General features: G+C 37.6%; 1 protein-coding gene across 1 annotated transcript; it reads right to left on the bottom strand.

Annotated features, from left to right (window-relative positions):
* Positions 1-26,962: 26,962 nt before the first annotated feature.
* On the bottom strand, positions 26,963-91,208 carry RORB (RAR related orphan receptor B; the record flags this gene model as incomplete). The annotated part of the gene is made up of 10 exons (XM_084238765.1): positions 26,963-27,522; positions 39,012-39,124; positions 41,463-41,573; positions 43,274-43,381; positions 47,122-47,254; positions 48,740-48,861; positions 65,337-65,738; positions 74,745-74,886; positions 78,836-78,921; positions 91,169-91,208. The coding sequence occupies 10 exons, from the start codon at positions 91,206-91,208 to the stop codon at positions 27,367-27,369; spliced, it is 1,413 nt and encodes a 470-aa protein (XP_084094891.1). The 3' UTR covers positions 26,963-27,366.
* Between the last annotated feature and the right edge of the window lie 46,272 nt (positions 91,209-137,480).

Genomic DNA, 137,480 nt, shown 5'->3' with positions numbered 1-137,480 from the left:
CTGCTTGACCCTCCCTACTCTACCCCGTCTCCCTCTCCCTCCATCCCTCTAAGCAACGTAATATGAAATCAAACATTTCTTGCCCTCATTTCTAAATTACATACAAGCAGATAGCAAGCATATAAACAGTGATGTAAAAGTAGAAATTTACATAAGAAGCCTATTAATATACTATACAAATGAGGATCCTGTGGAGAATGTTAATTCATTTCCTACACTCAGTGACTGATCACAGTAGATTTTTACCATGGGCAAGAGCTTGGATGGAGATAGAAAACTTGTATATATATGAGATGGGAATTGACTAAATTTTATGAAGGAAGTTAATTATCTTGTACCTTTTTCACAAAGTCGAAGACCTTGAAAGTGCTCTGACTTTAAAGCTGGGATGCATCAGCTTGAAAATAATTTATACACTATCTTGGATCATTTCTTGAAGGGCAGTAGGTGGGAATTGAAATATTTTAATTGAATATTTTAATTTACCCAATTTTAAAATTGATGACATTTCTGGAGTACTATTGTGAAAATTTGTGATCTTTTCTTTTTTTTAAAGTCCCCTAAGTACTGTGGCTGACAAACGTAAGTAGACTAGATAGAGCCATGCACTCTTTTTGTAAATTCCCAGTGGCTGTTTGATTACTTTATGGTTCAATAAATTGTTGATTTATTGATTTAACTAAGATTCATGACACGCCTAGTTTTTGTCAGGCACCATACCAAGATTAGCAAGGTGGGTACTCTGGCTTGTGGGATGACAGAATATATAACAACCTCATTGTACCAAAGTTATAATTTAGGAATTTACAAACTGCTTCTGTAGTCAAGTGAAGAAGGAACTTCTTAAGAGGGAAAGGAAGATTTCACAGAGAGTGATAAGAAAGAACTTGGCTGGTGGAGAGAACAATGACTGGGAGAGATGTTTAGGACTGGTGCAGTTGTGTGGCTAGTTCTGAGGGCACATATTTAGTTAAGAGATGAAGCTGGGATGAATGTTTGGGTAAATTTGTTAATAGCCTTTCAAGTAATTCGAAGGAATTAAGTTTTATTTTCATGCAGATTAAGAAAGTTAGGACATGTCTCCAAACAATGAATTCTGGGTTAATTAATTCATTGATTTAGCAGATATTTATAAATCATCCACTGAGTATAAAATTTTTTTTAAAGATTTATTTATTTATACATGCAAGAGCTGGGGTACAGGCCAGAGGTGTGGGGGGTTGGTGAGAGGATCCACCAGAGACAGTGGGGAACAGAACAGGCAGATTGACGGAAGTACACTGTTGAGGGGAGCAGCGGGCAAATCAGGAGAGGTCTGCTGCACCATGTGGGTTGCTCCCTGTCTGGCTGGGGGATTGAACTCGTGCTGCAGAGGCTGCGGATAGCTTCCGAGGTTGTGTCTTGACCCCTTGCGTCACCAGGGAGGCCCCACTGAGTATAAACTTGATGTATATCTTGGCCTTAAGGAAAGTACAGTTTGGTGAATGATTACAAACAATAAAGCTGGCGCTAAGTGCTTTCAGGGATGGATTTTAATTGTCATCCCAAAATGTCCTAACCTGACACTGTCTTATGTAGCTTATCATTTCCTACCAGTATTAATGGATTGGCTGCATCAAATATTTGTGGGTCTTGCACCTGGCCCGTGTTTGTCTGACTCCTACCCCTGCCAGAAGCAATTTCTGTTTCATAGTAAAATTTTAAGTTGTGTATCTCTGACTGATGCGGCTGGATTCTTAACTGTCGGATCTCTGGGTGAGGGAGGATACCCAGGGCTCCCCTCATGGCCACTGACCGACCTGGGAAAGCTCTTTTCTGGGAGGAAGCAGACCAGATAAGAGCAGGCAAAAATAACAGCATTGTCCCTCAATTCTGACACAGAATGCTAATGTGCTTTCTCTTCTTATTTTTGACCTCACTCAGGTACAGTAACCCCCACTGGCCCAGCCAGATCAAGACACTCATCTCAGCCTCCATCCTGAGCCTCCCGGTCCCAGCTAGGATTTGAACTCATGGTCCCGAGAGCAGGACGGATTAATGCTCAGGGCTTCCACGCTGACTCTATCAAAGCTTTCCTCCACACATCTCCATTATATGAACAGCTCTGTTAACCAAACCTATTATCTTTCCCCCTTGGTTTTCAAGTTGAGAAAGGGAAAGCAACTTCTTTAATGGCCCACAGATTGATGATTAACATTTTACATGTCCCTGCTGCTAAGTAAAAGAACTGCTTTGTGGACAGTGAAAATGCCTAGGAGAAGGAAGCGGGAGTCAACTTGGTTTATTAAGTTGTGCTGCTTCATTAATCACAATCTTTTTTATGGCAGTGCTTAAAGGCCCATCCATTGTACTTCTCGGGAATGGGGTAGATCAAAAACAAGTGCTTTTAGTGCACCTTTGACATCTGGCATAGCAGCCGGCTATCTGCGATATTGCTCTCAAGCAGTGTGGGGAGCTGCATTTACTGTGACCATGCTGGCCCTTCTGATTTAAGCTACTGCAGAGGGCAATGAATTACCTTAAAGGAGCTCCACTGCAGAACTCCAAGTTTTATGCCAGACCCCTGCCAGCTTCCGCACTTTATGAGTATGAACAATCAGACAATTGAACTGATTTGACTTTGCCACTCCTGGAGTTTCATTGCCTCGAACCTGGGGATGTAATGATGGCAATGCCATGCTAAGTGCCGCTCTGACTAGCAGCAGTGCCCGCTGCCCGTTCAAGTAGGGCACCCATTCTTGTTAGCTGAAAACTGCTCTGATTTGCAGCAAGGGGGAAAATAGATCCCATGCAATCAGATTAACTCAACTCTGAATGTTATTTTCATTTAACACTGTGGAACCAGGCAGTGTCCCAATTTTTTTTTTTAATGGTAAACTCATTAAAAAGCAGGGTTCTTTCACAAAGAATCTTACAGCACTGGTGCAAGAAAGCACCTGCCAAGTCCCAGCATAGATTGCAGAACACACACTCATATAAACTTGCATACATGACACAGACACACACTTAGTCCACAGAGAGGTTCGGGCTCAGCCAGAGTTGTCAATGTACAAAGGGCATTTGGACCAGTCATAACCTTAAAGCAGGCAATTTGTGATGTTTATTTATCAATATTGTTAATGATGTGCCATTATTTTACATTCCTGTTTATTTTTTCACAGTATAGGATTTCTCCTCTCAGGTGTAGTCAGCATAGTTTCCCCACCTAATTGGTAATGTTTAAAATGTACATCAGTACCTATGTATTCCAGTTCTTTGTTTGAAACTGAAGGCAGATGCTAAGGTTTAGTTATTGTACACTTCCTGTGTCCAGGAACGTATACATTTGGAGGATTTCTTCTATGTAAAACATTTCCTTTACAACCAAATAACAATCCAATATTTACTGTAAAAATTTCAAAAAATGCAATCAAGAATCCACAAGAAGGTACAGGTCACCCACTAGTTTACTAGTTAGAGTCCCACTATTTTTTTTTTAATTTATTTATCTATCCATACATACAAGAACTGGGGCACAGGCCCAAATTCGTGGGAGGGTGAAAGGATTCACCAGAGACAGCGGGGAACAGAACAGTGATGAAATACACTGCTGAGGGGAGCAGCGGGTGAGACAGGAGAGGTCTGCCACACCACGTGGGACCCTCGCTGGCTGGCCGGGATCGAACCGGCGCTGCAGGGGCTGCAGACAGCTTCATAGCACTGCGCTCAACTGCCTGCACCACCAGGGGATGCCCTAGAGTCCCACTATTAAAGTGTATCTAAACATTTCTCTTTGTGAATGGACACTGAATGCTCCATGAATTCATTTTGCATATATAAGCAAATCTAAATGTTGTTAGAACAATATAGAAACTGATCCATATTCATAAAGTGAACACACACACACACACACAACTCCTGGAAATATCAGCCCCTATGTCAACAAACTCGTTTGACATTAATGCTAAACTTGAAGTCTAGCAGACATCTCAAATGATTTAATATCTACGCTCCTGATATTCCCACCACCTCTACTTTTCCCACAATCTCTTCCCTCTCAGTTAATGCAAGCTACCCTTTTGATTGCTACAGCCCAAACAAATTTTATTTGTTTTATTGAGGTACCATTGCTTTACAAAACTGTATATGATTCAGAGATATAGAATCACACCTCTTTGGATGTATGTTACCACACCACACCCATTTTATTCACAAATCCTTTCAGCTTTCCCTACAAAATGTATTTAGAACATGGTCACTCCTCACCACTTTCTTTACCATCACTGCTCACCTGAATTATTGGAATAGACTTCATATTGATCACTATGCTCTTGCATGCAATTTAGATGAAATTGCAGTGAGGTATTTTGGAAAGAGCAGGTATTTAAAACTAGATAGACCTGGGTTTGTCTCCTAGTTGTGATGACCACCTTGGTAGCCTTAGAAAATGTACTCTTTTCTGCATTTTCTTCATCTACAACAGAGGGCTAATACTATCTACTCCCTGGGACTTATACAGAGATCATTCACACTAAGTAATTAGCAATAGTCTGCTTAAGAAGCACACAGTAGGTGCTCTTTATGGTTAGTTCTCGCCTTCCTTGCATTCATTCAACTGGGATAATAGCAAACTCCTTCACAAAGTGTACAAGGTCTTCACAATTGTAATCTAGCTTCTGCAAACTAGATACTTTGACCTTTTTCTGTATTCCATATTTCAGTTACAGTAAACAACCCATCTTTCCCCATACCCGCCCTTCCTTTCTCCTCCACAAAACACATATTTAAGACACTCAGATTGCCTCCCTGACATCTTATTTCCATATTGCACATTGATACTGATTGATTTAAAAGGTGTGCAAATCTGTCAGTATTGTTAATATCATTTTTCCAGCCCACTAGGGGATTTCCATAGCATCTGTAATAATGTCCAAACTTGCTAATGTGGCAAAGGAAGCCCTTTTACCTCTGCAGATGTAGTTCATGGTATTCTTTGCCTTACATTTTCTTCCCCTTATGATAGCTATATTGCCTCTTCTGTCTGGTATCTTTTCTTTCCTTCTCTGTGATGGCTAAAACTGACTTAGCCTTAAAAAAGTGCTAATAGTACTTTATTGATTTGTGATTTATTTATAATAATCAAGTACACAAATTGTAAGCATACAGATTGATGAATTTTGACATGAATATATTTGTATAAACTAGAGAACATTTTCATGCCTCTTTCAAGTCAATCACCAGCTCCTACCTGATATTGATTTCTGTCACTATTGATTAATTTTTGCCTGTTCCTGAACTTGTCATCAATAGAATCACTGTGTATACCACCTTTTGTGTCTGACTCCTTTTGCTCAACAATTGTGTTTTGGAGTTTGTTCTTTTTGCTGCGGGACATGAATAATGTAGCTAGTAGTATCTCATAGTTTTGATTTGTATTTCCCTAGTAAAATATCTTTTCCTATGCACATTGGCTTATTTTTACTTTAAATAAATGTTTCTTCAAATTGAAATCTTAGCCCAAAGGCAAGTCATGATATCAGCTTAGTTGGTTGTAACTGGCATTTAAAGGAAAATAATAAGGGGAAAATAAGATATAAAGTAATAGAGACTATCAGACAACTCATATTTGTTAAGGATACATATTATTTCTTCAAACTATTTTTTCAGTTATTGGAATGAATGTGTGAGTGTGTTTGTGCTTGTGTGCAAGTGTATTGATAGTGACGCCACCATGGAAAGAATATGTAAAGGATTTGAAAGTAATTGATTTAAATTTCGTTTAATAGAGGCTCTCACTGGGTACAGTGAAGTACTGAGAGTGGGTTGGGGCAGGGAGAGAGCAGACAGAAAACAAATTAACTTTGGTTAGGAACCTTCACCTGCTCTCTCAAATAAGATTGAATTAGATGCCTCCTTTTTTATTTTATTTTGGTTAACTTTTGTCATGAGTGATTTTTTTTCACTCATAAGGATTGCCCTTCTGTCTGTATTTCCCTTAAATATCAATTTCGTTTTCTTCTAGTTTTTGGTGAGGGAGTTAAAAAACATAGTCTGTGGTGGTTTTTAATGGGGAAATTTAACTTGCTATATTTATTGTTATAAACAATTGTTGCATTGATTGATTTCAGTTTCTAGTTCCTCCTGGGGATTGGACATTTAGTCTCCAGTCCCTCTGGAAGTTGGAACTGATACGGCATGGCTCCGAGCTCCCATGATAAATCAGATTGTTAGACTGTGCAGTGACCAAAGACTCAGACAAAGACACTCCTGTTAGGCAGGACATTCCAGGACCTGGTGGTCATCTCCCAGTAACCAGGGCAAATCCAGATGCTCTTTGGGTCAGGTTAATTCCTCACTACACACTAATATATATGCACCACTGTAGTGAAGAATAATAGATCAGGGTAAGGGGGATAGAGAAGTGGAGGGGGTTCCTCTTGTAAATGAGGCAGCAGGGGAGGCTTGAAGCCAGAAGAAAAAGTGGGAGTGAATCACGTGCACTTTTGGGGAAGAGCAGTGCAGGCAGAGGGAAGTATATGACCAAAGGCACTGAGGTGGTGCACAATTGGGGAGGAACAGCAGAGGTCACTTTAGCTGAAGAGGTGTGGGGCCAGTACTGGCTTTGGGGGAGGTGGTGAGTGGTAGGAGAGGTCCAAAGAGGATGGGGTGGAGAAAGTCAGATCCTGAAGGTTCTTGTATGTTTTGGATTTTATTCTTAGATAGATAGGAAAAGTTGGAGTGGAAGACAGACTACTATGACTCGAGTCATGAAATGTTTGCCGTGGGTCCTGGTAGAGAATAGTGTGGAACAAGAGCAGAAGTGGGTAGCTCAGCTACTGCAATGGTGAAGGACAGAGGTGAGTCTCTGGGAGGATATGGCAATAGATGGAGAAAGGTAGGCAAATACTGGATAGGTTGGATTCAGGAAAAGCAAAGCAATCAGGACTTGTTGATGGGTTGGATGCATGAATATTCTTTACTTTAAAATCTAAACATTCATTGTGTTTATTTAGGCATGGATTTTCTTTCAGTAAATTGCCTGGAGCAGTGACCCCTCTCAGTCTGAAACATCTTTTTTCCTTTATCCTTGGCTATTCCTTTTTATTCCACTTTTTCTATTTTCTTTCTTCATTGGTCAGATCTCTCTGATTTGTTCTTAGTATCCAGTTATTTTTCTCTCAAATGATTTAAAAACAAATATCTTTCCTATTTTCCTTGCATTTTCTAGGTGTTTCTCAGATTCGACTCTTGTTTTGTTCTACAGAGATTTCTATTTTTTGTTTATTAAGAGTGGCCCCCAGGGTTAGACAATCAAGTAGACAGTTACTTTACCCCATTCTTGTGGTTGGGGGGAGAAAGGGAGATGGGCAAGAGAAATGGAGGGCCCTGAGTTTCAGATAGACACTCAGGTCTAGAGATCCTGGCAGAAAGGAATAGAGGGTCAGGACTGGCCCACCTGCTAGGGGAGTTGATGTTCACCTGTCAAAGGTGGTGATGGCCCTATCAAAATGGGGTTCAAGTAACCCCAACTTTTGGAAGAAAAGTCTAGAATCATGAAGATTTAGGTAGTAACTAGTAGATTTCAAAATTTCCTCTCCTGGAAGATGAATCAGTAAAAATCATTAAAATCATTAAAAAATTATGCTGCTCAAAAACTTGAGGGAGAAATTGACAAAATTAACAGAACAGATGTATGTGCAGTTAAATTGTCCTATGAATTGCTGGTCTCTGTCTGTAACTCTCCCATCTCTCCCCAGAATCTGACCCGTCAGAAGTTTGACTGTTACAGTTTTCTTCAGTCAACTTTTTGTCATATTCATCATCTGTATTTAATTTTATTATTTTCTGCTTTTGTCTTCATTATTTCTTTCTTTCAATTCACTTATGTTTATTTTACTTTAATTTCTTGAGTTGAATGTTACTTTTTATTTTCTAAAACAAGGTTCTACTTGGTTGCAACCCATACGTATTGGTATTTAGAGCTCACATATTTTTACTTCTAAGCCACTTGTAATTTTTTTTTATTTCCCCTTTAGCCCAAGAATTGCTTAGAAGTTTATTTTTAAATTTCTGGGTGCTTTGATTTTTTATTTTTTTGGTAATGGAAATCTTTATTTTGTTGTTTATCTTCTAATTTTTCATTGTGGTGAGTAATTTCTTCTTTTTGGAGTTTATTAAGGGATTCTTAGTGACTCAATACATAGTCAATTTTTATTGATGTTCCATGTTTTTGGAATAATGTGCATTTTTTTTTATTGGGTACAGAGTTAAATATTTATCGTTTAGATCAAACTTGTTAAGTGTATTATTAAAATATTCCCTAAATTTTCTTTAAAAAACGATTTGGTCGTTTATGACATGAGATCCATGTGAATTTTTTGCTGTGTTACTTTTCTTTTTTTCCTTTTATATATATACATATATATATTTTATACATTTTTATATCATTTTTCATTTTTGCACAATGTATGCATTTTCATCTTGGTTATAGTCCCCATAAAATTCCCATCCCCACTTGTTTTGATCCTAATGCCTCCTCCACCCCCCAACCCTATAGTGTGTCTCTGGTTTATAGTTGATTGTTGATTTTGATTTTTACTTTATTAGATCTGTGTTATTTTTATGTTCTGTGCCTTTTCAATTTTCCCTCAGAAGTCTAACAGTTTTTGTTTTATATATTTCAAAACTACATCATTAACTACATTAAAAAAGTAGATCACTATTGAATCTTCAAGGTTGAATTTGTAACTTTAAAAGATACTAAATAGTCTCTACCATAATTTTCTTGAATTCTATTTTTATCTGATTACTGTTTCTACAACCTTTGAAAATATTTTGTTAACATTTATCTTGGGCATTTTTTTCATTTCTTTATTTTCAACTTCCCTGTGTCAATTTGTTTTAGGCCTCTCTTTTAAAATATTATGTATTTAAAATTTTATAAAAACCTGATTGTGGCTCACTGTACCTTTAAAAAGGAGAATTAACACATCTATTATAACGTATTAGTATGCATAAAGTTATGTTTGAGTCATTTTGTTGTGTCTTCTTTTTTCTACCTTTTTCCTCTAGGACTGCAGTATGTTTCTCCATACATGCAGTCCCTTTTCTGCCTTATAAAAAGAGCTTATAATTTTGTTCATATAAGTCCTATGCCTTCATTGTTAAATTTGTTCACTAGAACTGTATAGTTTTTATTAATGTAATCAGTAAGGTTTTCTCAATTTAATTTCTTGCTGATAATGTATTATAAAATATAGATATTTGCATATTTAATATACATGTAGTCATCTAGTGAAATTGTTTTTTTCATCTGAATAGATTTTTGAAAAATAGTCTTTTGGATTTTCACCTCCTATAATTATACAGTTATATGATTTAAAATATAAGATTATTTTATTTCTTCCTTTCTAATATTTTCATTGGGTAGCTAATTCCTTTTATCAGGTACATATTTCCTTGTATTCATATATATTAATTGGAGCTTTTATTAGAAAAGTTTTTTTGGCAGCTATTAGTAAAACTGTAAATTCTTCTCTTTTATCACATTTATTTAAATCCAAACTTGTTACGTGGGAAGCTTAGTTTATAGCTTTTAAGAAGGATTTTTCTCAGCACTGCAGATTCAGGTTAAAAAAAGAGGGCTGTGTAATATTACTACAGTAATAATGTAATGGAATGTATAATTTAATTTAGTGGTAGAATTCATTTTAATAAATATAAACATGTTAACCTTTAACCTTTAGTAACATTGGTATCAGAAGGACTTCCATATATTTCTCAGTGATACTTTCCTTCATTTTATGCTGGTAATTTATCCACAGCTGAATTTTGGAAGTACCACTGACAAATATCAGTTCTCTTCTATAATACCTATTTTTCCTATAGTCAGCTGTTAGGATGCTCAAATGAAGAATACTGCTAAGAGGTACAGGGCTCTGCTATTGTGGGGCCCCAGCATTATAGTGGGTGCTCTATCAGTATGTGCTTATTCTATTCAATACCTACCTTGGTCTCCTTCACCACATACTTCCTTTTCCAATTATCTATGCTCTTTTAAAAAGGATGTGGGACCCTGTGCCCAGGGACATGGTAGATATATGGGGATTATTTATTTAGAAGTAAATATAATACAGCTTCCTTTTAAACACAGATGTTATTTTTGTTTTTGTTTTTCTGCTGGTGCTGACAACACATCTGTGGAATACATGTGTCCCAGTGGTCATTTTGGTCAAACATGCAGCTGAGCAGATGCCTGCTTGAGCCCCAACCACCTGTCAGGCCTTTGTTGTCTTGGCAAGAGTCTCCAGACTGGGAAATATGAGGGATACATTTCATTCCAACTAAAGACAGGATTATGAGTTGTTGATTTACTGTGAGACCCAAGTTTTATTTACTAAGACACTATTTGGAATGGGAATCTTGGGGATTTGCATCCATCAGGCACAAGACCAGGAGCCAGGAGGTGAATTATAGACCAAAGCTGTTTTACCAGCTGCTGAAACTTTGCAATTCAATTCCAGTGCAGGTAGACCTGCACCCATTAACAAAGGGCAATCAGGCAAACTGGCATAGACCTTATCAGGGTTTCTGCCTACAAGGGTAGTACCCATCTCCTCCCAAAGCAACTGGAGAAAATACCCTCTGGTTTAGTTACAACCTCCCCTGTTCCTGAGGACCACCCTCTTACAGTTTGTTGTAAGTTGAGTTCGCCCAACTCATTTCCAAGTAGACAACTGGAGTGTCAGAAAATCTTCTGCTTCATGCTCATTGGAATGAGGTTACGTATCAGAGCTCCTGGGAGTAATGTTGCTCCTTATAGAAAAATAATGCATTATTAACAAGCATTAAGATTAGTCATAAAATAATTTAATATGTGATTTTTTAAAAAAATATTATTTCATTGGTGATTATTTTCTAGTATAAACAATACAGGACTTTCTTGTCCTATGAGATCTAGCATAAGCACACAATTCCACCTCCTAGTAAAGTCTAAACCTTTTCTAAGGATTTCTGTGAGTTTCTGGGTATTTACATCCTCAGGGTCACACAAAATATTTTGAAGTTCACTTCCTTGAAAATTAAGCGATGAAGGGGGACAGGAATGTGTTGTCTTGTTCAATGAGCAACAAACAACGTAAAAACATACATTTACCATCCCTATTCTTAAAATCCTTTGGGTCATCCCACCATTGGGAGTTTGTCCTTGATCTTTTGGCCCATCAGTATCTAGGTTTCATGGTCTCATATGCTCCTTTCTTGGTGTTTTCTCCCCCCTTTTCTTTGTGTACTTCTTTCTTCTTGGAGAAACTTGGAAACACTGAATTCTCAAATTCAGAACTTACAGAACCTCCAAAACTTACATAAGTGCAAAATGATTAAGTCACAATAGAACTGAAGGTTTTCTATTTAACAGAAACCATCTTCCTGAACAGGTTGTAGTGAGTGTAAATAGCAGATGTCTTCTCTTAGTACACCAATATAGATGAGAGGCAAGTGGTCCAATGTTTTAAAAAAAGATTTGTGAGGAAAGCCAGATCAACCATTGGGTCTGAGGGTATAATCATAGAAAAACTGAAGTCAACATAAGCTTCTTAGGTAGACATTCTAGAGTTGTCATAGTCAACCTACTTTTGAGTTTTCTTCACTCATATTCTGTCATTGCTCACCATGAACTCAACCATCTAAGCAATCAGCCAGGTAGGAAATGGGGAAGGAGAAAAACTCGAAAAAGACATGTCCTATCTAAAAGGAGCAGCCTTGACTGGGAACTGGTCAATTTTTCCATATGGGAATGTGGGAGCAATGTTGCCAGATTTTTTATAGAAGAATCTGGAAATTCTGATTTTATGTGGAATTTCCAAATTAAGTGGATGCCAAGCAAAGCATGTTTGTAGGTAATACTCGGAATACAGTGCCAGTTGTTCCATATTCTAGACTTTTCTTTCTGCTTATTTCCTTCCACCACTAGAGATATTCACTCTGATAGACATCTTGTCATTCTTTAGAGATTTAGTTCAAATGACCCTGTTTCAACATTTTGCCATTCCCTCCTAAAACTATTCCTAAATAGATTTAATCACCCCTTTTTTTACAGTCTTCTCTCTAAATACCTCTTTCAAAATGTGTCATTGTCTGCTGGCCTGCATACCTTGCAATACCATGAAAAGCACTAGGGCAAGGGGCCATGTTAACTGCCATTTCATCCTGGACTCCTGGTATAATCCTTAGCACATAGTAAGCACACAATTAATTTTTGTTAAATGAATGTGGAAAACAGACATGAATCTGAGACGTGGGGCCTGAGTTCAGCTCTCTTTCTGCTTCCTTTCTCTTCTTTCTTTCTTTTTTTTATATTATCACAATGCCTTGAATTTGGGAAATTTTTATCTCAGAACTTTGAGACAAGTAGCAAAATAACTGATACAATCTAGGTGGAAAACTATTGAAAAAATTTCCTCATTGTTTTGAACAAATGTCTGGGCTCTTTCATTAAAGAGTCTATTTTTAAATAATATTTTATGGCACAGCCCACAGAGGGCAATTGGGCAGGTGTTTGCTCTTGCCCAGGTGAAAGGGAATGTATGAGTGAAAAAAAGCTGGAAGTTGAATGAACTGTCTAACTAGCATCGGGATGCTTCTCTGGATGTGAATTAGGGTGGACAATCTGACTGCTACCTTGAGCCTGTCTAGATTAAAAATTTTAATTTGCTAAGAAATAGATAAGCATTTCCCTTCGAATGGTGCCATTTAGCCACTGACAGTAAGCGTCCACAAAGTTTGGAGAAAATTATTTTTAGGAATTTAATTTCTAATTTAAAGGAAGACCCATGTTTTAGAAAGGAGAAATGAGAGAGAGAAAACTTCAGCTCTTTTCCCCTTTACTAGCCTGAAATCATTAGTTAAAAAAAACAATAGAGATGATTTTCTTTCATTTGGATAATGAAGAATGAAGATGTGTGTCAAAGGATTATTTAAATGACTAATATTTTTTATGGCTTTGCTTTCCAAGACCAAAGACATCTAAGACTTTAAGCACACAACAAAGAGAAAAAAAACAACATTCCTTATGGATGCCCTGTTTTCATCTCATCTTGTTATATGCAGAGGGGATTTTGTGGTGTAATGAACTGAGAATTCCCTGGTCAATGATGTGGCTGTGGGCTTTGACAGGGGACGTTTATGCGGATTGCAGGTCCTGAGAATTGCCAAGACCTGCAGGGAAGGCGTTCCTGACTGTGCTTCTCCACTCACCCACCCCAGACCCTCAGCCAGGCCCCTCCCACCTTAAGCTGATGTTTTATCTTTCCAAAGGGAAAAGGGAAACATCCAAATGGCGTTTTAGCTGAGCATGTTAGAAAACTGCAGGGTTTCAGGTTGATAAAGTGTGGTGAGGATGGAAAGTACAGAGGAGGAGGTTGTTAACAAAACCTCGATGATACTAAGGTGTAGCTCAGCATGGATCGCAGCTCTGGTAAAACTTTCCTGCCATTTGGTAAATCTCTTCTGCTGCCACTTGAAGCTATAAAGGGACTGCTAATTCCCTTTTCCATCCTCCTGGTTAAATATTTTTAGCTGACTGTGAGAGAGAAAGTGCTGTAAATTCTCTCAGTTCATGTTTGAATACATAAGTGGGGCATTTGGTCCCAGGAAAAAGTGCATGGAATAAAGAGGGGAGCTAGGGATTGGTTAGATGTACTTGAATCAGAGAATTCCTACTTAACCCATTTGCCTCTTCACTTCCTCGCTACTTTCTTCAAATAACTTTACTTTTTCCCTTTGCCACATTATTTTTTGATCTGCTCTGATCCTTTTCCTTTGCATTTGGAATAAGATACGTGGTTTGTAGATTGTCAGTTCATAAAAACAGATACTCAAGGAATACTTGTATTTCCTTGAGATCAATGGAATATCGTCATCTCATTGAACAGGTGGGGAATTACAAAATTTCAGAGGAATGCATACTGTGTGACTGGAGGACATTTATTTGTTTATTTGTTACTTTTTTCTTAATGTTTATGGGTTGATTATGTCTCCCCTAAAAGATATGTTGGAGTCTTAATCCCTTGTACCTCAGAATGTGACCTTATGTAGAGATGGCATCTTTACAGTGGTCATCAAATTAAAGTGAGGTCATTAGGATGCACCCTAATCCAATGGCTGGTGTCCTTATAAAAAGGTGACATGCCCACAGGGAGAACACCAGGTAAAGACAAAGACTGAGAAGGGGCCATATTTCTACAAGCTAAGGAAAGATAGAGCTTGACAGAAAATCACCAGATGTTATTGAGAGGATGGAACACATTCTTTCACATCGCACAGAAGGAACCCACCCTGGCAACACCTGGATCTTAGAATCTGTACTTCAGAAGGTGGGGGTGATAAATTTTTGTTGTTAAGTCACCCAGTCTGGGGCACTTTATTATATAAGTCCTAGCAAATGAATGCACTAGTGATTAGCACGCCGTCTGGCCATAGTCAGTGCTTAATAACTAAGAATTGAATGAATGAACAAATGATGCACAACTCACCTGGGAGGCCTCTGTGCTGACGAGAAAGTGGTACTAAGTGCCTCTGTTCATCATCATACCTACCGCATATTTCTTCATGATCCAAACCTTGAAGATAGAAAATTATTTACCTTGGTGTCCTGTGTGAGGCCGGGTAATATTTGCTGGGGCAGAGGCCTCAGGGCCCTCAGAGCTTTCTATCTTATAAACGTCCTTGAAATAAGGAATTATGAAGAGCCTAAGGTGTAAGCTTGAGTCCAGAGGAATGAAAATAAACTGGGGAAAATGTAGAGGAATATTTCAAAAAATTTCCTTTCATAACAGACAAATCACTCTATTCTTCACATAAAGTTTGTCATCAGGTATTTCTTCTCTGTGGTTTATGTATATGAATCAGTTTGTATAAAGTGTGTCTTTTTATTCTGATGCTTTGATATCTGGAGGCTCGCGGACCCTGGGGAGACTGAAGACTGCCCTTATCAGAGTTTGTCAATTTCTAGTGACAGTACATGTGTTGCTTGTGAGAGAGCCCTCCTTTCCCCACCCTCCACCCCCCATAGAGTGTCTCTGGTTCATAGTTGTTTGTTGATTTTGATATTTTCTTTCTTATAGTTATTCTTTTTCCTGGTCCCTTATTTAAGTTTTCTAGATTCCTGCTATGAGTGAGACCATCCGGTATTTTTCTTTTTCTTTCTGGCTTATTTCGCTGAGCATGATCCCTTCCAGCTCCATCCATGTTGCTGCAAATTGCATGTGTTTATCTTTTTTGAATGCTGAGTAATATTCCATGGTGTATATGTACCACATCTTCTTGATCCAGTCATCTATTTTTGGGCATTTGGGTTGTTTCCAAAGCTTAGCTATTGTAAATAGTGCCGCTATAAACATAGGGGTGCAGGTGCTCTTTGGAATTGATGTTTCTGTGTCCTTTGGGTAAATACCTAGGAGTGGAATTGCTGGACCATATGGAAGCTCTATGTTTAGTACGTCAAGAAATCTCCACACTGCTCTCCATAGTGGTTGGACCAGTTTGCACTCTCACCAGCAGTGCAGGAGAGTTCCTTTTTCTCCACAACCTCACCAACATTTGTTGTTGCTAGTTTTTTTAATATGTGCTATTCTCACTGGTGTAATTTGGTATCTCATGGTAGTTTTGATTTGCATTTCCCTGATTACAAGTGATGTTGAACATTTTTTCATATGCCTGTTGGCCATTTGCATTTCCTCTTCAGAGAAGTTTCTTTTTAGCTCTTCTACCCATTTTTTGACTGGATTATTTTCTTTGCTTTTGTTGAGTCTCATCAGCTCTTTGTAGATTTTTGTGATCAGTCCTTTATCATTAGTGTTGTGTGCAAAAATGTTCTCCCAATAAGTGGGGTTTCTCTTTGTTTTTGTTATTGTCTCTTTTGTTATTGCTGTGCAGAAGCTCTTTAATTTGATGTAGTCCCAGCTGTTTATCTTTGCCTTCACTATCACTGCTTTGGGTGATGTGTCTGTAAAGATGTCTTTGATGTGCATATCATGGAATGTTTCTCCTATATTTCCTTCTATGTAGTTTATGGTTTCAGGTCTTATGTCTAGTTCTTTAATCCATTTTGAGTTGGTTTTTGTGCATGGTGTTAGGTAGTAGTCAAGCTTCATTCTTTTGCATGTAGTGACCCAGTTTTCCCAGCACCATTTATTGAACAAACATTTTTTGCTCCAATGCATTTTCTTTGCTCCTTTTAAAAGAAATAGAAGAAGACACAAAGAAAGGGAAAGACATCCCCTGCTCATGGATTGGAAGAATAAACATTATTAAAATGGCCATCCTACCAAAAGCAATATACAGATTCAATGCTATTCCAATAAAAATTTCAATGTCATTCTTCAAAGAAATAGAACAATTATTGATGAAATTCCTGTGGAATCACTAAAAACCCCGAATAGCCAAAGCTCTCTTGAAAAAAAAAAGAAGGGAATGGAGGCATCACACTCCTAGACTTCAAACTATACTACAAAGGCATAATCATCAAAACTGCACAGTATTGGAACAAGAACAGACACACAGGCCAGTGGAATCGAATAGAAAATCCAGAAATAAACCCACCGATTTATGCTCCCTCATATCCTGTGTCATTATACACAGGTATCAGATGACTGAAGACAGCTTTTATACCCCACAGACCACTGAAATTAACCTAACATTCTAACCTCATACCTGCACACTCTGCCTCACCTATTACTTCTTGTGAAATAGACTCTTGATTAAGTTTCTCCTTCAATCCTGCTACCTCCTCACTGATCCTGGTGCTTCCCATGTGGCCCTTGTGGTGTGATTTGCCCCCTCTCTTGGGAATTGTCAACCACAAGCAGTCTTTTCTTTGGCAATAGTCTCCTAATCTTTTGGCTTCACCATAACTGCATAATTATAAAACCTATATTTTAAAACATAAGTGCCTACAAAAACTTTGTTCTAAATGCACATATGGCAGAAATCATTGACATTGACACAATCCTTGATTGGTCCCCATGTCACTGACCTGTGTTACTGGTTATTCTGATGAGGTTCTTCAAATGAACAACACTTGTCTTTATGAGCAGATTACATTGTGAGAAACGTTTGAGATAACTGAGAATTTTTAGTGTGTGAAAAGACTGGGAGTGAGGTGTGAAAGATGTATCTATTTTATTTAAGGTGTTGATATGACAAAGATAGGTTTGGACATAGACTTGTTCTGCTTAGTCTCAATGAGAAGAACTAGTTATAACTGGAAGTAAAGAATATGAGAAGGAAGATTTTGTCTCACTTTTAAGAAATGAAATAAACAATTAACATTGCTTAAAAAAGACCAGAATGAGCTAAGATGGGTGATAATGAGTTCAAAAGCAGTGCTAAATGGAGAATAAAAGCTTATCTATAGGAATATTCTATAATTTTTTGTAGTTATGTAACAGTTGTGATTGTTTTTATTCTTATTTGTATTATTTCTTCTGTTTATTCATTTTTTGGGAACGAGAACATAGATTTTATAAGTACAGAGTCTACATCTATTATATTTTACTATTGTATTCCCAGTCAATAGTATCTGTCATGTAGTAGCAGAAATAATAATTTTCTGAATAAATAAGTGAATAAATATTTGTTGCAATATCTGATGGGAAGTCATGTTAGAGATTTTTTTTTAATTTTTTTCATGTTTGTCTCAGGACTGTGAAGTGTTTTCTAAACCCAGTTTCTTTTGTCTGGTAGGCACACAAGTAGACTACATTCTTCATAATTTTTGCTGTCGTGGGGATCATCCCGATTGGCGAATGTACACAGGCCCAGCCCATGAAACTTAATGTGTAACCCAGCATGTTCGCGCTTGCTTTCCTCATCTTATGGTCATATGCAAAGTGTCCTTGTGTCTAAGATGACATGTGACCCACTGCTTTGACAGCTGCAACAAGAGCACATCATCCTAGCTATAAGGATTTACAATTTTAAAAAAGTAGGATCTGCTCTAACATTTCCCACTAGGGCAGTGATAGAGCTCCAGAGGTAATCAGTTCTCCACGTACTCTTCTTTTTGACTGAGACCTTATGATTTGAGCAACCAGACTGGGAGATTTCAGAGGGAGAGGCCAAGACCAGGCTTTTATGTTGAATTTGTTTTACAAATTAGGCTCTCTGGTCTCTGCTTTTTGTTTCCTGCCCAGCTAAGTCTTGTGTGAAAATCTGGGGAGTTATGTTTAACCTCTGATAGCCACTCAGACTCCTCCTATTGCGTTTAGTTAAATCTTTGGAGAAAGGAGGGGGAGAATGTTCTTCCAGTGCCCTTTGCCAGTGGCTGCCAGCTATCCCTCTTGCTGCTTATGGTAAAAAGCATGTCTGTATCTGGTGCCTTCACTGGAGAGGAATTTTCTCAAGGATAAAACTTGTGAAATGATGGCAAGTAGCCAGGAGGACAAGTCAGGTTACAAAAGGCAAATGAACCCCAATCTTGTAGTTGAAGCATTTGTTGAATGCTCACAGTATGCCATGCCCTGCTCCATGAACTTGGGGGGTTTCAAGGTCTATGAGACAAAGTTCTCAAGAATGTTTTTAGTCTCTTAGAATAATATTTACCTAACTAGTTAAATTGAGCATGTCTGACTTCAAAATATTATGAGAGAAATCTGTTACACAGCTAATCTGAGACACCTGCCTGACAGGATGGCATTAAAGGGTTTGCTTCACTTCTGCCTCTTCTCTGGTTGGGTCAAGTAGTAGCTGCCGCTGAGGAGTGTGAAGCCCATCTGGCTACTTCTTATATCTGAAATGTCTCACAGACACTATTCCGGGATGATTATGGGAAAATGTTGCCAGTTCTTACTCAGGAGGAAGATCTATGACTGGAACAAAGCTTTGTGCACAAAAAGAGTTAATTTATAATTTCTGGTAACACTATCAAAGGTTAATAATTGGCACTTTATACGATCCAAACTGAATTTGAAAATGAAGTTTCATTTTGTGTTTTAAAGCTGCTGAAGTTTCTGAAAAAGAAACTTTAGATGATTTTACATGAAAGAGTTCTGTGATCAATTGTTGGTGACAATTTGACATGAACCCAGAATAGGTTATGATAATGTATTTGCTATCTCTGAATAGTCACTATCAAAGAGATCTCTAGGCCTATATTTCAGAATTCTATGAAGCATTTAAAAAGATTTCACATGACTTAGACATAATCCCTTCTAGAAAATAGTAAAGGAGAAACCCTGCCCAATTCATTTTATGAAGTTTGTATTACCCTGGTACTAAAACCAGTACTTTTGACTTCAAAGTCAGTACTTTTGAAGACCTGTTTAGAAGCCAAGGGGCATAAATGGGATTCTGACCGGAATTTCAGTACAGAGCTCTTTGTCTGCATCCTGAGAACAGGCCGCGTGGGGTCTGGATGTCTACAGCAGAGATGGCATTGAAACACACTGCAAGGGTTTCCACAGGTTCTGAAGACTGAAGTTGGAAGAAACTTTTACAGGTGGGCTATGGCTCATCCTGTCATACGGGTCAGTTAGTGCTTCTGACTTGCTTAAAACTACTGTCCTTGCAGCATTTTAGCTCTAGGAACCCCAAAGTGCAACAACTTCCAAGCATCGAAAAATCATTGGCTTCTCTTAGAACTGTCTTTTCCAACATCGCTGTGAATGTGATGATCCTCAATCCTCAATCCTCAATCAAGTTTCTACTACAACTTCAGGTAAAACACTGATCATTCAGAAGTTGGTGAGCACTGATTTTGGATGGTGGCGCTGCTCAGTGATGCTCTGTTAAGAAAAAAATCAGATCTAGAGACGCAATCCTTAATTATCTGAAAGTTTTCATCAAGTGTTGGGATTGTTACATCTATTTCCAACTTGCTGCAACTTATTTCAACCAAGTGTTTGCAGAGAACTTGCTTATGACTGCTGGCTAGAGTTTCCTTTAAAAGTTCTAGTAAAGGAGACGCTGTTCTCATTTTTAATTGCAACGTGGTAAGCTATTTGGCTAGACTGCTGCCCGGGTCTTTTTTCAATGAGAATTTTTAACTCAGGCCAGGCCCACAAGGACACAAGAATGTCTGGAAAAAAAATTTTACCCATTGTTTACTGGAAAAGGGTAACTCTGAAGGTAAGAACCCCTGGATAAGTGTTTTCAAAACTGCCTATCTTCTTCTCCCTCTCCTTGTTCCCTATGGGGGAAAGAAAAAGATTAGGCAAGGCATTTTTCTTTTTCTGCTTTTAATTTTGTTCAGCATTAAAGGAGGGGACTTCATAAACATTGATTGTCATTTACAGAAAACATTCAGAAATCATGTGTGCATTATCAGGGAATGCTAACAGTATTCAACTAATAATTTACAGGACGTAAAATAAGGACAAAACCTATTACATTCTAAAGTAATATAAAACTCTTTTTTTTAATTGTTAGGGAATGCTGTTTTATTCTAGTATATTTATAATAAAAAACTCAATGCTTACTTCCTAAATGACTCAGGCGGCAGTTTTACTCACATACACAGAAATTAGGGCTTATATATTAAACAAGGAGAGAGAGATCAGAAAGTTGTAAATTTTAAAACTATATATGTCACTGGGTTTATTTGTAGTTTGCTTTTGCCTCTATAGGCCAATAGTGATACATGGTAATAATGCAATTAAGCTCCAGAAAAATCAATGGTGACTATATGAGGCATTATTTTTTACAAAAGTATAATTATTATGCTTTTTTAGAGTGAATACTTTTATCTTACATACATTTGCCAATGCAACCTTTGTGCATCGCTAACAGTGGTGTGCATGCTTACAAGAGACGCCAGCTGCACCCTCACACCCTGCCCCCCAAGGAGCAATCCTGGTCGGTAGGTACAGGCAAGCCCCAGACACCTGTGGTTTCAACTGCTGGGGGACTTAGTGTTGCTCTTCTTTACTTTACACAGTAGGCTGGAGCTAAGGTAAAAACATTAAATCTCTGAATGCTGGAAGAATATGAAAATCGTTTCTCTCAATCCTAAAAGCAAGGAAGCATTGTCAGGGATTTCAAAAATATTGGAAAGTCTCATTTAAATCTAAATATCTTTTTTTATTATAAATTGATCATCATAAAATACTAGCCTTTTAAAGTCATATTTGGGATGCAGGAAAAGCATCAGGTTCATCGGACTTGCTCCTTCCTGCCTGTGTTGTTAACATCTCAAGACACCTTCGATTTTCCTCCCTCTTGGTCTCCCCCCAACCATCCCGCAGGTTCTTTACAACATTTATTTGGTGAAGGTCAGTTATGGCTTCAGCAAATGAGTGGTCTGACCTCAGGTTATTAATAAGAAATAAATGTGTACAAAAATATCTTGTTCATCAGAAAGCAGAGTTTGTTTTCCTTAAGCTATTCCATGCAGAAAGGATTTGGACATTTACAACAAGAAAGATGACTTACTCAGGCAACTTTTTTTTTTTTTTAACTTTCCTTTCTCATATTGTCTAGTTTAGATAGAGTTTGCAGGTCTTAGACCAATATTCCATACAAATTCTTTGGAGCAGATTGAATTGACAGTCCTGTCCCTTCTCAGCTGTATTACAAAAGGAAGCATACACTTAACACCAATGACCCGTCAAGATGCTTAAACTGTTACAACCAGTTTCTGAGAAGTACATAACACGCAGATAGGAAGCAAGTACATATTTGCTCTTTGTTGATTTATCCCCCTCTAAAAAATTGTTACAAAGTCTTATCCTTAAACAGAGACATAGAAAAATCAGTGTATTCACTGTCTCCAGTTATTTACAGCAAAAATTACAGAGACAGCATACATTGTATTAGACCTTCCACAAGCATATATTAAAAGTAATTACATTTGAAAAAATATTTTTATTTTTCCTCTACATTTCTACAATACATACTCAGTTTTCTGTGGGTGTGGTTTTTCATTCTTGTGTGTGTTAGTCAGATGAAGCAGACGGTACTGTGCTGGGATGTGGGATCTGTAGGTTTGCACAGGCACCTAATGTGTGTCTCTGTGTTAGGTGCTGCCAAAGGGAGTGAATTCTCTCCCTCAGACTCTGCCCTAAGAGTACAGTCTAATATAAAGGTTGTGCCACCCAGCTGGGGTGCAGCCCCCTGCGCTTTTTTTCAACTGGGTTTATTCAATTTCAGTAACCTTGTGCTTTATTTTTGGCCATGAGAACAACTACTGAGCTGTTTTTTCTGATCCACTGGAGGTCGTACAGGAGACCAAGATTACTATGGCCACTTCAGAGGAATTCACTTCGGAGGAACTTCAGCAGCTTAGGAAAAAAGTGCACAAACTGACAAGCCCCATCTGCTGCATAGGAATCTATGGTCCTGCACTTCAGAGCAATGGAGGACTACATCATCGTGACTGCATTATAAATTCTTTAGATACAACTAAGGGGAAACAAAACTTGGCTCAGCTATGGAAGCCAGACATTGAAAGAAACCTGTTGAAACTCAAAAGTATAAAGATCGAGCATTTGATTTTCAGAAAAAAAAGTGTCGAGAAATCTAGCCACCTGGCTTATGAAGCACGGAGATCTGGGAAGACAATTGAAATGTCTTTTGTTAAGTCATCACTAAATCGAATTGTTTTCATATTTAGACTTTTGCTTTTTTTTTTTTAACTGACATCTCATGATAGCCTATGATATAGACAAATAATGGAAACAGGACAAAAGCTCCACCTCCACCCTGACCCTCCACCCTAAAATCATTCATTTCTAGGTGGCCAGATTTGCTTCCTCTGAACAGGCCTTCAGATTTTCCTTTACACCAGAGTTGCAAACTGCAGGCCCCCATCTACCCAGAGATGTAATTTTTTTTAGTCTGCACTAAACTCTCAATCAATTCACATAATTTATAACTGGAGAGATTTTATACAATTCAGAAGCTTTAGCAACATTTCTACTTTAGCTAACTGGTCGACGTCCCTTTTCAGATGGAACTTTTTTGGCTAGCTCACCGCTGGACAGCTTCACTCATACGCACTGACTCCAGTCCTTTTAGGCTTTTAGATGGGTAACCCTTGCTACAAATAAACATGTACCACTGGTCCTGAGACTACCTTCCCCTTGGCTACCCCCCTCCACAGCACCCCGGTGGTTGTCAACTCTTGTTAAAAACCCATATGTTTTCCCACATCAGGCTGCTGCTTGTACAAAGAATTGGAAACAGAACATCAACTATCACTTCGTCTAAAGCAGATGGTGGGGCTTTTCCATCTTTATACAAGAGACTTTGTGCAAAGTTTCACTACAAAAGCACACTCTAAAATTATTGCTGTTCTATTGGATGGTGGTTCTGTCAGAGCACAGACATCCTTGACTGAATTTTCTGCCAATTGTAGTAACTTCATGGGAAACCAAAGTTTATAGGGAAAAAAAAGTGAGAAAAATAATTTCTTCTGTTTTCCAATAAAGTAAAATAATAAAAACAAAGAACATGGAACAAAATTGACATTTGGATCTGACTGATTTTTTTAAAAAGCTGGTGAAGTTTTAGCTTGTCCTTGGGACACAAGAATTGCTTTTACTTTCAAGCCTGGTTCACATGGGATTATAGAGCATGGGTATTAGTGAGTTGACTATCCATGTCCCTAGTTTTTACAAACAATTTAGCTTGACTGCTATGAAGTTGTGTGTTTGAACAAGCAGCTGCAACAGGAAATAAACTGAGGACTCTCTGGAACTTCTTGTTAATATCCAGAATTCACTATGATTGAGATTAAGCTCAAGAAACCGAATTCCCCAAGAAACAGTCTCTTTTTGCCCTCTCAGTGGTTCTTTAGTTCAGAGCCCTGAAGACAGTGTTAAAACAAGGGAAATCCTGAAAGGAGATGTTTGTAGAGTACATCTCCACCATCCACTTTCAGTTTTGGGGGATTAAAGGAAAAAAACAGAGAAAAGGATACAAAGACCACCCTGATTATGAGCAGTAGGCTGTTAAACCAGATTTGCAACCCCTTCTTCTCCCATATTTCCACCTAATTTTGTCTTTCCTTTTATAGATACACTGGATACACTGGAATTTGAATTCATACAGCTTAATCTCTCTTGCAAGCTTCATCTAATGCCACTTAGATTGCTGTATTTTCCTTCCTCAGAGCTTGTAAGGAAGGTTGGGTTTGCTGGGCGATACATACTCCTATAAATGAAGTGGCTGGATCATTTGATTCTTAGCAGATTTTAGAAAATGAGACTAAGTTGTCCTTAATCCTGTGCAGTTTAGCAAGTCCAAATAGTAAAAATAAATTCAGTTTACAGCATGAAGGTACTGCTTGCTGGTCTGAAAGCCTTGTCAGAGAGGTTGCCTCGTTGGCATATCTAATTTATGCCATTTACATTTTGTTGTCATTTTCCTGTTTTCTCCTCTTGCTTCTTGATGTACCTTTTTTTTTTTTTAAATGAAACATCCCTGAGTGGATACAGTGCAACATCTGCATCAAGCAGTGATTGTCATTTACAAAGCATGAAGTGAAAAGTACAGGTCATGGGTTCTTTCTGCCAGTGCACACTTACCATATGTGCGTTGTGAACATTTGCTAGATTTCATGGGGAAGGGACAAAGATTGCAGGTGATTATGAAAGCTGTCCTTACCAAAGTTTCAGAATACCTCAAGCTGCTCAAAGCATGGCTTTTAAAGATGTTTTGTTGCCTTTGAAAATAAGATTATGTTCTTTCTAAGGGACAGATGTGGCATCTGTGGCCAAAAGTGGAAATATTTTCTCTCCTGAGAAGGAGGTACAGGTTTCTATTTTGCTGTGGTTCAGTTGCTAGCTATTTCCTGTCCCTTAGCTTCAAAAGATTCATGCTATTCCAATGAAATGCTTGCACTAGTGGAAACGACACAAATTCAAATTCAGTACCTGCTGAGGCAAATGTGGGGAACAATCTTTTTCCTACATTGCCCATGGGACAAGGGAGGAAAAAATTCTAAGCCACTTCATCAATTGAGCCAATTTAAATCCTCTAAGGTAAATTGGAGGAAACAAATGATTCCCTTTGCAACTGAGCAGGAATTACAGGCTGACAATGGAAAACACTAAGCCAACAGAACAATGAAAACAAAGTTTGACATAAGTTCAAAGCTCAAAGGGAAACACCAAGTAGACACATTAAGCATCGCCTATCACAAGCCAATCATAAAACATACATTGCATTTGGAAACGGCTTGGTTTAATTGAGTGCCTTCCATTACCCTGTTTTCCTAGCAATCAGTAAAGTAATCTTTCCATTAGAAGGAAATATGACTCTTGGAATTAATTCTTTATACAAAGAGCTAGCAGGAGTGACATTTACACCAAAAAGAATTGAGTCCCTGTAGCAGCATAATAAGCAGTCTACAGCTGTCTTCTTAGACACTGAAGGTAATTTGGTTCAATGTTGTTAAATTAATTGAATATAACAGTAGTTGAGAAAGAGATTCATTATTTTAAAGCCTTTTTGTTTTTCCCCATTGATTTGGAACTCATCAATCATGAGGTGGGAAAAGACTGTTTTCTACAAGAAAAGACTATCACTATTGTTTGATATTAGTGAGAAGTTTTGTGGCATCGTGTTGACAGCTCTCAATGACGCGCGGTCACGAGACCGGTAGAGATTAAAAAAGTCTAAGTTTCCACTGATGGAAACTTTACAAAACAGGTGTATGTGTGTGTGCACAGGCTTGGGTGTTGTGTGAAAAGGAGAAAAGGACAGGTCTTCATGAGCTGGTGGCAGGGCCACACTTAGAAGAGGTCATCATTTTTATTGTCCTTAAAAAAAAAAAACCCTCACTTTGGATCAGATCAGACTAAAGACACAAGGCCTCCAGAGGACAGACAGAACAAACTCCTTGGAATGAATGCTCTTCTGATGATGCACTCGATTGCAGAGCAGGTGGAGAGGGAGAACTAGTGCTAGGAAGTCTGAATGTTTTAATCCTGATCTTTCCTCTTACATTCTGTACTTTGAAAAGTTGCTAAAATATAATTCCAGGCTAGATGGATGATACAATTATAAACTGCATAGGAAATAGTTTTGGCTTTGGGGTATATTAGTTTTATAGAATAACATCTTTTTTCCTAGTCTGCCAAGTTTTTGCTATATTTTTATAAGACAACATTTTGGAGTTGAAAAGCATAGAGGCCCAGACTAGAAGGACAAATAAAGTCCTGCATCCTCCTTTATTGCTTCTTTTTCTAACAAACTTATTAAAGAGAAGGAATATAAAGAAATGTTTTTTTTATTTTCTATATTTTCCTTCTACCTCTACTTTGCCAAAAAAAAAAAAAAAAAAGAATCGAGAGAAAATGTTTATATGAAATGGCATTTGGACCCTGGGTTCAGATTTGCTCTTTGACTCTAATTCTATTAGAAAAATATGCTGGTGGTCACAGTCTACAGACTGTATTTCTCTGTTGATGACAGAATAAGCACCAAAATTAAGTTTTTTCCACAAATTAAAATCTGAAGAAAAAAGTATCTTATGTATCCTGGTGAAAATTAGGAAAAGTCTGTTGTTGGGTCAAAAAAGTCCTGGACTCCACAATATTATCTGTGGTCTGACTCTTCAAACAGGAAAATGGCTCCCAATACTTATTTTTACCCCAATACGTACCATCTTGACAAGGCTTTGATGTCATTGATAGAAATAGAGTTTTTATACAGAGGCCATGCATTATATTTATTCTTTTGTAGAATTACTTCTGAATTGGTACCATCCTGCCATTGACTATAGATGAAAACTCTGGCTGGGAAAACAAAATCCTGATTGTCTAACACAACTGTAACATATAACACAGAAGGTAAATAATATAAGAGCCTGACTGAATCTCCATTGCTAGTAGGTATGGTATTTTAAGCCACAGAGCACGTGCATGTATAAGTAATAGTCTATATAATATTCTCAGATATTATATACTTATTACATACATGGCCAGTGCTTTCCAAGACAGCTATACATTTACACATGCATCAACTATCTAAAAACATAGAAATAGGTAAGCCTATTAAGTGGAATTTTCTTAAATTATATTTGAACAATCAACAGGAAAAGTAATCATGTAAAGTACCGCTCTGTTCTTGTATATATCTACAATAAAATTCTATAAACAATTGTCTCCCAAAACATACCCAAATAAAATAAAAAAAAGATAACACCCAGTGTCCTATATTGGTATATTTATGGTCATTTCAAAAACAAACAAACAATTAAAAGAGCCCCACTCAGGTGCATATTTACATTCTTTAAACTGTAGCGGTGAAAAATAATTCTATTAAGTGCAGGACATTCCTAATGTTGCAGTAGTGACATTTTTCTTAAGTCTTCATGTCTTCATGAACACATTGCTTTTGTCACAATGGTGATGCATCCATGATTAAGAGACAGTTCTCTTGTCGCCTTCACTTGCAGACGGTGGAACAGTCAGGATTAAAGAGCTCCTTGTATAATGGAGGAAAGAGTGTATTCACTATGTCTGGATGTGATTGCTTAAATACCTGCAGCTTCTCCCCGTGCAAGTTGCAAACTGCCGTGATGGTTGGTATCTTGGCTATTAACTGCAGAATGGAGAGACAGGGAAGGAGACAAAGGGGAATCTCATTAGTGCGCTGTCCTCTGAAGCAATGTTCTTCCTGGCCACAGATGAAGAGAAATGGCTTTGGAATAAGATGTTCAGAAAGAAAGAAGGCTCACTGTCAGTTTCTCCTTAAGAGAGAAGAATAGCCGTTCAGAGCAAAACAAAATAAAACACCTCCCCGCCCTCCATCCTCTAAAGGGAAAAAAGAGGAAGAAAGAGAGCAGGTCCAAGAGGCCAGGTTCATTGTTTTTAAATGAAATACCAACAGGAGGAGGTTTGGCTCAGTCTTTAGGAGTAGGGTGCTCTGAGGCTGGCTGGCTGAGTGTGAATCCTGGTTCCACAAGAGCTCAGAGGCTGTGCCATACTGTATGTCTCAGTTTTCTCATTTGTAAAATGGGCTTACTAATAGTACCTATTCATAGGATTGTTACATGGAGAAGAGGTAATTCTTTTAAAAGTGTTAATGAGCAGAGGAAAGAGTGTATTCACTATGCCTGGATGTGATTACCTAAATAGCTGCAGCTTCTCCCGGTGCAAGTTGCAAGTACTCTTAATGAGCACTGTAGGAGTGAACACAATTGTGAGCTAATGTTATTATTATCCATTATTCCCCACAGATTTTTTGATGTGACTATTAGACGTTTAGTTTTGGCAGGTGACAGTAATAGGAAGGCACAACCTACTGTATGAGATGTAATCTGTAATTATCTGCATTGCTTTGCTGTGAGCGCCCTGGCCCACTGTAAATCATACAATGAAACAATGAATCAAGAGAGAGTTGGGAGGTCACTGGCCCTCAGCTTCCTTAAGGAGGGCTTTTGAACACTCTTGGGAAAATATCTACTTGTGATTGTCGATTTTGATATGTTTTATAATAACTTAAAATATCCACAAATAACTAATGCTATATAGGTGTTCAGAAATGAACAACTGTGGTTTTTAACATAATTTAGAAACACTTAGAATATGTCATCTAACTATCAAAATTAGCTTAAAAACAAAAGTCATTGTGATCAAATTACTACGGAAATAAATTATATTCTCATACAGAGAACACTTAACGAAAATAGGCTTGATGGTTCATATAGCTAAGCAAAGATACACTTAAAGTGGTAATATTAAATAAAACCTGACTAATCACCAATGAAGTTCATTCACTGTACTTCCTATTCTATTAAAGAGTAAGAATTCATTTCAGCCTTTGAAGTAAGAGGAAATAGATAATTAGTTACTTTGTGGCTTTTCAAAATCAGAAATTTCCACTCTTTCATTAACTTCCCTTTTAGCAACTAATGACTATATAACCACACTACGAGAGATTTAAAAATAGCATCAGAATTAGAGCTGTTGACATATTCATTAAAGGGATGGAGAACACATAAAGAAGTCTGAGGTTCAGACTTTTCAACCTACCCATTTTCATTGCCATTAAATGATAGTACTAGAAATGAAAAATGTGGAATTTTTATTCATAGAATCCGTGTGAAATTTTAGACCGAGAATCAAGACTTTCTAGCCAACACTATAAGTTATCAATACTTAAACTTGTAGCAGGCACTCTGTGAAGACATCAAATGCACACAAACAACGTGGCTCTTGCTTATCTATGTGGGAAGACAGATGTAAATAGTTACCACACAGTGCAAAGCAGACGGGAAAACTGTGGTGGGTACTAAGAAAGAACAGTGCAAGAAATATTAGGGCATTGTAGAGTACATGAAGTTTTCAGGCGTTTTTCACCATCTCATTCCAGTGTGGATGCCTGGGCTGCTGGGCGTGGGCACAGGGCACGCGTGCCGTGCCTATGCTTATGGACACCTGGGCCCAGAGACCACAGGGCATGCGCATGTGTGAATGCTCACACCTGTGTAGAGGAGGTGATGGCTAAAAGAGCAGCGTCACTCTGAGAAGAGACCACGAGAGAGAACGCCAGAGAAAGGTCAGAGAAAGAGTACAATGATTCCTGGGGGCTGGGAGGTTTGGTTTCCTGCCTGCCTCCCAGCCCCCCTGCCTGGCTCGGGTCTGCTTCTTGGTGCCAGCCTCCCTGCCTGGTGTGACTGTGTAAATGGTTCCCTGAGAGAGCGTGAAAAAACCCGTAAAATCCACCGAGGGCTCCAGGACACTCCTTTCCGTCTGCGGCAGTGAACCTGCCCTGTGCTTGCTTGCACTAGAAATATTCTGGCTGCTTCTGACAGGTCTTCCCTGAGAAAGAACTTTCAGTGGAGCTCTGAAGGATGAGTGAGAGCTAATGAGGAACTGGGCGGGTCTCTGTGATTACCCCAGCATTAATGCATTGGGTATGGTGCTTGGTATATCAGAAATTCACTGTGGCAGGAGCAGTTAGTGTGTTCAAGGATAAAGCTGGAGGGGTGGGCATTGCCCGATTATGCAGAGTCTCACAGTCTACAGTAATGGCTTTGGAAGGGTTTTGAAGCAAGAAAAGAAAGATGAGTATTCCATTCTGAAAGAATGACTTTGGGTCCAGCTTGGAAAACTCTTCTCTGCTTTCATATGTGAAGAGTATACAAGTGTCCACTTAACTAGAGTCCTTTGGGAAATTATATAAGCTCCTTAGCCAACTGGTTGACATAGGAGACTCCAAAAATTTCACAACACTCCTTGTCCATTATAATTCTCCCTGAAATAGCTATTGAATGCAGAGAGACTTTGAAATGTTTCTACAATCATGTGCAATTGAGTTGATGATGTGCAGAACTCCTGAAACTGTAGCATGAGCTCTCTAATAACTGTTAACCTTTACTGCACACAAGAACCACTGGGCTGTTGGGGTTTACTCCTTGGGACTCTGTTTCAGTAAATTCAGGTGAGTTCAGACTTCATGTTTTGACTTTGAGAAACAGACTTTGAATTTAGATTCAAATCTAAATTTGCAATTGGTTTTCAAAACTGAAAAATAAATTCTTTATTGTTTTTGAAGGAGTTCTGGGAGTTGAATATAAAGTTAGCTCCTTTTCAGGAGGCTGACAAGGAAGTTGTCATGGCCAGAGAGGGAAAGTTTTTCATTTGCTACTTTTATTAGTTGGGTGAGGAACAAGTAATGAAATTCCTGTGTGCCATATAACACAAATAACATACAGGGAGGATTAGCCTCACCTTAAAAAAATATGGACTTGGAAGTCTGACTGCCTGGGTTTGCATCTTCAACCTTGTACTTATGACTGTATGATCTTAGGCAAGTCACTTAACCTCTCAACTTCCTTACCTGACAGATGGCAATTTTAACCATCCCTGCCTCCGAGGGCTAATATGAGGGTTAAGTGGTTTACTACAAACTGTCTATAGCAGTACCTGGCACAGAGTAGCCATATAAGAATTAGCTGGTATGCTTCCATTCCACATAATTCTTCCTTCAAAGGGAAAAATATTCAAGGCCACCCTTGTTCATCCAAATTACATGGAAGGCAAGAACCCAGCTTAGTCCTTAACCAATCATCAAAAATTAAGTCTGTATAGCATGTATTAATACATGGCAAAACCAGTCATTTATTGATACAGAAATGAAAAAGCAATATCATATTGATTTTCATTTTCTGGTAGCAATTAAAGTCAGTTGCTCATTCAATAAAGTAGAATCCTAGGTACTACAATTCTTAAAGTATTCTCTGTTCCTTTAGAGAAAGGGTGGCATGGGAAACAGAATGTATGAAAGCATGACCAAAACCTTCTACAGTTGTTTATCTGCACTGGACATATTTAATAATGTGTTTGGTTTTGCGAAGTGAATGTTGACTCATGTCTTTCCTGCCCAAAAATGGGGTTTACAAAACATTTGGTTCAGGACCTAGTTTTTCCCTCTTGTAGGTTTTGGATCCTATTCCTGTTGCTCATCTGTAAAATGGGTTGAATGATGAGAAATGCTATTTGTTTAAAAGCATTGGGAGACATTGAGCTAAGAGCACTAAGAAAGGTAAAATGCTTCCCGACCCTCTGTGCTCTTGGAAGAGGCTGATTTAAAGCCATCTAATCTGCTGTAGAAATAGAAGTGCTGACTGGGGCATCCATCACTCTGGAGGCACAATGGACCAGTAGGCTCTGTGGAGGCGGCAGTAGCACTTGTCAGAGCCCAGGAGGGCCTGGTTGAGGAAGCAGCAGGCAGTCACTTATTGCTCATTAATATTATGCACTGCTGCTGGGGGACCCCCATTTCAAAGGGAGCTTAGAGCAGCCTCAGCAGCAGTTAATGGTTCTACAACTTTTCAAACAGCTGGGGAGGTGATCCAGAAGCACTTGGAGATGGAGGGGGTAGCTGATTTCAAATCATCATGACATTTCTTCATGTTTAAATAATCCCCATAACAGACATAGACAGAGGGTCTGTAAAAAGGCATTTTCACAGTCATCTCTTTCTTACGACTAGCATTTCCTAAAAGAAGGAAGCTTTAACTTATACCTACAGGGGTCTATAAGAATAAAAATCAACTGCTTGAGGAGAGATGATAATACTATTTTTGCTTTTCTGAGGATGATTTTATGAGGAATCACAATTTTGTAACATACACTTCCTGTTGGGAAAAAGGATCATTCAGAGGGTAAAACTAGTAATCTTGTTCATCAGGGCTTCCAGGTGCTCAAGAAGCCCTCCAACCTGAAGGAGGAATTCAACAATGGTTTGATCAAAGTGAAAGAAACTTCAGAAATATCAAGTGAGGCCAAATACATCTATGCCACTTGCCCATTCACTTTTTCTTGGGGGGGGGCTTTGTTTAGCTAAATCTAGACATTTGGATTAGAATTATAATATCAAAACTGAGATATGAGTCCAGGTCATAAGCCCTCCCTGCCCCATTTATATTCTATTCTTGGCATCTGGTTGGATTGAATCTTCTTTTTACTCTAGCTAACTAAAGTGGAAGTGAACACGTGGTTCAGCTGGGGTTGGAGTTGGAAAATGTACAGAGAGCAATTTACTTTCCAAATACAACAGAAACCATGAAGAAGCTAACAATCTAAAAGCTAGATATATTTCACCATGCAGCCCAAGAAAAAAGAGAAAACAGGTATTCAGAGAGGGACAAAAATGAAGTGGATATCCAAAAAGAGCAAATCATCTGAGACAGAGAATTCTGAATGCTTGTTCTAGTACCTCCTGCAATGGGGACTGAAATTTTGACCTTAGGTTCTGTGAGCTATCTCTATTTCATTTTACTATTTTCCTTTTTGCTTAAGTGAATTCTAATATATTGACTTGCAACTAGATATGTGAAGAGTAACCTCAAAATCCCCCTTCTTATTTATAGACTATTGGTTGTCCAATGGACAACACCTGAATTCTGGCTTGGAACTATAGTGTGTGTCAGCAAACACAAATTAGCTAAAGTTGATTGAAACAATTTGGGTTCTAATAGGAATTCCTCAGGGAAACCACTGAAGGTCCATGTTATTTGCCATTCTTGCCTTTTTATGGCACATCAAACATACTCATAATAAATGCAAGTGAGGTAAAAAACTATCCCAGGAGAAAGCTGTTTTTTTAGTATGGATTTGGAGTTCAAAAACTTTGGTGGTCTATTGAACTTTTCTAACATTATTTTATCTTATCTTTTCCCTTTTCTAACATTATTTTAATGTATATACCATGTAAGATAAACTGAGCAGGGCCTCTGGAGTGCCTGGTTTCACCTGGATACTGGTTACATGGACAGATATGTTAATTTTGTGATAGATCATTGAGTTATTTATGATTTATGAACTTTCAACATGTATTTTTTTTTAAAGTATAGAAATTTGAAAGGTTCTTTCTTAACTGAAGAATGGGGAAGCTCAGATCACAAGGCTGCCCCATCTGGTGGGGCTCCCAAGTGCTGATGTGCTAACTGTGCTGTTCAGGATTACATTGAACCCAAATCCTTAGTCCCGCCTCCTAGGAATTCTAATGAAATGCCTAGTGTCTTGCAAAAGGAATAAGCAGACTTGAAAAATAAACATTTCATTATTAGTCATGGTCCAGTATATTTTGAACTCACAGAGAAAGTAAGGTAAATCAGTATAAATGATCCTTTGTGGCTTTTGTTGATCTCTCAATCAGTGTTTGCTCTATAGATACTATATATGTGCAACACGGTATTTTTTCTATGTCTTTATGGTAATAGCTCTATTAATGTGAGGGTAACCAGGAATGTCTTCTTTGGGTAAAATTTTAATTATCAACATGTAAAATAAGACTGTGCAAGCTTTCCAAACTTTTACGTTTTTATTTAGTGATTTGGTACTTTTAAAATGGGGAGAAAAATTCCCTCTCTGCTGAATATCAGGTTTTGTTACTATTATGCTAGAAAAAACTTAGCAATTAAGGAGTTAGTGAACCTCCTGGCATTTACATTTCCCTATTTGACCTATCACAATTCTCCCTGGGAAGGATGGAAACAAGGAACTTCTTTCTGAACTCAAACATTTAGAAGTTGCTCAGAAAGGAACAGTTTTGGCTCTGGAACAGCTTAATTGGATTAAAATTCTGCCCCTTTCCCCCTTACAAGCTGGTTAACCTTGGCGAGATGTATAATTACTTGAAGTAACAGCCTTCTCCTTTTAAAGTAAGATGAGAGTTACATATCATTTTAAGAATCTCTGAGTACTGTCCCTGTCACATACTGAATGCTCAATCACTCTCCATTATCACATTCTTTGGATCAGTCATGTGATTCTCATCATGCATTGCTTTTCATTGCAGTCATTGAGGTCTAAGGTTTTTGTCTCCATATCAGGTGAACTTGTGATATATGTTTGCATACCTGGAATGTTTTAGCTACAATAAATATTTGTGAAGAAAAATAATGACTCTTAGAAACACTTCCTACCGGTCCGTTTCCATGTGAGTGTTTCTTTTGCAGTATGAAAGTTGTGGCCTTGATGTTTCAGTAAAATAGTGCATTGCACAGCTAAAGAAACCATAACTAAAATGACAAACACCCTACAGAATGGGAGAAAATATTTGCATACCATACATCTGACACAAGGCCCATATTAAAGACCTATAAAAGACTCACACAACTCGACAGAAAACAACCAGATCAAAAAATGGGCAGAAAAGCTAAATGCAGGCCTCCCCTAGTGGCGCAGGTGGTTGAGCACCACGCTGTGAAGCTTTCCGCAGCCTCTGCAGTGCTGGTTTGATCCCGGCCGGCCGGCGAGGGTCCCACATGGTGTGGTAGACCTTGCCTGTCGCTGCCCCCCTCAGCAGTGTATTTCGTCAGTCTGCCTGTTCTGTTCCCTGCTCTGTCTCTGGTGAATCCTCTCACCCGCCCGTGAATCTGGCCTGTACCCCGGTTCTTGTATAAACAAATAAATCTTTAAAAAAAAAACAATAAAAAGAAAAGATAAATGTCACTTCTCCAAGGAAGATAAAAACCATGACTTTGACCATGAGTGTGTTGCCACAACCTGGCCTTGGCTGGAATGGCCTGTTTTTGTCCTTCATCCTCTGTCCCTCTGGCCAGGGCAACAAGAATGGCCAGGGAATTATAATAAAGGAAACCCACAGGCCAGAGAAGATATTCACCACCAGTTTTGGCAGTTCAAACATTCATTGCTTTATCTCAAGACTTGGTGAAATATGTTTGTTTCTTCACTTACTGTAATGGTAGAACATCCAAAGATACATTAAAGTTATCACCCTGGACTGAGCAGTGAAGGACAAAAGAAGATGCCAGGAGGAACCTCTTTTTTCACTCTTCAAGTCAAAGAATATTATACTGAAGGAAACTTAACGACCATTCAGTCCACCTACTCATTTTCCAGCCAAGAAAAATGAAGCCCAGAGAACAGATGGGCTGCCTCCCCAGTCAGATGGGGCTTAAAAATATATATGAAACACACACACACACATATGTATACTTTTTCTGTGAGCTTTAGTGAAAGTGACCAGTGTTTTCTCCTTTCCTAGCTTCTCAAATCCAGGATCCAGTCAAATATATTATTCAGATCACACTATTCCTTGTACCTTCTTACCTCCATGTCATTGCCCCCATCACTTAGGAAGCCATATTCCACTTCCCAACCCCCAACTTTTGTCTTTTGAAATCATTTTCATCCACAAGTTTTTTGCCCATATATGCTATCTTTTGGAGTAAAACTTCCCTAATGAAATGAAATTTTTTCTATCCACTAGAATTACAACAACAGTACTGTCACACTACCTATTGTGGATCATGTAGTTTGCTTATATTTACTTCATTTAGTCTTGAAAATAACTATATGGCATGGCTACTATCTTTAGTCACATTTTATAAATGAGGAAACTGACTCATGCAGAGGTTAAGTCACTGATCAAGTGTCACTCAGCTAGCAAGTGGTTCTAATGGTTTTTTTAATAAATATGCTACATATATAATCTAAAATAAGAAACTAGATTCTTTACTAAGGTTTCTTTTTTTCCCACAAGCAAATAAACAGATTAATATATAGGTATTGAAACCTTCTAGCTAATGGATACTTTAACTTCAGCATATGGGCATGTAGAAAATGTGGTGGAGACTGTTCTTTCAGGATGAAATTCAATGACGGAGTCCTACACCTCTCACCTGAGATCTGTTAGGGGCCAAACTGATTAACAGTAAAAATATTCTTTGTACATTACCAGAGGGCAGATCTGCCCCATTTCTTGGAAGTTTAACCTGAGCCTCTGGATTTGACTATCACAACTGGGTATATGTACATTTTTCTGAAGATAGTGTGCCAGATTCCATAAATTGTCTATAATTACCAAAAAGGGTCATTACTGTTTGGAGATATTGTGGAGGCAGAAGAGCTCCATGATTATAAAAGCAGAAGGAGCATTCTGAAATGATGAGAAGCATCTGTGGTAGGGTAGAATAGTTTTTCTGAGGCTCACTTACTCTTTTTGGGGAGTGTGGGTTTAATGAGAGGGTATCCTTAAATGTTTATGATGTCATTGTCCTTAAAGAGTTAAAGTAATCTGGAGACTTAGCCCCTTTCCCTATCTCCCAGAACTCGACAGCGAAGAAATATGACATTTTGACAAATGGAGTGACTTTATCCAAAGTCACATAGTTCAGAGCTGGGATAAATAAGAATCCAGTTCTTATTTTGTTTTATGGTCCTCCACATTAGTTCAAATAACATCCTATTAAAGTGATGACTATTACAAGGAAGGGGCCACACAAAAACCCAATATCCACACATGAACTGTGGGAGCAATGCATTGTCATCTGCCTCCAATTAATTTTATACAAGAAATAATCCTTTTCCTATGCTTTCCTTTGTCTTCAGTGTTGCAACATTCTTTTCAGAAGGAAAGAGCTGAACAGTGTGTTTTTCTCACTACAGATTGAGGAAGGAGAGTTGAGCTGACCTAGAGTTAACACTACTTTTTTTCCTTGTTATTAAAGATCTTTCATTCTTCAATTTCTCTGAAATCTTTCTACCTCACATAACTTAGCTAGCCCAGGAGGTAGAAAATGACGTAAGCAGGAGAACTTTACTCTCCTGGGGAATAATAATCATTTCTTGATGTCTTAAATTTATGCAGTGTATATATCTCATTTGAACTGAAAAACACACTTGTATAGGAACAGGAAATTATAATCCTTATTTTATAGGTGATGACATCAGGTTTTGTTTTGTTTTTTTTTTTTTGAGAAGTAGACGTTATTCCTAAGCAAAGGATGTTTAACTCTGGATTTTATCAAGAACTTACTTTTAGAGTGGTAAAAAAGGGGATCAAAGTCTTTGGGAGATATCAAATGTAGGATATACCCTTGTTAATTAGAGAGGTGTATTTATGTATTTATGTTAAAGAGCAGTGCTAGAGAAAAATGTATATATTCACGCTACTGTTTTTCTGTTCTACATGCTGAGAACATGTAGAAGTTTTACCTTTGAGACAAAATGAGAAAGTTGAGGCGCAAGGGCAGGTGATTTGTCCTTGCCTAAATAGTAAGTGGAAAGTTACATCAAAGGGAACTGTCACTCTACAGTGTGGAGATGTTCTTCCCTTGATGCCTTAATTTTAACAAAAATGTTACCATAATGAAGCAGAATATTTAACTCATGGAGGTTTTTTATAGCAGTACTGTGCATGTGCAAAGAAAAAATCTGATAGTATCTTCAAATAGTTTTCCCACTTTTTTAAAGAAAAGAACTTCAAGAGCAAAGTGGGAGGGTTTTAATGATAAAAATATAAAGAGTAGGATTTCTATCATCTTTAACAAGAATAAGCTCCATTTCCTAGTTTATTACCCTCTAAAAATTCTAGTTCTTAAGAAATCAAAGATAGTTTAAATTTTAAAATAACGCTGCATATCCATCATTAGAAAATTACTTCTTTTATGATCATTTTACTTTGGTCAACAACTGTTTCTCCATATTCTTCTTAAAAATCACTATTGTCAGTTAAGCTGGATCAATAAATTGACTGGGGTGTTGCATAAAATTTGCCTCTGACATGCTTTCCCATTTTGAAAGAACTTTAGGGCAAGTCTTACATGACGATATTAGAATTGAGCAAAATTTCCAAGTTTTCAGTCTAATCTACTCCAGGTAGAACTGCCATTTATAACATACTCAAGGAAACCAAAAATTGTCTATTATAACACAACTTATGACAGGGAACTTGCTACTTCACACAGTGGTCTAACCCCCTAACTATTTTCATTACAGCTCCTTATTTTTTTTAAAAAAAAATGAACTGCTTTTAAATTTTGCCCAGACTGGACTCTTGAAAGTAGCATAAAGTCTCCTCTCCTTCACATATACATTTTGAAGAGTTCTTTCCTTACTATAAATTATTGTTCTCAGAGGAAAAACCCTCAGTTCCTTTGATTTGTTTTCCTATTCCTGGGGATCTGCCAAAACCAGCCTTCTCTTAGAAAGTCATTCTCCTCTCGATCCATTATAACTTACTAAGCTCCCTTTCAAAACATAACCTCCAGATTTTGGAAACAACTTGAGTGCTCAATGACAGATGAATGGATGAAAAAGATGTGGCACATACACACAATGGAATATTATTCAACTATAAGAAATGAACTCTTCCATTAGTGACAACATGGATGGAGCTGGAGGGGATTATGCTAAGTGAAATAAGTCAGAGGAGAAAGACAGATGCTGGATGATTTCACAAAACAAAGCAACCTGTACTAAACCAAAACAAAGCCTAGAAATACGACTTCAGCATTCAGCTACTAAAGGGGAAAGGTGGGGTTAGGAACAGAGGGGAAAGGGACTCTCGTGGTGGATGTAGTGTGGTGATGTGTGGACCTAATGTCCTGAATCATATACATGTTATAAGTCATTGTGACCTCAATTAAAAAAAATCTGTAAGTTAAAATAAAAAAGTAAAATGGGCGATGCAAAATTTATGCACCTTTGCATAAATTATGTAACTTGCAGGAATTGTTGCTGTTGAGAACTGTCCTTTGCTTTATGAGTAGCTCTCTTTTGCTCACTATACTCTCTTTTTGGTGATAGTGGGTCTGTGATCTGAGGACCTACCTTTGCCAAGGTCTCATCATCAAGGTGATTCTTCTGAATCACGTGTTGAAGTGCAAAATAAATTTTTTCCTGAAGCTTTTGGACCTTTCTTGGTTCTATCAGCCAGGCTCGATCTGACAAAGGAAAAGAATTAGGTTAGCGGAGAGGGAATGTAAACTTTGTTTAGTGTCACCTACACATGGCTGAGTTTCAGACCCATTTCAAATTACTTAGCTCTGACTTTCTCCTGAAGATATGTGATTATTTATGTAAAACCTAAATATTTTATTGGTGAGGTAAAGACAGCAATGCTCTTTTCCAGTATTAATACATTGATACTGGAAATCAAGATGGGGTAAAGGCATATGGTGCAAATAAACTCATTTTTTATTGTCTGTGATAATTTGCATCTCAACCTTTTGGATATATACTGAGATTTTCTTTCAATATAAAGGTTCATTACTTGTGAATAAAATGAATTATAAAATTCAAGAAAATTTCTTGTATAGAGTTTTTTTTTTGTATTCAGGACCCTCCTTTCCTTTTATACACTATGTTATAATTTATATAGTATAAGCAGGAATGAATTTCAAAAATTTATTCCTAAGTACTCTTTCTATATTTAATTTTTCAAGTGGTACATAGAATAATACTGCCTTTCCTCTCCCTCTTTCTCTTTTCCTTTCTTTTTTCTTTCCTCTCCTTCCCTTTCCTCTCTTCCTTCTTCCCTTGAAGCTTTATACACCACAGTGACAAAATTCAGCCCAACACTAATGCCTTAGGTTCTATGAAGAGACACCTAGAGTCCCCAAAGACTGACAAATACTCATGGAAAAGAACTTGGCCATGATCCCTCTGAACACAGTTCAGGTCAGGTGAGAAACTCAATTCTGTAATCCTAGACAGGACAAGGGCAAGTTTAGCCAACAGTTAAGCAACCCCTTACGTAACTGAGCACAAAAGTCTTCAGTGGCAATTGTCAATCAGAATAAATTAAGTTTCCCTCCCTTTCCCTTCCCTAAATTCTTTGGAACTGAATAAACAAGTGGCCATTATGGTAAGAACTGAGGGGAAGAGTGGGGTCTGGTGTGAGAGGGAACCCACATAGGCTCACAAATAGCTCTTCCCTCTCTTTTTGAATATAACCCCAGGCCATGGTGGCAAGTGAAGTATTTAGAGTTGCTGAATGTGTGCCTGAAGGTGGGTCTGCTCCCAGGGCTGGAAGGTTCCCCACTCTAGAGAATAAGCCAAATGTCATATCCAACAGAATTTGATGGTGCATGTTCTCTCTAGAAAAGGTTAAACTTTTCAGGTGATTTTTAACTCATAAGTAAGAGGTTAGTCTTCCTTGTGAGACAGTTATCTTTATGGATTGTTTACATTTGATGTGTACTGTTTTAAATATTTGCTGCTAGGTATTTACTAACTTAACACAAACATACCTCACAAGGACAATGACTTTTGCAGCAATCCTTTGAGTAAGTAGGAATCAGAGTGAAACCACCTCCCTCATCACAGACCACAGGCTTAGAACTAGTCTTTTACCTAAGTATACTCAATGGGAATAATCCATTGAGATGAGAAAATGTTAGGAGGAAAATTATTTGGCATGTGGTTGCTACCAGAAATAAATATTTCCTGTCACTTCTTGTATTTACTTGTGTGTTTTCAGGTTTGGGAAAGTTTCTTGAATTAAAAAAACAAAAAACCAAAAAAAAAGCCCAGAGAATTAACTTGATTCAGACAGAACCACAAAAGAAACTTTTAGTAATAACATTCTAAGTGATAATGAATTTCCATTTTTTTCAGATAAATTGGCTAAATAAAGAACAGAAGCCAATGAAAAAGTCTTTATGAGACATAACAATAATTAAATAAAGCCTGATAAAAATGAAGAGATTGGTATTATTGGTGCATACAGCTAGGAAGGCATGTCAAGGCATACCACTAGAGGTGAGATTAATTTTTCCTATCTCACTGAAAAATATGTTAGGGCAAACAAAAGAGATCTAGTCTCTATTTACTTTATTTTTTTTTTTTAAAGATTTATTTGTTTATTTATTTATACCAGCACTGGGTACAGTCAGAAGCGCGGGAGGGTGAGAGAATCCACCAGAGCCAGAGCGGGGAGCAGAGCAGGCAGAGTGACCGAAGTACACTGCTGAGGGGAGCAGCGGGCGGCAGGAGAGGTCTGCGCGCCATGTGGGACCCTCCTCCGGTGGCCGGGGAGCAGCCGGGGGTCGAACCGGCGCCGCAGAGGCTGCGGTTAGCTTCGCAACCCAGTGCTCAACCGCTGCGCCACCGGGGAGGCCCTCTATTTACTATAAATTGCCCAAAATTATCAAAAGTTTACTAGAGAAAATATGATTCTTTAAAGTTTCTCCTGAGCAGCTTGACTTAGGCAGGTGTAGTCCATGTTAGAAATAGTAAAACAGCTTTGGAAAGAAAGGCAAAGACTTCAGATCTCCCTACCTGGAGATATCAGAACAGCAGAGGAGAACAAAGCAATCTCCTCTTCAGTCAGTTGCAAGGAACACAAATTCTTTGCAAAGTCAAATGCTTCATTCACCAGGTCATCAGAACCTATTTAAAAAAAAAGTGAATTAAATAAAAATACTTAAACAGAATGCAGCAATAGTAAAAAAATCCCATAACAAAGCAGCAAAGGGGGGAGGGGCACAAAGAATGCAGTGCAGGACTATGGGTGCCTTGGTGGTGGGTGTAGGGGGTTAATATATATCCAAAGAGGTGCGAAACTGTACCTCTAAATCATATGGTGCTATTAAGCAATGTTACTTTAACAAAGTTATTACAACTGCATTTGTATGTTAGCACTTAAAAAAGAAGTCATTCAAGGATTTGTATACTATGCCTGTGGGTGCATGCATGTGCACGATATTTCTAGTAGGTGATATAGTGGTAATTATAGACTGAAGAAATTGGGCTACATCTTGACCAAGTAATGAATGTTAACATTATCAATGAGGGCAGATAGAAATTATGTGTACCCATTGTGACATCTGTGAATACATAACCTGAATCTAATTTTTAAATTTGAACCTAGTTCCAACTGAAAAATTTAAGTAATTTGGGAAAACTTTAGTATAAGGTTAGCATTCACAGGAAACCTAAAACATTATGGATTAGGACTGAGGGCTGTCTGTATTAATCACACTTTAACCTGGCAATGGAAGATACACAGTGGCCTCAAACTGAGGTATTAACTGTTCTTTATATAACACAGACAAGTATTTTTCAATTTGGAAACTGCATGAAAATTTGATTGAGGAGCTAGTATTCATTTATTTTTATCTTCTAATGAATGACTAGCAGGTCAATTTGCTTAGGCATTGTAAATTTTGGCAAAATAGTGTTTCATCTCTACACTGATCCTGATAAATGTTTATTTTATGAAGCTGGAAATATACCCAAGTTGCTTGCCAAGGGTTTTCCTCCTTTCTTGAAAATCTAGCCTTGGAGATGACATGGATGTATATCAACTGCAGAAGGATAACCTTGCAGCCCTGATGGGCTTGCTGTTGGCTGCTGTATCAACTAACAGCACAGAAGGTGAAAGGGCAGCGGCCTTCTTTGATGTCCACAGGCAAGACATGGAACAGATGGCACTATCAATCCTTAAAACCTTTCCTGGCCTCAGCCCATCTTTGCTAATGTCCTTCTTAACCACGCCAAGCACTGACAACTGAATGTGAGTGATACACAATTCCAAACAGGGATGGACTCTATCCCTGTCCTCCCACAGGAATGGCCTGGGGATCATTCCTGACAAGTTGCCACCCATTTGACCTGTGTTTCCAAAATTTCATGAACCAACAAAAAGCAAGCCCTTCTCTGGATGACAAACAAGTAAAGGGGCTCCTTTTTTCAGTGTCCTAACTAATGATTATAAATTTATATAAGAAACTTAAGTAACCTCTGAGGACCACTAGTGATCTATATAATATACTTTGTGAAGCAATAAACTAGAAGGTAAAAGAAAAGCTGCTCCTACAAGAAATGAACTAGAAAATATCCGTCTTCGTTTCTGAATGAGGCATGGTTGGCCTCAATAGGGCTCAAGTTTCGCTCCTTCTGCCATATTAGGATGATGTCCAATTGTAAGATTCGGAGAATTAGGTGAAACACTGGAGGATCACCTGGTGGAATCCTTTTGGAATAATGAGACTCACATTAAAGAATCATTTTTCATTTACTACTTACAATCTGAGTGGAAAAACTAATGGTAGCTAATAAAATTGCATTGAAAACAAAGGAAAACTTACCTAAGGCTTTGAACATTTGCATTCCTCCATATTTTCCTTCAAACAGAACAGTGTTGTTTAATGGGTTGAAGGCACGGCACATTCTCACTAAAACCACTTCCAAGCAACCTATGAGGGAAAAAATTTAAAAAATATATATATATAAATAATTATATATTTATATATATATAAAGCATACATATATGTGCAGCAATAAAGAGTTGAAAGACTTCCAAAAACTTCAGAACACACAGAAACATAGACACATACATACAAAAACTCAAGATTCCTTCCCTAATAAAAAATAAAAATAAAGTTCTCTTGATGCTTATATGAAGAATTAAAGATAAAATATACTATAAAGGTGATTAAAATGGAGAGGAGCAACAACATTTTAAAAAAGCATACAGTTCTTTCTATTTTATTACTAATATTAAAATCAGCTTCAACTCTTAAATCTACATTTGATGACAGTCCGGGAAGCAGGTTCAATCTAGTCTATTAACTTTTGCAGGAAATTTGCTGCTGGAAGAACCTGCTCTCTGCTTCTGCTTTGAACATAGCCATGTATATTTCAGCATTGATGGTTTTATATATATATATATTTTAAAGATTTATTTATTTATGCATACAAGAACTGGGGTATACATCAGAGGTGCAGGGTTTGAGAGGATTCACCAGAAACAGAGTGGGGAACAGAACAGGCAGATTTACTGAAATACACTGCTGAGGGGAGCAGAGGGCAAGACAGGAGAGGTCTGCTGCACCATGTGGGTCAGCTCCCTGGCTGGGGATCGAACTTGTGCTGCGGTGGCTGCGGATTTCTTTGTAGTGCTGAGACTTAACCCCTTGTGCCACCTAGGAGGTCCTGTATTTGATGGCTTTAAATAGGACTCCTTCAGTGTGTATCTTGGGGACTCGTATTACACTTGATGTTCTTTGAAACGAGGGCTTCTTCGTCAAATAAGTTTTGGCAAAATGTTGAATATCATCTCTCTATATGGAATTATAAATCAATATTCACAGAAAGAAGCTTGGAGAAGTCCTAACATGAAGGAGCTTCTTTAACTTTGGTGGATGTAGCATTTCTCTGAGTTCACTGCCAGCCTGATGAAGGCAGGACCCTTGTCTGCAGTCATAGGTACCATGTCTCCAAGACCTAGAATTGTCCCTGGCACATTGTAGGTACTTATCAAATATTTATTGAATAAATGAATTTACTACCTTTGTTTCCCCCTCTGAATACTTATTGACAGAAACTGCTGTGCAGTTTCTCCACATTTAGAGAAATGGGCTTTTCTGCCACTGAGTGTTGGAAGGTGACAATCAGATTCAGAAGTGACAAATTTGCTTGAGGGCCTGTAGGGTAAATGGTTTTCAGGCTTTTCTGCCCTCCCACCATTATGATTGCCCTGCCTGATGTGGCACCTGCAGTCATTACATTGTTGTAAGCTGTGTGGTTTACTTCTGTGGGCCATGGCAGCAGTATTGAGATATTCCCCAAGAGAAGCAGAAGCAGAAGAAAGAGGCAGGAGAGAGGAGAGAGAAGAAAGCCAGAGAAGGCCACAGTGAAGACTTGCCTGGGCTTGGAGGCCTTCTGGCCTTCTAGCCCCCCGGCACCCCTGCCTGCCATGTAACTGGTTGCTGCACTACATGTAAAAGCTCAGTAAAAGCCTGAGAAAGCCACTGAGGGCTCCAGGGCAATTTTACTAGTCTGCTCAGATCATAGATGAACCAGCTCTGTGGTCATCCTGGCACTACAGGGCCTCACATGGGTGATTTTATATTTAGGTCTGTTTTATTTCCTTTGTTCTACTAATTTTTCTTTGCCTTCCCTCACACGTCACCAAGCACAAGGACTAACACATAGGAGATAACTTGCAAATGGTAATTGAAACTATATTTTTCTCACAAAAATGACAAATACCAGTTAAGTATTTACAATGAGGAAGGCACTTTCCTTGGCCCCTTTCTTTCTTCTTCTTTTTTTTTTAATTTGCTCCTTGCAATACTCTTTCAGGTGAATTTTAGCCCCTTCATATAGATGAGGCTTCAAGAGTTTATGTATGAGTGAACAGTGTTTTTATTTTTTTTTTTTACTATTAGAGTTTCATATAAGGGTTAACATTTTTATGACAGGTAGAAATGTAAAAACTTGTGTGATCTAGTGGTACTCAAATGATTCATAGACAGTTTTTTTTTTTTCTTTCTGGGACTCAGTTACAAATACAATAAACCAGGTTCCCCTCTAGGAGATTCAGATTCCATGGGCCAGAGATGACACCTATGATTCAGAATAGCCAGAAGCTCCTCTGACACTGTAGTTGCAATTCTGATCTTGGAATCTATTTTTTTTTTTTTTTAGTTCTCCTTTATATTTTACAAATGAGGAAACTGCTATCTTTAGAGGTTAGATCAAGGTCACACATCAAGTGTGGCAGGTTCTATTTTTCAAAGAGAGGCACAAAGATATCTTTCATTTCACATCCTATTCTAGAACCTTACTATTCCTCCATTAAGCTATGGAACCCATGTCTCCTACCCCTGAACCCAAGTGGACCTTCATGTCTGTCGTGACTAATAGAGTGTGGTGGAACTAATACTGTGTGACTTGTGAAACTAAGTCAGAAAAATACTATACACTTCTGCCTTGTCTTCTTGGAAGCTAGCTTTTCAAACCAACAACCATGTTGTGAGAAAGTCCAAGAAGACCATGGAGAGACTCATATGGATAGGACCTGAGATCTCTAGCACAGAGCCCTGGCTGCACTCTAGACTATTAATCAGCACAAATTGCCTGCCACATGAGTTAGTCAGTTTGAAAGGAAATTCCCCTGCAGTTAAGTTGCCTTGGTGAACACTGCCTGGTGCAGGGACAAGCCATTTCTTGCTGACCCCTCTTCAAATTATAGTTTTGGAAGCAAATAAAAGAATTTTGTTGTCTGAGCTAAGTTTTAGGGTCATTTTTACCCAGCAATAGGTGATACATCAGGTTAATGTTTGAGTCAAAATTTGCATCAACTTATATCACTTGTTAAAGCAGCTTAGAATAAATATTCTATTTGGTCCATTTATTGGCTTCATGATATTGAACTTAATACTTCTCTGAATTTTCACCTCTTGTTTCATAAAATGGAAATAACAAACACTGACCCCCCAAATTAAATGGGATGTCATAGGTAAACAAAGACCTACATATGTATGTTATGTGTATAAAATTATCTTATTATTGTTACTATATCCCAGGATATGAAGATTAAAAACCACGGTCGTTTTTATTTTCTATTTTCAATCAGGACCAGGGAGACAATATTTTCCCTGTTTGGGTAATAACATCTGCAGAATTAATCATGTGCAGAGTTTCTGGAGCTACTTTCTAAGTGATTGTACCTGTGTCAGAGAGACTGTGAGAGGAGGGGTTGGAAAGATTAGAACGACGGGGAGTTTTCCCCATGTGTACTGGCTGCAGGCTAGCCTCATTAAAAAGATTGGAAATGACCACGGAGGCAGAATGCAACTACCCTGGATTTTCTCCCTCCACAGAAGGCAAGTAGTACATTTTAGAGCCAGCTCAGCAATCCAGCTACCTTGACACGCTAATTACTTGTTCTGCCTGTCAAGCTGGGTATCTCAACCTCTGCAATTAATAGCTCCACTTTCAATAACCAAAATTGTATTTGACTTCAAAGGGGAACTGAAGTATCAGGGAATTTTTTATAACAGAGTTTCCTTTTGGGAGGTGGTTGACAGTGTGGGTGGTGAAAATGAGCCATAGATTGGAAGGAGGATTTTCTAGAATCAACACAGTGCTAAGGATTGGCCACATCCTTGTCTAAAATAGGCCCCCCATGAGCCTCCTCTTTGCTTACCTGACTTCAGAAGTAGAATTTGATCATTTTGACAGAGCTCCATGAAGCCTGTTATCCGCTTTGCAAACTCCACCACATATTGGATGGCGTGAGTGATCTGGATGGCGCATTGCTGCCACAGAGCTTCCCTGGACTTCAGGAGAGAAAACACAGATGTGAGTGGAGCAAAGAACAACTTGGAGAGTCAATGACATATGAAAGCTTGCCCTACTGGTGCTTACCTTTCACTTGGGACCCTTGATGGGAATTTACACCATTCCCTTTAAAGAGACAATATTTTCTAAGATAATGTTTTGATCTATTTGAAACTTGCTACACTACAATTATCATAGTATTGAGGTTATAATAATGGGAACATTGCAGTTTGTATCTGAAGATATTTATAGTTCCTTTACACTTTTTTTACTTTTCTTCTTTCTGCTCAACCTAAAAAAATGTAAGCTTAGTTCATTTTAGAAAAATAAACCCTTGCACTGAAGAATAGTGATTTTATTCACAGGTTTCCCCGAGGTTATTTTTATGTGTACCTGACAGATACTAAACATACCACATTTTCACATTGTGGTCTTTTCCCAGAAATCACAGGGCTTAATTTTGGCATACAAAGAATTTCAAAGCAAAAGTTATCAAAATAAATCAATCTCTTAAGTTCTATAGAGTTCCAGAAATGCGTTTTGATCCTACACTGTTTATTTACTTTATAGAATAAGAAGCATAAATATGTGCTAATTATGCTTTTTATCGACCATAAAAATTCCTATGCTGTTTCCTTTTTGTGTAAAATTGGTAAGATTTAATTGTTCCAGAGGAGAAAAATCAGTGTATTGTAATGTTATATTAGATATAGATACACATAGATTTTATTAAAATGCCATTACTGGTAGATCTGCAATTGAAGATCTCAATCCCAAAATAAAATAATGTGAATACAGAATATTAGCAGTAATAACAACAATGAATTCCTTCTCTTAAAACTTGTGATGGATACAAAGAAATAAAGTAGTGATAGTAAAATCATAATAACAATGCGAGTAAGGTGTCATTTATCTTTGGTCTTTTTTTTTTTCCAAAGATTTATTTATTTTATGCATACAAGAATTGTGGGGTTACAGGCCAGAGGTGTGGGGGTGAGAGGATTCACCAGAGACAGAGTGGGAAACAAAACAGGCAGATTGACCTATCTTTGGTCTTTTTTAAACATGTAAGGCAAGAAAAAGCGTATTGAGTGCCTCTCTTTGCAGTAAAAATCAGTCACTATTATTATTGCTGTGATTTCCCAAATGCTACTGCTCTTTGCCTGGCCCCAGGAAGCCATGAGATGTCCCCAAATCATCTGATTTTGGCAGTCTCCCTGGTCACTCAGAGAGAATAGTGAGGTTCAAATGGGGTGGTTTTGCCTCTCAGAGAACATTTGGCAATTTGATCAGCTAACAGTGTGTAAGGGAGTTGTTACTGGAATCTAGTGAGTAGAGATCAGGGAGGCTGCTAAATACCATGTGATACACAAGACAATCTCCACAGAAAAGTATTGTCTATCCCAAAATGTCAGTGGTGCCAAGGTTGAGAATGCCAGAGATAGTGAAACCACAGGAAACTTTTCCATAGCTTCCCAGAATACCTTGCTTTGATATGCTTTAATTTCTTCATAGGTGTGGGTCTGCCATGCCAGCTGGTGTAGCTCCTCCATGGTGTATTGACATGTCTCCAAATGGGATTTAATGATGTTCTGTGCAATTCGATCTATGAGAAAGAATATCAAGTCAAGGGTTGTGAAAGAAATCCCAGCATGCTCAAAAATATCTACTCTTAGTGTGTTTACTATAGGAATGTATTCTGGAGATTCTCCAGTTGTATTAGGGTATCTTTAATACTACTATCTATTTAAAAATCCCCAGGCAAATGCATTATTGCCTTTTTGCAATTTTCAGTCTTTTAATGAAAATTTACTGCCTTTTCCAACTCTTTTTGAAAACAAACCAGGGACACTGCAAGTTGTAAAGTGTTCAAATAGTTATTTAAAAAATAGGTAAGGTGTCATGTTTTACTTTTTTGGTCTAAAAGTCCACTAACAGTTTTGACATTTACCCTCCAAACACTTTATTTTGAAAATCAGCAGACCTGCGTTGTTTCTCTCAGAAAGGGGGCATTAACATATAAATGCATTTGCTTATTTAAAAAAGTATTTTTTAAACAGTAAGTTAAAAATGGTCTTTATAGAGGAAAGAGAGAATAGAGGGATGTGGATAGAAGCTAATCTTCTCTGATCAATGATATTCTTCCTATAGATTTGACTCTGGAATCACGAAGATATTTAACACAATTAATATTAGGAGGGTGGTATAAATGAAAAATATTGACTCCTGAGTTGATATTATTGAAGTTTGGCTACTGAGGCCATTATATTATCCTTTCTAATCTTTCATATGATTTTTTTAATAAAAGAGAAAAAAATCATAAAATTCATATAAAAGCAATAAATAAACCAATCGGCTTTTGGAACCAAATGGTTGTATTTGGTACTATGTCAAGTACTGGAAAGTACTTATCAGTTTGGGGGTGGATAGTATGAAAGTTGAGAGACAGAATCAGACATAAGCTCTCTTCTTAACAACCTGCTATGAGTCCCCTGAAATTGGATAGAGCTGGTAGCAGGTCCCCTCATAATCCCATCTGCTATTTGAACACACGAAGAAGGTGACATCTTGGGAAACTAAAGTACACAGGAATTCTGTGTGTGGGATGTGAAGAGAATGAAGATGACCAAATTTTCTGCTGAAAATCTGTTCTTGACTCATAGAAATGGAATTTTTCCTGTTTCAGGTTGTGACATTTCCAATACCATTTTTGCTTTTTTCTAAATAGCCACATTTTGTTTCTTCAGCAGTATGTTGGTAACTCTCACAACAGTATTTAGGTAACTTTACTTTTTAACCTTGCTAAGCTTCTGGTGTGAAATAGAGTTTTAGTGATGTAGGGAGTAAAAAAATAAGAGTTTAAGTTTGTAATGAACATTCCATACAATCTTTTTTTGGTACATTGTAATAACTTGAAAAAATGGCAGCTACGATTATCATTGTTAGCACATTGTTGGTTTGTCATCAGGGAAGCCATGTGATGACTCCAATGAAGACAGAAAATGGAGATATTTACTTTTGGAATAAGGGAAGTATTGCAATATTTGTTCAAGTTTTTCAATCAGAAAAGTGATAGATGTAGAAGATAGTACAAAATACTAACTTATGATTATAGTTATGCTCTATGGGATTCAGCACTATGCACTGAACATTTCCAGACTTTCATTGCTGATCATATTACAAAATTCTTTCTTTAAAAAATCCTGTATTCAAAATTTTATTGCCTATCTCCCAATGTTTAAAAAAGGGCAAGAATTACCTATATATCATGTTAAAATAGATTAGTATGTCATGGTTCATCATTTTTCAATTTCACTTGGGCAGTCTAATTATTTAGAATCTAAAAATATCCATTCCTCAGTAGATATATAATGAACATAAGATTTTTATAGCTCTATACTTTCAAATCTTTATTTTCTTGGTATAGTTTGTTTTCATTTTCAAAGATTTGCTGGTTTTCCAGTAATTTATAGGCAACAGGTTTGTAAGCAAGACTAAATTGCCATCAAAGTTGCATTATGGAAAACTATTAATTCATGATAGTTCCTGGAATGGCTGGACAAAGTTTAAGAAGTCTCTGACCTTGTGCCACCAAAGTTTAGGGTTCTTAAGGGTATGAGCAATGAGCACAATAAAGACATGAGTGGGGTAAGCAAAACTGGGAGTTCAATTCACACGTATGCTTTAGGACTCAGCTCAGATGTGCATTCCTGGTGAAGGTTTCCTTGCTTCCCTGTTTCTCAGCAGAAGAGCTGGCTGCCATTCACTTCGATTCTACCTTCAACAGAGCTCCTTGTCGAGTCAGATTTGCACTGTGATTATTTGTGTGGAATTGTTTGTTTCATGTCCTTGAAGACTATGAGCTCTTCAAGAACTGGACTGAGAGCCAGCCGACTTCCTTATATTAATTTAATAAATATGTATTTTTTGAGAAACTATTAAATACCAGGTTGAGGTACTGATGAAAAAGAGGCATTTTCTTTTTCAAAGGATATTACAATCCCATGTCACATCATGTCATGTCATATCAAATCATATCAGCATATAACACAATCCCTAAGTTACTGTGGGAGCTCAAAGAAGAAAGTGTTTTTTACTCAGTTGGGGGAAGCAGCAAAATGGCCATAGAAAAGATTCCTGTTAATCTGGATCTAAACCAGAGTTTGTCACATGGAGAAGAAAAAGATGTATTCTCAGGTGGAGAGAATAACACTACAATAGCACAGATAGAAAACTAGCTGATTTAGATGGCTCCTGATATTAACTGAACATCTTTATAACCCTGATCATTTATAACCAACTTCTTTTTTACTGAGCAAATATGTGAGGTTCAGAAAGAGTGAGCAACTCTAGACCAATTTTATAGAGCTAGCATGTGACATTTTGAAATCAAATCTGCCTTTTCTGGCAAGCTGTCTGTGTGCTTGCAACACAGAGTGCATGGAGGAGTCAGGGAGAAATGAGACCAGGGATGGAAATTGTGATTGACTACCAAACAGCGAGTAAGCCAGAACAAGGAACTTGGATTTTATCTGTAGGTAAGAGAGAACTATTAGAAGCTGTGATGCGGGAGAGTGACATGATCAGTTTCTTGTTTTAGAAAGGCCATGGCAAAGAAAATGAGATTGCATTAGCCAATGCAGGAAATTAATCAGGCTATTGTAAACTTCAGTCAAGATATGAGAAGGGTCTGGATTAGGGAAGAATGACAGTAATGGGGTAGAAGGGCTGAATTCAAGACAATTATGAAAGAGGATGCACAGGACCAATAGATATGGGGGAGGGAGGGAAAGAGAGAGAGAAGAGAACATTTAATATAGTAGGTGCTCAACTAATATTGACTTAGTAAATATAATTTTGAAAATGTCCATCCATCCATCCATCCATGCATCCAACCATCCATCCAATTTTCCTTCCTTTCCTCCCTCCCTCCCTTCCCTTCTCTCCCTCTCTCCTCCCTCCCTCCCTCCCTCCATTCCTTTCTTTCTTCCTTCCTTCCTCCCTCTGCTTTATTTCACAGAGGATTTTAGAAAGCTTAATTAGTCCTTTGATGACCTTAAAGCTTAAGCTTTCACAATTGTTTTGAAGTCACACTTTAGACATGTAAAATTATTTCCCATATCCTTCTTTGAGAAATAAAAGACAAAATGCTTTTTGACATAAGAGGTGTAAGTATCAATGAAGGCTAAGACCCAGCACAGAAGTTGCAGAAGTAGTCTACTTCTCTACAAGTGTGCAGTACAAAGGTGAGCCAAGTGCAAAAACCAACCTGACCCTCTCAAGACTCATGTGGGTAAACCACAGCGTAAAGCTAGACTTGGTCTGAGGGCTCATTTTGTTGATCAGAAAGATGCATGAACATCAGTGGGGGGTGGTTTGCTTGGACTGAGAGTCTGCAGTTGTGAAAAGGGGAGAAGGATTTAAAAAGAAGGGACAAAGGGAAAGACAAAGAGTACAGTATGCAGGTTCCTGCTGAAAGCCAAAGGAACTTTCAAGAGTCCTTGTCTGGAAAAATAGAAAAGGTAACAGCAAACGTGGTCCTCTCCAGGGACCAACCACATGAGAAAGTCCAGACAAAGAGACTGCGGTAAAAGAGCAAAGTATATGGAATCTTTTTGGGCAATCACACATCCTTCATCCGTTTACCTGACTTAGATTGCAGTTGCTTCTCAAAGCCCAGTTTTTGTCAGATTCTTTAGCTGGCTTGTGCTGCAGATAGCACATGTTGAAGTAATCAGCACACACCCTTCTGGGATAATGGGTTCAATGGGAATAGATAGGACCCAGATGACTGACTATTGGGAAATTCTACCACCCCAGAAGCAATGCCCATAGACTCTACACTCTGCTCTTCCTGAGAGCAGGGAAGAGGCTAGAATTTTCTTAAGTTGATATCAAAATGATTTTAAATAGTTAAGATTCTCTGTATTTTCAGTGAGACTGATTTTTTCAACTCACTGACAGTATATGGACTGCTTTGATAGTTAATAAAATGATATTGGGGAGTGAGAAAAAGTGTATGTTCAGTCCAGCCAGCATTCCTTTTCAGTCATGAAAAGGTGTGCATTGATGATGACAAGAAAATTGGGGGTGTAATTACAGACTGTTTTGATGTCCATGAGCCTTATTTTCTATTTTAAATTTCATGAAAAATAGCTTACCCTCATTTTTCTCTTCTCTCCTTTCTACTTCCACATATATATATATATATATATACTTCAATATATGTATGTAACTTTTTCTTTCATAAAATCTATCTATTTTTAGTACCCCCCTGGTGGTGCAAGGGGTAACTCTCAGCACTATGAAGCTATAAGCAGCCACCGCAGCACGAGTTCAATCCTTGGTCAGGGAGGTGACCCATATGGCACAGCAGATCTCTCCTGGCTTGCCCACTGTTCCTCTCAGCAGTGCATTTCAGTAGATCTGCCTGTTCTGCTCTCCACTCTGTCTCTATTGTATCCTCTCACCTCAGCACCTCTGGCCTGTACCCCAGTTCTTGTATGAATAAATAAATAAAATTAAAAAAAGATCTGTTTTTAGACTTTGACCCTGAATTACTTTCACTGGAGCCCAAGACTTATAATCAATTAATAGATTTGTAACTTAATGTATTATGTAATTTTCTTTATGAGAAAGAAATGATATTTTGTGATTCAAATGAAAAAAATAATGGGCTTCAAGGATGTATAATTATCTCCACACTCATTTAATTGCATACATTAACTAGGTACTGTTTTTTAATCTCAATTATACCTCAATAAGGAGGCTTAAAAAATAATTGATATAGGTAAATATACTTCTGTAACATTTTTGATGAGAAAATAGAAAAAACATTGTTAAAACTGTCATAATTTCTTAGAAGCCTTAAGGGCTATCTTGACTCCACTTTTGATGTGAGCATAAACAGAGGAAAACTAAATTTTTGAAGGGAAAACTGAAATAAAATTGATGATAATTCTCCATAATGTGTGCAAAAATTCAAGAACCCTGGGACGAGAACTAACCTCCTCCCTCCATTTCCAAATAGACTATATATAAGTAATTCCAGAAATTAGTTGGATCTCTTCGTTCTCACATTCTGAAGGACATCTGCTCTCTTACCCCCGCCCCCATCTCTTCAATCTTCTTTATGTTATTGAATAAATCAAAAAAGTGGAAAGGAAGTCCTTCTTCAAGGCATCTGCAGATGGCTGAGATGTATGGGATAAAGTTCACACAGATAAATGGAATTTTAAAGGTCAATCCTATTAGACAATGTAAAAACATTATTTTGAGTAATACTTAAAGAAGTAATTTGTATTACTTCCTATGTATTATTGATCCACATTCCAAAGCAAAGTTTGGAAGCAACTCACCCAAATTACCAAATTCTATGTAGAAAAAGGACTACAGCTACTTATTTCCAGGAGAAATATGTACAATGAGAAGTGAGGTGACAGTTTCTTGTTTATAACAGTAATGTTTTAAAATGAGGACCAGCTTGCAGCTACTAAAATAGCAGGTGACCTTCTGCAGCTCTGATTTCAACCACTCAGCGGGTTTTTTCCACCAAAGGGGCTTATTTTAGCTCTCACTAGACATTTCAGCAAATGGCGCTCTCCAAAGGCTACAGAGTCTCAGACACGGATTGCACGGGTAGTTTCATTAGAATCCCACATCCTGGGAGCCGGGAAGGTTGAGTATATCTTTAAAAACTGCTGCTTTCAGTGTTATTACCAATAGTACCCATGGCCCAACTGTACCAAGGCCAGAAAGCTGAGACTCAAAGCTATATATAGCACTACAGAGTGTTGCTTCCTAATTCCTTTTCCTCCCCCTCTTTTTTTTTTCATGAGAAAGTATGGTTTCTTGGTGAACTGTACCCCTTATTCTTCTTCTCCACAAGGGATTTTTTTTAACTTAGCAGCATTCTTCCGAAGATACTGTCTCTCAGCCTCAATTGAAATGATTAATGAATTTTTAATTTATCACTTGCCTTAAGGATCTAGAGAACTGCTGAATTCTCTGTTTAGTTTATACTACTAGTGTGAAAGTGGAATTCTTAGGGGATTCAGATTCACTTTGAATTAATGCCAGGATATCTCTATGGACTTGCTCAAGGCAAAATTTAAGTGCCTGCATTAGGTTTTCAGAATATCAAGATTCCTCAGAATCCATGCTCTGAGGCAATAACTATAATGTATTAGAATAACTGGTTGAAAGGTGAAACGTTGAACCAAGTGTACATTTTGTCTTTTTGACAATAGACCTCTAGTTTTATAAATTTTCTGCCATTAAATAGAACAAGGGTGTTACACCACTGGCTAGGGTGTAACAGATGATAATGTCAGAGAAGACAATGCCAATTCCAAAACCTTTCTGGTTTTTTTTAATCACTATTTAGAGATCATTATTTTTAGCATAAATAGAATTGTGCTCTCAGCAAAAAACATTAATAACATTTAAGCTGGAAACAGTCATCTAATAGTCTTAAAAGGAAAGTATTTTTAGCATTGAAGTTCTTCAAATTCTTTTAAAGAAGTACTTGGGGGCATTAATGACTTATCAGTTACTTATTAGCTCAGCTTTATGGTCCAACCACTCACTCCTCTCTTACTAATGACTAAGGTAGCATCCAGTTTCCTTTTCCTACAAATCCTATTGTCAGAAGTTATATCAGAGAATACAGAACTCACTTTTACTTCATGTAGACCTGAAACAAAATGTTCTTAGGTTAATTCAGAAAAGTAGATTAATAAAATGTAAGATTTTGTTATTAACTATAAAACTTACCAAAATGTGATGAGAATTCAATGAAATATGGATAGAGAGAAAAACCATGAAAAGCATCAGATTAATACAAATATTAATATTTGGGAAGAGACAAAGAACAGATTAATAAGATGATTAATAATTTCTCCAATTTCAGGAAGCTCAGATAACCATTTTAATAGAAGAAACAGGAAGTAGAGCAGAAAGAAAAACTGAAAGAATCTATATAACATTGGCATTTCAACAGAGGCTACACAAAGGAAAAAACATTAGGAGCGGCAAAAACAAAGTAACTAACAGGGTGTCTTCTTAATAATTTAACAATGGAAAGCTGTTTTGGATCACAAATGTCTTGTTTTATTGCAATAGTGCATGTCTCATTTTGGGCAAATTACAATTCCCTTTCTTCAATATAGCTAACAAAATTGGGAAAGAATCATTATGAAAACATTGCGTTTCAAAGTTAAGTTTCTCAGTAAAAGAACTCCTTCACAGAACAATCAGAAAAGATCAACTTATTTCAATGTCCTAGAATTGGTTGATTTCTGAGGGAGCTATACTGTTAAATAGAGGAAGTCAACTTAGACCCTGTGAGTCTTTTATTTTTGTGCCCTTTGGGAGGTCACTGTACAGCTTAAAGTCTTAGTGTCCTTGGGCTTGACACTACAGAAGGATTTGGCAGTAGGGACATTTTCTAAGGACTGTGTGAAGCATGGCAACTTGAGTCTGAGGGCTACATGGGAATTTCTCTTTGTTTTAACTCAGGAGGGAGAAGTCCTAAAGAATTACAGAGAATGACAGTGTAGCTCTCAGTCTTGAACACATTTGCAGAGTTTTACGTAAAACAAATAAAAAATAATGTAATCCATTGCCCATTATAATCTTCTCCTCCTCTCTTCTACAGAGATCTGAGGCATCTGGAAGGGCAGAGGGAGGGGTAGGTGGTAGAGCTCAGTGGACTGTGGTGTAGGATTACGGACGCTTTGAGAGCTACAGTGACTGGAGGAGACTGATCTGAGGGAGAAAACCTAGACTGTCAAAATATTAACAAGGATGTAAAGCAATGGTACTTCATTAAAATATTAAAAAAACAAAATATGATAGATAAATAAATAAAATAAAAAAATGTACTTCCACACATTGGCTCGAAGGGCAACTATAAGGTCAGAGATGATGCAAAACTAATTATGAAAATTGCTCAGGGCCATCACTAGGATTGACTTTTACCATATGGATTTTGTTGACATATGGACTGACTGTTAATTTAAAGAGAAGCAATCCCGCCCCATTCTCCCCACCTTCTGAAAGTTTAGTCAATGTATTGACCTTTAGGAAGAACTAATTCAGAGGAAATCTTGGAGGCAATGTTTACATTTCCAAACATTTACTCTAAATTTTTAAAAGTAACTTGATTGCTTACATAACACATTCAATTAACTAATGTATTAAAATAAGTACTTTCTAAATAGTCTAGTACCAAATTATCCCAGAACAAACCTGTCTGAAACCAAATAGCAGTTCCAAAATAGGCCTCACAAATAGCGCTGTAATTGAAATAGTAAATTCTTCCTCCTTAGTATTGAGGGTATATTTCCAAAGGAAAGCTTACATGCTAAAATAAACATAAAATAAAATAAACAATAGAAAGTCTTACCAGTTAGGAATTCCAACAAGTTTTTCTACTTCTTAAACATCACAGAACTGCACCAGCATGGGTGCTGGTGGGTAGAGAACCGGGTAACATGTTTGTATACTTTGCTCAGGACACTAAGGTGTATTAACCTCCATCAACTCAGCCATAAATTGGTGCTTCTGTGTTGCATGGCCCATGTGACATTTTAACTGTAACGACATTTTTACCCCCCAAAATAGGTGCTAGAAAATGTGGCTGAAGCTGTACATAACCATCCCATCTATGGGAAAAGTGATTTAGAACTCCAGCTGATAGCCAGTGTCAGAGCTTGCTATGGTTTCAAATGCATTCAACAGAGGGGGCTATTTCAGAGGCTTTCTTATAAGCATAAACATTCCCTCCTTTGACAAGTCAAAGCTAAAGCCTCATGAAAACTTATTTCCTCTTCCTTACTGTAGAATATATCATATCTACTACTGCTTTTGAAATTGCATGTGTAAAATGGAATTGGCTTTCTACTTGCTCCTCAATAGCATTTTTCTTTTTTCTTGGTGAGTGGATTTTAGAATCCCATGAAATACTAAATTCTGAGATAAAATTAATCTCAAACTAGTCTATTCAGGGAAAACCCGCTGAGGAAGTTCAATTTTGTGCAATTTCTATTCAAAATTGAAAAGGTGATTTAGAAGTTTTACCTAATCCCATGAATGCTAGCACATTGTGACTAATATGCATGCATGTATGACAATAGATATGTATGTTTATAAGTACTTGAACTGTGCATATTTGTGTGTATTGCTCTTTGTATTTGTTTAGAGTATTGCAGGTCACAAAGTGCTTTTCTGTGTATTACGTCATTTACTACAGTTGTAGGAATCACTGTACTGTGCATGACACAGAACACCTACTACATTTTACCAGGTGATTTTAGACCACCTTTGTGAGGTTGTTAAAGTATATCTGGAAAGATAAAGATCTGAATGATCCCTGGGAAGAACTATAGTTTCATTAGTCCCAGGATGTTCTAGATTAATTGATAGCATAGACTGGTTAATATTCTAGTTGTGACCATAGTAGAGGTCCCAGGAATGTGACCAATAGGCTGATTAGCTTGATCTCCTCACACTCACGGAATTCCTTTTTGAGACAGAAATCAGGCATCTGGAACTAGCAGCCTCAAGAGATATTATGTGAGCCACAAGGAATAAGATGGCATTAAAATTTCAGGAGTCAAGTGAATTCCTCTCAGTGACCAAGGGTTACTTGGGTAGACCTGGAATTAAGTCAAGAATATACCTTCATTGTACAATCCTCCTATTAACTCAGGGGGGCTTGGAGGTGATCAGGTTGGAATGGGCCAGTTAGGGCAGGAGGAGTTGCCCCGAGGCCTTATGTGTACAGCAGCTAACCCTAGTTTTAAAGTATATGAACTGGAGGTGGTTTGGGCTTGGTCACCACTTTCCTCTTGAATCATCTCTGGTTGTCCTTGACATTCATTTTTTTTTTCCCCAGGAGGATGGATGGAGAGAAGGGGCTGGTGTACAGTCATGATTTAGTAGTGACTATTCACTACTAAAGGGACAGGGTCATTCCACCTCGTGGGAAGTCCCACATGTGCTCCTGTTTCTGCTCCTTGGGAGAGTGGTGTGGATGGCTGCTGTCATAGACTAGTGCTTCAGCGTCTCTCAGGTTTCTTTAGTTGCCTGTAAGTCTCCTCCTTTCTACTACACTAAGCTTCTCCTTCAGAAGTGTTTGTAACAAAAGTGTATCTGTGCACATAGCTGAAGCTCCCTGGTGGGAAAGCCATCATCCTCCAAAGTCATTTAGTCTAATCACGTTATTTATTTTTTTTAAAGAGTTTTTTTTTTTTTTTTTAAGATTTATTTATTTATTTATTTATACAAGCACTGGGTACAGTCAGAAGCACGGGAGGGTGAGAGAATTCACCAGAGCCAGAGCAGGGAGCAGAACAGGCAGAAGGACCAAAGTACAGTGCTGAGGGGAGCAGCGGGCGGCAGGAGAGGTCTGCGCGCCATGTGGGACCCTCGCTGGTGGCCGGGGATCGAACTGGTGCTGCAGAGGCTGCAGGCAGCTTCGCAACCTAGCACTAAACCGCTGCGCCACCAGGGGAGGCCCTAATCACCTTATTTTTTTGAACTGAAGAGATTGAACTTCAGAAAGTTGAGCTAATTTTTGAGCAAGTTCACATGGCTAGTGTGTGTGCAAGTAGGACTCTTAATTTCAATGTACTTTCCCTGTGGTTATGGTGAGGTGGGTTAGATGACAATGGAAGTTCACAAGATATTGTCCCTCAAGACAGGAGAGGAAGAACTAAAGACATGAAAGTTTCCTTTCACCATACAGCTTGAGTGCCTTTTTCTCGCTAATTTAGTCTATTTTATTCTTTTTTAAGGACTTACTAGCAGTTGTTCCTAAATTGAACACCTATCTGTGTTTAATACTGGTGCTATCAGAGGACAAAGGAGAAACATAACTTAGAGTTAAATCCTATTCTCAGCATCTTTTCTGAATGAGTAGTTGGATATGTATGGACAGATAAATGCATATTTATCTAAATATGCATGTAGTTATATGCCTAGACAGAAGCATTTGTCATTAAAGGCATAACCTAAGTCCACAGCCTGCTTGGGGTTCTCAATAAGTAACAATTGAAATTTCACCAACTTTTGTAAAAATTTCCCAAGTAATACAGCACTAAGAATTTCTATGTTTCTATGTTGTCTTAGTGGAACAAAAGGGCACATTACAAGAACTAGATTATCTTGGCTCAATCACTTCTTATAATCTCCTCTAACTATGAATATTTAATTTCTGTGATCAGTGAATTAAAAAAAAGTTTATTGCTATTTTTTGGTTAAAATCCCAGGACCCATAAATATAACACAAAAGGAACATGAAATTAAATCTATGTTAAAGATTATAAATTCACATAAGATTGTCTTTATCTGGACAGAAAATGACTTACTAGAACAGCAAGCTCAGGTGATCTATGTAAAAGGCCATTTACCCCCTAAATGGCCTTGATGGTTCCCTATCTCCCCTTTTACAAAGCATGTAGTTTCATGGTTTGAAATGTTTTATTGTCTGGTACCTCATGGATACACTGTCAGTCATCTTGGTGCTTAAATGAGTTTTCATAAAGAGTATTAGTCCTGTAGAATCCCCTAACTCCTAAGGGCTATAGCGAGGAGTAAGCATAGAGCTTCCATTTTCCTTCTCTGCTTATCAGTCTCTCCTCCCTGCCACTATCCACTGAAAAATTTTATTCCCCAAAATATAACACATCCACCAAGCCTGCTTGAAGTAAAAGTCTAGCTAAGCCCAGTTTAATGCTGCATAAGTATTCATCTGTAGCTTGCTTTTTTTCTTCTCTAATTTCATGACCTCCCCACCGCCCAAGAAAGGGCTTGAGAAACCCAGAGATAGAATTGCTGAAATGTTTTCTATTTTTCTTTTTGTTTACCCACATTTTGTTTTCTATTCCCAAAACTAGAGAAAGAAGCATTCCTGATAAGAGATATGCCTCAGAGGGAGCCCCACCTTTTTCCCCCTCCCCTCAGCAGAGTTGTGGTAACTTTATGCCCAGGACTTAATATCTATGATAGACTGAACTGCAATTTGTTTTCATGTCTGGCTCCTAGACGGTAAGAACTAGAACCATAGTCTGCTTGTCTCGAGTGCCTGGCACATTTCAAAAATATGCTTTTGAACGAATGCCTGGGGGTCTAGGATACAGAATGATCTCCATGAGAATTCACACTTAGCCACACAACTAACTCTGTGGTCTAAGAAGATATCTGCCTGTTTCTGACTTCTGATTTCTTCATCTGCTCGATGGGATGATTTTTCACTTCCCACCTGAAGGCACTGGAGTGAGGCTTAAATTGGCTACTATATGGAGGGATTTTCTATATTTTTCTCCACACACCAAGTATTATTTCCAGGGTCCCACTCTAGGAAGTTTGTGGCTTTTTTGGTGCAGACTTAGAATGACAAGTTTGTTTCTAGCAGGAATATTCCCGATTCTGACACAACCAGTTTTCTGCGTTCATACAACCAGTTTTCTGAGACCTGCATGCTATTATTGATATAGCTGTTGTATGGCTCTTAAGCATGTGTTTTAATTAAAAGTTTCAGAACTATAAAACTGTATTCTATGTGGATTAATCAAAAAACCTGTTTTTAAAACATCTGCTTTTAAGATGACTCAATCTCAGAACAGTGACCTGGTTGTATATATTTAATTGTTCTCTCAGAAGCCAGAGGAAGCTGATCAGGACTTTTAGTAGCTAAGAGTAATGTTATAAAATTCTTTAGTGTGGTATAGCTGCAAACTCTCCGAGTCAAAATGTGATAAAGTCAGATTTTTCTATTTTGTCTGCATGGGGTTCTTTTCTGTGGCAGTTTGCCATCAGCCAGATTAGTATAAATGCTCATTAATCAAGTCAAGTCAAAATGTCAGCATGCACACTCCATAAACTCGCTTGTAGCTCCCAGAAGGATGACAGGTAGGCAGCAAACACCCAGTATGCTTTGCTGTGAGAATGCCAACTAGCGTGTGAGGGGCTCCCTTTGTTTGATGGGAGGAAATAGAAAATACAGTATAATGGTTAAAAGAATGGATAGAAATTGCTCAGACCTGCCTGGATTCAGATGCATGTTTCATTTTCTGAGCCCCAATGTTTTCATCTGTAAAATGGTCATACAAATAGTTATATAACAGGCATAACAGGATTGTTATGAGAAATAAATATAAGATGCTTCCTGGCATGAAGTAGGTAATTATACTACTTCCTAGTTGTAATAACCAGCAATGTTATTATGAGATCAATAGCATTATATTAATTATATTACTACTACTACTACTACTAATGATGAGGCACTGCATGACAGATACTGTCCTAAGAACTAATGAATATTAACTCATTTAATCCACACACTAATAGGCGCTATTGTCCTAGGTTTATGACTGAGACAAAGACTTGGTAAATTGACTAGGGGGTAAGGAAGGCACAATCAGGTTTTGAAATCAGACTGTCCAACTCCAGAACCAGAGTTCTTAAACACTATGTCTATCTGCCCAATGTTACTATCATGGACTTAGTGTTTTAGTGTATGAATGGCAATGTTTTGGGTGGTGCAGGAAACAACATGTGTATCACATTATTGTGGCTTATCATAAGTACCTGCATTCCACACTCATAGAAGGAGTTTGTGTCCACTAGATGGCATTGCTGTTTTAATAAAATGTGAACCAGGTCCATGTTAAGGCTTAGAAGTCTGCTAAATTTGCTGGATAATCTAATATTAACTTTCTAAGTCTGATGGAAGACCTCCAAAATTTAGAACATATTTAGTGATCTCTAATAACTAATAGTACCTTGAAAAAACTAAGAAAAAGACATGCTAGTTCATTTTAAGTATCAATGTCTATGTGAAAACCTGGATGAATTTTGAGATTATTGGGTCCAAGCACTTCAGTTCATAGACAAATAGACCAGAGAGGAAAAGGGACTTGCGTAGGGTTCCCTAGACCTGAGTCTTAGCTATAGTTCTTTTTTTCCATAATACTTCCTATTGTTTCTGAATCTCAAAGAAACTGACTTCTGAATTCTTACCAGACTTTCCTTTTTGGGCATGGGGCACAAGATTGCCCAACAATTTTGAGTATTTGTTTCATTAGATTTTACACATGTGTTTGAAATTAATAGCAGCCACAGGCACTTAGATGTTGTGTAGAATAAAAGCAAACAGTGGTCCCCATTTTTCCCTTTCTTTTTAACATGCCCTCTTGGAAAGATTGAGTGACTCCACTTAAAAAAAAAAAAAACTGTCCCTGTTGGTTGACAATACAGTTTGTGATTCTTAAATGCTTAGCAGGTGACGGGTAATAGATAAACAAAAGGACTGTGGAGTCAGACTGCCTGGTTGGAGCCTGGCTCTCTCCTTTAGTAACTGATGGTGCTGAGAAAGTCATGACACAGCTTGAAGCCTCTGTTTCCACATCTGTAAAATGGGAGTAATATTGTTACTTTTATAACGTGCTTGTCAAAATTAAATGTATGTGAAGAACCTGTGACATAGTCAGAAACCAAGGTTAAGAGCATGGCAGTAATGATGAATGTTTTTGTTAAATCATGTTTACTTTTCTTTGTCAGTTGTGAATGTCATTACAGGTGCTGCTTTGTCAACAGCGTCTTTACTCACTGCCACATGCTGAATTGCTAAAGAGAGGAAATAACATTTCAGGTTTTAGAACTGTGTAACATCCCTTCTTCCTCAACCAGATGGTAGAAGTAGCCAAGATACATATGGCATGTATTTAATTATATGTTCACATCAACTTTATTTAAAACACTCGTAGGCTTTTGGCTCCTACTCACAGTTTAGACAGAGAAGGTGACTAAGCACATGGTATACAAATAATAACAGCTAAGAGTTTCTGAGACTTGCTGAGTGCCAAATATTGCTCTGTTTTACCAGTATTAACTCATTTAATTTTTACAACAGCCAAGTGTTAGGAGCTAATACTTTTCCCTTTTTAAAGATAAATGAACTGGGAAGAGAAACTTGTTCCAGCTCAAATAATAAGACACAGCCAGGATTTGAACCCAGGAAGTCAGTTGTTGAGCAGTCTTCTCAGCAACCTAACTAGGAGGGACATGAGGAAGGCTTGAAAGTTCCAGACCTCAGGATTGTAAGTCCTCACTTACCCTCCTTAATAGGTTTTTGGAAACTGCAATTTGAAGTGAAGTGATGTATAACAAAAGCAGATCCTTCAAATGCCCTTTCACTTAATGTCAACTGGATTGTTTCTTTCTCATTAGCATTCTCATGAAATGATGATAATGCTGCCATGAAGCTGGGTAACAGAAAAACTGTTCAGTTCTTCTAGGCTGCTGTTCACTAGCAATTCCCTTACACGGGAAGGGAATTCCTCTATCAATATTTTTGTGCAGTTAATGAGATCAAGTGGTTAAACATTTAATAGACTGCTGAGCTTAACAGGGTAAAACAAAGTCGCGACAGGTCAAAAAGAGAGCACACCGTGGATACACCTTCTGGAATACCACAACTTAGGATGTGAAGACACTGCAGTGGGAGAAGGGTCAGAGTTTGCTCTTAGTTTCTACAACATTCCAGACTACACTCTATTGCCAATAATTAAGACTATTTCTATGTAGAATTCTTGAATTCAGATTTACCTTTCTGCCTTAACAACGAAGGAAACTGAGATACCAGTTACATAGGGCTTGTTCCCAGTTATCTTAAGAGGAAGAGCTGGAACCGTGTTGCAGACGGCTTCTCTCTCCCTACGTATTTCACTTTAAATACTTGCTCAAATTTAAATACTTGCTCAAATTTTCCTGTTTATACCAATAACATTTTTCCTTCAGAGATGAACCTAAATTTTCCAGACAGCATCTGTTCTTTACAGATAGCATCTTTCTATTTTCAATTTCTTCATTCTTCCTTTCCTTGAAATAAACTTTTATGGGGTAGGAAACAATGACAACTATTAGAATATATTTTTAAATTTTTTAGTTTTCTCACTAGAAACCATGAATGCAAGTAATTCAACTTAAACCTAAGAAAATGATGATACTAAAAAGGACCAAGGCAATCTCAAATCAGAATTTCCAAAGATGAACCAGGAGTGGATGTCTACTTACCGATTTCGGTCATTGTTATCCCTGGTGCTAACTGCCCGTTGTTGAAAGAACTATAGGTAAACAAGTTGGGGACAGATGTGAGGTCATAGATAGGTTCTTGCTTTATCTGTTTGATTCCAGTCATGTCAAGTCCTGACTGATCAGGGGACGGCTGGCTGGAATCCACATTGTAATAACCCTCAGACTTGGGCAGGTCAATGACATGTCCATTGGCATAAGTGCCGCTGGCCTCATTGTTCAGGTTGCTGAGGCCGTTACTGATGCTGCTGCTGTACACCCTGGCAAGGGCTTCTGCCTCTCCATTCTGCTGCTGCCGCTGCTCCTGCAGCCGTTGCTGGTGCTTCTGCACCTCGGCGTAAAGGCTGTCCCTTTGTTTCTTGGACATCCTCCCGAACTTCACAGCTGGGTTGGAGAGAAAAGCAGAAAACAGCACCTGTGGTTATCATTCTTGTAAAATGGCTGAAGTCCAAGGGGTCATGATGGTTGTGCCTTCAACTTCAAGTAAACAGACTCTTAGCACCTTAGTCCAAGAATCCATTCTCACACATTCCATGTCTGGGGAACGGTTATATTCAGGGGCATCTGTACTGGTTTATGTGCAAATTGAGGACTAAATCTAAATTAGGAAGAAATGTAAATACTTAGGTGATTTTTGATGCCATGAAGTTAAAAGTAATTTTTTTTGTGGGGGGAAAAAAAACCCACAAAAAACAAAAAAAGCTATTAAAATGTCAACTGAAACTCTTTTTTAAGATTTATATTATTTATACAAGAACCAGGGTACAGGCCAGAGGCATAGGAGGGTGAGAGGATTCACCAGAGAGAGAGCGCGGGGAACAGAAAAGGCAGACCGACTGAAACACACTGCTGAGGGGAGCAGCGGGCTCAGCAGGAGAGGTCTGCTCACCATGTGGGTTGCTCCAAGGCTGGCTGGGATTGAACTGGCACTGCAGAGGCTGCGGACAGCTTCTCAGCACTGCACTCAACTGCCTGCGCCACCAGGGAGGCCCTGAAACTCTTTATGAGCTCCTTACACCCCCAAGGATTGTTGGGGAGGGTGGTAAACACAGTTTTAAGTGAGCCAAATCATTTGCCTTCAGTTTACTTTTGGGATTAAGTGTAAGCATCTTTGGAAAATAGAAATTTTATGCATCCAATGCCCAATAAGTGAGCCAACAGTAACTGCCCCTCCTTCCTTTTATTATTGCAAGCTGCACACTCCCTATCTCTTCTAGCAAAACCTTTAGCTGTTCTGAGAGAAAAAGGGGGAAGAGGCACTGTGAGATTTCAGAGTAATATGAAGATGCTTTGATCTGAATGTATTGTTTCTTATAGAACTTAACTTCCTAAACTGTATGGATATTGATATTTTTCCTCACAAGCTGTCAACTTCCATCTTTGTGAACATCCTGATTCAAGTGGCCATCTTGTCTGAATCATGAAGCACTAGGTTGTTCAGCTCTTGTTAATGGTAAGATCTATGACAAACATGGAGGTTCCCTCTGAGTTTCTATTTTCTTCTGTGACAGTATTTCCATCTCCTGTTGGTGTTGGGCACTCAGAGAATGTAGAGAAGAGGGTGGAGGGTAGAATTAGGTCCAGTTACCAGATTCAATCTCTAAGGTTGGTGAGAATAACCAGATGGTGAAGTGCTAAAGAACTCTAGCATAGGGGCCTCCCGGTGGCGCAGCAGGTTGAGAGTAGGGCTGTGAAGCTGTCTGCAGCCTCTGCAGTGTGGGTTCGATTCCTGGCCGGCCAGAGAGATTCCCACATGGTGGGCGAGACAGACCTCTCCTGTCTCACCTGCTGCTCCCCTCAACAGTGTGTTTCGGTCAATCTGCCTGTTCTGTTCCTCACTCTGTCTCTGGTGAATCCTCTCACCCCCCCCCGCACCTCTGGCCTGTACCCCAGTTCTTGTATGCATAAATAAATAAGTCTTAAAAAAAACTTATATTAGGGCTTTCTGATGCTGCCTAAGTAGGAAAACAAAGTGGTAATTATCCAGTAATTTTTCTGAATGAAGACAGTTAATCTGGTTAATTCAGACCAAATTCCCCTTTCCACCTCAATTGTCATTTTTATAGGGACTTGAGTCATTTAGATCATTGTGTTTAGCTTTGTTTATAGAGACACTGTTCTTATTAGATTCTGTTTCTCAGACAAATTTACTGGTTTACTAATTGCAATGGTATTTCAATTCATCTGTGGACAGAGTTCTATAGTAACTTTTAGGGTAAACTTTCTTGGTACCTTTATATTTTCCCAAATAATTTACTATATATAATTCTATAGGGAAATTTTTTTAACAAAAAAAATTAACCATGGACAATTTTGATTCAGAAAGAACTTTCTTTTCCCCCCAAAAATGTGACATTTCTTCTTTATTTGCTGACTCCCTATCCTTTGTGCTCATGCAGGCTCAAAACATCTCTTTAAAGAGCTATAGTGGGGGATACAAAATTTGTATCTATTGCTGCAGATTAAGAATTTTATTTTGGCCAGAGTATGTTTTCTGATTTACTTGAATAGACTAGTTTTGTATTTGTTTAAAATCCATAAGGAGAAAAAAATATTCAAGAATGAGAAATTCTTCTAACATGGAGAAAGAAATACAGTGTTTTTGAGACCCTTTTGCATTTAGTTCTTGCTTTAGACTTCTGTGTGCTCTATATTTAGCTGAAATATACATTCTGTGGATTGGTCCCATTCATGGTTCTGATTCCTCTCACATAGTCCCATGTTCTTTCCCATGTAAATCTGCAATGTCCTATCATCTTTTAAGTATCCTGCCCTACCCCTGATAGAGAGTCTTGTGACTTGCCAATGGGATATTGACATATGTGACACAAACAGAGGCATCAAAAGTGCTTGTAAGCTTGAGTGTCTCACCATGAAAAACCTAAAGTAGCTTGCTTGAGGAAAAGAAAGTGAAGCAAAGCCAAGCTACTCAGTCATGACTGACAAGGCCATCCATAATCAGCAGAGGCACAGACTGGCAACAGCTGATGGTAGAAGAATGAAAGAGTCTAGTCAAAAATCTTACATTCAACAATTTTAGGTTCAAAATTCTACTGTAAACTACCAATATCATAATCAAATTTAATAATCTCCAGAAATGTTCTATTAAATCCTCTGCCTTGGTAAACATCTGAATCCTCAGTGAGGAATAGTTAGGTTTTTTTTCCAAGAAATTGACTTCTCAGTCATTGAGCAACTGAAGTATTTTCAGAGCAACAACTTAAAGTTCCAATACATTTTGGAACCACCAGCATCATCTCAAATCAAGGACTTTGCTGACAATTACTATGTACAATTTCAGAATGAACTTTTCCTTCATTTTAGAAACACTGATTAGTCAGTGTATGCCCCTTCCTATGGTAAAAATGATGACATATTGGAAAAATTACAATGCATGGCAAAAATAAACCTGAAATATAATTCTTTGCCACTATTTGTAAATATGTTTATTGAATCTATTGTTAACAAAGGATATATAGTACTATTATATTTTCAAGTACTGGCATTCTTCTAGCTACCATCTATTAATCAGAATGGCACATATTTTAAGTGTTTGCCCCTCTTAAACTTAAATTATTCTGTTAATGAGGTTCACTTGAGTATAGAGGCAGCCTCTTATTAAACTGCTAGCTCTTGAAGACACTAGCAAATTCCGTATACATTGCAAGTGCTTTATAAATATTCAGTGATGATGGTATTTGTTCATGCTCTTAACCCTCATTTTGATTCCACACAAAAGTACTGGAAATCTTTTCATATTTATTTGGATTGTAGGATTCCACATGGAATGGAAGTTTTTGGAGTAACTATAAAACAAAGTCATTGTTTCTTCAAAGATTTTTATTTATTATCACATGACGACTAGACATGTGTTTCTGGTTTCAAAAGAACCCAATTGTAGAAATATTATCTATGACTTTCCAGAGTCAATTTGGAAATTATTTTTACATCTTGCTTCTTACCAAGGAAACTGGTCTTAATTTAACTGTTAAATTTCAGGGATGTGCCTTTCTTTTTTATAGTTCTCTAAGTTTAGTAGAAAAAGTCTGATTCAACCTACCCAACACTGTTTATTGCTTTATAAATATTCTCTCTCATCCCCCTCACTTCTCAATAGAACTTCCTGTGATGATGGGATATTCCCCATGCTGTCAGCATGGTAGCCACAGTCATTTGTGGCTCTTGAGTATGGGAAATACAGTGTTTCTGAAGAAATGAATTTTTATATTTAAAAAATTCTAATTAATTTAAATTTAAATCATGACAAGCAGATGCCACATTGGACAATGAATTTCTACATAACAGCAGCCAAAGTATGAAACCTATCCTTGTAAAGGCAATTTCCATTTTTATCCACAAAGACTTGCCATGTAGGAGAACCTATACTTAATTATAGCAAGGTGGCTCTCATATTTTCTTTGGGATCCCATATTTTCCTAATGATAGTAAATACTTTGCTGTTCTTTTAAACTTGTTTATCTATAGTAACACTTGGAAATAATTTATGCTGAAGATTCCTGCATTGAACATTTATTAAGGGTTTGCTTAAAGGAAAAATAAATAGGATAATGGAGAAAGTTCAGTGAGAACATATATTTTATTTTATTTATTTATTTTTTTAGATAATAAATTTTATTGTTATATTCCCCATACAATTGCAGCCCCCCCATTCTGACCCCAATCCCTCCCCTCCCACCCCCGCCCCCCTAAAAGTGTCTCTGGTTCATAGTTTTTTGTTGATTTTGATTTTCACTTTCTTATAGTTATACATTTTCCTGGTCCCTTATTTAAGTTTTCTAGATTCCTGCTATGAGTGAGACCATCCATTTCACTGCAACTAAACCCCCACTCCAAAAAATACTACAAGGAGTCCTAAAGCCAGAACCTCAGAGGGACGAATAACAATGAAAGAAGGCCAAAAAAAAAAAAGTTATTAAAAGAATAAATAAATAAAATCAAAGGAAAGACAAACACAATGGCAAATACAGATGTTAACATATCAATATTAACTCTAAATGTAAATGGACTAAACTCTTCAATAAAAAGACACAGAGTTGCAGCCTGGATTAAGAAACAAAACCCAACCTTTTGCTGTCTCCAGGAAACACATTTAGCTACAAAAGATAAAAATAGGCTCAAAGTTAAAGGATGGAAAACAATCCTACAAGCAAATGGACCAAAAAAGAAAGCAGGAACAGCTATACTTATATCAGATAAAACAGATTTCAAACTCAAAAAGATAAAAAGAGACCCCAATGGTCACTACATTATGATCAAGGGGACAATACTTCAAGAAGAAATAACACTCATTAACATATACTCACCAAACGAAGGAGCACCAAAATATATCAGACAACTGTTGTCCTCTCTGAAAACAGACATCAGAGAAAACACATACGTAGTGGGAGACTTCAACACACCACTATCAACAATGGATAGATCAACAAGACAAAAAATAAGTAAAGAAACCAAAGCTCTAAATAAAGACCTAGAGCAATTGGGCTTAACAGACATCTATAGAACACTAAACCCCAAAAAAATGGAGTACACATTTTTCTCAAGCGCACACGGATCATTCTCCAGGATCGATCACATACTGGGGCACAAGACAAACATCAACAGATACACCAAGATTGAAATCATATCAACCATCTTTTCTGACCATGAAGGCATCAAACTAGAAATAAACCATAAAAAGAAGGCAAGGAACTTTCCTACCTCATGGAGATTAAAAACCACACTACTGGAAGACCACTGGACTAATGAGGAGATCAAAGAAGAAATTAAAAAAATTTTTGAATTGAACGACAAGGAGGACACCAATATCCTAAATGTATGGGATGCAGCAAAAGCAGTAATAAGAGGAAAATATATAGCAATAGAAGCTCACATCAAGAAACAAGAAAGAACTCAAAGAAACAACCTAATCTCGAAGCTCAAAGATCTAGAAAAAGAACAACAAAAAAACCCCAAAACCAGTAGAAGAAAAGAAATAATAAAAACCAAAGCAGAAATAAATGAAATTGAAACTAAAAAAACAATCTAAAAGATCAATGAAACCAAGAGCTGGTTCTTTGAAAAAAATCAATAAAATAGACAAACCCCTAGCCAGGCTCACAAAGGAAAAAAGGGAGAAAGCACAAATAAACAGGATCATCAATGAAAGAGGAGAAATCACAACGGACACAGCAGAAATCAAAAGAATAATCAGTAACTACTATGAACAGTTATATGGAAACAAGTTTAACAATCTAGAGGAGATGGACAAATTCCTACAACTCTACAATCACCCAAAGCTAGATAAAGAAGAAATAGAACACCTAAACAGACCAATTACAATGAGCGAAATTGAAATGGTAATCAAAAACCTCCCCAAAAACAAAAGCCCAGGACCTGATGGATTTACAAATGAATTCTACCAAATATTCAGAGACGAATTAGTGCCTATCCTTCACAAACTCTTCCAAAAAATTGAGAAGGAAGGGACAATACCAAACACGTTCTATGAAGCCAACATTACATTAATACCAAAACCGAACAAGGACAACACAAAAAAGGAAAACTACAGGCCAATCTCCCTAATGAACACTGATGCAAAAATCCTCAATAAAATTTTAGCCATCAGAATCCAACAATGTATCCATAAGATAATTCACCACGACCAAGCAGGATTCATTCCAGGGACACAAGGATGGTTTAACATCCGAAAATCAATCAACGTTATCCAACATATCAACAAAAAGAAATATAAAAACCATATGATAATATCAATAGATGCTGAGAACATATATTTTATCAGTTCAAACACACACACACACGAGCACAGGCATACCTTCACCTTTTTATACACAAAAACATATGTCTATGTAGTCCCAATAGGTTTGAAATTTTCTTCTATTCCTAAGATAAATTTGAACAAATTCATTATTGCTGAATTTGTTGTCTACTAATAAGTGGTGATGGCTAATAAACTACTATCTCCTAGTAGCTATGCTTTTTTTTCAGTGACCAAGTATGGTGAAGTACATGTTCTTGGAATCAGGCATAACTGACAGAGAGTCAATGCAAATATCAAAATGAAGATGCCACTTTAAGTCTGAAGTAAGGTGGGCAGAATGTGAGCAGAAAGAAGTTGACTGTGAAGGCAATTTACTGTGGCTACTATTACTACTGCTAGAGCACTTTGACAATAATCGCTTAATCAGTAGGAGATACATATAATGCATTAGTGGGAGGGAAAACATTACCTCTCATTCTTGAATCCTTACCAGAAGTAGCTAACCAACCATTACTTCAGGGTTTTCACTCCTTCAAGACTGCACACTAGGCATTATTAATCAATGGAGACAAAATTTGTTCAGTTTCAACACATGTTGGTGAGGGTGTGGTGAAAAAGGAACACTCATACACTGTTGGTGGCAATGCAGATTAATTCAACCTCTGTGGAAAACAGTATGGAGGTTTCTCAAAACATTAAGAACAGATCTACCATGTGATCCAGCAGTCTCTTTCCTAGATATCTATCTGAAGAATGCAAAGACACTAAATGAAGGAATATATGTATTCCTACGTTCATTGTAGCATCATTTACAACAGAGAAGCTATGGAAGCAAACCCAAGTGCCCAATGACAAAGGGATTGATTAAGAAGATGTGGCATATATACATAATGGAATACTATCCAACTCTAAAAAGATATGAAATCTTGGCATTTGTGACAACGTAGTTGGAACCAGAAGGGATTATGCCAAGCAAAATTAGTCAGAAAGAGAAAGACAAATACTGGTTAATTTTACTCACATGTGGCATATGAAAAACAAAGGAACAACAAAAAAATTAAAACAAAATAAACCCTTGAAATCTGATTGCTGGAATGAGATTACCTGAAAATCTGATTGCTAGGGAGGGGAGGATCAAAAGGGGAAGGAGTCCCAGTGAACTGTGGTAGCAGGTTATTGGGGCTTTGGGGCTGGGCATGGTATGATGACATACTTCTGTATGGTGTACACCGTTAAACATATACAGTGTTGCAAGTCAACATTACCTCAAAAATATAATTTTAAAAAGTTTCCCCAGTATTAGTATAGTTTTTGTATAATGTAGCCTTCATAATTAAGACTCAGATAAAACTTGCTCTATAAAACATAGTAAGGAAGATTTTTTCCTTCTGCTTGAATCCCTTCTTTTCATCATTCCCTTTCACCCCTGAGCATTACTACTTACCCTTAGTTTGACATAAGAGATAGACATTTGGAAGATGACTCTGGCAGCCCCAGGATTGTCTCTGTTAAAATTAAGTTGGATCTTTATCTTTAATCCCCAGTGTCTGTAGACAATGTATTCCTTTTACATCATAGACATCTACATGCTCATGCTGGTGGTAGATCTGATAGAGATCTAACAGATAGAGATCCATTAAATGGATCCTCTCCCCAAAAAGGGGCCCACATATCTTTTATGTCATGTGATTCATACTATCTCCTTTGTGGGCTGATGATGGTGAATCTGCTTTGTACTATATGCCCATCTCTCATGCATGATTCCGTTTACCCACAACATTTGCCCTTCCGGGAGATACATTTTTATTGAAGGAAGAAGTAACAAAGACAAAAACCTGATGACTTTTTCATTCTGTCCAATTATGAATGGGACTTTTTCAGATACTGTCAATTAACATGCTCCCTCCTTATGGTAGAAAGGAGGTACAAAATCATCAACTCAGATCCCCATAGACCTTCACTAAAAAAATCCTGAAAATCACTTAATTCCCAGCTTCTACTTTCTTCCTTTTAGTTAAATGGAAGTACAGCTATAAATTTATCCCAGGAGTAAATTTATGTCATTCATGAGTCTAGAAAACCAAATAAACAAAAAAATCAGTTAGTCATAGAAAAATTTTAGGAGTTAACATTTACAAGCTACCTAAGCACTGAAGGGTTCAGGACATATTCTTTTAAAATTTGGGGGGGATTTTGTCTCATAGGTCTACTTTTGGGCAAGACAAGTTTAGGTGGATTAGGAATTAAAGAAACGATAAACAAATATTCAAGCTATAACTATTTGGACAATGCAAGCAGAACTGAATTTATTCAGATGACGAAAAGGCCCCACATTTAATTTAATAACTCATAAAATCCCTTTATACCAAGAGACAGTGCATGCCAATTATCTATGTTTCTTTAAAACTAGAAGTATTTCCTTCCTTCTTTCCCTTCTCTCTCTCTGTGCCGCCCTCCCTCCTTTTCCTCATATTGCACTAACAATTCGCTGTGCCTCATCTTTTTTATCCTTAATTCGCTTGCCTAGAAATATTCAGGTGACTTAAAAAGGCTCTAGCAAGTCATCCATTTGAAAGCCGTGTAAAGTAAGAAATAGGAAGGCAATGCCTTACCATCTCTCGACATTCCTAGGGCAAGACACTTCTGCAGTCGGCAGTGTTGGCAACGGTTTCTGTTGGTTCTGTCAATTAAACAGTTTCTCTGCCTCGGGCAGGAGTAAGAGGCATTGTTCTGCTGGCTCCTTCTAAAGAACCCCTGGAGGGAAAAAGAGAATGGAGTAGGTAAGTTTAAAAGAAGGGAAACAGAGACCATCATTTATACAATTGATACATTTTCTTCTGTGAATACTGAGTTAATTTTTGGAAATTCTATGGCTACCTCTTCTTAAATAGTTTACAGATTGTTTACTGGAAAAAATATGTACTATCTGCACATTATGAATGAATCATTCATTCATTCAATGTTGACAAAAGACACTATTCTTGGTAAAATAAACCAGAATTGAGTTTCCGTCCTCAAGGAGCAGTGGGGAAGGACTGGCAAAGGAGCATCACTGCTCAGCTAAATATGATAAAACCCGATGGGGATACCAACATAAGCTTATCCCGGTGCTGTGGGGGTGAAAAGATTGAGGTACTGGTAGCAATAGCAGTACTGAGAAGTATAGGCGCAGCGTGTGCTTCCTATTCTCTATGATGTACCTTACAACATTTGAAATTTTTGAATTTAGTCAGAATGCATCTGAAAGATGTTTTTTTTAAACCAATGATGTACCTTATAACTAACCGTATCTTTGAATAAAGGAAATATGAAATGTAAACTGTGAATCATAAAGTAAGCAATAAGTAAAAACTGGAACTAATGCTTGGCCTCAGACTATCCTGATAGAGGAGGTCATTAATGCATGTAAGTTGGGCACCTTCTGGTACAAAATAAACTGCCTTGGACCACACATTACCCTTCCAAATAAATCCACTGCTGAGTTTATAATTATTATTCTAATCATTTGGATATAGCCTTAGTTAACTTACAGAAAATCTATGAGGGAAAATAAACCTTTTTTCCAGAGATGTAAAAATATCATTCACCCATTCATTCACCCATTTAGTCTGTTTCTTTACTCTTTGCTCTTGAATTGTGGTACAGCTGAAGTACAAAGTGCTGCGAGCAAAGTGATGTTCTATAAGAAATTTACCAAGGAAAATTTTAGGAAAAGCTATCATCTTTTCAAAGAAAAAAGCCTGGAAAAGTTCTGAGATGGAAAGTCCAATGTCCATCTTGCTGTGAGACCTGGAAGTGGCCACTTGACTTCTATCAAATATCTTCTGAGATTCTTTGATAATCATCAAAAGCAAAGAATAGGGCCAGTACTCGGGTGAGAAAGTGAGACAATCTCCTTGATCTCATAATTGAGGAGGTTACTAAAAGACTTGATAATAAAGATAAATAATATTTTAACAAGCTATGTTAAAAATAAACATCAATGCAAAAAAAAAAAAAGCCCCGAAAGTTTATACAAATACAGGATTGAGACGATTGCCTTCCCTTTTGTCTCATGCTTCTATATGAGTAGGCAGGGATCTGTAGAGAGAACCTAACCTTGTGAAGGGCCTAGGGAATGGATGTGTGTCCAAGTATCTTCCCAGAGAGACAGTGCCACAGGGATTTATGGTTGTAAGACCCAAGTTATCCAACAAGAACTATTTTTGTGCTCACATATTCATGTGCATTATTTATTTGGTGGACAAGTGTGGCAGAATGAAATATCAGATTGTCTAGTTTGAATGAATTTATGGAGTTCCTAAAAATAGAGATCCTGCCCAAGTCCTCAGAGATTGAAATGATGTACTTCAAATACCATGAAAACTATCAGAAAGCATGACCTCAACCCTTCTGTCTGGATTAAAGGTCATGTGGAATTTACATTTGAAGAAAGAATTGGGTGCTTTTTCTCTTTGGATATGCCACTGCCATTTGGCAAAAGAGTTGATAAAGATTTTTCTGAAATCATAGCTACAATCTTAATTTAAGGCTAATTTGACATGAATTGTGAGGCATTTCTTGCTTTTCTGTCGCTCATTATTACAAATGAGGTTTTTGGCACAGAAAAGAGATTGTTTCAAATTTTATTGAGTGAATAGGAATCTGAATAAGTGCACACACTAAACTGATGTCATTTAAAAATGGATTGTTTTTGTTGATTTGGAAACAGTATTATGAAAATTCAGAGGTTGGTACTAAATGAGCTGACATTGACATCTTATGTGGAATAGAATTTCTTGAGTTTTCTATTTGGAGAAAGATGTAGCATATTTGCAAATGTGGGTCTTTCCATGAAGTTAAAAAAACAAGTGGTGTACAAAATCATTTTAACTAAAACTTCAAAGAATGATTCAGAATAACCACATAATTTCTTTGATTTTGGCTTCCTCCTTAAAAAAAGAAAAGATGGCAGGATCCTAAACACTTGTTTCTGATTATTGACCTTTTGGAATATGTTTGTTCAGTAGTTGAATCTTTTGGAACTTATTGTTTAAAATGTTTTGCTTGTTAACATGAACAAATTCTCATATTTTGAAATCAGACATTTCTTATATATAATTTATACAGTGAAACACAAAACAGCTTCACTTTGACATTGATCTAAAAAACATATTTTTTGTTAATACTATGCAGACTAGACCAAAGCTCTTAAAATTACACAATACACCAACATAGTGGCAGAAATGCTTTCACTGGAGAAGATTCTGGTTCCTAAATTATTAAGTGTTTATGAAAAAAAATACTCTTTCTCTGAGAAGCAATAACTTATTCTAGGAGGATAAACATTTGCTGATTTATAATTTTACCTTATTGCATCTTTCAATGAGTTGGAAAAATTACATTTAGGTGTTTAACAATGCAGGGCAACTCATGATGTCCAAACATGGGTTGTTTCTTAGTCACCTTTACAGCAGGTCACTGATGGGTTACCTTTTAAAGTTATTCTCCCCCCTCTGCATCCCTCCCTCATTTTAATTTATTTCTTTTTCTTTTCATCCCTCCAGTTTCAATTCCAGGAATCTTTTTGTTTGTTTGTTTGTTTTTTGAGAATATTGTTGAGACACTGTTCAACTTTTCACACAGCACCACTTGCATTTCAGTATGTTTGGTTTCATTTTAATTTGGAAGCCTCTGAAGACTTAGAAATTATGATTGTGCTCCAATTCCTTTAGTTTAAATTAATGATTGACCTTAAATTAATGATTCACTTTGCCTGCAACTTTGATCAAAAACAATTGTTTTCAATTATTTTGCCAACATATCACTTCTCCCTCCCAGACTGTATCTCTATTTTATTTATTCTGGTTACATGCTGCCCCTTAAAATTATAGAAATTATGTATTTCTCCCTTGACATTTAGTCTCTCATGCTTTCTTTGTCTAAGGATTAATTTTAAAAACTTAATTTTTCTTAATTCAGATTTATTCTATCTTAACTGCTCTTCACTCAGCTTTGTATTTTTAAAGCATTACACCCATAAACATTCATTTGTTTTCAAAAGATTGGTTGACTCTGGCCTGGAGGGAAACACTGAAAAAAAGGAAAAAACTCTGCATTGGCCTTGCTTTCTCGTTCACTGCGTCAGTGACATTGGCCAAGTTGCATAATCTTGTTTATACCCCAGGATCTCATTGAAAAATGAGAAGATTGGGGTACATAATCTGGTTTGCATCTAGCATTTAATGCTTATAATTTTTATTTATTTTTTAGGAATGTGAGAATAAAAAATGGCTATGTGCATATTGCAACTGTTGCCCCAACTTCTTTCTCACGTAACTAAGGAAACATAAGCCCATTAGTTTATAATCTTTATTTTAACCTTCAATTCTTTCAGACAGTAATAAATGCCTTGGAGTTTACTAGAGACAAAACTGTTAAAACAGCAAGTCAATATTTTAGAACATTTTAAATGTGAATAATTCAACTCTTAAAATAAGAATCCATTTTAAAGCAGCTGTTGACCAGCTAGATAATATATATATAAAAAAAATGAGAGACAAAAGAACAGAAAGTCAACCAATAGAAAGTCAACCAACCATTCTAGCCCTCAAGCTAGAATTCACAGGCTTTCTTTGAATGTGTCGCTGTGTACATGGTGAGGTACATCAAGGGACCCTGGCCAAACTCATGTTGTGGGCAGTGCTTTGTTGAACCCCCATACCTTGCAGCCTTCACACGTGATGACTCCGTAGTGGATCCCGGAAGACTTATCGCCACAAATTTTGCATGGTATCACTTCAATTTGTGCTGAAAGGGAAAACAGAAATTTTGAACTTACAAAGTTGTCTTCTGCCTTTCACCCTTCCTCATCTCTCTCCCCGCTTCTCTCAGACCTGACTTTAGAGTTTGAAGACATGTAGGAGTGTGAGGTCACCCACTACTAGTTGAATGGCCTCCCTAAGCTTCTTCTAAGTGAAAGGGCACCCATGTGCCTTTGTTTGCTTTATTTTCCTCAAAATAAAAATATAACCAGGACCCAGAACTTTACTAACCTCTTGCCTTCACTGTTTTCTCTTTTTTATTTATTTTATTTTTTCATCTTTTTTAAAAGATTTATTTATTTTTATACAAGAACTGGGGTAAAGGCCAGATGTGCGGAAGGGTGAGAGGATTCACCCAAGACAGAGTGGGGAACAGAACAGGCAGACTGATGAAATACACTGCTGAGGGGAGCAGCGGGCAAGACAGGAGAGGTCTGCTGTGCCATGTGGTATTCTCCCTGGCCGGGATTGAACCCATACTGCAGAGGCTGTGGACAGCTTCACAGTGCAGTGCTCAACTGCCTGTGCCAACTGGGGAAGCCGTTTTCTGTTTTTTAAACTGAATGTTGACACAGTGTAACTCAAAGAATCCCCTGAACCTGTGTCTTGGTTTTCTTGTTTTGCATAACAAAAATTAAGCCTCTGAGAATCTTCACATTCCTTTATTTCAATAATATTTTAAATAACTGAATAAAGCAAAACTGGGGTGAATGATGGTATCCTATGCATTATGTGGCTATTTGTTTACTTGTGAAAATGCCCATAATTAATGTGTCCAGTATTTATGGAGCACACTCTATATGGCCACTGAAATAACAAAGGTTGTTAATGTAGACAAGAAATACTAATGACACCAATGATCTAATAAAACGAAATTAATAGTGGAAAAATCAGAAAAAATGATAAATATGTGGGTACTCTGACTTCAGTGGAAGCAAATAGTTTCGTTGGAGATGAAGACTGTTTGGTTGATTTTGAGGATTGTGTAGGATTTTGATAGGTGGCAGTAAGTCAAAGGACATTTCATCAAGCATAATTAAATGAAAAAGTCTTAAATTATTGTGGCTGTGCTCATTAAACAATTTGGCTATAATGGAAAGTTGGGTCATATGGTTGGACAGAGGGAGTGATATCAGATTATGAAGCTCCTGGGAGTAGGCAGAGGAATTTTTGCCTAACATCCACAACCTATCAAGGAAGCAAACATAGTGCAGAAATGATGAAAAGTAATAACAGAATTGAGTTTGGAAGGCAGCCAGAGACCGGTGGAAGACTAACTGAAAGACTGTTCCTAACCTGGGTGTTGGGAGATGAAAGCATGGATTACTTCAGTGGCAGGGTGAATGGAGAGGAAGAAACATATAGAAAGACAGTTCAAAGACAGAAGTGAGAAGATAAATGACAGAAAACCTACAGAGGTGGACATTGATGAAAAAGGGGACTTCTAACTTCCTAGCCTTGAGAGTGAAATTAAATAGTCAGTATGACAAAGAATGAGGATGTTGGTGAAGCAACTACTTTGTGGAACATGGTAGGGCATGGGGTTTTCATTTTTCATGTGTGCAATTTGGTGTGGTATCTTGTAGGTACCTCTATCTACAACCTCTTGGAAAGAGGATTCTAAGTCATCAATATTGAGGTTATGGATGGAGATGGATCCATATGATAAACTTTATTTAGAATGTAGTAATTCCTATGTCTCTTATAGTATTCTAAGAGTTGTTTAAAATTATACACATTAGGAAGATCTGCTATTCCAGCTCCCAATTTAAAATAATTATGCAAAATATGCTTCAAAATGCTCTGTACATCAATCTGCCACTTGGATGCTTTTCTACAGTGTCTCACCCTAGAATCTACAAAATAAATAAATGCAGACATAGCTCTCTTTTTCTGGCTCATTTGTATTTTTTAAAAAATAATACTTAATTTCAGGGTAGCGCATTAAATTTTTTCAAATTAATATTTTGCGGTAACTTCAAATCATTAGCAAAAATTCAGTTATGCTCCTATTTTTCATAAGAGAAAACTGAGGATCCAGGTGGTTAATGATACCCTTGAGCTGACTTGGGAGATGACAACCAGAAATTTTCCTGATACTGAATTCAGTAACCCTTTCTCTGCCTTCCTAAAATGTAAAATATGAATGCAGTTTTGAATTCCTATATAGGTCCATTGGCATCAGTGGAAGAGATACTGATAAAAACATCAGACAAGTCAAAGGCAACTAAAATTCTTATTGTACTAAGAATTTCTACTTATTTCTGTTCTTTTAGCTTTCAGATTATATGAAGTAGTATTTTTCTTTAAGATTTTGATGGGAAAAATATGAGCTTTGATGTCATTCTATTCTGATGTCCTGAATTTTTGCTCCAAATTTGTTAATGCTTATGGCCATGGCCAAGACAAAAATCTCTGGTCTTGTTTTCTCACTTCAAAAGCCTAACTAACACAGCACAAAGATGTGTGAGGATTAAATGAGATATCACATGCAGAAGTGTCTTGTAAATAGTAAAGATCAACAAAATGTCAGTGTTCATCATCATCATCCCATCATTGTTAACTGGTATTTCTTATGCTTTTGGGCAAGAAATAGGTTACGTTATTATTGCTTTATAAGATCTTATTTAAAAATAACCGAGTGGCACTGTAAATTGTTTGTATTATGGTTATTGTTGTTGTTTTAAGCAATAACCCTTAACACAGTAGATTCTCTACAATGATTACAAAATTGACAAAAAAATCCCAGGTACCTATGGTACTGTTGTTAGGCTTATATGATATTAAGTCAGCGGCACTCTTTGCATAAATTACTCCCCAGGGAGTAACTTACACGTGGGGAGAATCTGCTTCAATAAGTTCTTAATTATAAAATGATCTAACTCTAAAGGAAATGAAAATAGAGGTAATTTGCCTCCTGGGGTGTGAGAAGATGTTTTTGAAAGCCACAAAGGTTATCTTATACAACTTCGGAAATATAAATGGGATAAGGAATGATTCAATAGAGTATCTGCATATTTATACATATTTATAATCCCAGCTCAACATGTAATCCTTAAGAACCATAAACATTTTAACAGTATTTTTTAAAGAGAAAGCAGTCACTTTAAATGGCATATATGTATAACTGTGTGGGAGGTGGCTATTAGTTTGGAAAACCTCTAATCATTTTGTACCTATTATGGCAAAGTAGATCATCTGAGGTCTTTTATAGGTGAAAATAAATTTTAATAATTTAAAGTACCCTTTTCCATTTCTCTCATTTAAAATAAATTGCTTGTGACCTTCACTTTATACTTGATAGTATGTATTTTATAAAGCACATCTTCAAGCCAGAGTATTTCAGACATGAATTAAGACAACAGATTATATTATTGCACCAAAGTTTGTCATTTCTCAATTTCTTGTCATTATACTAGTCATAGCCTCCTGTGTGATTGTCTTGCAGTGAATACAGATTTGCTGACCTGCTATTTATTGGGGTTTCAAACTGAACATCTTGGGAAGATTTGGCCCAGGCTTGGATCTCACCAGCTATGACAATAGAGGTGATATTCAAAAATTGAAGAAGGATTCAGCTTTCTTACATTTGCTTGACTCATGTGCGAAGACAGAAATAGCACTTTTTTTTTCTTGAAAATAACTCTATTTACTTATAAATTTATTTTTAATCAGGTAATATTTATATACCCCCACTAGGTATCATCAGTTTTTCAATTTCTTACATCTTCCTCTCACATATTTTTCTATTGGTAATCCTTATGGAAACCAAGGGTTTTATTTATTAATTAAAATTTTTTTGTTTACAAAAGATGGTGTTATATAGTTTTTTAAAAATAATATTCTTACACTATCAAAGGGTGTCATGAAAGATTTAAATAATTTGTGGTTTAATAATATCAGAACAACTTATGAAATGCCATTAATTTAATGCACCATGATTTGATAGGCAGAGTCAACAATTATAGAGTATTCATAATTCGTCTCTCTTTGAAGAGATTTGCTTAAAGTCACTTGTAACATCACACAAAGCCACCATGTATTCAGTTCTTCCTGATTATCAAAATGTATGTATTTTTATTTTTGCCCCTTCAGAGCCCCTGCTGGTGATAGTAGGTACTTAGTTTACATAAGGTAATTCAGGCTAATGAGTTAACTAGAAAATGTGCCACTTTGATCCACTGAAATACCTCTAACTCTTAAAAGTAATCATCAAGAATAGTAATAATAATGGACCTTTCAGGTACTTTCTGGTTGGAGGAAACATTTTTATTGTGTGTGCTCTTGTGGCTCTCAGTTTCTAATTCCATAGCTAACAACTTAAACCTGGTCGTTTTTATACTCTGAGTATTTTAAGTCCATTGAGAACAGGCATTAGGTCATACTTCTTTTTAATATTTTCTATGGTGTCCAAAAGATAATTTTGAAATGCTATAAAGCAATAATCCTAATGTTTGTTCTTTCAGTAAAACCAAGAAATTTGACACATGGTTCAAAGCCATACTGAATTTTCATATTTGGGGTGAGGAGAAGAAATCAGAATCTTGAAATTGGGGTGGATATAATTTTTAGAAAAGGTGATTCTGTTAGCTCCCACTGATAAATAAATGAATGAAGTTATTAATTAGAAATTCTCTATAGCATGTTAACCACTTGCAAATGAATCAAACCCTGGAACAAGGTCAGAATGTGAAAATACTAAGGAATGACCAATAATGTAGTATGTAGTATGTTTTGTTTTCTGCTCTTTTTTTTTTGGCATTAAGGAAAATAAGAAGCATCTATCCAGTCTACAGCAGCTTCCATTCCTGGACACTGGACTTACCTGACTGTTTCTGTTTCTTACAATTATACATTTACACTAATGGCAGGTAGTACAGAACAAGTTCTTACTGTCTGAGTGAAGCACAATTTGCACATGTGGAAATTTCCAAAAATAATTATTATTTTGGTTAAAAATCATTTTGCAAAGATCTTAGTATCCCAAGTTGTATCTCATCTACCCAAATTGCATCTCATTTGTCATTCTTCAAGTTAAAAGACTTCAAGTTAAAATCCCTGTTCATACCTTTTCCTTCTGTCACTGATAGACTGATAAGTATCTACCTCTATTAGGCAGAACATCTTCTGATGTCACATAATAACAAACCCAAAGGATGAAGCAAGTATTCCTGAGATCTGGTTCCACTGTAACTTTGATTTATCAGAAATTAGCCCCAAGATTGGGGTGGGATGGAAGTGTGGAAAATTGCTACCCTTGGGGAGAAAAAGTAAAATTCTGAGCCTTTGTCCTTATATCAAACTAGGTAGTGATCTGAAAAGATTTCAGGCTTGTGTTCACCAGGGCACTTAGCATGTTAGTCACAGCTTCCTGCTTAACTGTCAAATATAGTGCATGGAATTCAGTGTATTCTAATAATGCCATCACGGTTATCAGCATTTGGGATCTCCTACCCTTAAACTCTGTAATTTTTAAGTGGTGGTTCTGTATGAGACTTAGTTCCACCCATTTGACAGCTTCTGAATGACCAAAAGATAGCAATCATATCTATATTATTATAACCCCCTAAACTATATATCATTGGAAGCTAGAATATGAAAAAATTACTGTCATATGATAATGGCATAAACAATTTTTTCAAAGGCACACACATTGTAGAATTATCATGAAGGAAGTTTTTTTTTTCTTTTATATATGAGCATTTACCTCCAAATTGTTCCTGGCCTACTCTAAATTCCTGGAGAACTGAAAGTATAGAGAACAAGACCAACAAAGAACAATGACAGCAGTTAATTTTGTCATTAATAGCAATTACTGATAATAAGTTAAATATTCCCTTTGGAGACAAAGTAAATCACCTTGGTAAGTCACAGTGGTTTTAAACTCATATTTTATGAATCCATTCTCATTAAATACATCCCATCTTGTCAAAGTTTTAGTTATGAGATACTGTGTGTGCAAGATTTGACATCATTCAGGTTGAAAGCACTAGACGTTTGCACAGCCACTCACAGCGTGGTCTCTACACCAGTTGTATTGATATCATCTGGGAGCATGTCAGCAATGCAGCCTATCAAGACTCACCCAAGACCAACTGAACCATAATTTGCTTTTTAATAAGCCTGCCCTGCACATCATTCAAGTTTGAGTCAAGTAATCACAGTTTTAACTACTCTGAGAATTGATGAAATTTTCAATTTCCCTGGCAATAAGGAAAATTTTAAGCTTTGCAGGCTGTGGAAAAGTAATTCTGTTGTTGTCTTTTAGGTATTTCCCTTTTGTTCAAATGGCTTTAGAACAAATGAAGGGTGAGTTATAAAAACTTCAGGTCATTAATTGACAAGTCAGAACAAAGAGATGCCAGTGTATTCTCAGAAACATCTTGCATTACTGTAAGTAACACCTTGTGTACCGGTTTCCTTTGCAGTTTTGATGATTGCAGCTGCACCTACATTTTCTTTAGGTGTAGCCCTACTTGGTTGTGGGTCCTCCCTCTCCTTTGGACTCACACTTGGGGTTTTGGCCACTAGGGGATGCACCAGATAGTGAGAAAAAAACCTCTTAAGAGAATATTTTTAAAAATAGTTTTTCTATTTAACAAATTAAAGTGCACAATGTTTACTTCTTTTGGCTGAGGTAGGGAGATCAAACAATGCTTGAAACAGAAATGAACTCATTTCAGCTATTCATGGTAATTCTGAAAATGAAAGGTTTGGAAAGCTGCCCCATCTCATGGAGGAAGATTAGCTACCACAGAGGTCAGCAGTCTGATGGATACTCATTCTTCTCATCTATCATAATCCTATCCTGAGACTTGCTGCTCAAAGTTTGGTCTTCCTAAGTAGTTGGTGTTGGCATTACCTTGGTGCTTGATGGAAATGCAGATACTTAGTCCTACCTAGATCTACAGAATCAGAATCTGCATTATAACAATGTATCTGTGATTCACCTGTGCGGTAAAGCTTGAGAAGTTCTGGAACAGAGAAAGGCAAGACATCCTACAGTTTAACTTTCAGGGTGCCTGCCCCTGAACCCTAATTCTCTGTGCAGAGAACTTCACATAAAAGGAGAAAGAAAATAGTCTACTGATAGGATTAATTTTCCCAGTTATAAAAAGAAGAAAACAGCAATCATTTTGCTTCCAGGGGTAAAAACTTGTTTCTCTTTAGTTTGTTAACTTTTTCTGAGCCCCTTTGTCTAGTCTCTGTTTAGTTGAAACCTTCAACAGGCACCTCCTGTTCATGGCAACATCTTATTAAAGGAGAGAAGCATGGAAGAACTCCACATACCAGGTCACATGATGATTCAGAGTGAGCAGGCAGAACAGGACCCAGCAATTATGTTCCTAGATTTGCCAAATGAGTTGAAAGGTTACTACACAAACTGGAGATAAACATGATTTTTTTTTTAAAAGATTTATTTTTGCATACAAGAGCTGGAGTGTAGGCGAGAGGTGCAGGGGGGCGGAGGATGGTGGTGAGAGGATTCACCACAGACAAAGTGGGGAGCAGAACAGGTGGACTGACTGAAATACACTGCTGAGGGGAGACAGGAGAGGTCTGCTGTGCCATATGTGGGTTAGCTCCCTGGCCGGTGAGTGGGTGTGATAGCTTGGTAGTGCTGAGACTTAACCCTTTGTCACCAGAGAGGCCCTAACCATAATTTTCTTCATAGGCGAGTGGGTAAGTAGCTGTGATACATTCAGACAATGGAGTAGTATTCAGTGATGACAAATAATGAGCTATCAATCCATGAGAAGACATGGAGGATCAGTGCATGTTGCTAAGTGAAAGAAGTCAATTGAACAGGCTTCATCTGCTTTATCATTCCAACTATATTTTAGAAGAGGCAAAGCTATAGATACAGTAAAAAAAAAATCAGTGGTTACTAGAGGTTTGGGAGAAAGAGAAGAGGGTTAAATGGGTAAAACTCAGAGAATTTTTAGGGTAGTGAAAATGTTTTCTATGTCAAAACCCACAGAAAGGTACAACACAAGTGAATTTTAATGTAAACTAGAATTACTGTTAATAAAGTCAATCGGTATTGGTTCATTCATTTTAGCAAATATATCACAGCAATGCAAGATATTAATAATAGAGGAAATTTATGTGTGGAGGTGGGTTGATATATGGAACTCTACTTAATTATGCTGTAACTCTAAAACTGCACTCAATATCTATTAATTATTAAAAATAACTGAGTTACACAAAAGTGCTTCTCTTGATGGAGTTAATAAGGATCATCTGCAAACATTTGGCCACCAATGTATACAAAACCAAGTTTCTATCTTCAAAATGAATACAGTGACTGTACAGCCCCACACAGGTCTAAACAAGCTGAATATTGGGATGACTGAGAGGAATACTATATGAACCTGGGAAAGAAAGACATTGATTTCAACTGGAGAAGCTGGGAAAGTTTGGCAGACAAGGTAGATTTTGCACTGATATCAGAAATTGAGCAGGTACATTGTAAAACAATAAAACTGTGGAAAAAGAGACTGAGCAGGACTTTATGTAGCCTATGTAGGGAGAGGATAAACCTGAAATTGGTAACTAAAGGCTGAAAGGAAAATACAATTATGAGGGTAAATATCCAGATTGTATTCAAATTTATTTTAGAACCTAGTTAATGTGGTTAAATGAATGTGAATAATAATAAACTGCTGTGGAATTACCAAACCAGCACACTTTTATCCATAGTAACCCACTGTGCCAGGTTCAACCATATGAAACAGCAACCTTTCTGTGCAAAAAATTAGCTAATATTGGCGATTTCACATGGGTTAACCTACTGTACATGGTGCTCTATGATGTAATTCCTATTTTCCATTCTTTTCAAGAGTGCTTGAAAACACCAATGATTCAGAAACAGGTTTGATAATTATAGAAACAAACCTATTAAATTATGTATTTGAAGGCAGACAATTCAAAGGTTGTAACAGGCAAACTTATTAAAACAAACACACACAAAACACTCTAAATAACTAAGTTTAAGGTGGAATGCACATAATACTATTTCTCATTTTCTTTACTGATGGAAGCTATAGAGACCATTCTGGAATTTCTCAGCACTAGCAGAGTTTCAAAATAAGAAAAATATGTCTTTCTGGCTGGTAGCAAAAAAAGGCTAAATATCATGAAGTGTATTTAAAAAGACACAAGGCAGACTACAGATAGCAGTAAGAAAATGGATATAGTCTAAAATATAGTGATCAGAATCCAATTTCAATGCTTACCCTAGAAAAGAGAAGTCTTACAAAATAAGAGATATTTGGGTGGATTATTGTTCCACATGAGGTCCACAGTCACATATCAGAATGACAGCAATATAATGTAATAATAATATGTGTTTCCTTCTAGTGTAAAAGTAGCTGTTTAAACTAGTTCACAGCATCCTACAATTTGGTTGGATGACTAAAAATTATTAGTAGTTTTATCTGTCACATTCATGTTGACAAACCCATTTGGTTTTTAATATGCCTTTAGCAATTAATGCAGTAAATAAACAAACCTCAGAACATAGCTGAGATTTTGACATTGGCTTGTGTGGGGGGGGGAGGGGGAGAGGGAGGGGGGAGGGGGAGGAAGGAAAAGAGATGAGGGAGAGAGAAAATAAAATGAAAAAAAAAAAAGAACAATAACTATGAGAAGCCCTAAATCATTCCTTTGCTATAAGAAAGAAAAATTGGGGAAATAGTGTATGAATAGGCACTCCAACATATTAGGGAGCTTTTACTTATGCGAGAACACACTGGGCATATAATAACATATATTATTCTATAAGAAAAAGTTTAGGAGCTTATTTTTTTGATTATCTGCAAGTATTTTGATTTCATTTTTAACAGAGAGTAATATAATATCTAAATATATTGTAAGTTTTTTCAGTAAGAATTACATTACTATATCATTTATGTTCTAGAAAACTTGCAATTCATTCCCATTGCTTTAGCATTGAATTGTGAAAAGAAATCACAGATGAAAGGATGATCTTAATTCTTATTTCTAGAAATAAGAATGATTTCAAAGGTTGGGAAAGGCATGCTTGAGTTTAAGTTCATCCTTACAAAGATGGGCCTTTTCAAAAAAGAAGGCATACAGAATTTAAAAGAAAGTATTCTAATCTGCACACACCAGAAATTATTTTAGGGGTAAAATGATCATTTAAGATGTCATTCCAGAAGCTGTCTCTTATAATTTCACCTTAGGCTAAATGTCACAAAGGTCCTGTATCAAAGTAGGCAAACAGCTAGTTACCCAACAAATACAGAATTATTAGTGCACAGCAGTCTGGAAGACTGAAGTGCTTGTTCTGCTGATACTGCACACTTCCCTAAAGAGATTACCGGCATAATCCTAAATATTATAGGACCCGAGTTATCTTATTTCTGAGCTCATCAGATCCAGCATGCTGCACATAATCCCTGACAGCTTTATTCAGTGTTTATGTAAGTTGGTGAAGGAGTTGTATCAACAAGGAGGACCAACTAATAAGAATAGATCCTGTGATTTTCAAATTCCCATTTTAACAAGTTTTCTCTTTCTGAACTTTTCCTACAAGCAGAAAATATATCCTTGATAGTTCATAGTAACGTCTGCCTGCCGATCTTTATCGTTGTCCTACTTTTTAGCCGGGCTTCTTTTTTTTTTCCAAAGATTTATTTATGCATAAGAACTGGGGTACAGGCCAGAGGTGCGGGGGTGAAAGGCATTTTGATGCTACCAGTTGTTCTGAAATGGCAGGAAAAGTGTTGTTGTTTTGTCATTTCTTTAGAGGTCTGATTTACTTCTAAAGTCATAGAGATATTTATTTGGGGGGAAATAATAGAAAAGACTGGTGAAAACCAGAAATTGCAAGTGTAGTTTCAAGTATTCTACTGTGATAGTTTTTTTAAAAGCTATAGCTTTAACTGAGGATATTCCTTTAAATTCCACCAAAATTTAAGAGAAAAAGGAAAATATCTGGTTCTCTTTGCAAAGTGTAAAGAGACATTTGTTCTTTTAGTTCATTTTAAAAATAAGCTGAATGTGTGTGTGTGTGTGTGAGTGTGCGCGAGCGCTCATGTCCTAAAACCAAATACTGTGTATTATGTAATTTTACAATAGAAGGCAAATTCATGGTTTCTTTTAATACATATTCAGGGAAGAAAGAAATATTTCTGTTCACCACTGAGCACTCTGTTAATTGTAAATCAGACCCAAAGAGGATTAAATATGTAGATTTCCAGTGTTATTAATTTCTAAACAACAAAAGCAACAGTATCCTGAGAAAATCTGTCAGTGGTAATGATAAATGGTTGCATACAGACTCCATTGATGTCAGAACTACAATCCTCTGGTAATGGCTTATTTCACCAATAAGCTCTGTATTTTGAAATCAACAAATAATTGCACTTCAAAAATATCTATTCCTTTCTAGAAATACAAGCATCAGGAAGCCTTAAGCATTGTGGAAAAATATAAAATTTAAGTTTATATAATAATTACATGCATTTAGTTTGATTAGTAACTTTTTTGAATAACTGTAGGATATATATTATTTGAAAACACAATGTCAATTTACATTTTAACATTTCCCACTGTTGTTCACTGCTATCTAATACTAGCAAAGGAAAGTGCCAGGAAACCATGCATCATTTTGTCCTGAAATATTCTTAAAACAAATGCTCTAAACCTGCATGTTATAAGATAATGTGTTTAGAGATCTTACTTGTGAAAAATTTAATTAAAAAACTCCAGACAGAATTTACCTGATTGTTCATCAATGAGAAATTATTTTTGAAAATAGATTTGTTACACATGAAGAAGTGTTTGGTATCATATATTTAAAAAACGAATATTAAAAGAAATTAGAAATGAGAAGTGTAATCATATAATGTAACTATGGTAATGACTAAAATCAAAGCTACCAAATCGTGACAAGGATCCTCACACTGTTAACCTGATGTTAGTGTAATGTGGCAGATGACTCCTTGAGCTCAACCTCCAAACTTAAGCATTTGACAATTCGCTGCAGGATATGACAATATTTTAAACAGAAATATCTTCTCCCATGTAAAATTCAGTCTGAGAGACTTATTTATGATATACATTCTCAAGTCAGAAAATATTTTATTGTCCCCACACTTCCTCATCAATTAATTTTGCTGAGAGTTTATAAATTCTTGCTTCCTTGCCTGGAGGATAGTTTACACAGCTAAGCATCAAAAGAGAGAAGAAAATGTTAGACTCACCAGTGGCATCAGCTTTAGTTTTGAGCTCGTTCTCACACATTTTGGCGTAGCAATTAAAAGCCTCACTGAAAAATATTGCACTTTTCACTAGAGAACTGACGACTGCCCTATGTTACCCCACAACTAGAATCCCAACAGACTGCATTAATGAGATTAAATAAAAGAGGAGTTAAAGGCATCAACTGTTCCATTTCATTAAGTAAGGGTGAAGGGCTGCTCAGGCAAAGAAGGCGGGAGGGAGAATATTGGCTTTTCTTTTTGATACTACTTATTCACTGAAGAATGCCGCACTTGCTAAATCACAACCCGGAGTTTAAAACATCATTCTCCCTTTCCCCGCCCCCCACGATTTGTATAGATACATAAAATTCTGCACTTCAATTCTCCTTTGTTTTCATCTTGTTGGAAGCAGATCTGATAGGTATGTACCATGTAACAGGAGTCATCTCTGTGATTATGAAAGTACAACATAAATTTCCTTCAGAATTAGTTTGTTCCAATTATTTTGGACCCTTTTACTGAGGTCCAGGGATGAAGGAACACGATGAGGTATTACTGTGATCTTGTTCTCCCAAATATTGGATCATTTTGTCTATGGTGTAATTAGCAGAGACACAAACATCTATAGTCAGACAAAACACTCATTCCTTATACAGTAGCAGTAGTAACAAATGGGAACACATTCAGGGACTTAACACGAGATGGGTCACCAGACTTCTACCCTGAGATCTAAGGTGCCTATTCTCTCAGTGTGCCTCAGTGCTCCCACTTGTAAAATAAGAATGTTGAGGACACACAGACATTTCTATCCTCAGACCCCTGTTTTGATATCCACAGACAAGAGCTTGCTCTTCATGAAAGAGTAAAGTGCTTCCAGAAAATGTCACCTTAAAGGTCTCTGGGCACTCTGGATCTCAAGAAAAACTCCAAACTTGCAGGCTGACCATAGATCTGAGGCCGACAGCAGGAGAGGGAGAGGCTCAAAATAGGGGAGGAAGAGCACAAGGAACTATGGTGATGGATCATGGGTGATGTGGTGGTGGGAGAACTTGGGAACTACACCTGATGGGTGAAATCAAATACTGTCCAAATATGAACAATGATGTAAGAAAATGAATAAATTTAATTAAAAAATTTACACTTGGAGTACTTTACATCTCTCTACCTGGGAGGCATAATGATAGCATTTACATATTTCCATACTGAGGCCCAGGCTAAGGTTATAGCATGCCACAGGGGGAAAGAAAAGGAATGTCAGTTTTATTTAATATTTGCTTCAAATTTCCAAAATCTTTCAGTGATGAATATGTAAATTATTTCTCCAGTCCTCATGTCTCCCTACCCCTTTCGGGAACTCGCATTTTGTTTTCTTGATCTCTTTCCCTTCTGTTTCTCTCTTGAATATCTCTACTTTTCCTTGGTCTACATGGTGGTAAAATTGCTTTTCAGTGGGAAGAAAGGCAGAGGGTGCAGAGGTGTTTTGAGGAGGCCAGGTGAATCCATATGCACTGTTGTCAGGATGGTGTAGCTGAACCCAGTGCCTCTCAGCTTTGGGTGCCCAATGAAGGAATCTGGAAAATTTAAAAATCTCGATTTCCAGCACTTAGCTCTGACTTCCCATTGATTTGGTGTAGGTCCAATGCATCTGGGGATTTTAAACATTCCCAGAGTGATTCTAATGGCAGCCAGGATTGAAGACCATTGGAATGTTTCTTAGAATAATCAGAGATGTATATCAAATACACAGATTCCTGATCCCCACTGGGATAGAATCTTCTAAGGAGGAGCCTGGGAAGATATACTAAAAGTACTCAAGTATTTGCTATGATTATGGTAAATTTGTGAAAAATGAGGAATGAATCTTGGATTTTGAATTAGAACATCTTTGAATTCATGGATAAGTTACTTAATTTTTTCTGTGCCTCAAGTTACATATCTCTGAAATAAGATCATAGCACCTACCACTAGGGTTGTATGAAGAATAAATGCAAACGTCCTTAAAACTGTGTCAGCTACATATTAGAAATTCAGTATCTACACTTGAAAATGAATCTGCCTGTCTTTCTCTGAGACATGCATTTTTGCTGTTGACTCTAGCTATCATTTGTTCATTCAGCCAATATTAATTAATGAATTAATAATTAATGTTTTTGTAACGGAGACTGGGAAACAAACATGATAATGTTCATACTTTCACATATATTCAAATCCTATGGATTTAATCCTGTTTAAATTCCTCCATTTTAATAAAATTCTTCCATTTAAAATATTAGAAATAATATTTTTAGAAGACATGTGGGTAATAAGTAAGAAAGTCACTTAAAAATTCTCATTGGGGGCAGAAATGGAACAGATTTGGAGGATATAGAATGTTTCATGTGTTATAGTTTAAATGTGGGGAAAGAATCGTTTCCTGTGAACTATTAATTTTTTTAAGGTTTATTTATTTATGCATACAAGAGCTGGGGTACAGGCCAGGGGCATGAGGGGGTAAGAGGACTCACCAGAGACAGAGTGGGGAGGAAAATAGGCAGATCTACTGAAATACACTGCTGAGGGGAGCAGTGGATGGGTCAGGAGAGGTCTGCTGCGTTTCCCAACCAGGGAGGCCCCTTAACCCCCTGTGAACTACTTAAAGGTTATTAATTTCTAACTTGCATGGAACAAAATTTATATACACCAATTATAGGGGGCTGGAGACTAAATCTAAGGATAGGAAATGTAGACCTCCCAGGGCCTCATGTGCATTGCAAAAACAAATCTGATTCCTGCTCTGGCCAATCAGGAAATGGGAAACAAAGAAATCCTCTTGATGCACCAGCACTCTTGTCTCCCTGGAAACGAAGAGCAGCTTGGAGATAGGAGCACAAGCATATGGGGGGAGGGTATCTACCCTGCAAAGGGACTTATGTTAGGAAAGAAGAAATGACTGGAATTTATCTAAAGTTACAGTTTTATCACATCATTTTTTTTTTAATTAAAAACTTTTTAGTCCTCCAGGGTTGGCATGGAAGCCTGGTCTTCTCCTTATCTTGACTTTTTACAACCAAAGTCAGCTCTGCCTTCAGATTGTGATCCAGGGCCAAAGGCATCCATTCGGTGTCAAATTTTGTCCCCACTTCCTCAGATCTCTGTCTTTTTCATGCCACCTCTCTCTTCCTTGGCCTTCCTGAAGACCTCTCTCCATTACTGAAGCTACCAACTTCTGATCAATTCTTGAAGACGCAGCTCAACTCCTAGCTCTTGCAAAGTTTTCTGGCCACTCCCCCTGTGGTGATTATTCCCTGGGCTTCCTGTGTCTCTACCACTCATTTGGCCCCGGTGCTCTTCATTACGCTGGTTACCTTAACATTCATCTCCACTGTGAGTTCCTCAGGCATAAAACCCTTACCTTGTGTCTCCAAGTGTCTAGCAGAGATTCAATACAATGCACGGAGCCCATCAATGGGTGAGTGTGTGTCTGCTGATGGCAGCCTGGGGCACCAGAGGTTTCACCGCCTACTCCCACCATTTGGGGTGTGGTTTTTTTTTTTTTGCTTGCTGCTACTTAGTAGAGGGAAGGTTAAGAAAACATTTTTTGAATCTTTTTTGTTTTTTCTTTAATCAAAGTTGGTTCTAAGCATAGAACAAGGGAGTTGGAACCAAAAAATTCTGTTAATTTCCTCTTTTTCCTTAATACACTATTTTCCCTTTATCCACTTTGGCATTTATATGTCACTTTGGACTGTTGTCTCATTGGTTTAGGCCTTTCCTCTATCTTGTTGGTACATTAATTTTCCTTTGGTTTGGAGAATTATTGTTAGAGTCAAAAGTGAGTTGCTCTTCCACTTGGGCGGCTCTTCCTTGACCCCACTCGACTACAGGCAGCAGCTATCATATATTTTTCACACCAACGTGGTAGACTGTCCTCGTATCACAAGATGTTAAGTTAAAGGGACAGAAAAATTCTTTAAAAAATCTCCTAAGATTCAGGGGGGAAATGAGAGATGAAGCCCCATGAACAAAAGAAATGCCCTAAAAGATAGAACTTGATTTTACAAGCAACAGTCCCTCTTCAGCACTGTGGTTATCAAAGAGCCATTGCCAGGACCAGCAGATCTACTGGGGATTTGTTAGAAAGGCAAATTCTCCGGTCCCACCCTGTGTGTGTGCGCGCATTCCAACAATTTATATTTTCACAAGCTCTCCAGGTGGTTCTGATGCATGCTGTGTTTCAGAGTCACTGGTTTACAGCATGGATTTCCCAATCAGGAGGAGCTAGAGTTAATTTGCAGCTCTATCACAAAGAGGTTTTGTTGTCCAGACAAGTTATTCAATCTTCTGATGTCTCAGTGTCACCATTTATAAAATGCCCATACAAGCACCTACCTGATAGAAGTATGGAAAAATTTAAAATGAGATAATTTCTGTAAAGTATTCAGCAGAGTGTAAGGCATAAAACAAGCACTCAGCAATGGTGGGTCACTGCTATGATGCTGTTTTAGTGGGATTAGAAAGTGTTCCATACTTTAAAAAATGCCACTCTTTTTCTTTCAAGTTTCTTAAAACTTTGCTGCACCTGAAAATACTTGGGGACCTTTTTAAAAATACCTGATTTCTAAGACACTTAGTGCAGACCTAGTCAATTTTATTTTACAGAAGATACCATGATGAATTTACTGTTGTAATATATCATTATCAATATTGCCATGAGAAAGAGGCATGCTATTAAATGCGGTTAGAATTAATTACCAGTAATGTCAGATGTCACATTCATTATTTCCATGATTTTGTCCAAATTCAGTGGTAGAAAAGTACAGAGAAATGCTAAAAGGGAGGTTCAAGGGCAGGGTTTCTCAACCTTGTTGTTACTGATACTTAGAGCTGGATAGTTCTTTTTCAGGGGGAGTTGTTCTGTGTATTATAAACACCCTTGACCTCTGTAGTGGCACGAAGAGCAGGTTATCTATGATCCACGCAGATGGGGTAAAGGAGGAGTCCTGGAGCCCTAGCTGGCTTTCTCAGGTTTTTATTGAGCTTTACATGCATTGCAGCAACCAGGTACATTACAAGCAGGAGTGCCAGGGGGTCAAGAGGCAGGCAGGCCTCCAAGCAAGTCTTCACACTGGGCTTCTTATGCCCCTTTTCTCTCCTGCTTCTCTCCTGCTTCTGCTTCACTCACTGACTACCTCAATACTCCTCCCATGGCCAAGAGAAGTAAATAAGATAGTTTGCAACAATGTAACAACTTCAGGTGCCCCAACAGGCAGGGCAATCCTAATGGTGGGAGGGCAGAAAAGCCTGAAAAACCATTTACCCTACACCTCTAACCATGAGATGCTAGTATGTGACAACCTAAAAGGTTTCTAGATAATGTCCAATGTTCCTGGGGGAACAAACTAGCCCACAGTTGATAATGCTACTTGTTCTAGAGTTTTAGTGACTGAATAAAAATGTAGGATTTACTATTTAACAGATGTATGATTGGAGCAAGTTCCTTCACCCTTCTGTGCCTCAGTTTCCATGGCAGTGAGATGGCAGTAATAACAGTACCCGCCTCACAGAATTCTATTATGCCATTTGAATAGTAAAAGGAAAAACCCATATAAAAGACTGAAAATAGTATCTAGAGCATAACAAATGTTATGGGCTGAATGGTCATGTTCCCCGATTCATATATTGAGACCTTAGCTCCAAATATGCTATTAAGACAATGGCCCTAGGGAGGGGATTAGTTCATAAGGGTGGAGTCTCATGAATAGGATTGGTGCCTTATAAAAAAGAGTGCTAGAAGTCTAGCTCATTCTTTTATTTGGCAGTCTGCAACCCAGAAGTGGGCTTCCACTAGGACCTCACCATGCTGGCGCCCTGATTTCAGACTTCCAGGCTCCAGAAATGTGAGAAATAAATTTTTGTTGTTTGTAAGGTACCCACTATATGGATGTTGTTGTAGCAACCTGAACAGAGTACACATTCATTAAATGTGTCTGTGCAGTATCTATTTCTAGCTCTAGCTAATCAGTAATTTTTAAAATTCCAAACCACTAGAAAAACTCTTCTCTTAAAATCTTTTCATAGGAGTGTGCATCCATTTATCAATTTATTCTCTGAATAAAATCAGAATTTAAATATATATATATATATTAGGGTCAGCAAATGATGTAAGAAACAGAAGAACAAGGGCATGTAAGAATAAGAACAAAGCTCTGTTTTCCACCTTTTCAGTTATACACTTTTAAGGAAGTTAACCTCTCAGAATTTCTTTATTTGTAAAGAGGGAAATACTTGCTATTTCATTTGTTATAAATTTCTTATAAAGTTATATTAGGCATATTATTTCGTAAAAGCATAAAGGCTAATACCTTATTTCGCAGACGGTAATTCAATAACATTAAATTCCCTTAGAATCAGAGTCGATGAGAGTAGAGTAAGAAGAAAGTTCGGCTTAGTCCTCGTCTTCATGGACATGGACTTCAAACGGCATCATTTCACTTAAATTGACGAGTAGGCAGTGAAAAGCGTTTTTTTAGTTATAACATTTTGTTTTTTCATAATTGCATTTATAAGACAAGGTTTCTGAAGGATACTTAGAAAAATGTAATATATACTTATCATGTAGTCAAAAGTACATATTCGCCAGAAGGCTAAAGGAATGGTTACTCTGTTGATGGTTTTGTAAATTCATCATTTATACTGTTGAATACTTATCTTGTACAATCCATTTAAGAAACTTTAGCAGTATAATTTTGATGCAATGTAGAGTAGTGATTATTGCCTCAATCAGTAGCTCAATTATTCTGGTAACTGAGCTTGTGAATATTTTAACTTTGGTTCAAACCAATTTTATGAAAGTCATTTACATGTCCAAACATTTTCCTTATAGTGCTCCTACTATTTTCCATTCAAGGGAAAATTATATAGATAATAGAATGGAAAACAGAAACTAACCATGTTCTTATTGGATGGATTTAGTAATAGGACCCCAAATTCAAATGATGGAAATCTTGAGCCCTGGTTGCTTCTTTTCTAACACGTTCCTAAGCTTTATTTCCATGTATCAGATTTTAAACTTTAAGGAAATTAACAGTAATAACTTCCCAGTATCATGTAAAATAGATTCCTTTCATTATGAGTAATATTGATAAAAACATATAAAGTAGATTTTCAGGAACAACTTTTTATTCCTAAAAAGAAAAAAAAGTTCTGAATTTTTTAGATTTATTGCTTTAGAATAGTTTTAAGTTTATAACAAAACTGGCAGAAAAATAGAGTTTTTCCATATATCTCCTATTCATATGCATGCACAGCTTCCCTCCTTATCAACAACACCTGCCAGAATGGTACAATAGTTTTTTTTTTTTTTAACAAAGATGAATCTACATTGATGCATAATCACCCAAAGCCCAATGTTTATATAGCATTCAGTTTTGGTATTGTATATTCTATAGGTTTGGGCAAATATAATAATGACACATATCTGTAATTATAGTATACAAAATATTTTCACTGACCTAAGAATCCAGTTCTTTGTCTATTCACCTCCCCAGGCCCTGCTCTGCCACACCACTTTCCCTATCAACCACCGATCTCTTTATTTTCTCCATTGTTTTTCCTTTAATATTTTTGAAATCAAACAAACTGTGCAAATCAAATCAAATCAAACAGTGCAAATCTAAGCTAATGAAGAGTTGACATCTGCAGTGTAAACGCATATCCATGTTTTATATGATGATCACCTGAAGCGTCCATAGAATCATAGGATAATGTTATTCATCAAAAAAATGAGACCTGAACGTCAGGAAATGGTTGAAACTGAGTCACCTTTTGAATTTTAGCATTTGTTCATCAGTAAATATTTATTTGTTGAGTACATATGATATTCCAGTAACTGAGTTTAATATTTTTCCTTGGGGAACTTCCCATATGTATGTCTATTCTGTAGGGAGAGTAAGAGATTTTGCTGTTTGGTTATGTTCAGTGACGAGAGGTTTAGCATTTTGCAAGACTATTTTATCTTTTCATTCTTTTGCAATCAATCAATATAATTTCCTGAAGTCTATATATCTGTGGTATGCCCACAAGCCTTGTTGAAATAAAAATACCATGTCTGTGTTGTTCTATTGGTCTTATCCATCTAGTAAGCACAATTAACACAACACAGTGGTGCTTTTATGTTAACATACACTTGAAGAGGTGTAAACCTATACTCCTAAATAATATACAGTGTTGTAAACCAGTGTTTCCTCAATGAAACACTGAGGAATTTTAAAAAGTGAAGGGAAAAATTTTAGAAAGTAAAGGGGAAAAGGTCAGTCCTATGGTGCTAGTTTGACATTATTTAACTTGGTGTGCATAAGATGGCTGCCAGTGACACCACTTCATCTCTTTCGTGCTATGGCTTTAATCTATAAATTGGTCTAAGGTCTTGCTGTTGGGTGTCTATGATGCATATGTTGTGTGTATATATATATATATATATATGCATAGATATATATGTATCTAGATACATGTGTTTATGTAAAACATACCAATCTGTATAGCCATAGTAAAAATACTTTTCTAATATAATTCATATTTCTCTACCTGCTTTTTAATGTGAAACATTTTATTTATTTATAAATTTCTGGGAATCTCAAAGATTACCATTAGAAAAGAAACACATCTGTAATTCCCCATTCACCTGGAGACTTTTCCAAATTTAAAGTGGCACACCTCAAGCTGCTAACCCCATTCAGTGGTGCACCTCATTTTTGCCTTAATAACTCTTGCCATTAGCTGAATGAACATGTATTTGCTGAATGAAGTAATGTTAAAATTCTACCTCCTTCCACCTTGAAAGTCATTCTCCTGAGTGGAGGAGACATCAGTCTCAAAAATATGCAAAGAAACTTATACTATTAGAATGTTTCCCAAGGTATCTTAACTGGGAAGTTAGCATCAGATAAACTCCTTCATAAGCCTATATATAATGAGGACTACTGTTAGGGTGCCATGGGAGACAGCTGTAATTTTGCATGTTGCTGAATATGCAACATCACAGGATGAGCTCTGATTGTTTTAATCCAGGACACATGGCTATAAGCTGCTGCACCTGAGACCTATATTATTATACACTCTTAGAGGGGCTTCACTGATGCTAGCTCAGAATTTTCTAGCTCAGAATTCCCACCTCTCAAGAGTTTGGTTTTTTCCATTGTGGTCATCAAGGGAAAAATATAGCTTATTCCTTTTATAAACATCAATGATTTTTAACCCTAGATTTATGGTTATTGCTTAAATTCTATTCTTTCTTTGTTTTTTTTTTTTTTCTGTACAAAGGCACCAACAATATATCCTAATGTAGATGGGAACCAGGCAAGTCTGTCAGAAGGAATTCAGGTGCAGTCATTAGTGCTAAACCAACTCAATTTTGTTACAAAATCAGCAAAAGATGAGTTTCTCCTCTTGTATCTTCTAAGGGACATATTCACCAAGAGACAACTTAACTAGATACAGTAAATTTACTTAAAAATGTACAAAGTCTATGAATGGTAGCATTATCTCCATGTACAGTCCAAATTTGCATTAGTGGGAAGAAATCTGTCCCTGAAGCATCTTACAAGGTAGGTCTATACACGGTTCTTTCTCTTCACTCATCCTGGGACATCTTATGGCCTCTTACAGCCAAACAAAATCGCAAATATTTTACTGAACAGAGTGAGAAACAAGTGAAGAATGTGGAACTACATAATCAAATCACAGGTTGCCAAGCTAAATGCAGACTTAGCATCCTTGCAGAACAAAACATTTCATTTCTAACTCACAAGTGAAAACAGGAGTTTAATGTGATTTAAAGTTAAGAGCAGAAATTCCAGAAAAGCAAAGGCAACTATATCAAGTTATTCCCATTTTCATTTTCACAAGTCTCCTGAGTCCATAGAATTAAACATCCATAGCAGCTAGTATGGACTGAGAAACTAGTATATACCAGGCACTGTGTTGAGCTTTAAAGGCCCAGTCTCATTTACTTAACATTACTCTGGGAGATAGCCATTAGTACACTCAAGTAACTGAAGAAACTGAGGCACAGCAGGCATAAGGAATAGAACCTTAGAGTAGTGATCTCAATATGTGGTCCACTGACAAGCAGTATCAGTATCACTCTCTAGCTCCCCCGCACTTGTTAGATACGCAAATTCTCAAGCCCACCTTGATCTACTAAAGTGTGATCCAGAAACTCTAGGACTGAACACTCTGTACCGTATTCCTTCTTAATTTTTAAATTGTCATATTTTTAATTGAGATAACAGTGGTTTGCAACATTGTATATGATTTGGGGGTATTGGGTTCATGCCTCTCCTTATTTATGTTATCACAGCACGCCCACCATCAAAGCACCCATGATCCTCCACCATCATCCAGTGGGACCCCTCCTTCCTTTAGCAATGTGCATTTTTTAAAAAAGATTTATTTATTTATACAAGCACTGAATACAGTCAGAAGTATGGGAGGGTGAGAGAATTCACCAGAGTCAGAGCGGAGAGCAGAGCAGGCAGACTGACGAAATACACTGCTGAGGGGTGCAGTGGGCGGCAGGAGAGGTCTGCACGCCATGTGGAACCCACATCCAGTGGCTGGGGATCGAACAAGCACTGCTAAAGAGGCTGTGGGCAGCTTCGCAACCCAGCGCTCAACCGCTGCACCACTGGGGAGGCCCTAGCAATGTGTATTTTAAGAAGTCTTCCAGCTGATTCTGATGACTGCTGAAGTTTGAGAACAATGGCATAGTTCATGCAATTAATAATAATGGCTCCATATCTGTTTTGGCATTTAAACCCATCCTTCAAATCACACCTGACTGTATTGACTTACATAGGGGCACTTCAAGAAAGGCATACTTTTCATTGTTAAAATATTAAGTATTGCTTGTCTCCTCTATTTGAAGAAGTCCCAAAAGCCTGTGTTTCTAGGTCCCATTGTTTCAGAAGAGCTACATGATCCCTGCAAACAAAACAAACTGCATATTATGCAAGCCTTTCCCTTTCTGTTTCTAAGGAGCAGATGGATGCAGGATTATTTCCTTCCTGGAGGCAATTTGGTGATTGCCATGGTGGACAGACAATCCACACAGTGGAAAATAGAGCATGTCACTGTTGTTGAGGTTGAAATTCCACAGAATGTTTCTCTAGGGGACACTAGTTCACAGGTTACTGACTGACAGTAGCACGAATTTTGGTTCTAATGTCCTCCTAGTCCTCACGAAACTTTACTGTGTCATAAATATGTGTGTCTGCGTAAGGAATGAATTGCCACTTATTTTCTCTTTCTACTCTTTAATCAGGACATTATGCTAGGTTGGCATCTTCATTGTGAATTATTTTACTTTTATCATTAGTACCTTTGCTATACTTCTGGTGAATAGTGTTTAAAGACTGAATGAAAAATTTAAACCCTGATCTCTCTGAAGAAAATAGGCGCAAAGAGAAATATGTGTTTATGAAATCTCTCCCTTTTAGCTTTCCAAACTTCAAGGGTTACTGTATAAAAGTTGGAGGTTTACCCCATTTTGTCAGATCAAAGGGTAAAATACTAAATGTGGATACAATTTTAGTGAATGTGGTAGCATCTGCCCTACCATTTTATTTATATTTTGTTTTTTATCCTTAATACTTATTAGGTGTTCAAGTCGCTGTCTTAAGCACTATTAAGTGGTAAATTAAAGTTATTTTCAAACTGCTTGAAAAGCATTATCAAAATATTGAAGCTTTGGAGGTCAACAAAGCCTGGGGAATTTTCAGCGATAAATGTCATATCAAAGACTTAAAAGACTTCTTTTCCTAACCCATTTAGACCTTTTTTCCCTGGGCTGAGATAAAATCATCAAGTAGAAATAATTGCTATTTAACATCACCACACTTACTAACAAATAATCATTGCATGATCTGGAGGAATAAACATTGAATTATTGTCTTGCGCTTGAAAATTAAGAACTGTATCCCATCTGCTAAAGAATTTCTCAGATGAGTTGGGGATAAATGCTTCAGGAACATTTCACTAAATAAGGAACAATACATATCTTCGACTCTGACAGAAATGCTCATGGAATGAGTAACCCAATTTACCCATGCCCTTGCAGCTAATGGGTCCAAGAATAGTTAGTGCTTGGAATCTAAAAATTATCTTTTGTTTGCTAAAGGCAGTTGATGGGTGATGTGTTGGAGGAGCAGCCGCCTTAGGTATGTTTCAGAAAAGTGCTTATTCTGATTTTCTGAAGAGAGACTAAATAGCCTTGCTGAGGAATTTATATTGCTTAGGGTATGAAAAAAATGGAATCATTAGAATACCTTAAAACAGGAAAGGATTCAAATATCAAATAAAATTTACTCCAAAATATGAATCAGGGTGGGTTGTAAGATAGAGCTAATCATTAGTATTGACTTGAGATTCTAGATCATTAGTTCAGAAAGCAACAATGGGGAATCAGACTACATCTTATCCTATATAATTACATCTTCTATATAATTATGAGAAAAACAAAATAACTTATTTTTGCTTAAGATTCCATTCCATTTATAGGAAAATAATATCAGCATGCTCTGTTCTGTTCACATCAAAAGGAATAAACTCCTCGAAATGGACTGAATATTTGTGTCCTCTCAAAATTCACAGGTATTATAAGGTGGGTGTTTAGAGGGTAATTAAGTCATGAAGGGGTGCTCAGGAATGGGATTAGTGCCCTTATAAGAAGAAACCAGAGAGCTAGGTGCAGTCTTTTTCTGTCATATGAGGAGACAATAGAAGCTGGGAGTCTGCAACCCACAGGAGGGCCCTTGCCAGAACCTGGCCAGGCTGAAATATTCAGTTCAGACTTTCAGCCTCCAGAACTGTGAGAAATAAACTTCTGTTGCTTATGTCACCCAGTCTTTAATGCTCTGCTGCAGCAGCCCAAATGAACCACGACACGCTCCTTTCCTTTCCGCTTCAGCATGATGGGTGGGACAGTGCTCCTCATCTTTTGAAATTGTGGCACAGTGAAGCAAGACAAAGGCCTCAGAGTGTGCCTAGCCCATCCATTCTTGCCTTCTCGTGGGTTTCCAAATATCCATGTGTTTCTCATATGAAATGTGTTTTTTCATATGAAAGATAACAACTTTTTAATATGATAAGTTAGTCTGAATTCTTTATAGAGTAATGAATTTGAGCCATCTGTAAACTATGTAGTAACTTGCTAATTTTAATTTCTGAATATAATATTTTTAGAACACTGTGTAATCCATTAAGTAAATTATTAGTGAATTGGTCCTTATTGTTTGTGAAAATGAAACTCCACAGATTTGTGATTTGCCCATGAGAACCAAATACAGGGCTTATAATATGTAATGAGAGGCTGGCCTGGGGGAGAGCCCTTTCTCTGCCTCTTTGAGGAACATAGGTTTGTGGCATGGACTTTGGACTTGTGTTCATGTCCTATCCATTCAAGAGATGCATCCTTAGTCAAGATGGCCAGCCTCTCTCCGTCTAAGTTTCCCCATTTAAGAAACAGGCATAATAATTCTACCTCATAGATTCGCAAAAATGAAATGAAATGCTATAGTAAGAAAATTAGACCAGGCTTGGCACAAAAGAAGTATTCAGCATATGGTGGTCATTACTAAGCATAAAAACTGCCCCCCTGGCAACTGATTTGCTGCTATTGTACCAGAAAAGAGCCATAGCTCTGGGTATGCTATCCACCTAAATTTTTCTCATCCCTTGGGTTTGGCATCCTCCCAAAGAGCCACACATATGTTTTGGGATTGATTACCTGAAACTCTTATGACTTGGTAGATCATATGTCAAGGAATGATGTTCCACAGACCATGAACTCCTACACCCAGGGACAACTTCATCTCCCAAGCTAGTTCTTATTTCCTATAATTCCAAGACAGAAAATTACACCTACCAATTAACTCAGCAATAAGTCTTATCAAATGCACACTAACTGCGTGGGCTGGTGCTCATTTATATTCACTGGTTATCTAGCTAACAAGTTGTCTGTTATTTTGGGAGAACACTATAAACATTGTCATTCTTTTATTAGTTTTGACAGCAACAGTAATTATCATAAATACTACTACTTTATATGGTGCATTTTAAATGTACATTTTGACATACATTTTTAAATTTGAAAATGTTCACCGTTTATAAATGAAACAATTTAACATTTTGAAGTTATCAGCAAACCAGAAAGAAGGGTATTAAATACCTATAGGGAAAGGAATTACCGACTAAACACTGGAGTTCTGGAAAGAAAAGGTGCTATATATAATTCAAGGATCATTAATTCCCCCCAACTCTCTACGTGCATGGCTCAGTTCAGAAAAAATAGCTTAGGGACATAACAGTCGGTGAGTAAGTTTGTCCGCAAAGAGAGGCCACTGCTTGTCCATGTGTCGTGTATTCTGTCATCATTAGTGCTTTAGAACCAAACGTTGCATCAACCCTTTCTCAAGCACAAATCCACAACTTCTTTTGTCGCCACCAGAACTTCCACTGTGCTGCTTTTATTTAATATTATCCATAATGCCAAAGGGTATCATGCGCACATCCTTAAAAAAATATTTTTAACACCAATACAGGATTTATGCCTTCAGGCATCTCTGAAAAATTATAGAATTTTCTTATATATCAGAAGTTCAGCAAGTAGCTTATATAATACATTTTACATCTTATAATTTTAAATTGAGGCAAAAGCAGAAAGTTTTGGCATAAAAGCCATCGAGGAAGGCATTTTATTCTGCCTCATGAGGAGGCAGGTGAGGGCTGTGCACCAGCATTTGTGAAGTTTCCTACTAAGCTTACTGAGGGCAGTGGTATTAGGATATTAGGGCAGATGGCATTAGATGCACCATGACAATAAAGTGGGCCCCTATCTTTAGCATAATGGGAGCACAAGTAGTTGATGCTGGGGTGGCCAGTGCACAGTTTTGCTGATCATGAGCTAAGCTCTATTCAAGGTCTGTTTTTGCTTTCAAGGTGAAAAATGGTTCTTCCTTGTTGCTGTAGCCTATGACAAATTTAGGGGGATTCTTTGCTTGTTCTGCACATCTTCTCCACTAGAAAACTTAAACTAATAGAAGTGCATACAACTCTCTCCATACTATATACTGCCTATTCTAAAGGTGTAGGTCTCCCAGTGGCTAGAGACTAGGCTTAGAGAAAGAAAAATTCATTCACTTCTGTTCACACACCCAAATATAGTATAATAAATTACTAGGAGTTTGGAGGAAGAGTGCCTCCTTATTTCTTTTATTTAATCAGGTCTCTATGGAAAGGTGGAGAAACAGGGTTTCTAAGCAATTTGCGTTAAGTCCTTCTACAGTGAAAATTTTGGAAATCTCATAGGAAGCTTTATAGTAGGAAATAAGATACTTAATGTCAAGTGATAATCTCTTTCAAAGCTATATAATTAATATGTGTGTCCTTAAGGGAATACAGACATTTTATTCACATGTGTTAGAACTTATGTATGCATAAAATATCTCTGACCTGATAAACAAGTAACTGGTAATACTGTTTGTTTCTGGAGGTAATGATTAAAAGGTCAGAGTGAGACATTTAATTGAATATCTACTATACCACTTAAAAATTATATATATATTTGGGCCTCCCCGGTGGCGCAGCGGTTGAGCGCTGGGTTGCGAAACTGCGCGCGGCCTCTGCGGCGCCGGTTCAATCCCCGGCTGCTCCCCGGCCAACGGAGGAGGGTCCCACATGGCGCGCAGACCTCTCCTGCCGCCCGCTGCTCCCCTCAGCAGTGTACTTCGGTCCTTCTGCCTGCTCTGCTCCCCGCTCTGGCTCTGGTGAATTCTCTCACCCTCCCTCCCGCACTTCTGACTGTACCCAGTGCATGTATAAACAAAACAAGCAAACAAACCAGCAAACAAATAAATAAAGCATGCCTCTATTAAAAAAAAATAAAAAAATAAAAATTATATATATATTTCAAATATTTCTTATGCAAGATTAAATTAAAATTTAAATAAAAAACAGTTAAAATTTATCAAAGAAATATTGACTTTAATAGATACGTAATACTTGCTCATGTGGTTTGCTTTAAATTCATTTAATTTCCTTTTTTTAAATAAAGATTTATTTATTTTATTTATACAAGCACTGGGTACAGTCAGAAGCGCGGGAGGGTAAGAGAATTCACTAGAGCCAGAGCAGGGAGCAGAGCAGGCAGAAGGACCAAAGTACACTGCTGAGGGGAGCAGCGTGCCATGTGGGACCCTCCTCCAGTGGCCGGGGAGCAGCTGGGGGTCGAACTGGTGCTGCAGAGGCTGCAGGCAGCTTCACAACCCAGCGCTCAACCTCTGTGCCACCGGGGAGGCCCCATTTAATTTCCTCTTAAGTGAATATTTTACTTGTTTGTAAGATGCTTTGCTATAATAGTATACACATTTTGCTAACTTCTCTTATATTGCTAAAGAGGAGTAGTTAAGAAAAAGGGTCTAAATACTGGCATCCAAAGGATCTAAATATTGGCATCCAAAGGGTCTATATATTGGCATCTAGTAAGAATGCCTATCCCATTAAAATTTTTCCACAATATTATTCTTATTTAAAAAATTTAATTGCTAATAGGTGAAGAATGACTTCTTGATATCTCAGTGTTATATGATCACATATTTATCCCAGATTGACTTCTGTGAGTTAACATGAATTTTTTTTTATGTTTTGTGTCTGTACAATGTAAATTACCCAAATTTTAAGTGTAAATCTGTTCAACTCTAGATAGTAGTTTTAAACTTTCTTACAATTTTGGTAAAATCTGTATTGCCTTAGTTCTTTTTTGGATGGATAATAGAATTATGGTCAATGCAGAAGCTATTATACTCATAAGATTTGCAATTGAATCTTCAATAAAAGATTTCAATGTATTTACAGTTCTAGCTCTGAAATTTGCCTTTGAAATCTTTTACTGTCTCGATATCTGAATCTATCTCAGTAAAAAACCATACTAAAGGGCCTCTATTGGTGGCGCAAGTGGTTTAGATGCAACCTATGAAGCTACCGCAGCCACTGCAGGACAAGTTCGATCCCTGGTCAGGGAGCTTCCCACATTGTGCAACAGACCTCTCCTAACTCACCTGCTGCTCCCCTCAGCAGTGTATTTCAGTTAGTCTGCCTGTTCTGTTCCCCACTGTTTCTGATGAATCCTCTCAGCCCCCCCCAACACCTCTGGCCTATATCCCAGTTCTTATATGCATAAATAAATAAATCTTTTTTTAAAAGAGAAAACTATACTAAAGCCAGCATGAGTGCCTCAGTCTGGTGCAGTTTATATTGCACTAAACAATAAGTTTAGGATCAGCCATGGCTCAGAGGATGACTGTGGGAGACAGGCTGTGCATTTCTTTATTGATCCCCAGAACCTTATCCTCAGAAGAAACTTGGAGAGGGCTTCTACATATTGACTAATCTTAACAAGATGGTCAAAGCACCTTAATGGTAAACAGGAGGTGAATTTTAATTCACCTTGAATATGACTTTTATTTATAGATAAATAGTCTAAGGTCACCACCACAAGTTTGAAAATATTGAATTTCTGTTCTGCCCAATGTCTGATATTCTGCCTTTGAGCCTTTATTTCTTTGTTTAAGGAACTACTGTCTCTAGAAAATTACTTTAAAGAATAAAACCACCTCTTGGAAGTCACTGCTATTCTGAATGTGACAGAGACACAGGACTTAAAACTTTTTTTTTTTAAGATTTAATTTATTTATGTATACTAGAACTGGGGTGTAGGCCAGAGGTGCACAGGGTGAGAGGATTCACCAGAGACAGACTGAGAAGCAGAACAGGCAGATCTACTGAAATATACTGTGAGGGGAGCAGTGGGTGAGACAGGAGAGGTCTGCTGTGCCATGCGGTTTAGCTCCCTGGCCAGGAATCGAACTCATGCAGCAGTAGCTGGTGATAGCTTGATAGCACTGAAACTTTAACCTCTGTGCCACCAGGGAGTCCCAGGATTCAAACATTTTAATGGAGAAGAGAGATCTTTCTGGAGCTTTCTTGAGTGCCATTATTGGAAAATAGTCTTTACGAAGCGGTGACAAAGTGTTGATTATCAAAGGACATGATAGGAGATCAGCCAGGAGAAGGCAGAATAAGAAGGAAATAAAAAATTTGTGAAATAATATTTCAACTCCTCCACAATTTTTAACTGGGGACTGATTCTTGTCCCTAGTTGGTTCATTGCAGTTCTGTAAGTTGGGTTTCTGGAATGTTTCATATTTGCTCCATGGTCAGCTATGATTACAAAGCAGCCACTAGGATCCAGATGAAGGTCACATATGGGGCAGATAAAGGATCGAAAACGTGGAGACAGAGTGCTAGAAACATTTATATATTAGATAATGGATTCTGTTAAATTTTCCTTTAATTGTGGTATGATATATATAACCTACAATTTATCACAGTTCTGTGGCATTAAGTACCTACATATTGTTCAGCACCACCATCCACATCCAGAAAACTTTCATCTCAAAATGAAACTCTGTGTGCACTGAACACTAACTTCCCATCTTTCACCTCTCCTTAGTCTCTGGAAATCATCTTTTCTGTCTCTATAAATTTGACTACTCTAGATCCTTTATAGAAGTGAACTTATATATCATTTGTCCTTTTATGATTGACTTATTTCACTTCATTTCATAACATCTTTAAGGTCCACCTATGTGATAGTGTGTGTCAGAACTTCCTTTCTTTTTAAGGTAGAATAATCCTGCATGCATATAACACATTTTGTTTATCCATTTGCCTGCAAATAGATGCCTGACCTGCTTCCACCTTTTGGCTATTCTGAGTAATGATGCTATGAACATGGTATATTGCTTTAATTAAAAAAATAAACATTCATTTGTTCATAGTAAAAGTAAACGTCACACTTTTGACCAGAGAGGTCATAGAATAATTGCTGGTATTTCAAATTACATCATTTTTATGTCAGGCAGAAAAGATGTTTGGAGTTGGGAGCCTGATGCTTTACAATAAATAATAAAAAAAAGTAGATTCTTGGATATTTATGTAGGTATGTGTTTAGCGAGTGTAGCCCCATAAGAAAATTTCTGTTATTGGCCTGTGGGCCAATACTAACTCATCTGTGATTGAAGGGGATTCAATCATCATCTTCTCTGAACTGCAATGAAGAGTGAACTATTATGACTTTCAAAGGGAAGTATCTGCTAGGTTTGCCCAATGTTAGGGGAAAAGCAGAAAGAAATAAAGAAAGATTACCTCCTAGCCCGTTTGTCTTGTAGGATTCACAGGCTTTAGAGCCTAATAGGAACTTAATAGATCAGTGGTCTACTACTCCTTCCCTCCAACACCTGGATGCCAATTGATGGGCAATTGATAGGCCAAGAAAGTGAAGTTCTAGATCAGTACCATTCAATAGAAATATGATACAAACCATACATGTAATTTAAAATTTAGTAAAAAAGTAACAATAGGTAAAAATAATTTTAACTAGATTTTATTTAATCTATACTAAATATCATTTCTACATGCAATCAACATAAAATTATTAATGAGATATTTTACTTTCTGTTTTTATGCTAAATATGTGAAATACAATGCATATTTTACATTTACATCTCAATTTAAAAGTTAAATTTTCAGTTGTTCACATGAAATATAGTGCTGCCAAAACAATATAGTTGTGATTAATGGAAAAGTATTTTACACTGGTTATATATTTAAAATTTAATTATAATTAATTAAAATTAAATAGCCTTTAAAATTCAGTTCCTTAGGTATATATGTCCAGTGCTCACTAACCACATGTGGCCAGTAGCTACTACTTGGGACTGTTCAGATCTACATGACAGTCCCTTTCAGCTACAGAATCAGGCTTGATATTTGTAAGTTCATACTTAACCTGGTGCTTGGTATATTACACATACTCAGTAAATGTGCATTGACCAAATTGATTAAATGAATTGATACTGAAACTGGGGTATTCTGATTTATTAGTTGGCTGTGCTTTGTACCAGTTCCCTCCTGGTATCATCCTTGCTTCCCATAGAGCAGTAGTTCTCAAAGTGTGACTGTGATTGGCAGCATCTGCATTGTCTCGGAACTTGTTAGAAACCCAAATCTGAAGAGTCCCTTGTTGACCTACTGAGTAAGAAACTCTGGAATTGGGGCCCAGGAGTGTGTTACAACCAATCCTGCAGAGGGTTCTGATGCACACTCAGGTTTGATGCACTACAGGACTGGAAGCCTTTCCTTGGGTGGGGGATGCCAAGTCAGTAAAAGTTTCTAATTCTTCAGTACTGTGCAATAGAACTTTTTGTGACAATGAAAACATTCTGCTGCATTATCAGAAATATTCTATTACTACATTATCAGCTATAGACCACTTGAAATGTGGCTTATGCAAATAAGGAAGTTTTCAATTCCATTCACATTTTAATTAGATTTAAATTTAGTTAGCTGCATGTGGCTAGGGGCTAGCTAGTGAACCCATCTTACAAACAGGCCCAGGTTCAGGAACTGTGCCGGGATTGAAGATGTAAACCTGGAGTGAATTCAGGGTTAACTGTGAGGTGGAACCAGATAGGCGCTATCTGCTCCGGTGGCTCTCTGGGAACAGAGGAGACGGATTCACTGAACCATGTGTGCCCTAAGCCCAGGATTAGGGTAATCAAAGCAACCTGTAGCCCACTGTGTGCTCCAGACCCACGGACTAACTTTTCCAGGTCAGAAGTAGAACCATGAATTCTGACAAGGAGGCCACGACACACAATAATCAGTTTGTAATTAACAATTGCATAAGCTGTTCTCTTCCTTTGGTCCCTGAGATATTGTAACTGACAGTCGATTAATTTTTTAATGATACAGGCTCTTTAACAGTGCTTATGGTGACCTTTTTTTTATTTGTTAATTCTCTTTTCTAAAAAAAAGTGCTTTCTGTGCAGTACATTGAGCTCCATAGAGACAGCACTGGGGCAAGGGAGAGCCGGATGGGCACTGGGCAACTGTGTGCCTCGCTGAGGAAAAATAATTAGATGTGGGGCAAAGGAGAGCCTAAGAAACTGAGTGGCAAGATGTCATCATATGCATTTTTTGTGCAAACTTGCCAGAAGTGCACAAGAGAAGCACCAGATGCTTTAATCCACTTCTCAGGGTATTCTAAGAAGTGCTCAGAGAAGTGGAAGACCATGAGAAAGGAAACTGAAGAAATGGCAAAGGTAGACAAGGTCAATTATGAAGGAGAAGTGAAAACTTTTGTCCCCCATAATGGGGAAACAAAAAAGAAGGACAAGGATCCCACTACACCCAAAAGGACTCCTTTGACTTTTTCTTATTTTATTCTGGTATCTGCTTGAAGAATGCAAAAACACTAATTAGAAGGGATATTTGCAATCCTTGTTCACTCCAGCCCTATTTACAATAGTCAAGGAAACAATCTATGTGCCCAGTGACATGAGTGGGCTAAGACAATGCAGTGTATATATGCAATGGAATACTACTTAGCTATGAAAAAATGTTAAATATAAAAAGGCTAAACTTTTGCCATTTTGGATGACATGAGTGGAACTGGAGGGGATCACGAAAGAAGTCAGAGGAAAGAGACAAATACTGGTTGGTTTCATCAGATGTGGAAGAGAAACAAAACAAAGCGTCAGTCAGAACCCAGCCTGTAAGAAACCTGAGAAATCTGACTGTAGAGCTGAGGCTACGGGAGGGGGCGGGAGAAGACAGAGGACACAGGTGGGTGGGGCACAATGGCCTATGGTGGCAGTGGAGGACTATGGGTGATTTGGTGGTGGGTGTGCTGTGGTGACACATTTGAAGATGTATGCATATAAAGATATGTCAGTGGGATCCTATACCTCTGAGTCATACACTGTGTTGTAAACCCACATTACCACAATAAAATAAAAATGTTTTCTGGAGCTGACAAATATCTCTGCCTTTGTTCAGGCCCTTTCTCTTTCCACAGTTGTTGAACAATTACTATGATTTCCTTGCATTTGTAAAGTACAGGCATTTTCTATAATATCATAGAAAAGGAGAAAATAACTGGGTTTAAAGTATGATGTTTATTACTTGAAAGTGTATAAGAAGAAAAGTGACTGGATTTTTTGTTTTGGTCATCACACTTTACTCAAACCAACTCAAGCCCCATCTTTCCCTGGACACAAATCATATTAGATCATGTGATTGAAGTGGGCTCTATAGCAGTGGGATATGGCTCCTTAGGAAATTTACCTGTCAAAGCAAAGGAACAGCACAGCTCTGTGGGACCACTGAGCTCACAACATACTTTGTAACAGAGGTACACCGATGAGGGTAGCATGACCTCTCCAGTGCCTAATCCCAATCCCTATATTCCTACTCAAAGAGGAGACCTTGTTTGTACTTGGTTGTAAATGCTAGAACTTAAATGATGGCTAAGCCACTTTTATTAGTAATTGGAACAACAACAAAAAACATATTTTGCACAGAGGATATCACATAAATAGGCAAATTGGCAAAATAATTCTGTCTTTGACAAAAGGGAAGTGATAAAAAGGCTATTGTTTTCAACATGTCTACCTGAAGCCTTCCTGAACAATAGTCTCTCTCTACCTCATCCATCTAACAGTTTAATTGGCAGACAGTAAAGTCTGATGGGAAAATAATGGTCTCTTAAATACCTGAGAATGAAAAGCAAATTAAGTTAGCACAGTGTAAAAGGCAAGTAATTACATAATGTCAATCCTGTTTTATACCGTTTAGTCTTAAGCAGCATACAAAGAAAGGACAAGTTTAGGAGGGAAAAACAGAACTACCTCCTTAGATGACTTCTCATGTCGTGCTTATGTTGGTAAAATTTGAATGGGCTTCAGGGAAGGTTTCTGAGGGGCTGCTTGTACCCAAATTCTTCTCTTTCTCCAGCCTGTCCTAATATGCATCAACCTGTGACTTAGAGACTATGCTTCTGAACCCCCCAAAGTTTTTTATTTTGTTTTGGTTTATAGATCTGTTTCTAAAAAGGAAGACAATCTGACTTCCCATGAAACAGGACAAGAAAGTCACAGAGAGTCTTCTGTTACTGGGAGAGAGACCCAATTGTGGAGGCTGCAATCCATGGCTCTACCCAAGTTTGGCTTTGTGGTTTTAGGCTGGATTTTATCATCTACCACAGGGACTGTGTATATAGAATAATCACTGGCAATGCAAAGAATATCCATAATAGGGTGTGAAGGATGGAATCAGTCTTTTAGTGGTGAACATATAAGTCAACATACAGAGGGTGATTTATGATGATATATACTTGAAATCTGTGTAATGTTATAACCCAATGTTACAGCAATGAAAATTTTAACAATGTATCAAGGTAGTACATCCTGGTATGGAGAAGGATGAAGGGAAGTTTCAGGCTAAGTAGCATTCAGGAGATCAATGAACCAACTTCCTTCCCTCTCCCAGGCACTCCTTTCTCTTCATTTTCCATCCCTTCCTTTCTTCCTTTTTCTTTCCTTCCAAATGCAAATACTGGTATTGTGCTTTCCAACAGCTTCATAGAATTCTGAGATGTTAAGAAACAAAGAAGCAAGTAATTCTATTTCCCAGAGGAAAATTATTGAAAGTTTAGACATTTAGAGTGTATTTTTAGGAACTTTTTCCTGGTCCATTTTTTAAAAACAATTTATTTATTTATGCATACAAGAGGTGGGGTGCAGGCCAGAGATGTGGGGGTGGTGGTGAGAGGATTCTCACCAGAGATGCAGTGGGCAAGACAAGAGATGTCTGCTGTGCCATGTGGGTCACCTCCTTGGCTGGGGATCGAACTCGTGCCTCAATGGCTGCCGATAGCTTCATAGTGGTGATGCTTAACCCCTTGTGCCACGAGGCCCTTTCCTGGTCCATTTTCTCTCTCTCTCTCTCTCATACATGTATATGTGTGTGATGATATAATAGAAGATGTGTTTGTATTAACTGTTTAACTATACTATATCAACATCCACACTATGCATAGATGGTATATATAATCTCTGCGATGCTTTTATTCAGATAGCCCTATTTTTTAATATTCCTTAAGGAGTGGGCAAATAAGGATCTGAGTTTTGTTCAGAGATTTATTGATATAAACCTTAAGAACCTAGAAATGAGGGGCTAAAATATCCAAAGGTATGTCAACAGCTCTGATCTGTCATGGGCAATGCTATGCAATGTTCATAAATACATATCTGCTGCACAAGTCTCACTAATGCAAAAAGCATACAGCATAAATTAGGGTACATCAGAGAGAATGCACCTTATTTCAATTTACTGACATTGTATTAAGTGATTTTTTTCCTTTAAAAACATGTACTAATAAAGTCTCATTGATATAGAATTTTATAGCTTGAGCCTTTGCAGATTCCCTAAAAGTATGATTGCTCCTTTGAGTGCCATGATTTTACTACTGGAAGTTCTTCACATGGAGAGATTTCTAAAATATGTAACTTTTCCCCTTTAAAATAGTGTTCTCAACATGCTTTAACTTTTTGTGAAGACTCAGCTCCATTTTAAGGATCCATCATGCTGACCTAATATACAGGTCAGGTGAGGTATATGGACATGTTGGTATCTACATAGCTCAGGAGGTTGTCTGTTCTGAGCTATGTGTCACATATTTTTCTCTTTTTATCGACAAATAATCTATTGCACTTCTGTATGGGTCAGTGCATTTTCCTGTAGCAACAGCATTTACTGTGTTGGGATTCCTCTTTATCTACTCCAATTCATTCCTTCAACAGAGGACTTGGGAACCAGATAACCAAACTTGCTGTAATACAATAAAATAGATAAATAAAAATAGATTCAGAATTAGATGCATCCTGATTCTACATGGAGGAATAATGAGCTGTAGAAATAAGTTCTTCTACTTATTTTGGCTATTTGGAGACATCTTTTTTTTTAATTAAAAATTTTGAGTCATGTTTAGGGTGCATTATACATGCAATCAACAATTGTTTATTGTGTTGAATTAAACTAAATTTATGATATGAATCCAGGGAAATTCCATAGCCAGATGGTTGAGTTGTGCATAGATGAAGGGCTACACTTAGTCACGAGAAGAAGTTGGGAATGTCCTGGAAGCTACTACAGGTAGAAAGCTATTATGACTGTCATGAGCTCAGGAAACAGTCTATAATATAAGGAAGACCTTCCAAAGATTCAGCAAGGTCCTCATGGATCTGCCATTGAAAGAATCCCCTTTCTTTACCCGTGAATTGTAGCTTTTGGTACATCCTTGACTTCTCAGTGCCTCCTATCTATCACTCAATGTAGGTTGTGAGACATGTTACCAACTATTACTATCCAATCTGGATCTGGATTTTCAGATTTCATACAGGTAGTATTTGTTTCTCTCTTGAGGGCTTCCTCTTCTACCAGTCCTTTAATCACTTAATTCCTAGAAATAGGGTCCAGGGCAATGAAAGGTGAAAGATGTTCTTGACACTGTTGGCTATTTCTTACATTCTGATTTTACTTTTACAGTAAGGTGGCGGGGATACTCCAAAGAACCTAGGGTTGGAGGTAGCCCTCAGGGGGACCCCTGGGCAGTGTAGGGGAACTCCTAGGGCAGTGTGGGGGAACTCCTAGGATAGTGCTTCTTAATGTATCTTAATGTACTGTGACCTTAATGTACCTATACTTCACTCTCAAAAATGTAAGTTCTGGTTCAGTAGGTCTGGGATGGGAGTTTAGAGCTTACATCTTTAATAAATTCTTTAATTTCAGGTACTATACTTTTTCTAGTAAGAAAATAAACCTGGGCTCATCACTTCTAAAGTTTTTCATTCACACTATTTATTTTTCAGGAAATGTGACTGCTGAAAGAGAAGACTGAAGCTTCTAGGGAAAGTGAGTATTAATGGTTACGATCACTCTTTGAATTATCAGTCTGGGCCATTGTAAATAGCAATTAACTTCCTATTTACAAATATGAAAAATGATCAAATCAAAACAAATATCAATCATTGTCTCACGCGCACACACACACACACACACACACACACACACCCCATCTCACTCACATTTTAAGCTTTAGAAATGAAGAGAAACATTTGGTTAGATATGGGAGTGAGAGTCTCTTCTACTTGTTGTACATTAATACCTAAAATGTACTTTACTACTGGGACTCCTGTGATGTAAAGAATTTAATGTGAATACATCTGGCTTCCAGCTGTCAGAGATTTTAGATAAATCCAGCTTTGAGAAAAACATGTTTTATGTAAAAAGCATCTTCAAATACCATGAAAGAACCTATTTATTATCTCAACCATATCACTCTAGGGCAGTAAACTGTATATCAGATTAGTCACCAGGACTTTATAATCTATGTCCACTTAGTATGGACTAGTGACCTTAAATTAGAATGTTCATAGCTATGTTTTATTTGTTATTTGCAATAAATCCAACAAGTTCTTTGTATCTAGAGTGTGTAATTTTTTTGTGTTCTGAAAAAATTAAAATTAAGGGGCTTCACCTGAAAGAGAGAATTAGGATATGATCATGAATTTTGCCCAGTGAACAGACATTGGAGCCAACGCTGGAAAGTCTTTCAGTCACACGTATAGGCAACACTAGGCTAGTTGAATTTTGGAAGTTCAGTCTACATTAAAGTCCATTTTACAAGAACTCAATTCAGCTAGAAACTTTGGTGCTTTCTAGGGTTTGGTAGGTGTCTTCATTCTTCTTCCCTTTCACTGCCATTCACTTAGCTCTGAAATTTCCTTTATATAAGCAAAGTGCTTGGATTAGAAAGCTTTCTAAAGTGAACATACAAATAACTCCTAAAAAGCAGTAATGTGCTCTCACAAAATCCCCCTTGGTGCCTTGTGAGAGACAGACTATAGAGCTGGGTGGGCTCTATTGACATCTCAGTCAGCAGGAGAGTGACTCGTGGGTGAGCTTACCGAGTGTAATACGTGCATGTGTTATCTTATTTAATCCTAATGACAATTCCTATTTAAAGGCAAAGAAATAGAAGATTATAAAGAGTAACTCAAGTTCCTAAATTCACACACTGTAAACAATAGAAATAGGACTTGAGCATAGGTCTTCCTGAGTTCAGAGTATAGACTTAATAACAGACTCCTACCAGATTATACCCAGGCTATTAACAAATGCTAATATAGGTGGCCAATATAGTAACTTATATTGCATTTAAGAAGGACTCAAGATTGATCTAAGAGTGATGAGTCTGTCAACAAACCTCTTTGAGTGCCTACTTTGAGCCAGGAACAACCTTTGCTGCTGAGGATAGAGTGATGAACAAAAACTGCACATTCCTGACCAGCCTGGCGTGTGGCCACTCCTGGAACTCTGAGTACTATGAATGCTGCTTCTGCTGTTAGTATTATCACTGCTACTACTACTTGGAGCTTACTATATGCAGGGCAGGATTTTAAATGTTCTTTTTGTATATGGCTTCACTGCGACAGGTAATATTTTTATCTTCATGTTATATATGAGGAACCTGCGGCATGGAAATATCAAAGAATGTGCCCAAGGTCACTGAGTGGTGAATGAAGAGGTGGAATTTGAATTTTGGCACTTTGACACCAAAGGCCATGTTCTTTTTTTTTAAATTAAAAAAAAAATTACTTATGCATATAAGAACTGGGGTGTAGGTCAGAGGTGAGGGGTTGAGAGGATTCACCAGAGACAGAGTGGGGAGCAGAACAGGTGGATCACCTCCCTGACTGGGGATCGAACTCATGCTGCAGTGGCTGCTGATAGCTTCATAATGCTGAGACTTAATCCCTTGTACCACCAGGGAGGCCCCCAAAGGCCATGTTCTTGAGCACCATAGCAGGTCAGCAATTTATAATGGATGAGTGAATAGCAAGTGTGACAAGTGCAGCAAAGAATAGCAAGTACATAACTGGAGACCCAACCTAGTGTCTAGGTTTGAAAATTCTTCTCAAACCTGTGGGAAGACCCAGTGCTTGCAATTTGGGCTGGAGTGCAGAGTAAGCCCATTTAGCAGGTCCATGAGAGAGGAGGAAGTAGGGTAGGTAGGAGGGCATGTGAAAGGTCTCTGTGATGTTCTTTTCCTATGTTTTTTTTTCTTTTCCTTTTAAATTTTTAAATTTGGTTCCATGGATAGGGAAATGAGGAAGTAAAGAAAAGAAAAAAAAAAACTGATAATATTTATTGAGTACCAGGCACTTTACTAGGTACAATTTGTGAAATACATGATTTTTAATTCTCACAAATATCTTGTGAACTGGGTATTGGCATCATTTAAGGAATGAGAAAATTGAGGCTTACAAAGTGACGTGCCCAAGTCCCATAGCAAGTAGATGACAAAGTCAGGTTTTAAATCCTGTCCAGGTCTGGGTTTTTATCACAGAACTATAGGGACCCTGTTTTGAAAAGAGAGCGCTGAGCTATCAGAGCATAGGACCTGTGTAGTCGTGTTATGGAAAAGGAAGAAATAGTAAGCAGAGAAACAAAGAAACCCAGTTAAAAGTGCCTTCAAGGTCACAAATTCTTTTATGTGACAACTGAAATCCCCCATTTCCATAATTCTGCTTTTTGTCCTTTCTGTCAATTTGCACAATTATTAATCTTTCTTTCTTTATTTTTTAAAAAGATTTATTTATTTTTATACAATAACTAGGGTACAGGCCAGAGGCATGGGAAAGTGAGAGGATTCACCAGAGACAGAGCAGGGAGGAGAACAGGCAGACAGACCAAAATACACTGCTAAGGGGAGCAGCGGGCGAGTCAGGAGAGGTTTGCCGTGTCATGTGGGTTTCTCCCTGGCCGGCCCGGAATCGAACCCGCATTGCAGAGGCTTGGGCAGCTTCACAGTGCTGTGCTCAACCTGCTGCGCCACCAGGGAGGCCCATAATTATTAATCTCTAGATTGAATCTGTGAACTAATGATTCCAAGGAATATGCTGACCTCAAACATGGGCAATTTATCAAGAGTGTTTGCTATACAATAAGATGCCCAAGAATCCCACCTGCTCAATGAATGCTGAAGCTGGTTCATTTTGAAGGAAAATTGTGGTTAAGTCATTCTTTTGCTAAGCGTGCACATAAAACCGTCACTTCTTTCTGGGTTCCTTGTTTAAAAAAAAAGTCTCATCTAATGATCAGAGCCAAATCCAAAGGAAAACAAGAAGAAATAAGAAACGTTTACAGGGAAAGCAGGCCAGAGAAATATACAACTGTTTTCCTCAGAGGATTAAAAGATATCTTGCTTTGAATCACTTTGTACCCATACAACAAGGTAATACATGCACTTTAGCTGACTAAACAAGATTCCATTGATAGCTTAAAAGCTCCAAGTGTTCTTATGTAATGAATATACTATTTCATGTACTAATGGCCAGAAAAGAATGAGAAATGTTTTTTATCTTTCCTTCAGAAGAAAAGTTAACTGAATGATGAATTAAGAGTATAATACACTTGTTCTAAATCAAAGAATACCCAACCATAATGAATGATGATCTATAATAATATTATACTGTGTATAATGCATTTATTAGGATGAGAGGTAAACTCATTTCCATTGCTAGCTTTGGCTCTTAAAAGCATTATATTATGTGTAGATAAAAAAGTGTGTATTGATTTCTTTTGAAGCAAACATCAAAATTTATTGACCTGAGTTTTCCAAGGTCAATGTTTTCTTCATAGAGCGATATATCCATATGCTTACTGAAGCACAACATCAATTTTTATACTATTGTACAAAATTTGGGCATCTTACAGTTTCAGAATATCAGTCAGGAGGAGGCTTAATCCAAATTCCCCACTTTCTAGGTAAGGAAATTGATTCTCACTGATGGGGTGGGTTTTCCTCATCCCACTTACCCTTATATTAAACTCATGGAAAAACATGTCTGCTTAGATCTAGGCTACTATATTCTTCATTATTTCTCCCTGTTTTTAATTTGATATTTTGAATATTATATTCCTAAATGCAGAAAAACTTTATTTTAAACGAAACCCCCATAAAATCCTGTAAACTAAGAGCTCCGTGTGAAAAGAAGAAATGATCAGAATCTAGTGACAAATTATGCATAATTATGTTGGAATGATTTTTCAGTGAAACACTAAAAAAGGAGACACAGTGATTAAACAGGAATCTCATGCTAACTTGGTCTGGTCACTGGTTGCAGTAAAGGCCCCCAGCATTTCATGTCTCTCTGTATCCACATGTTTGGGTGTTACTGGCTGCACTGACTCTAGTCTTGGGCATGTGAGTTGTTTGTACCAATGGGGACAAGAGCAAATCTGACAGAAGCAGAGGTTTCCACTCTCTTGTTGATCTTTGGAAGACTAAGACCCCATGTGAAGGAGCCCAGACTAGCCTACTGACGGATGAGTCCTGTCCACTGAGGACCTTGGCCACCCCATCCTGCCAACTACCAGACAGGTGAATAGGGCCATCCAAGACCATTCCTGCCAAGTCTTCAGTGAACCTCAGAGGTCAGCTAAACTGGCTCAGACAGGAAGACTCACTAACTGACCCATAATATTATGATTAATAATACATGTTTGATTTGTAAGCCCCTAAGTTTTGGGATAGCTTATTACACAACTTATATATTTGGGCATGCAGGAGTTAAAGCATATGACTAAGAAACCTAGAGAACAACACATAAAATAGGCAAGTCCAGGTTCATTCTTGTAGTCTGGCAATTCTTGAATCATTTCAAAGATAAAAACCATTCAAATTCTCTCATTTTTAGAGATGATAGAAGTTCATGTGTAATAGTAACACAGATTTTGGCCTATTCTATTAGGAGGTCAGGGGAGAGTTGATCTGAGTGGTATCTATTTTGGGCAGTGATGCTTCTGACGATACAAACTCAAATCCTGAAACCATTCTGTCAGAGTACTGTCAACAAATGTAAGCTGAACTCCTTTTGAGTACTAGAGCTTTATTAATTCAGAAGCATTCCTATCATTTGTCACACCACTGTCAGTTTATATGAAGTTGTTAATTTTATTGATGGAGAAAGTGAAACCCAACGTTAAACAGTTTGTTCTACAAGGTGTTACCAGCTAAATGTTGATACCAAGAAAATGGATACATTGGTTTGGAGCCCACTGGACAGCAGCCATGATTTTATTTTTTTTTATTTTTTTTTCTTGATTGAAACTTTATTTTTTTTTTTATAAATTTTATTGTTATATTCCCCATACAATTGCAGCCCCCCCATTCTGACCCCAATCCCTCCCCTCCCTCCCCCGCCCACCTAAAAGTGTCTCTGGTTCATAGTTTTTTGTTGATTTTGATTTTCACTTTCTTATATTCATTTTCCTGGTCCCTTATTTAAGTTTTCTAGATTCCTGCTATGAGTGAGACCATCCGGTATTTTTCTTTTTCTTTTTGGCTTATTTCGCTGAGCATGATCCCTTCCAGCGCCATCCATGTTGCTGCAAATTGCATGTGTTTATCTTTTTTGAATGCTGAGTAATATTCCATGGTGTATATGTACCACATCTTCTTGATCCAGTCATCTATTTTTGGGCATTTGGGTTGTTTCCAAAGCTTAGCTATTGTAAACAGTGCTGCTATAAACATAGGGGTGCAGGTGTTCTTTGGAATTGATGTTTCTGTGTCCTTTGGGTAAATACCTAGGAGTGGAATTGCTGGATCATATGGAAGCTCTATGTTTAGTAGGTCCAGAAATCTCCACACAGCTTTCCACAGTGGTTGGACCAGTTTGCACTCCCACCAACAGTGCAGAAGAGTTCCTTTTTTTCCACACCCTCGCCAACATTTGTTGTTGCTAGTTTTTTTAATATGTGCCATTCTCACTGGTGTAAGATGGTATCTCATGGTAGTTTTGATTTGCATTTCCCTGATGACAAGTGATGTTGAACATTTTTTCATATGCCTGTTGGCCATTTGCATTTCCTCTTCAGAGAAGTTTCTTTTTAGCTCTTCTGCCCATTTTTTGACTGGATTATTTTCTTTGTTGTTGTTGAGTCTCATCAGCTCTTTGCAGATTTTTGTGATCAGTCCTTTATCATTAGTGTTGGGTGCAAAAATGTTCTCCCAGTCGGTGGGGTTTCTCTTTGTTTTTGTTATTGTCTCTTTTGGACAGCAGCCATGATTTTTAATAGGAGCATTAAAGAGATTGAATAATGTATCTACACTGACATAGGCAGGAGAGGGTTATTCTGTTAATTCTATGATTAGTTAAAATTAAAGATTTTGTTCAGTCTAACCTGTCTCCTGAGTAATATTAGCACACATTACCAGGGTTTCTATTACAATCTCTTCTCTACTCTACATTCAAGGATTTATGTGACCAACATAAATAGAAACATTTGCCAATGCAGAGAATAGATTTCAACTTTGTCCATGTGGATTGGAATAATACAGAAGGAATCAGTATTCCTAAAATAAAATAATATGAAAACAAACATATAATACTAACACATATTCAGACATATGCAATTTAATTTTTCTTGAAATAGTAATACAGTGAATTAGTGAATCAATAATAATACTGTTTGGCAAAAGAACAAGTGAACTGAATTTCTCCACAATATAAATTATGCTAGTTCTACAATGTCACATGCCATTGGCACCTATGGATGATTAACACTGATAAATTGTGGACACTTCCATGCTAATATCCTCTGAAAGAAAGATTGCTTGTATATTGGGGAGGGAGGAAGGAATGAATAGACAGTGCACAGAGTGTAGTAAAAAAATTTAGGACAGTAAAGACACTCTGTTTGATATTATAATGGATAAATGTCATTATACATTTGTCCAGACTCACAGAATGTATAACACTAAAAGTGAACCCTAAGGTAAATTATGAACTTTGGTGATTATGATGTGTCAATGTCATTTCATCCTTGTTAAAAAATATACCATTCTGCCGAGTGATGTTGATGATGGGGTAACCATATGTGTATGGGGGAAGGAGCATTGGGACATCTCTGTACTTTCCTCTCAATTACACTGTGAACCTAAAACTTTTCTAAAATAATAGTGTTTTTTAGAGTGTTGTGTAGATTTGCTTAAAAAACTCTATGATCATAAACTTATATAAGGTGAGAATTGAGTAATAACATGCACAAGCCTAAAAATATTACTTGAAAGTTAAATGTTAATAGTTTCTCTGGGGGACAAAGAAGGGGCTGGTTGATACTATAGCTCCAGGGAAGTCATTCTTCTTTCTTGTCTAATGAAAAGACACAGCTAAGCAAAGAGTAGAATATGGCTGTTGCCTGCATTAGCTCTAACATTAGAATTCAGAAAGAGGGAGATGACTTATTAAGATTATTGAAAGGCAACAGATCTTCAGTTTGACAACCCCAAATGGTTTAATGCTATGATCACAAATATTTACTTATATATTTAAGGTTTTTTTGATACTTTTTTTTAAAGATTTATTTTATTTATTTATACAAGCACTGGGTTCAGTCAGAAGCGTGGGAGGGTGAGAGAATTCACCAGAGTCAGAGGGGAGAGCAGAGCAGGCAGACTGACGAAGTACACTGCTGAGGGGAGCAGTGGGCAGCAGGAGAGGTTTGCGCGCCATGTGGGGCCCTCGCCCAGCGGCCGGGGATCGAACCGGCGCTGCAGAGGCTATGGGCAGCTTCGCAACCCAGCGCTCAACCGCTGCGCCACCGGGGAGGTCCAATTTACTTATATTTTTAATGAAAGTGCATAGTTTCATATACAATATGTTATTCAACTTTTGAAGAACTCCAACACTTTTTATTTTCATATGCTACTCTTTTAGTTACTGCTATTTTTTTTCAAATTAGGCTGGGGAAAATGATTTCCAAAATTTGAATAAAAGGACTTGTTTTAGGGCCGCCAAACTTTCAGACTCATCTTAATTTGTACTTTTGGAATCTGTTTCTGGGGAGAATTCAGTTATAAGATGTTACCACTGCATTCAGTAAAACATTTACCTTTGAAAAATGCTCACACTTTTCAGATGAGATATTATTTATTCAGTCTTCAAGCAACACTTTGTGCAACTCTGCCATTACTCTGGTGGTTTCTGGTTGGATCATTGCCTCAATGCTGAGATTAAAAGGGAGATTGGAGATGTTGTCACCAGAGCCTTGGGTGTCTCATCACTCTTAGTATGTTTCATGGAGTTGCTTATATATGTTTTTTGGAATCAATAGCATGAATGCCACATGCATTGAGAAGCAGTTCAAATGCCAGAAGCTTCCTGGTATTTGACTGGTGATCTCACCTTGCAAGCAGCCCCTAGACTTATTCTGCTTCTGCATCTCTTTTGCTTACAGCCCTTTTAGTCTAAGAGTCTGTGACAGCAGTCACTGAAGAGAGAACTGAAACCATTGTAGAACATGTGTCTCCATTACCAAGGAACAATGACTTTAAATAGAATAAGCTAATGTCTAGTTGAGTGTGTTCTTAATGGCTTCTGTGATGCTGAGCTGATGTGAAGAACAGACGCCTGAATTGATAGATAACTTTCCAATGCAATGAATGGCAGGATGAAAGTCCTAGACTGTTCTCTGAAAGTCCAGAGCCAAATACACTATACTTTCTGGAGAAATAATAAGGAAATCAACATTTAAATGAGCGTTTATTACATGCAATCCTAGGTAGATAATAGTAATCTGTTATATATTATCTTTTTTAATCCTCATAACAACCCTATAAGTGATTTATTATCATAGTGCCCTTTTCACATGAGGAAACTGAGGCACAGAGAGGTTAAATATTTTGTCGAAGGTCACAGAACACAGACAGACTGTCTCCAGAGAAACTCTCCATCACTCCATCATACAAGATGGTGCTGCTGAAATGACACAGCAATGTTTAAGAAAATACAAAACTCAGGTAATTAATAAGATGGCACAGGGGATGAGAATAAAATTTAGTATGATTGTGACACTGAGTCTACCAGTAATAGCCTATCTCATGAGATTAGTGGTCATTAATTTTCACCCTGTCCAACGAGAGTCTCATGGTTGGAGAGAGTATTTATGGTTGACAAGACTGGCACAGAAAGAGCAAAGCTAAGTACTCCAATATGTTTCCTCAGCTCAGGAATTCTTGTGAAAAGTTCTAATTTTTTTTAAAGATTTATTTATTTATACAAGAACTGGGGTATAGGTGAGAGGTGCAGGAGGGTGGGAGGATTCACCAGAGACAGAGTGGGGAGCAGAACAGGCAGACGGACCAGAGACACTGCTGAGGGGGACAGCAGGAGAGACAGGAGAGGTCTGCCACGCCATGTGGGTTTCTCCCTGTCCGGCTGGGAATCGAACCGGCGTTGCAGAGGCTGTGGACAGCTTTATAGCAAGGCACTCAACTCGTTGTGCCACCGGGGAGGCCCGAAAAGTTCTAATTTTTATCTGCCTTACACAAAGACACTTGCATAAACATAAACAGCACCATCAATGTTCTGAGCCTATTTCCTAGAGAGTTTATTTATTTATTTTTTTGGCTGGACAAATGCCGAATTCCCCTTATAGAGGGAAAGGCTATCTTTAATCTGTAGACTGTTCATCAGGACTAATACAGAGAAAATAGGAAGTCAGCCATCAGAACTTCAGAAAGTGGAGAACGTTAGTGCTCAATAGTACTCCTTAGCTGCTATATTTCAGGCATAGACCAATGCCCTCCCATTCAGGAAGAATGAAGCTGGTTTGTGGTCTGAACTACTCATCTCCTGTAACTGATAGATCACCAACTTTGGGACCACATTTGGAAGTCTATTTGACTAGACAGAGAACTTATTTTGCAAATAAACAATTACCCATAGAATTAGTAAACCAAGTAAAACAGATAAAAATATTTGGGGATATAAACAATCCTGAAAAGGAAGGAAAGCGGAGCATATGTTTTGCAGAATAACCAGGGCTGTGTACAGAAAACATATCTGTGTGTTCAAGGGGACTAGGTATTTGAGGAAGATGCTTGGGGTAGGTGCAGTTTTGGGAATTGCCTATGTGGGTACTTTCCAGTTCTTCCTTCGTCCATAAGCTGCTTTATTAACCATCTACTGCAGCAATAGTAAATTTCTAAAAACAAAACAAAACAAAACAAAAAAACACAAACTTAAAAACCACTTAAGTGAGTTCTAGACTCACATCTATAGATCAGAAAGTGGTTTGTGTCAAACCATCTTGCGGATTTTTGGAGAAAAGGGATGGGCAAAGGGAGCTGAATCAGCACTCCCCACCCCTCCTCTGTGCATGCCAGACCCCAGTCTAAAAGCCACACATCAGCCTTACTCATGAATGGAGCCCGGGGGCATATATTCCCATGCAGAGATCTGTGCAAGAAAGCCATGGTACAAGTCCTGAGTCTCCTCTGGAACACATGGCATTTTTGAAATTTACTCTCCTGTGGTTTCCAAGCATGTTTTAACACCTACCAAATGAGTGGATTTTTTTTTCCCTCAAAGATAACTACTCACATCATCTTGTATATGAGTAGTTCATCTTGCATCTAAGTAGTTCATCTTGAATATAAGCAGTTTAGAAGGTTTCAAACCCAAGCTACTTCTGAGGCTAAGGCAAGTACGTTCCTGGCCAAAAGGAAATGAGCACAAGACAACAGGGTGTGGTGGGGACTGAAGTGAAGCAAATACAGTCTCTGTCCAAAGATGCTGTATAGGCCCAGCTGACTGGCTAAGCAGACACAACGGGTGACCCAGGTTATGTGTGATAGCTTTGAAATCTTTAATGTTGTTGACTAATTCAGGTGTTTTAAAAACACTAAAATCCAAAGAATATGAAAGCACTAATTCAAAAAGACATATTACCCTGTGGTTTTTTTTTTTTTTTCCAGCATCATTCACAATAGGAATAAGAATTCACTTAATTTGGAGACAACCAAGTGTCTACTGACAGATGGGTGGCTAAAGAAGATGTGGGGCCGAAAGAGAGAGAGAGAGAGAGAGGGAGAGCGAGAGCGAGAGCGCTATTCAGCTATAGAAAGATTAAATCCTGCCATTTTAACAACATGGATGGACATAGAGGCTATTATGCTTAGTGAAATAAATCAGACAGAGAAATATAAACACTGTTTGATTTCACTCATATGTTGGAGGTAAGGAAACAAAACTAATGAACAGATAAATCAAAAACAAAATTTTAGACCATAGAACAAAGTAGTGGTTCCCAGGGGTGAGGGGGTAATATTAAATAGGGTAAAAGAAATAAAATGTATAGTGAAGGATGGAAACTAGATTTTTGGTGGTGAACATAATGTAGTATATACAGTAATGATCAGTAATGCTGTGCACCTGAAACCTACATAATGTTAAAAACCAATGTTACTTCGATAAAAATTTTAAAAAACACTGAAGGGTCCAAATAAAACCATATTGTGGGGGGTACTTGGCATGCACACTGCTGGTCTGTAACCTTTGTAGGACTCTTGGCAATATAATAATTTGCCCATACTTGCAAGTGACGCTGACATTCTTAGGGCATGGGCTGTCAACCATTTGTTTTTTAATAATGGTGGCAACTTCCATTCATTCATTTACACCTCTTGTTTACTTTTTCCATACAAATAGGAAAGGTCAGCTGAAAATTAAAGACAAAAGGAAGTAAATTATCCTAGAATGACTAACGCCTCATAATCTCAGCCCTTGTTTTATTAATATCATGGTCTAAAAAAGCAAACCAGTCATAAACCCTTCCCATTCCACTTGAAGTAGAACTAGATGTTATTTCTTCTGACAGAATGCAATATTTCATCCATGCTGCTAAGTTCAAGAAGAGATATAAATAGACACTGAATAGATGATAGAATATTTATATCGTCACCAGAAATCCAAGGAATCTTAGTTTTCTTTGAACTTACTGATATAGGTGAGAATATTTCACTTTATGAGTACAGATTTTAAAAACTAAAATAATAATGCTATTTTTTAATGTGAAATAACAATCTATACTTGTATAAAGTGTATAGCAGGTGTCTTTGAGTTTCTAAAGCTCTAGAGAAATACTGGCATAAAATATATAATCAAATAATCCATCAGAGGAATATCCCGTGTTCTAATGCTCACTGGTAGTCATGGATTCACTATCAAATGATGTCTGACTCTCAGGGGGTTCACTTCATTAAGAGAGAATTTCCTAGCAGGCTTACACAGACTAGGACCTTTGATAGATGGATGCAGATATTTAACACTTATAGAGGGGAGGGGGTAGAATATTTGAAGAGGAGGCTGCAGGCTTATATTCTATGGTTAAAGTTTTTTACTTCTTGGTATTTTGTCTTGAAGTGTATAAACTTTTCACTCTCAGGTAGATGGAGATAAATTTCTGTCATTTTGATAAAGTTGTGAAGGCAAACAATTCATTTCTGGCAAATCTTACTGCTAATAGAAGCATTTTTTTTTTTTATCTTAAGTTCCTGGGGTAGGAGATGAAAAACCAAACAAATCTGGTTTTGTTAGTAAATGAGAACATCCCATTTATATCCTGAAACTAATCTTAGTTTTATTAATCAGATGGTGTAGCTTTTAACACATAGAAAATGTTTGTATACAAGTCAAGAAAAAGGTAGACTTTCTGGATCCTATTTCGTGTCCCCATCTTTTGCCACAGTTTTATGTAATGCGATAATATTTCTGGTGCCTGAAACTTTATGAGTATTTTCTCTGGGGCTTTGGATTTTTAGAAGGAATGCCCTGAGATGCTCAAGATGTAGGTGAATTTTTATGTGGGAAAAAGAAGTTAGTAAATGCATCCTAATTTCTACTTAGAAACACAGAGGAGTTATGGGGGGTTTCTGGGGTTCTGTGCTACCAAGGTGAGGCACATGAGCCCTTAGGTGGAGTGAAGCAGTCCATCTGATTCCCCCCACAACTGACCTTTCAGCTCTTTACCACCTTCTGATGGGGCAAGTCACCATTCACACCTGGAGATTCAATGGACTTTCCATTACTTATTCGTGGACTAACTAGAGAAATTTTACTCTACTACTTTGAAATTATAAAAATTCCCATTATTCAGTCAAAGTAACTAAGGCATAGTTGATTTCAGTGACTTTCCCAAGGCAAGTTTATAATTATAAGTGATAGGTAGGTAGAGATTTCTTGCCACCCCACTGTGCTGATTCCTGTGAAGAGTTTGGGACCTGCACCTTCCTCAGGTTCCCACAGGAAGATGCAACTAGCTGCTTGATCTACCATTCCTGATGAATAAATTTTGGTGGTCTATAGTAATTATAGGATTCTTTTGAAAGAGCTGGGATAACAGTGGCTAGAGAAATTTTGAGAAGTGACATTCCCTTTCTCGTCTTTCTAAAGTCACCATAAATTAGTATACCAGGAAGAATTCAGTGTTGGTCTTCTAGTGGGACAATAATGCTTGGAAAGATGGTTCTGGTTCCCAATCAAGGGGTGAGACAAGTGAAAGAAATTAGTGAAAGGCAAATGCTTTATCATCTCACATTTACCAAGGGTGGGGAAAATGAGGAGATATTGGTCAAAGGGTACAAACTTCCAGTTATAAATGAATAAATTCAGGGATCTAATTTACAGCATTGTGACTTTAGTATCACTGTATTGTGTACTTAAAAGTTATCAAGAGAGTAGATCTTAAATGTTCTTACCATTATCTCCACCACCACAAAATGGCAATTATGTGAGGTGAAGGATCTGCTAGCTAACCTTACTGAGGTGGTGATTTTGCAATAGTATTTTTATGAAATAATTGACTACCTTCAATTTATGCAATGTTATATCATTTGCATTTCAGTAAAACTGCAAAAAAGGGGGCAAGGCCACCATAATAATTTTACTTTTTAAAATAGTCATGAAAATCTTGGTAAGCAAATCAGCATAGACAAATATTCAAGTGTATTTCATGCATATTTTGGAGACTCTCTGCATCACAGGGAAATTTATCTTAAAGTGGTTGATGACTTCTTCATTGCTCCAGTTACAGTCTTGGTTAGGCTTGCTACATCTGCACCAAATTTTATTCCTTCTACATGAAAGTCTTTTAAGGGAATTCTGAAATACCTTCCTAAATTCTCTGAACTAAAAAAGCCACTCAATGGGAACACAAACCGTCTACAGGCAGAAGTGAGTCAAGGCTGATAGGCACCAATTGGAATGAAATTTTTTTTTCCCAATTTCTTATAGTTGATGTTTTATAAGACACACTTCCACTGCAGTGCACACGACATGATAAGAAAAAAAAGTGCTTCTTAAGTTCAGGATTGCAATTTACATCCCTAGGCAAATAAAACTTTTTTTCTACCTTCCATCTACTTATCATCAACATTTTAACATTTTGTGTGTCAATCCAATTTTTGGGCATGGCAATATTGCAGCTTTAATAAGAAAAAGAATGGCCCACCCGTTAGACTTCAGTTAGCCTTGATGTGATTCAGGGAAGGAAATCTTGGGAATTTAGCCCTTTATCAGAACTGAAAGATGTTTCCAGTAACTTAAAAACAAAAGAAAGAAAAAACCTAACAAGAAAAAAGCCTGAATATTATTAGTTTTAAAAGAAATAGTTTTGTTATTGTTCAATGTTTTATATCTTTTTTTTTTTGGTTTTTTAAATAATGTTTTCTTTTTTTTTTTTTAAAGATTTATTTATACAAGAACTGGGGTACAGGCCAGAAGTGCGGGAGGGTGAGAGGATTCACCAGAGACAGAGTGGGGAGCAGATCAGGCAGATGGACCAAAAACACTGCTGAGGGGAGCAGCGGGCGAGACAGGAGAGGTCTGCCGCGACATGTGTTTATCTCCCTGGAAGGCTAGGAATCGAACCTGCGCTGCAGAGGCTGCGGACACTTCCACAGTGTTGCACTTCACAGTGCTGCACCACCAGGGAGGCCCTAAAGTTCATTTTTAACTAGGTAATATTGGGTTAGACCGATCAGGTGTTACCACCATAGTGCACCCATCACCAACTCTCCTGTACTGTACCAATGTAGACCACGGTGCTTCCTTTCCTCTGTTCCTCTTCCTCTCTCACTGGTTCCCCATCCCTCCCCTTGGTGTCTCAGTTCTGTAGTCAGCTATCAAAAGTTAGCTTTTCAGCTTGTCTTCAACTGACTATTAATTCAGTTATATTCCACATATTAGAGACATCATCTGGTGTTGTTCTCCTATCTATCTAGTTTTGTTATATGTCCCTATGCTTGACTTGTTGAAAGTCCTCCAAAATTAAAAATTTCTGATAAGGTGAAAACATTAATATGTACTAAATATTATTATTTATTAATATAAATGAGAAAATAATAGACCAAGCATTAGAAAATCATAAAAAGATGAGAACTTAATGGCCAACTAAAAACATTTATACATGTAAAATGAGTATTTGTACAAACTGGCTCGTGGGAAGAGATATCAGTCGACTCATATAAAATTAAGGTCAGTGAGTACACTATTTCCACATGCAGACAACAGTTGACTGCTGAGTTGAAGCAAGGCAGGACTGGGAGAAGAAGAGGAAAAAGGACATGCTGAATTGCATCATCAACCACCAGAGGACCTGACCGGCAATCAGAACTTGTGCAAATGAGTTAGGCAGACTTTGGAGGGAAGATAGAGTCCCTGTGGTGATGTTAACTATAATAGACACCACATGGAAATAGTATAGAAAAGATTAAATGCTTGTACCATTTCAGCTAAGTCAATGGTACATGCCATTTTAAAGTTTCTTTAAAAGAAACTGCTTCTATAGGTAAACTTGTAATAATCAAAATAAGATCTTTTATGAAGCATTTAATGGCACAAAGGACTTAATAATCTTTTTGGTAGAAACCTGTGTCATGTGGTTGTCATAAATGATTTTCCAGAGTCCTTTGTGTCCTGGACCTGGTCACACTTCATTGAACCAAATAATGTGGTGAAAGGACAGTTTCCCAAAATATATTCAATTTGAATCTTAATTGTGCTCTCTATAAACTATTACTCTTTTCTTCCTCATGTGAGCACTTGGTGGCCTAAAATAATCTGTATTTTCTCTGGTCTTCCCAGAACTCCTACTTCTATTTTTTTAAAGATTTCTTTTTTTTTTTTAGAGATTTATTTATTTATATAAGAACTGGGGTACAGGCCAGATGGGTGGGAGGGTGAGAACATTCACCAGAGACAGAGCAGGGAACAACAGAACAGGCAGACTGACGAAATACACTGCTGAGGGGAGCAGCGGGCGAGGCAAGAGAGGTCTGCTGCACCATGTGGGTTGCTCCCTGGCCGGCTGGGATTGAACCCGCACTGCAGAGGCTGCGAACAGCTTCACAGTATGGCTCTCAACTGCCTGCACCACCAGGGAGGCCCTCTACTTCTATTTTTTGACCTTGGTGGTAATTGGAAACAAAACTAAAAATTTAGAAAGCGAATTGCTCAGGCTGACCCCTACTGGTCCAAGGTTTTCAGTACAGGAAAAAAACAAAACAAAAAACCAGCAACCCTAAAGAAAGATGACCCAGAAGGAGGCAGTGTTTTTACTTCATTCCCCCCAACCCCCCACACACACCTGGGAATTACTTGCTAGATGTAGGATCTTAGAAGTAACCTACTTATCCTCTCAAGCCCTCAGTTTCTTTTTATGAATAATGGGACTTGCCCATTTTGGGCAAGTCCACATAGAATCTGGGATTTCTAATAGTTCTTGAGTTGGAGTCTGGTGTGCTGTGAAGCCACTCACAGGGAGGATCACAAGGTTCCTTTTAGTCCAAGGACCAAACTGAAGGGAAAATATTATACTGCCACTATAATCATCTACTATAGATTTTAGACAGGTTCTCATTCATTCAGATCTCAACCTAAATACAGTGTTGTTTTTCTTTTTAAAGATTTATTTATTTATTTATATAAGCACTGGGTACAGTCAGAAGCTCGGGAGGGTGAGAGAATTCACCAGAGCCAGAGTGGAGAGCAGAACAGGCAGACTGACGAAGTACACTGCTGAGGGGTGCAGCGGGCGGCAGGAGAGGTCTGCACGCCATGTGGGACCCTTACCCGGTGGCCGGGGAGCAGCCGGGGATTGAACCGGTGCTGCAGAGGCTGCGGACAGCTTCGCAACCCAGTGCTCAACTGCTGCGCCTCCGGGGAGGCCCAAAATACAATGTTAATTATTGCTCCCATATTACAGTGTTGGAAACTGAGGCTCAAACTACTTAAATAACTGGAAAACTGGAGAGGTGGCACTTAACACCCAGATTATCTGATTATTGACTCTGCTCATTTTTACTTTACATCTGGAATGAGTGTTACATTCTACTAACTTCCTCTGAAGAAGAGTTTGCTCTTGGTATTGAGGGTGATTTACCATTTACCTCACACCTGAATGTCTGTTGTTACCAGTTGCCCTCAAACAGAAATATACAGACTACTTTGTCTATTTACTTGTACACTCCATATGAGGACTCACATCCTCTGATGTCTGATATTGATCCCTAACAAATGGAGGATGAAGAAAACCAAACCAGGTAGATTCCTAAAAGCAGACTGATAGTCTCCTTGCATTTAAAAATTTGACTATAATTTAAAGCAGTAATTATCTGGAAGGAAAAGATACCAAGCTCATTCTTTAAAGAAAGAAGAGACTTTTCTAGAGAACCGTTTTGACATGAGTGAAGAAATTAAATCCAATTTATAAAAACAGCTGTACAAGAAGAAAATAAAGAACAAAAGTCAAAAGAATCTTCTACAGCACTAGCCTGGGAGGTAGTAAGATGTAGTGGATTCAGACCACCAGGACAGAAAAACTAAATTCCCCTATTATAGTTTGACTGGAGATGAATTAATTTGCTTTAATGTGCCTCAGTTTCCTCATGGGTTCATTATGAATACTGAGTTCACATACATGAAGCCCTTGAAAGTGCATGACATATAGAAAGCATTAGCTAAATGTTAGCTATTTATGTAATAAATTACATAAGAATAGTCTTAATAAAAGGCTTTTGGAACCCTCCCAGCCTGAAACTAAAAAAGGCTTTAAAAAAGCATTTCTGAGTTTGACAAATTGTTTCTATGGACAGGTTTAAAAAAATAGGTACTAATTTAAAATTTCAGTTAAAACTAGCTACACAGCCTGATAGTTTTCCAAAATGAAATCCAGAGGTTTTCATGCTAGTCTTTAAAAAATATGTTTGCATTATAATCATGGTGACATGGACAAGGACAATTCCATTTTCTCCCTCCTACTGAGCTCTCTTTTGTCCACTATGAAATCTTGAATTCTCTTTAAATCCCTTTCTCCCTAAGCCTAGCTAATGCTCTGGTTCATCACTGTTGCCCTTATCCACACTTCTGTGATGTTTCCATACTTCAAGGCGGGCCACAGAATGGCTGGCATACAACTGGGAATTCCTGCAGGCTCGCCAAGTTAATGGTGATTAGCTGCTGCAGACAGGAGCCAGGGCCAGTGTAGATGGTCCCAAACAATGGGGCCTAACATCCATCCATAAAAGCTTTCATCTTGAGAACATAACCTCTTCTAAGATATAACCAGAAGTCTCAAGGTAATTGCATATTACTGGAATCAAACCTAACAAGTATTTTATAATTAAAGATCATGCTGGTTTCCTTTACCATCACCTGCAACTTAATCATGTACTTGAAGCTTCCCACAAATAGAGAGGCTGTTTAATATTTATTGAACATCCACAATTACCTTTACATTTCGTTTCTCTGGAAACACACTCCTTTGGTTTGGCTTCTCGGGACCTTGAAGACGACCATTATTTCATTAGGAATGAAGCAGAGAAATCCTATGTGGTGATATTATTAATAACTCAGGCTTACATTTCAGTGCCTTTTCATTTACAAAGTGCTTTCTTCACAATTGTCTCGTTTGATTCTCACAAAATTCTGTGTCTGATTTGTCCTTCCTACTCTGTGGAATATAATATTCCCTAGGTCATTCTGTAGGGAGACTACTCTGTACCCCACTTCCAATTCTGAGTTTTTAATATGTACAAAATTTCAGGAGGCAAACCCCGAATTTGTAGATAAGACACAGTATAACTTTTTTCTGTATCAACTGCCTAGTGAACTGTGATAGTCAGATCTTTAAATAATGGTCCTTTGGAATAGTTAACCTACTCCTGGATAAAAGTCCAGACAAGTCCAAAAGTTCTCTAAGTCTGTAATAGTGAATAAAGTTATCATTGATCAAACACTTTGCAAACCATCTTGACATCAGGCTTTGATGTGAAGTAGGTGGATTCAGATTGTCCTGTCTCTACTGCTTACAATACTCCCTGATGGACTTTGGAAAGTTTCTTACCCTACCTGGTTAGAACGAATAGCAGTGCTGAACCATGTGAAATAGACAATTTAAGTGTGAGGAGTTTGACCCTAAGCAAGGGAAGCCCCCTCAGGTTCCCCTTACTTTCTTCTTGGACTTCCTCTTACAAGTGGACATTTCCACTGAGAAATTCAAGAGTTGCCATTGAGGCTGAGCCTCAGTTTCCACGTTTGTAAAATAGAATACTACCTATTTTACTGGAAAAAATTAAAGATTAAACAAGGTGATTCTTTCAGAATGAAGGCATAAACAAGGTCATCTTGTAGTTGTCGCTCTTAAGAAAGGCTCACTCTGCCTTTTCTGTACCAGTTCCGATAGCTAAGGTGTGCAGACTCATTTCCCACATGATTCCACCAACTTTAAAAGGGATTGGGGCACCCTGAAAGTAATTTGCATTTCTTACAGCTCTTTACTTCCATTTTTCTCTGTGGCAAATACTGCCTGACCAGCCCCACATACCAGTCCCAGATAACTTAGCATCTGCAGCAGCGTGACCTGCCCTGGGGAGGTGAGGCTTTCCTTAACGTGAGCTCCATAAGTGGCTATTCACTCCCTATCATTTTCTTCCTTTCTCGCTAATGTCAAAATCATCTCACTGTATTATACTTGGATTCTCAATTGTGTGACTAGTTTAGGAACGGTTTTTTTAAAAAGATATATTTATTTATGCATACAAGAGCTGGGGTACAGGACAGAGATGCAGGGGGTGAGAGGAGACACCAGAGACAGAGTGGGGAACAGAACAGGGAGACTGACTGAAGTACACTGCTGAGGGGAGCAGCAGACGAGACAGGAGAGGGCTGCCTGCCTTGCTATGTGGGTTGCTCCCTGGCCGGCAGGGGATGGAACTGGTGCTGCAGAGGCTGCAGATTGCTTCATAATGCTGTGCTTAACCCCTTGTGCCACCAGAGAGGCCCCAGTTTAGGAATGATTTTCATATTCCAGTGTGACGTGATTAATTTATCTATCCACTACAGAAGATACAGGAAGGCTGGAGTTTTTGCCCAATTCCAACTTTGTAAGATTCTGTTTATTTACAATAATCTGGCCGGACTAAAATATGGATGACCATTATGTGCCTAAACACTAAACGAATATGCAT

This window comes from Talpa europaea, assembly GCF_964194135.1.
Source record: "Talpa europaea genome assembly, chromosome: 7".
Classification (NCBI taxonomy): domain Eukaryota; kingdom Metazoa; phylum Chordata; class Mammalia; order Eulipotyphla; family Talpidae; genus Talpa; species Talpa europaea.
This window is presented reverse-complemented; position numbering and strand designations above follow the sequence as displayed.